General features: G+C 43.8%; 3 protein-coding genes across 3 annotated transcripts; 1 reads left to right on the top strand and 2 right to left on the bottom strand.

The window, feature by feature from the left end:
• Positions 1-15,676: 15,676 nt before the first annotated feature.
• On the bottom strand, positions 15,677-47,055 carry LOC120053881 (growth hormone-releasing hormone receptor-like). The gene is made up of 13 exons (XM_039001166.1): positions 46,975-47,055; positions 45,934-46,042; positions 42,861-42,968; positions 42,528-42,628; positions 40,454-40,551; positions 35,420-35,552; positions 35,077-35,230; positions 34,088-34,148; positions 30,771-30,840; positions 27,431-27,522; positions 24,201-24,330; positions 20,011-20,052; positions 15,677-16,108 (listed from the first exon to the last, which is right to left on the bottom strand). The coding sequence occupies exons 1-13, from the start codon at positions 47,053-47,055 to the stop codon at positions 16,007-16,009; spliced, it is 1,281 nt and encodes a 426-aa protein (XP_038857094.1). The 3' UTR covers positions 15,677-16,006.
• An 11,194-nt stretch (positions 47,056-58,249) lies between these two features.
• Positions 58,250-105,603, bottom strand: LOC120053666 (FYVE and coiled-coil domain-containing protein 1-like). The gene is made up of 18 exons (XM_039000838.1): positions 105,549-105,603; positions 99,671-99,771; positions 97,789-97,895; positions 97,336-97,461; positions 96,573-96,679; positions 95,690-95,833; positions 95,463-95,556; positions 92,777-95,293; positions 91,486-91,578; positions 88,921-89,039; positions 85,689-85,856; positions 82,196-82,345; positions 78,876-79,105; positions 75,530-75,683; positions 73,953-74,045; positions 73,499-73,709; positions 61,120-61,229; positions 58,250-60,756 (listed from the first exon to the last, which is right to left on the bottom strand). Exons 2-18 carry the CDS (start codon positions 99,723-99,725, stop codon positions 60,684-60,686), a joined length of 4,551 nt encoding a protein of 1,516 aa, XP_038856766.1. The 5' UTR covers positions 99,726-99,771; positions 105,549-105,603; the 3' UTR covers positions 58,250-60,683.
• Positions 105,604-112,281: 6,678 nt separating this feature from the next.
• On the top strand, positions 112,282-113,394 carry LOC120053885 (chemokine XC receptor 1-like). Its single transcript, XM_039001170.1, has one exon. The coding sequence runs from the start codon at positions 112,282-112,284 to the stop codon at positions 113,302-113,304; it is 1,023 nt and encodes a 340-aa protein (XP_038857098.1). The 3' UTR covers positions 113,305-113,394.
• The last annotated feature ends 10,440 nt before the right edge of the window (positions 113,395-123,834 follow it).

The raw sequence follows: 123,834 nt of genomic DNA on the forward strand, positions 1-123,834 counted from the left end.
CACTGCGATGCAGTGCCTTAGATCACTGTACCACTCGGGAGGCCTGGAACGTATTGTCTGAACTCAAAAATACAGCTTAGTTTACATGGCTTGCAGCATTTATTTTTGTTTTATTTTAAGTCTTAATTTGTATTTTTACCAATTTTGATCAGTTTAATAGTAGTGTACGCACGTTTAGCATTTTTTTCAGATGCAAGGTACAAATCATAAAAAATAAATACATAATTTCTCTTACCAATTTTACTGCAATACTTGAATAACTTTCACCTCAAAGCAATGATGACTAAATGTCACGCTTTTCACATTCTAAACATTTGTAAATAGCAAAAAAGTAACCTTGTACTTTTTGCTAGTGTTTGATGAAAATAATCAGGAACTTTTATTTCATGTTTTAAATCATTATATTTACAATTACAGTATTATGTGCAGCAGTGGTAGCTACAGACTAACAAAAGACTGATCACAAAAAGGACCTATACAGTATGATTACGTCTCAATAGCATTTTTTTTTAGGTATTATGTTTTTCTGATGTTACGGCAGTGAAACATCATACTTAACGCTGGGTCAATTTTAAGTTTGTCCAAATACAACAGAATATAAGTAAATCATTTCCCCATAGGAATGTAGTTCAATACCTGAAATGATTGGCTATGTATCCACCTCATTTTCGAATGCTTTTAAAACACGGAAGCCAAATGCGGAAAATATGGTTACAACTTCCTCCATGCTAGCGCATTATCATAATTCATATATACAGTACCAGTCAAAAGTTGACACCTACTCATTGAAGGATTTTTCTTTATTTTTTTTAATTTTTACTATTTTCTACGTTGTAGAATAATAGTGAAGACATCAAAACTATGAAATAGCACATGGAATCATGCAGTAAGCAAAAAAAGTGATAAACATATCAAAATATATTTGAGTTTCTTCCAAGTAGCCACTCTTTGCCTTGATGACAGCTTTGTACACTCTTGGCATTCTTTCAACCAGCTTCACCTGGAATGCTTTTCCAACAGTCTTATAGGAGTTCCCACATGCTGAGCACTTGTTGGCTGCTTTTCCTTCACTCAGGGCGGCAGGTAGTCTAGTGGTTAGAGTGTTGGGCTAGTAACTGAAAGGTTGCGCGATCGAATCCCCGAGCTGACAAGGTAAAAATCTGTCGTTCTGCCCACTGTTCCTAGGCCGTCATTGTAAATAAGAATTTGTTTTTAACTGACTTGCCTAGTTAAATCATTTTTTTTTTTTTTAAACAAGATAAACATCCCAAACCATCTCAATTGGGTTGAGGTCGGGTGATTGTGGAGGCCAAGTCATCTGATGCAGCACTCCATCACTCTCCTTGGTCAAATAGCCCTTACACACCTTGAAGGTGTGTTGGGTCATTGTTCTGTTAAAAAAACAAATGATCGTCCCACTAAGTGCAAACCAGATGGGATGGCGTATCGCTGCAGAATGCTGTGGTAGCCATGCTGGTTAAGTGTGCCTTGAATTCTAAATAAATCACAGACCGTGTCACCAGTAAAGCACCCCCACACCATCACACCTCCTCCTCCATACTTCACCGTGGGAACCATACATGTGGAGATCATACGTTCACCTACTCTGCCTCTCACACATGGCGGTTAGAACCAAAAATCACAAATTTGGACTCATCAGACCAAAGAACAGATTTTTTGTGTTTCTTGGCCCAAACAAGTCTCTTCTTCTTATTGGTGTTCTTTACTAGTGGTTTCTTTGCAGCAATTTGACCATGAAGGCCTGATTCATGCAGTCTGCTCTGAACAGTTGATGTTGAGATTTGTCTGTTTCTTGAACTCTGTGAAGCATTTATTTGGGCTGAAATGTCTGAGGCTGGTAACTCTAATGAACGTATCCTTTGCAGCAGAGGTAACTCTGGGTCTTCCTTTCTTGTGGCGGTCCTCATGAGAGCCAGTTTCATCATAGCGCTTGATGGTTTTTGCAACTGCACTGGAAGAAACTTTCAGAGTTCTTAATGTTCTATATTGACTAACCTTCATGTCTTTAAAGTAATGATGGACTGTCGTTTCTCTTTGCTTATTTTAGCTGTTCTTGCCATAATATGGACTTGGTCTTTTGGCAAATAGGGCTATCTTTTGTATACCAACCCTACCCTGTCACAGCACAACCGATTGCCTCAAACACATTAAGAAGGAAAGAAATTCCACAAATTAACTTTTAATGCACACCTGTTAATTGAAATGCATTCCAGGTGACTACCTCATGAAGCTGGTTGAGAGAATGCCAAGTGTGCAAAGCTGTCATCAAGGCAAAGGGTGGCTACTTTGAAGAATCTCAAATATATTTTGATTTGTTTTAACACTTTTTTGGTTACTACATGATTCCATATGTGTTATTTCATAGTTTTGATGTCTTCACTATTATTCTACAATGTAGAAAATAGTAACAATAAAGAAACCCTGGAATGAGTAGGTGTTTCCAAACTTTTGACTGGGACATATATATGCATACTGAATGTGTATGACATATACTCTGAAATTGAACGTACACATTTATTTTGGTTACTTTTCTGCAATAGTGCTCTTTGACAGAGTGGCATTTTGACAGGTACATGATCAGATGTTTAGAATTGGGACATACTGTACTTAACCAGGTGTGTGTTTTATATTGGCACGAAATGGGATAAAACATTTTGAAACAGGAAGATAGTACCTGAAGTTGTTAAAGAATTCAGAATTGTTTTGTGTTGCAAAATTGTTGCTACATTGTACCCAACTGAGTACGGCACAGGTGAACATAATGCTCATGATATTGGTTTGTATTTATTTAACCATGTGCATATCAAACATAATTGAATGAAGGACATTGTGTTATTTATGAGTTTTTCAAATACTCAGTGGTATATGATATTTATTTGCTATGGATCAGGTCATTGATAATGCATCAATATTGTACCATGTAATTAATGTAGGGTAATGTAAAATGACTGCAGAAGTCTTCCCTTGGACTGTTATATCCAAGTCCAGGCACTCATGTGGGTTTGAAAGTAAAAAAATACTTTAATTTATGGGCTACACCATTATTAAAATTGTATCGGCTTACTGCGTCTGATACGAAATGGAGGAGATGCAGTTATATAGCCTTGACTCACTTTGTATCAGACACCCTGATGAAGGACTAAGCCGATACGCATTAGTGTATTTTAATAATGTTGTAGCCCATTAATGAAAGGCTTCCTAACTTTCAAACCCACCAGGTTCCTTGACTTTGATTGTTTATGCCACTTATCACTTATTTGATGTTATAATTTTCCCATATGCTTTTCATTTCCTATTCCCCTCAAAGAGCACCTGTGGTTGTTTTGGAGTACCTGAAGCGCTTCTGCTACGTTTTTTTCTTTCTTTAAGGTGTTATAGACATTGGAGTGACAAATAAAACTTCTCAACCCTGTTGCTTTTATCAACTGATTATTTTGACTCAAATTGCTCAGCAATGCTTTAAAGTAAAGCTACAGTGGCTTCAGAAAGTAGTCATACCTCTTGACTTATTCAACATTTTGTTGTGTTACAGCCTGAATTGAAAAATTGATTAAAATATGTTTCACCCATTTACCCACAATACTCCATATTGACAAGGTGAAAATGTGTTTTTATGACTTTTTGCACATGTCTCATTTACAGAAGTATAAGAATATTTTGAAGATAAATACACAACGCAGAGACAGAACGAGAGTTCAAGAGTACTAAAAGTCAATAGAGTAGTAACGTTCAATAGGGAATTATCAATGGAAATAGTTGGTTTTCAGTTCAACGTCTGTTAGGAATGTCAGTCCTGAACTCATAGCTACGTGTGGCACGCTCTCATTGGTCCAACCTGAAATAGGATACTTGTTTGGTCATTGGCACAGTTTTATTGCAAGGAGTTGTAATTGTCAACCACAGGCTAGGGATGGGTTATAAAGTACATCCTGTCCCTTTGTTTTGTGGAGAGAATCACAGGGGACAGGGGCGCATGAACATCAACCATCAACCGCCCCGCATGATTTGTTCTCTCTGAATAAACCTATTATCTGTGAGCTGCTCTGACAGCTGGTGCTTAAAGCTAGTGAAGGAGATATGAGTCTCCAGCTTCAGTGATTTTTGCAGTTCGTTCCAGTCATTGGCAGCAGAGAACTGGAAGGAAAGGCGGCCGAAGGAGGAATTGGCTTTGGGGGTGACCAGTGAAATATACCTGCTCGAGCGCGTGCTGCGGGCGGGTGCTGCTATGGTGACCAGTGAGTTGAGATAAGGTGGGACTTTACCTAGCAACGACTTATAGATGACCCGGAGCCAGTGGGTTTTGCGACGGATATGAAGCGAGGGCCAGCCAACGAGAGCATACAGGTCGCAGTGGTGGGTAGTATATGGGGCTTTGGTGACAGAACGGATGGCACTGTGATAGACTACATCCAATTTGCTGAGTAGAGTGTTGGAGGCTATTTTGTAAATGACATCGCTGAAGTCAAGGATCGGTAGGATAGTCAGTTTTACTAGGGTATGTTTGGCAGCATGAGTGAAGGATGCTTTGTTGCGAAATAGGAAGCCGATTCTAGATTTAATTTTGGTTCGGAGATGCTTAATGTGAGTCTGGAAGGAGAGTTTTCAGTCTAACCAGACACCTAGGTATTTGTAGTTGTCCACATATTCTAAGTCAGAACCGTCCAGAGTAGTGATGCTGGACGGGTGGGTAGGTGTGGGCAGCGATCGGTTGAAGAGCATGCATTTAGTTTTACTTGTATTTAAGAGCAATTGGAGGCCACGGGAGGAGAGTTGTATGGCATTGAAGCTCGTCTGGAGGTTAGTTAACACAGTGTCCAAAGTGTCCAGAAGTATACAGAATGGTGTCGTCTGCGTAGAGGTGGATCAGAGAATCACCAGCAGCAAGAGCGACATCATTGATGTATACAGAGAAAAGAGTCGGCCCGAGAATTGAACCCTGTGGCACCCCCATAGAGACTGCCAGAGGTCCGGACAACAGGCCCTCCGATTTGACACACTGAACTCTGTCAGAGAAGTAGTTGGTGAACCAGGTGAGGCAGTCATTTGAGAAACCAAGGCTGTTGAGTCTGCCGATAAGAATGTGATGATTGACAGAGTCGAAAGCCTTGGTCAGGTCGATGAATACAGCTGCACAGTATTGTCTCTTATCGATGGCGATTATGATATCATTTAGGACCTTGAGCGTGGCAGAGGTGCACCTATGACCAGCTCGGAAACCAGATTGCATAGCGGAGAAGGTACGGTGGGATTCGAAATGGTCAGTAATCTGTTTGTTAACTTGGCTTTCGAAGACCTTAGAAAGGCAGGATAGGACAGATATAGGTCTGCAGCAGTTGGGTCTAGAGTGTCTCCCCCTTTGAAGAGGGGGATGATCGTGGCAGCTTTCCAATCTTTGGGAATCTCAGACGATACGAAAGAGAGGTTGAACAGGCTAGTAATAGGGGTTGCAACAATTTCGGCAGATAATTTTAGAAAGAGATAGTCCAGATTTTCTAGCCCTGCTGATTTGTAGGGGTCCAGATTTTGCAGCTCTTTCAGAACATCAGCTATCTGCATTTGGGTGAAGGAGAAATGGGGGAGGCTTGGGCAAGTTGCAGTGAGGGGTGCAGGGCGGTTGACCGGTGTAGGGGTAGCCAGGTGGAAAGCATGGCCAGCCGTAGAAAAATGCTTATTGAAATTCTCAATTATCGCAGATTTATCGGTGGTGACAGTGTTTCCTAGCCTCAGTGCAGTGGGCAGCTGGGAGGAGGTGCTCTTATTCTCCATGGACTTTACAGTGTCCCAGAACTTTTTGGAGTTTGTGCTACAGGATGCAAATTTCTGTTTGAAAAAGCTAGCCTTCGCTTTCCTAACTGCCTGTGTATATTGGTTCCTAACTTTCCTGAAAAGTTGCATATCGTGGGGACTATTCGATGCTAATGCAGTATGCCACAGGATGTTTTTGTGCTGGTCAAGGGCAGTCAGGTCTGGAGTGAACCAAGGGCTATATCTGTTCCTGGTTCAACATTTTTTGAATGGGGCATGCTTATTTAAGATGGTGAGGAAAGCTTCTTTTAAAGAATAACCAGGCATCCTCTACTGACAGAATGAGGTCAATATCCTTCCAGGATACCCGGGCCAGGTCGATTAGAAAGGCCTGCTCGCTGAAGTGTTTTTGGGAGCGTCTGACAGTGATGAGGGGTGGTCGCTTGACCGCAGACCTATTACGGATGCAGGCAGTCATCTCTGAGATCCTGGTTGAAGACGGCAGAGGTGTATTTGGAGGGCAGGATGGTTAGGATGATATCTATGAGGGTGCCCGTGTTTACGGATTTGGGGTAGTACCTGGTGGGTTCATTGATAATTTGTGTGAGATTGAGACCATCAAGCTTAGATTGTAGGATGGCCATGGTGTTAAGCATGTCCCAGTTTAGGTCACCTAACAGCACGAGCTCTGAAGATAGATGGGGGGCAATCAATTCGTATATGGTGTCCAGGACACAGCTGAGGGCAGAAGATTGTCTATAGCAAGCGGCAACGGTAAGAGACTTGTTTCTGGAGAGGTGGATTTTTAAAAGTAGAAGGTCAAATTGTTTGGAACCAGACCTGGATAGTAAGACAGAACTCTTTAGGCTATCCCTGCATTAGATCGCAACTCCGCCCCCTTTGGCAGTTCTATCTTGTCGGAAAATGTTATAGTTAGGGATGGAAATTTCAGGGGTTTTGGTGGTCTTCCTAAACCAGGATTCAGACACGGCTAGGACATCCGGGTTGGCAGAGTGTGCTAGGGCAGTGAAAAAAACAAACTTAGGGAGGAGGCTTCTAATGTTAACATGCATGAAAACAAGGCTTTTACGGTTACAGAAGTCAACAAATGAGAGAGCCTGGGGAATGGGAGTGTAGCTAGGCACTGCAGGGCCTGGATTAACCTCCACATCACCAGAGGAACAGAGGAGGAGTAGGATAAGGGTACGGCTAAAGGCTAAAAGAACTGGTCGTCTAGTACGTTCAGAACAGAAAGTAGAAGGAGCAGATTTCTGGGCACGGTAGAATAGATTCAAGGCATAATGTACAGACAAAGGTATGGTAGGATGTGAATACAGTGGGTGTAAACCTGTGCATAGAGGGACGATTAAGAGATATTGTCTCTAGAATATCATTTAAACCAGGTGATGTCACCGCATGTGTGGGAGGTGGAACTAAAGTGTTAACTAAGGCGTATTGAGCAGGGCTAGAGGCTCCACAGTGAAATAAGGCAATTATTACTAACCAAAACTGCAATGGACAAGGCATATTGACATTAGGGAGAGGCATGCATAGCCGAGTGATCATAGGAGTCCAGCGAGTGGCTTCAGGCAGCTAGTGGGCCGGGGCTAGCAAGCTAGCAGAAGGGCCTTTAAGGGACGTCGCGACGGAAGAAAGTCTGTTGTGGCCCCCTCGTGTTGTTACGTCGGCAGACGGATCAGCAGGGCTCCGTGTGGTAAACCAGGCCAAATTGGCAAAATAGGTATAGTTGCCAAAGAATTTGTCCAATGGGCCTCTTAAGCTAACAGTCCAATGTTCTCTAGACAGCTAGCGTGCCGCGGCTAGCAGGCTAGCGGATTAGCATTCAGGGGACGTCTGTATGAGGTAGAGCGATGGGGTAGTTATTCAAAAATCCTGTTAACTAGTATATTTGAACACGGAATAAGTCCATTTAACTTATGTGATTTATGCACATTTTTACTCCTAAATGTATTTAGGCTAGCCATAACAAAGGGGTTGAATACTTATTGACTGAAGACATTTCAGCTTTTAACTTATTCATTAAAAAAATTCTCTACGAACAAAATTCCATTTTGACATTATGGGGTACTGTGTCTAGATCATTAAATTCAGGCTATAACAACAAAATGTGGGAAAAATGAAGGGGTGTGAATACTTTCTGACGCACTGTAAGTAATATGGGGGTTCGGTTTAACACACCCCATAGTCTTAAACCACTGGAATTAGTATGCCAGTTCTATCCTCATACCCGCTAAAGTGTGCACCTGTTCACGTCCTATCACAAATTGGTTTAATGACATTTAGGTTTGTTAAATCTTTCACTGTCCTAATTAGACGTCAAGGGGCACATTTGAGTGGTAAGGCTAAAAACAACCGACTGTAGACAAAAGTCGAGGAGTGAAGTCAGGGGAGGTGCCTCTGCAACAGCCAAAAGTCGAGGAGTGAAGTCAGGGGAGGTGCCTCTGCAACAGCCAAAAGTCGAGGAGTGAAGTCAGGGGAGGTGCCTCTGCAACAGCCAAAAGTCGAGGAGTGAAGTCAGGGGAGGTGCCTCTGCAACAGCCAAAAGTCGAGGAGTGAAGTCAGGGGAGGTGCCTCTGCAACAGCCAAAAGTCGAGGAGTGAAGTCAGGGGAGGTGCCTCTGCAACAGCCAAAAGTCGAGGAGTGAAGTCAGGGGAGGTGCATCTGCAACAGCCAAAAGTCGGACAGTAATGTGGTTTTCTAACAGCAAGGCTCAGATCAACATGGCAGTGTTTGCCAACGTTTATAAATGTTTTTCTTTAATGTCTCCAACCCTTATCACTCACAAACTGTAAATATATGTTACATATATATGTGTGTACAATCATTTGGTGAGAGGGAGCCTCAAATATCACATGCATTTGTATATCCACTGTAACCAGCTATATATGAGTTGCAACAAACTTGGTTCCTGTTCCAGTCTTGTCTTTGCTCACGTTTGGGTGAGTCAAACAAAAATACTCGAATGATTGGTTGACAATAGAGCCTCCCACTATGCAGGCGATGGCTGCCGGATGGAGTTGGTGAAAAGCAACTGCAGTCAAAATTTCATGACCTTTGATCACATGATTTTTGTAACGATCATGCAGTCGACATGTAGGCACAAGTCAGACAATTTTTATCACATAATGCAACACACTTTGAAAAGCAGTGACCAAGTGATCCGCTCGAAACGCGCCCATTATGTTCAACTACTTAAAACAACTGTGTCACGGCCGTTGAAAGAAGTAGACCAACGTGCAGCGTGGTGAGCGTACATTACTTTTATTTTGGAATGACGCCAGCAAAAACAATAAACAATACAAAAATGACCGTGAAGCTTACAGGGCTATAGTGCCACAAACAAAGTTAACTACCCACAACGAAAGGAGGGAAAAAGATCTACCTAAGTATGGTTCCCAATCAGAGACAACGATAGACAGCTGTCCCTGATTGAGAACCACACCCGGCCAAAACATAGAAACACAAAATCATAGAAAACAAAACATAGAATTCCCACCCCAAATCACACCCTGACCAAACCAAATAGAGACATAAAAAGGCTCTCTAAGGTCAGGGCGTGACAGTACCCCCCCAAAAGTGCGGACTCCGGCCGCAAAACTTGAACCTGTAGGGGAGGGTCTGGGTGGGCATCTATCCTCGGTGGCGGCTCAGGTGCGGGACGCAGACTCCGCTCCACCACTAGGTCACCCCACTTTGGTGGCACCTCTGGTGCGGGGACCCTCGCTGCGGGCCCCGGACTGGGCACCCTCGCTGCGGGCCCCGGACTGGGCACCCTCGTTGCGGGCCCCGGACTGGGCACCCTCGTTGCGGGCCCCTTTACCAGCTGCCTCCGCCTTCCTGGCTGCTTCCACCTGTTCCCATGGAAGGCGATCCCTTCCGGCCAGGATCTCCTCCCATGTCCAGGATCCTTTGCCGTCCAGGATGTCATCCGATGTCCAGTCCTTTTTACCACGCTGCTTGGTCCTTTTGTGGTGGGTAGTTCTGTCACGGCCGTCGTTGGAAGGAGACCAAAGCGCAGCGTGGTGAGCGTACATTACTTTTTATTTGGATAATGTCGCCAACAAAAACAATAAACAATACAAAACGACCACGAAGCTTAAGAGGGCTATAGTACCTCAAACAAAGACCACTACTGAAAGGAGGGAAAAGGGATACCTAAGTATGGTTCCCAATCAGAGACAACGATAGACAGCTGTCCCTGATTGAGAACCATACCCGGCCAAAACATAGAAATAAAGAAACATAGAAAACAAAACATAGAATGCCCACCCCAAATCACACCCTGACCATACCAAATAGAGACATATAAAGTCTCTCTAAGGTCAGGGCGTGACAAACGGGCTCATTTGAGTAGTAAGGCGAAAGCAACTGACTAGATGAAAGTCGATGAGTGAAGTTGGGGGAGGTGCATCTGCGACAGCCAAAAGTCAGACACTGATATGGATTTCCAACAGCAATGCTCAGTTCAACTTGGCAGTGTTGCCATTGTTAATAAAAGTTTTTCTTTGTCAAAATAAACGTCTTCAACTTCCATATCATGCACTCACAAATATGTGTGTACATAGTATTATCAGTTGGTTGACTGTAGAATCTCCCACAATGCAGGCGATGGCGCTGCAGGATGAAGTTGGTGTAGAGCAACTGCAGAAATGTTAAGTTGACTGCAGTCAAAACTTCATGACCTTTGATCACATGATTTTTGTAAAGATTATGCAGTTGTCATATAGGCATAAGTCTGACAATTTGTATCCCCATAATGCAACAGACTTTGGAAGGCGACATGACAAAAGTGATCCGCTCAAACATGCCAATTGGCTCGAATCTAGGTTGTGCCTTTAGATTTCGAGAAAATGTGAAACTAAGGAAGAATTTTTCACCACTGTCATTGGTCATGTTCGAGAGGATCAAAACCTTAATGTATCATAGGTAAATTGTAACTGATCTGCAAATAATAATGAGTAGTTATTTATGATGCAGGGCTCTTTGTAGGTCAGTCGACAGTGGCCTGCACTGTTGGTTGCAACGTTGAACAAGCCAATTGACTTCTCAAACCATGGTCTGGTCTGCTTCGCAAGTGTTCTTGTGAGGTCAAACTCTGTGGTTTGACCTGCTAGCAGCAAAATTGATACACAAGTATAGATCACTGAGGTATAAAGAACTGGAGACAGCATCCAAGATGGCCGACAGTTGTTTTCAACGTAAGTTTACATACATCGTTTTGTGGTAGCTGCCATCTTGCTAGTTACCGATAGTGTCATTGCATTTTGGTACACCAGAAGTATGGAATGCTGTGTTTGCCTTGTAGCATTGTGTTGCAGAGGCAGTTGCAGTGCGTTCGGTGTGGTGCAAACGTTGGCTTTATCAAATGTATGCCTCAAATTGTATGCATAGAGGACTTGAAAAAAATGGTAGCAGAAGGTGAATGTTGAACTTTTGGTGCGCACATATCCAGATGATTACCATTTTGCTCAAGACCTGTAGGTGTGATAGAGGCGTTGCTGGGACTATATTGCCTGCGCACTAGTAATGGAGCAGCACGAGCAGTAACTTCATCATGAGCTCAGGAAGCTTTTGGGCAGTGTGCCAGTGTTGCCAGGGACTGCATGGCTGCAACTAGTTGGGGGAGGTGAAATCTGATTTTGCACCACCACAGTTACCACAACCACTAGAAACATGAAAAATAATTTTGTGTATGCAGTTGTATGCAAGTAATTTATTGAAGACTAAATCATATGTGCTCTAGCTAGCTCTACATGTACGTTGTGACGTATGGTTAGTTGTATGATTTGTTTATATCAACACAATGCAATCACAACAATACACACAAATTGTTATAAAATAAAAAGTTTGTGAAAATAGTTTCTTCAAAAGCTATGCAGTTATGATTTGCCTGTTAATAATTTGAGATGTGTCCCAATTAATCACTCAGTTAATCAGTAAAGTTGTCTAGTGGCATTATACACCTGACCAACCTCACTCATTGTTTCTGTCTTAATTAACCTACTTTCTTTATCTGTGAGATTGAAATTCAATGTATACAACATTGTGTACTGCACACAAAGTTTTTTTTACATTTTGTGTGCCTGTCATGAATTTCCAATGAGCAATTTGTGTCTATTTCACAATCTGTGATACTGGGTTGGCTAGAGTATCTGGTAAATATAATGGATAATCTGTGTCAAGGGGTGTTGTGCTTGTTACAGCCCACAGAGGGAGCCGCTGCCTAGTCAGTGAGTCAGTTGAACGAGAGAGGCACCAGATAAACTAATGATTTTAAAGCATTATAAAGCATAGCATAGATGCATACATTCCTCCTGCAGGAATTTGCTTATTACGGCTTAATTTGACCTATTTCTGCAGAAATGTGAATTGTTGTTGTGATGGCACCGGAGGGGGTGGCTGCTGTTTTACTGGCTAGTAACCAACCATGCTATTATTATTTTTATTATTTTTGCGTTATTCTTAACTTCTTTTATACATAATGTTTCTGCTACCATCTCTTATACCTGAAAAGAGCTTCTGGACATCAGAACAGCGATTACTCACCTCGAATTGGACAAATAGTTTTTCTTTAATGAGTCGGACAGGAAGGATATACTCCAAACACCCGAACAGGCCCTCCTCCCCGTCATTCGCTGGAGAAGGAAACAGAGATTTTACGGAAAGAGATCAGGGTGCCTTGTGACAATCAGGCAACGAGTGGCTAATCTGACTTTGCCCTCCGTACTGCTAGCTAACGTTCAATCGCTGGAAAATAAATAGGACGAACTGAAAGCATGTATATCCTACCAACGGGACATTAAAACTATAATATCTTATGTTTCACCGAGTTGTGGCTGAACGACAACATTAATAACATACATCTGGCGGGTTTTACACTCTATTGGCAGGATAGAACAGCAGCCTCTGGTAAGACACAGGGCGAGTACTTACGCATATTTGTAAATAACAGCTGGTGCATGATATCTAAGGAAGTCTAGAGGTTTTACTCTACCTCAAGCTAGCATCTCATGATGCCAATGCCATGATTACTGTATATATGTGATAACCTTTATATGCTTGCAATGCACAATGATGTAAAAGTACTGGGTAATGGAGATGTACTGCTTTAGTTCTCAGGCTGAGAACGGCCTGCACCTGCTGATAGTCACGCAGCCTAAAGGCCATCTTATAGTAGGCTGAGAAAACCTGATCAACGACAACAATGAGACAGCCTATAGGGAGGAGGTCAGAGACCTGGCCGTGTGGTGCCAGGACAACAACCTCACCCTCAACGTGATCAAGACAAAGGAGATGATTGTGGACTACAGGAAAAGGAGGACCGAGCACGCCCCCATTCACATTGACGGGGCTGTAGTGGGGCAGGTTGAGAGTGTCAAGTTCCTTGGCGTCCACATCACCAACAAACTAACATGGTCCAAGCACACCAAGACAGTTGTGAAGAGGGCACGACAAAAGGAGGAGACTGAAAAGATTTGGCATGGGTCCTCAGATCCTTAAAAGTTTCTACAGCTGCCCCATCGAGAGCATCCTGACTGGTTGCATCACCGCCTGGTATAGCAATTGCTCTGCCTCCGACCGCAAGGCACTACAGAGGGTAGTGCGTACGGCCCAGTACATCACTGGGGCCAAGCTTCCTGCCATCCAGGACCTCTATACCAGACGTTGTCTTAGGAAGGCCCTAAAAATTGTCAAAGACTCCAGCCACCCCAGTCATAGACGGTTCTCTCTGCTACCGCACGGCAAGCAGTACCGGAGCGCCAAGTCTAGGTCCAAGAGGCTTCTAAACAGCTTCTACCTCCAAGCCATAAGACTCCTGAACAGCTAATCAAATGGCTACCCAGACTATTTGCACCCCCCCCCCTCTCTTCTACGCTGCTGCTACTCTCTGTTATTATCTAGTCACTTTAATAACTCTACCGACATGTACATATTACCTCAACACAGGTGCCCCTGCACATTGACTCTGTACCGGCACCCCCTGTGTATAGCCCCCGCTATTGTTATTTACTGCTGCTCTTTAATTATTTGTTATTCTTATCTCTTACTTTTTGGGGGGGTATTTTCTTAAACAACTGCATTGTTGGTTAAGGGCCTGTAAGTAAGCATTTCACTGTAAGGTCTACACCTGTTGTATTCGGCACATGTGACAAATACAATTTGATGTGTCTTGCAGGAATAAATGAATACTGCAGGATCTGCCTCTGCAGAGTTTACTTCAGGAATTAGCCTTGACCTGCAGAAAGGTACCTACCTTGTCCTGCAGAAAGGTACCTACCTTGACCTGCAGAAAGGTACCTACCTTGTCCTGCAGGAATGTAAAAAAAACTGCAGGATTTCAGAAATTCCTGCAGGGGTCCTGCAGAAGCATAGGCAAAACGCTGATAGTTATCAACATTAGTCCTGCAGGATACCTACAGGTCACCTGCACAATTCCTTCACAGAAGCTCAAACTCCTGCATGACATTTTGTCAGGGTTCTCCTTTTTGTGTCAGGGGGTTGAAATTAACAGATATAGGATACAAATGATTTTGCTGTCACAATACCCAGTAGTCCTACGGGGTCAGCCTCAGAGCAGCACCCAGAAGCATGTTAGGGGTTAAGTGCCTTGCTCAAGGGCACCAGAGCAGTAGGCGGCACCTGGGATGTTCATGCCAGCAACCCTCCTGGTTGCCATGACTCTAAATAGGTTGTGCCATGACTCTAAATAGGTTGTGAAAAAGTTGCCTAAATTGTCCTGCAACACAAATCACCACTTGAGGGCAGCGAGAGATTGATACTCTTAGCAGATGCCATCTCTTTGCAGTAGTAACCTGTTCGAGTATAAATGTAGCTGTATCTCAGGAGACACCATATATTTCTGAGTATTTTCAATTCTGTCGTATTATACATCACATTCAGCCCACGTTAAAGCACACAGCTTTATTCAAACAGAATTGGTCCTATTTTTTCATATTTCTTGGCACTACTAGAGGCTAAGGAATTATCCTGCGGTGATGTACTGTAGCCCATACCTGTGTGTATTTCTCATGCTTACGGCCAATAGGAAAGGATAGGATGAACTTTAATATCCTCCAGGGAAGAATTGTCATCGACACACAGTACTCCTGTATACATTGCACGTTACCCATCAATAGCCACAAGAAGCCTAATGAAAGGGCCACCAGGGGACCTAATACTGTATTCAGAATCTAAAGCATTGGATAATAGGACATGGATGCATACACACACACGCGCACACACACACAGAGAAAGAGAGAGCAAAACACACACAGAGAAAGAGAGAGAGCAAAACACACACAGAGAAAGAGAGAGAGCAAAACACACACAGAGAAAGAGAGAGAGCAAAACACACACAGAGAAAGAGAGAGAGCAAAACACACACAGAGAAAGAGAGAGAGCAAAACACACACAGAGAAAGAGAGAGAGCAAAACACGCACAGAGAAAGAGAGAGAGCAAAACACACACAGAGAAAGAGAGAGAGCAAAACACACACAGAGAAAGAGAGAGAGCAAAACACACACAGAGAAAGAGAGAGAGCAAAACACACACAGAGAAAGAGAGAGAGAGCAAAACACACACAGAGAAAGAGAGAGAACAAAACACACACAGAGAAAGAGAGAGAGCAAAACACACACAGAGGCACTGAAACACGGAGAGAAAGCTACAAACATATAAAACAATATTCCCATAAAACATGAAAACAGGGACACATTTGATACATAAAACCCTCTATTTTCCAGTATAAATTATTTTTGAACTTTGTTTTGTTAAAAAAAAACATCAACACTTTATTTGCTGTCCCAATACCAATTGGGATACAATCCTTGATGGTATAGTACCTCAGAGACAGGCTTCTCTGTAACTTAACCATAGATGATACTGAAGAGAAGAAAGAGGAGGAGGAGGAAGAGGATGAGGAAGGGCATTTCACAGTGCTGCAACAGTTCATCTTGAGCTGGACACAATGGATGAACCCAGTGGTGGTCCCTTTAGCAATGAGATTGTGATGATGAGAAGAGAGGACATTGTATGCTTTAGGGACACAATGTACAGCACCCTCTCCTTCTAAAAATATATAAGAAATGTGTGGAGGCCACAGGAATTAGAAGAAGAATATGACCGTTGTCCAATGGGAACTTCTGGTTTATTCCAACCCTGCCGAAAGACACACATATAGAGGTTGGAGAAAGGAGGAGGAGGATGAAGAGTGTGGCACTAGAAATGTGTGTCCATCTGACTTCCCTTGGCACCGGGCAGAACCACTCCGTAGCTGTTATCCTGCCACCTCAGCCACCTCATATGGATTTCCTTTTGGACCTGATACAAACAGATACACACCCATAGAATTAGGAATTAGAATACTAGAATGGACGAGAACCTTCTTATGATGGGATAAAGGGCAGCCATTTTGGTCAGGAGTTGGTCAACCATGATTTGCCAGTACTGTGATAAGATACTTGTGCAAAACGATGAATGTGAAGAATTTATCTGCACTGTATCTGTATCAGCTAGCTAGCCAGACAGTTTTAGAGGAATGATTCCATACATTTTTCAAATCAACTGCCAATATGCCAACATTCCATTCAAAGTCAATCCACAGCTATACACTGGCTCAAAACAGTTGATGATAGGACAGACCAGTTGTAAATGCAACAAGTACTGATATTGTATCATATAACACCACTCACAGATTTCCAAGAAAACAGTATCTAAAACATTTATGGTCTGTTTACATATATTTTAGAGGCTATTTATACAGAAAGTGTATAAAACCCATATATACTGTATTTATAATTATATGACAGCTTGATTATAATTACAGTACACAATTTCTGATATATCAAATGCCTCACCTATGCCTCTACTGCCATTCAATCCAATTAGACTGGTTTGGAAATCTCCTTGACCAAGATGGCTGTCATTTTCTCCCCATCATGGAACTTTATGACATAGCCCCTCTAGTAATTTAATAGGATCTAAATGCACACACACAAAGACCTCAGATTACATCACCACAGACATTGTAGGAGAGACTTCAGATCACGACAGCCAGTTTCAGTGTTGTTGAAAATGATTGGATGGATGAATAAATTAACGAATTAACAAACTAATGAATGAAATTCATTGAAAAAAATTAATCACTTATTGACTATTGTGTGTTTCTATATACAGCAGCATTGAGTTTCATTGCTGAATTACACAAGCTAGTCATTAAGTGGTGCAAATCTGCAAAAAACACAGCTCGGGCCAAATTAACTCATTTCTAAGCACTCGGTGTAAACTCAGCAGGGATTAATATTTTCCCGAAAATCTACCAAGTTTCAATACCGGGAATAATTCAAATGTATCTCTAGAGTCTCGGGAAATACCGCAAAAAACAGATGTGCCCCATCTACACCGTTTAAAACCAAGATGTGGTCACTATGGGTTCTCCCCAAATAAGAGTGGTGCTGCGCCACTTTGTTGGCTTGGCTGCGCCACTATGTAAAGATTTCAGACCAAATTAAACTGATAGAGTAACTATCATTCATTACTAAATATATTTGATCACCAATTACATTGTTGTGAATTGCAAAACAGCCGTTTCATAAATTCATAGCGTTATCATGTTTCTCAATTAATTCAGCGCATTTCGACACAGAGCACACCCAGAGTATAGCATTTTCCAATCATACAACATTTGTAATGGCAGTCAAACCAACGTTGCTAAGCTTGCTAGAAACCTCCTTTAACGAATGACAGAATATTTCCTATATTTGGCAAAATCAAGTTGATGATTATACAGATGGCAGATCAGCTCATGAATAACGGGGGGGGGGGGGGGGGGGATGAAGAGTGGAAATTGTTTAAATATCAAGGTATCTTAACAGGGATCATCTCTACTGTCATACCGTTTGTTGATCACACATTCTCTACCGAAGCTTTCATATGTGCAGCAAGTGGGTGGGTGCTAACATTTGTCCTATTTCACACATGTGCATGTATTATGTGTGAATTGGAAATGTGTTTTTTCCATATCCCACTCCCCCTGAGACTCCCTCGGAGAGTGGGTTCACGGCCAGGGATCAACCATTATTGACTGTGACCCTGGAGCAATCTTGTATATTTTTGTGGAATTGCATTGGTGCGACATTGGGGATGTTGTATTTATTTGGCAGGTCTTGTCATTCGACTTTTTCAGGAAATGTGAAGAGTGTTCCAGAGACAACCCCGGGATCCATGGTAACCCATGTTAATATCCCCGGGATCCATGGTAACCCATGTTAATATCCCCGGGATCCATGGTAACCCATGTTAATAACCCCGGGATCCATGATAACCCATGTTAATAACCCCGGGATCCATGATAGCCCATGTTAATAACCCCGGGATCCATGATAACCCATGTTAACAACCCTGGGATCCATGGTAACCCATGTTAATAACCCCGGGATCAATGGTAGCCCATGTTAATAACCCCGGGATCCATGATAACCCATGTTAATAACCCCGGGATCAATGGTAACCCATGTTAATAACCCCGGGATCCATGAAAACCCATGTTAATAACCCTGAGATCCATGATAACCCATGTTAATAACCCCGGGATCCAGGGTAGCCCATGTTAATAACCTCGGGATCCATGATAACCCATGTTAATAACCCCGGGATCCATGATAACCCATGTTAACAACCCTGGGATCCATGGTAGCCCATGTTAATAACCTCGGGATCCATGATAACCCATGTTAATAACCCCGGGATCCATGATAACCCATGTTAACAACCCTGGGATCCATGGTAGCCCATGTTAATAACCCCGGGATCCATGATAACCCATGTTAATAACCCCGAGATCCATGATAACCCATGTTAATAACCCCGGGATCCATGATAGCCCATGTTAATAACCCCGGGATCCATGATAGCCCATGTTAATAACCCATAGATCCACGATAACCCATGTTAATAACCCATAGATCCATGATAACCCATGTTAATAACCCCGGGATCAATGGTAACCCATGTTAATAACCCCGGGATCCATGATAGCCCATGTTAATAACCCATAGATCCATGATAACCCATGTTAATAACCCATATATCCACGATAACCCATGTTAATAACCCCAAGATCCATGATAACCCATGTTAATAACCCCGGGATCCATGGTAACCCATGTTAATAACCCTGGGATCCATGGTAACCTATGTTAATAACCCCGGGATCAATGGTAACCCATGTTAATAACCCCGGGATCAATGGTAACCCATGTTAATAACCCTGGGATCCATGATAACCCATGTTAATAACCCCGGGATCCATGGTAACCCATGTTAATAACCCTGGGATCCATGGTAACCTATGTTAATAACCCCGGGATCAATGGTAACCCATGTTAATAACCCCGGGATCAATGGTAACCCATGTTAATAACCCTGGGATCCATGATAACCCATGTTAATAACCCCGGGATCAATGGTAACCCATGTTAATAACCCCGGGATCAATGGTAACCCATGTTAATAACCCTGGGATCCATGGTAACCCATGTTAATAACCCCGGGATCAATGGTAACCCATGTTAATAACCCCGGGATCAATGGTAACCCATGTTAATAACCCTGGGATCCATGATAACCCATGTTAATAACCCCGGGATCAATGGTAACCCATGTTAATAACCCTGGGATCCATGATAACCCATGTTAATAACCCCGGGATCAATGGTAACCCATGTTAATAACCCTGGGATCAATGGTAACCCATGTTAATAACCCTGGGATCCATGGTAACCCATGTTAATAACCCCGGGATCCATGGTAACCCATGTTAATAACCCTGGGATCCATGGTTACCTATGTTAATAACCCGGGGATCCATGATAACCTATGTTAATAACCCTGGGATCCATGATAACCCATGTTAATAACCCTGGGATCAATGGTAACCCATGTTAATAACCCCGGGATCAATGGTAACCCATGTTAATAACCCCGGGATCAATGGTAACCCATGTTAATAACCCTGGGATCAATGGTAACCCATGTTAATAACCCCGGGATCAATGGTAACCCATGTTAACACCTAAAACACTGTTGTGTACGTTGCTTTGGATACAGGCATCTGCTCAATGGCTTATATTACATTATTAGCTTCTGATTTATATCAAAGCAACATTTCGAGAGCAGAATGGTTGGTGTTTATTATTGTTGGAACGTTAGTGAAGGCTACTCACCTCTTGATTGAGAAAGCAGTAGAGGATCGCTACTATCAGCCCCTACAAGACAGAGGATATATAATCAATAACTCAATATTTATAGATTTTAAGTACCCAGATGTTCTCAACATTTAAAGAAGTATAATTGTGAAGTATAATTGTGGCAAGTATAATTGTACATAAAGCCATAAAAGGTATATGATATATTGCTGCACAGATTCAGCCATAGCGTCAACAGCTGAACGACCGCAAATATGTATCGTGCTTGTTAATGAGCTAGCTGTAAGCTATGCTAGTGTTGAACTAGTTGATGAGACTGGTTGTATTCCCTACATAGTGCACTAGGGATCTGGTCAAAAGTAGGGCACATAGGATGCCATTTGGGACGCAAGCACTGTCTAAACTCTCCTGCTTTTCCTGTCACCTTTAGAACCTAAAGACGTGGCATGAATCAGTTCTCAGCTGTTTCTCACTCTTCCCATGAACACAGCCTGTATTAGAGCTAATTTATGATACTTTATTCCTGTTTCTCACTCTTCCCATGAACAAAGCCTGTATTAGAGCTAATTTATGATAGTTTATTCCTGTTTCTCACTCTTCCCATGAACAAAGCCTGTATTAGAGCTAATTTATGATAGTTTCTCATAGTTGCCTAACGGTTTATTTTTCTATATTTGATAAGTATAATTTTTGTCTTTAACTGTTGTCTAGTACTGTCTTTTTGCTATCTAGGGCCATCTTCTTACATACATAAGTGCTGTATGTCTCCCCAGTTGCCTACTTGGTGTGTGAACTGCCTACTGCTCATAACTTGCAGAGGATTGTTGACACATTCACCAGAATCAACGGGCAGGGCAATTTGTGACTTGTTTTGGTAATCAGTGGCTTTATTGGGGTTTCTCCTCTCCTAGGCAATCAGCAATTAGTACAGGGAGGTGTGCTCTCCACCTGTGCTTGGCAATTAGCAATTAGTGTTAGTTCTTCAGTCTCCCCTGGTTTCTCAGCGGCAGCTGTAAATGGCGGTCGTGTCAGTCTCGTCGGCAAAACTAAGGCCGTCGCCGAAACAAAGACGGTTCTGCAGAGTTATAATGAAGGAAAGAGAGGAAGGCTACCCACCAATATCTCATTTGAGTATCTTACCAAGTTATTTACAGATTCTCATTTTGCTCTTTTGTAGCTTTGGTAAGTGTGTGTGTGTGTTTTCTATACCTGTTCGCTCCTCTCCCTGTAGGCTTTACAAACGTTCCCACCCCTTGGCTGCAACTCTTAGTGTACCCTGTGCACACAACCCATGTGGAATTCAAGGTCTCTGGCAGCATTTGGAACTGCCGATCTGCGGTCAAGAACATAGTTCATCTCACCCTCTGCTGCCCTTCACTCCCTTTACTTGTTTGGCCCTGATGGAGACATGGATCGTCCCAGAGAACACTGCTGCTCTCTGACTACGTTTTCTCTCATAGTCCAAGAGCATCTGGGCGTCACAGTGATGGCACAGGGCTATTCATTTCTCTTAACTGGAGATTTTATGTTTTCGCCCTCTCACCGCCATCTCATGTGAATTCCATGCCGCCGCTGTCATTTGTCCACTCAAGCTTAACATTGTCGTCATCTATCACCCACCAGGTGCCCTTGGCGATTTCCTCAATGAGCTTGACACCTTTAAGCAAATTTCCTGACAATGGCTCACCACACTTCTTACTTTGCAACTTCAACCTCCCGACTTCTGCCTTCGATTCATTTCTTTCCAACTCTCTTTCCCCTCATTGCCCCTTGACCTCACCCTTTCCCAATCCCCTCCAACTCACAAGGCAGGTACTACGCTTGACCTCATCTTTACTAGAGGATGTTTGCCTACTAATCTCAAGGCAACCCCCCTCCAGGTCTCTGATCACTACTTTGTTTCCTTTGTCTCCCTCTCCTCCAACCCTAAACACTCAGCCCTTACCCAGACGGTCACCACCCAGACGGTCACCACCCAGACGGTCACCACCCAGACGGTCACCACCCAGACGGCCACCACCCAGACGGCCACCACCCAGACGGCCACCACCCAGACGGGCACCACCCAGACGGTCACTACCTTCGTTCTCTCCCACTACTCTCTCCTCTTCTATCCTATCATCTCTCCCTTCTGATAAATCATTTTCCTTCCCGTCTCCTGATTCTGCCTCTTCGGCCCTACTCTCCTTCCTTTCCGCATCCTATGATTCGTCTCCTTTCCTCCCAGCCGGCTCGGACCCTTCATGCTTCGTGGCTGAGTGACTCATTGCAAGCTTACTGAACACGGCTGCGGGCAGATGACCGAAAAATGGAGGAAAACTAAACTTCCGGAGGTCCTATCATCCTTTCAGTCCCTCTCTACCTTCTCTTCCTCTGTATGTGCTGGTAAAGCCACCTTCTCACTCTAAATTGCAGGCTTCTGCCTCCAACCCTAGGAAACTCTTTTCCACCTTCTCCTCCCTCCTTAATCCTCCACCCCCTCCCTCTCTACTGACGACTTTGTCAACCACTTTGAAAGAAGGTTGACAACATCCACTCCTCATTCACTCAGCCTATTGAGTCCAATAGTCCCACTCAAACAGAACTACCATACGCCTTGACCTCTTTCTCCCCTCTCTCCAGATGAAATCCTGCGACTAGTGAGATCTGGCCAACCGACAACTTGCCCGCTCGACCCCATACCCTCCTCCAGACCATGTCTGGAAACCTCCCATTCCTCACTTCCCTCATCAACTCATCCCTGACCACTGGCTGCTTCCCCTCTGACTTCAAAATGTCCTGAGTCGCTCCCCTCAAGAAACTCACAAGGCTCCCCTCCGTCAACTCATACCTCAAGCTCTAAACCCTCAGAAGTAGTAATCGCACTGGTGGGGAAAGAGGCATTCTTCTTACCAAACCACATGACCATTGTTTTGGAGGTGATCAGACCCTGTCCTCATGTGAGCTCGGATAAAATATTGACAATAAAGTGTTTTTACGGAGCTGTCTGGTCCACTAGCCCGGGCTGTCTCTGACTGTTAGAGAAGTGAATGAAGAATTATTAATACAGTAGGTAATTGATGGATTGGCCCGGAAACCATTTGAAACCTCTGCCTGGTAACACTCAGGCCGGCCAAATCTCCCTCTATCAAGCACTTGATCTTACAGAGGGAGAGGAGCATTCTAGAGGGCATGATTGGGCAGAGCAAGTGATAGCTTAAACATTTTTGGGGATGTTATCCAATTTTTATTTGATCAGATTTTTTATAAGTTATGTAAAAGGACAAATGACAAACTAGTATGCTATGATTATCAGGCTTTACTTAACTTGAGAATTGTTCATGTAAGTAACTGCTCTTTTTTAATATTCTGATGACTTTGTTTTACAGGCTGTAAAATGCTATCCATCCCAGGAATAATTTATGTAAATTAGATTTATATAAATATTCATTACATATGATGTACATGCCACAACACATTTTGAGGCAACATATCCACTTCATAAGACTGTCAGTGTTTCCTTTAGCCGGTAACGGCTGGCTTTTAATCTATTAAAAATAAAAGCAGATTAATTAAATTGGTCTAACCGAGGGGGGCATAGCCGATGTTCTCCGCTGGTGCCAATAAGAGGCTACTTTTCGCTCAATTAAGTTGCGAATTTTGCTCATTAAAAGACCGATTGGAGTCTTTTCATTCTTATATTTACAGCAATAGCCATTTCGCTTTCGAAACTGTTTTTCTATTTGGTATTTGCTGAGCGCTCTGGCCAAATTGCATGCCCTTCCGACTGTAGGCTATGCGATCCAAAACAATCGGCAGTTTAAAAAAAAATAAGCCAATGATCCTCTGTGGCCAAATCATGCTTTCTGGTGTAGTAGCCTATTTTGAATTATTATATTTATTTCTGTATAGAAGAGTAAGCTATTTAGGGAACTTTTAGCTTCCCTATCTTTATAGATGCCCCACCTATTTATTCTAACGTCTTCAAATTGCTCATCGGAATTCGGTTAGAATGCCGCACGCCGTTATATTTTGTGTTAAGATGAATTTCCATAAAGTAAATGTGACTTCTGGAATTTTGAGCACAGTGAGTGGATGCCCTTATCAGGTTGCCCAACCAATATGGATCCGGTACATTTCTTAAATGACCGGTAAATGTAAATGCTTCCGGTCAAGTGTTCGGAGCCACATTTTCCATCGGAAATCCTGGTGTGTGTGGATCAGAGTACCTGAAAGGACCCCATGCAGAGCTCGATCCAGAGGCGCACGCTAACATTGAAGTAGTCAGGTAGGAAGTTAAACACCATGTAGGGGGTCCCGAAGAGGGGGATGAGGAGCAGGGTTGACTTAGTCAGCCGTCTAGCAGAGAGGGAAGAGAGAATACGTTTGAGTAATAAGCTCTGGGGTGTTCATGTTTATCAAATGTATTGGTCGCATACACACATTTAGCGGGTGTAGTGAAATGTTGGAGTATATGAGATTGTGTACAAGAATGGATTTCAAAGCAATTTACGAGTGTGAAAATACTGGTATCATATTATAGGTATTCATGTCTTTTTTTTAAAGTCTACTTCACTGACCTTTGAGAATATAATAGGGCCTACATATGCATGAGGGCTTTCAAGGCTCTAGTCAATTATTCTGCACTGCCCTCCATTAAGGTATTCATCTACTAAGCCTCTTGAGTGGTGAAGTGGTGTAGGTTCCAGGTCAGACACACTGCAGTGACTCGGTGGTGGGTGAATCAGACCTTGCCCACATTGGAAGCATTCCATTACAAAAACATGTTTCCTTCAGCCCTTGACTACTCTCCTTCCTGGATATCAAGAGACTGGATAGGTAAGTAATAGGTATATTTTCCACCATTGTTTTCACCTATTAAACCAGTGCTCTCAGATCTGTGAGGGAAAGTTAAAGGTGGTGCAATGTGAGTTTTAGAAGTGAAATCCAGCTATGAATACAGAAGGTAGCAGACCGACATCCACATGAAATGAACTAGAGGAACTGAAATGAACTGAATGGAAATGAACTGATAATTTGATTTCAGTTCATTTAAGTAAATTGACTCCAGTTCAAAGTTTGATGCAGTTTTGCCTGTATAGAAAGCCTCTTGGCTCATTAAAACTGCAACAGAGCACCCAACAGTGTACATGAAAAGTGCTTTACAATTCGTACACGTTCTCTCTCTAATTGCTGAAATGTACTACATTTAACCAGTGCCATGCAGCAGCCAAGCCACTGAGTAGACCGTTCCCTTCAGTAATCCTCTAAATCAAATCTTATTTGTCACGTGCTGAATACAACAGGTGAAGACCTTACAGTGAAATGCTTACTTACAAGCCCTTAACACATTTTTCTTAACTTAAAGCATTGTTGGTTATCAATATTTTACTTAAGTAGAAAAATAGAAAATAAAAGTAACAAATAATTAAACAGCAGCAGTAAAATAACAGTAGCGAGGCTATATACAGGGGGTACCAGTACAGAGTCAATGTCCGAGAGCACCGGCTAGTCGAGGTAATGTACATGTAGGTAGAGATAATGTGACCATGCATAGATGATAAACAGAGAGCAGCAGCAGCGTAAAAGAGGGGTCTGGGTAACACTTTGGGATAGAAGCTGTTAAGCCTTTTGGACCTAGACTTGGCGCTCCGGTACCGCTTGCCGTGCGGTAACAGAGAGCAGTCTATGACTAGGGTGGCTGGTGTCTTTGACAATTTTTAGGGCCTTCCTCTGACACTGCCTGGTATAGAGGTCCTGGATGGCGGGAAGCTTGGCCCCAGTGATGTACTGGGCCGTACACACTACCCTCTGTAGTGCCTTGTGGTCGGAGGCCGAGCAGTTGCCATACCAGGCAGTGATGCAACCAGTTAGGATGCTCTCGATGGTGCAGGTGTAGAACCTTTTTGAGGATCTGAGGACCCATGCCAAATCTTTTCAGTCTCCTGAGGGGGAATAGATTTTGTCGTGCCCTCTTCACAACTGTTTTGGTGTGCTTGGACCATGTTAGTTTGTTGATGATGTGGACACCATGGAACTTGAAGTTCTCAACCTGCTTCACTTCAGCCCCGTCGATGTGAATGGATGCGTGCTCGGACCTCCTTTTCCTGTAGTCCACAATAATTTCCTTTGTCTTGATCACATTGAGGGAGAGGTTGTTGTCCTTGCACCACACGACCAGGTCTCTGACCTCCTCCCTATAGGCTGTCTCATCGTTGTCGGGGATCAGGCCTGCCACTGATGTGTCATCGGTAAACTTGATGATGGTGTTGGAGTCGTGCCTGGACTTGCAATCATGAGTGAACAGGGAGTACAGGAGGGGACTGAGCACGCACCCCTGAGGGGCCCCTGTGTTGAGGATAAGCGTGGTGGATATGTCGTTACCTACCCTTACCACCTGGGGCCGGCCCGTCAAGAAGTCCAGGATCCAATTGCAGAAAGAGGTGTTTTAGTCCCAGGGTCCTTAGCTTAGTGAGGAGCTTTGAGGGTACTATGGTGTTGAACGCTGAGCTGTAGTCAATGAATAGCATTCTCACATAGGCGTTCCTTTTGTCCAGGTGGGAAAGGGCAGTGTAGAGTGCTATAGAGATTGCATCATCTGTGAATCGGTTGGGGCGGTATGCAAATTGGAGTGAGTCTAGGGTCTCTGGGATAATGGTGTTGATGTGAGCCATGACCAGCCTTTTCAAAGCACTTCATGGCTACAGACGTGAGTGCTACGGATCGGTAGTCATTTAGGCAGGTTGCATTTGTCCCTGTACCCAAGAACACTATGGTGGTCTGCTTGAAACATGTTGGTATTACAGACTCGGACAGGGAGAGGTTGAAAATGTCAGTGAAGACACTTGCCAAATGGTCAGCGCATGCTCGGAGTACATGTCCTGGTAATCCGTCTGGCCCTGTGGCCTTGTGAATGTTGACCTGTTTAAAGGTCTTACTCACAACGGCTACGGAGAGCGTGATCACACAGTCGTCCGGAACTGCTGATGCTCTCATGCATGCTTGCATACTTGCCTTGAAGCGAGCATAGAAGTAATTTAGCTCGTCTGGCAGGGTCGTGTCACTGGGCAGCTCGCGGCTGTGCTTCCCTTTGTAGTCTAAATGGACTGGACTTCAGTGACCCCAGAATGTGCTTGAGCAACTAACTTCATTACCTACTTCTGCATTGCATAAGGTACTCAGAATACTGTCAGTCAGTGATTATGGTGACTTTGTCTCTCTCCTCAAAATGGAGACTAGGAAAGTTGACTTCACTCAGATCTCCCATTTATCTGTTGCAGACATCATAATAGATGGTACAGTAGATATAATCTAGATTGTATCCTATAATTGTCTTCTCCAGGCAGTAACTTCCCATTGGAACTGTCCAATCAAATCATCTCCCCACTAGGATACCCAACTTCTTATCCAATCATATCGATCCATTCTTGTATCATCCAATGGAAGAAAAAAAACTCACCTATAGTGGTCGGAGTTATTGAACTGGATCAGACGAGGGTTCAGTTTCTGTATCAGGATTTTGATGATGTTCAGAAAGAGGATGAAATTGACCTGTTGATTTAATAAAAATTGTATCAATCATTTTATAAAGCCCTTTTTTTAAATCCAGTGTCTGAGTGCTTTACAGTAACACAACATGAGTACAACTATAGAAAAACTTGGACACAATCTTCCCAAGGGGATTCAATAAAGTAAACAAAATAATATTCATCCTTTTATGAGTTGCAACTTGCATTGCCATGGCAACCGAAAACCAATCTGTACTTGGTATGGATTCAGGACAATTTTCCCTGCCTAGAATTGACAGAAATCAATGGAGAAATGTCAGAATAAAGCATTAACTTTCTTTAAAAGTAGGCAAATAACAATCACAAGATCCCTGTTACTTAAGGGATAAGGCTATGCGTTCTGTGGAAAATAATGAATGACATGGAAGGTGTTCCACGACGCGCTAGCTGAGTGGAACCACAGATCAATGAGAAGGATATTTCACTGGATGTATGAATGTGAAGCATCCGCTTAGCGTTTCCACTCAATACCAAATATGGTAGCGAGAGGAAGCCCATTGGCCGGCAGTGGGAAAAGATGGAATCAGATGGATTTTGGCCGACATTCTGCACATTTTCTCATCAATGAAACATTTAATCTCAATACAGTTTTCTGTTCCCAAAACTAGAATCTTATGAACAGAGTGGACTAAGTTTTGTAGACTTTACCCTTTGGGCTCGGCCCACCTTCTTGCTTGTTCTGCCCATTATGACTCGTGTTCCCATTGGAAACGACAGGCTGTGGGCTATTGGTTTAGTTATAAAAAAACTTTGGTGGAACTAACCTTCCAAAGAGTTGCATTAGTTTTCAAAGAAAGCATCAAGACCCAGGTTGATTATCCTTTCTATACCATGGCTGTAATTTAACACATTTGCAGCAAGAAATGTCTTCAACCTCTGCTGAAGTTGCCTTGGTAACCAAACAGACTTGCCAGTTTAGATAACGAAACCATCAGTCCTAGCTTGCTGTTATGAAAATCTAATTCAACAATGCCAGTACTGTTTTCAATTTGACTTTTGCTTTCAAAAGCAGCTCAAACATAGAACATGTAAGAATGAACTATAGCCATTGAATTCTACCATGCTGACATACTGTACCATAAGTTATTTAAGCAATAAGGCACAAGGAGGTGTGGTATATGGCCAATATACCACGGCTAAGGGTTGTTCTTAGGCACAACGGCAATCAGCATTCAGGGCTCGAACCACCCAGTTTATAAAGGGAATAGGGATTGGATGAGCAGCGTTCCAAGCCTTGCTGTATTGGCCGTCACACACACCTATGCCTGCTAACAGTTCCATCTGAAAATGATTACCAAATGATTACATAATATCATGTTCATGTAGCTGTCTGAATCATCTTGTGTATTTATATCAACTCACATTATTCCCCCTTGCTTCCAGTCTAGTATTTAGTTTGGTAAAGCAGAGGTTAATATAAACCTTGCTGTCTGCCTGTCTGGAAACGTTTCACTGTTGAATTTTGATCTCTGTAGTAACATACATAATCTGGTCTGGGCACCGTTCACTCTAACTTTATCTGAGCCAGTTGAAATTATGCATCAACGTCATTATCATGGGACATGTCCAAGAAAATGGGGGGGGGGGGGGGGGGGGGGGGGGGGGCGAGTGGCGCAGCGGTCTAAGGCACTACAGACCCGGGCTTGATCCCGAGGCTGTATCACAACCGCATGTAATCGGGAGTCCCATAGGGCAGCGCACAATTGGCCCAGCGTCATCCGGGTTAGGACAGGGTTTGGCTGGGGTAGGCCATCATTGTAAATAAGAATGTTCTTAACTGACTTGCCTAGTTATATGAGGGAAAAAAAAACTGGTTCAATGTTTGACGTGAATGAGTTAGCTGAAGTTTGCTAATTAGCTAGCAAGTGACAAGAACGTTATCCAGCCTGCGTAGCCACCATTTTGTTTAGAATGGATGACCAGTTCTGTATCACAGTACAGAATACCTTCCAGTATTCAAGATATAGCACTGCCTCATGTGCCTTATTGTTTAAAGTGGAACTGACAGTGTTTTAGCAACATGAAATCTTATTCAAATTGGTCTATATACACCCCCAGGAAGAATGACACTTTTTTTAAAACAATTTCTGGCAAACGAGCACTTAAAAATTGGCATTTTCATAAATCCATAGAATGTTTGAGAATGACGTATAGTAAGGCCTTTGTGAAAATTCTATAGCAATATAGAGTGGGAAAGCGGCCAAAGTTTGGACAATTAATTCCTTTCCTTCCAGTTCTCTGCTGCCAATGACTGGAACGAATTGCAAAAATCGCTGAAGTTGGAGACTCATATCTCCCTCACTAACTTTAAGCGTCAGCTGTCAGAGCAGCTTACCGATCGCTGCACTATTGGCCTATTTATTGCCTTACCTCCTTACTTCATTTGCACACACTGTATACAGATTTTTCTATTGTGTGACTGTACGTTTGTTTATCCCATGTGTAACTCTGTGTCGTTATTTTTTGTCGCACTGCTTTGCTTTATCTTGGTCAGGTCGCAGTTGTAAATGAGAACTTGTTCTCAACTGGCCTACCTGGTTAAATAAAGGTGAAAAAAATACAAATACTACAGTACTGTAAATGAAACCTAAAAAAACATATGTCTACACAGACTGGCTATAGCGCACCAATCAGAGCTACAATAGGCCTATATGCAAATGAGCCATTTGCCACAGGGGCCTGACATCATTCAATTTGAACTGAAGAGTGTTTACAGGCGGTAGCAACAGTGTTACTTTAGGAACCCATTTGCCAAAAGCCACAAAATACACCTGAATGGATTTCTGCAAATATGTAAATACAAAGGGATTCCTCTTACATTTGGGAACTTCAGAGTTCTATTAATCAAACAACAATGAGAATGTAAACTCTCTCCCTCAGTTGCTTATGCACATCAACAACAAAATCAACCAATGCTTGCCAGAGCGAGATTAGCTCAAATCTAACGAGGTAACATTAGATAAACCCTGTCAAACTTTTTCAGCTAGTTGGACGTCAAAATTGCACTGATAAACGATGTGGAATAGTAGCCTGCTCGCCCTTCTGCAGCTTACCTGCCAATGCATGCTTGTCCCAACCCATGTTTTGACAACTGAATGGGAACTTACCTGCCTCCCCGTCCATTTGGTCAATGACAAATGTATTTGATTGACAACTAAGAGACATGCAAACTGCGGATAACAGTCGTTCAAGTTTAGCATAGCTAGCTAGTTAGCAAATTTATTTACTCACCCCGATAGAAACAACAATTGGCCCTTTTACGATCCACCAATAGGGGGAGTCCTCATTGATGTCCCAGCATCTATAGGAGGAGAGGCAAACGATTGGTCAGACAGAACTCTCTGGTGGGAGTAAGAGTCACTAGAGTCTTTCTCAGTGAATATTATAGTTCCATGTAAACACTGACGGTACATACCTACTGAGAATAGCGAGTAGCACATTTTCCAGTGGAAAGAAAATGGCCTCAATTGAGGACATAACCCGATTCGGGTTATCAGGTATACAGTGCATTCGGGAAAGTATTCAGGTCCCTTGACTTTTTCCATATTTTGTTACGTTTTAGAATAAGGCTATAATGTATTAAATATATTTTTTCCCCCTCATAAATCTACACACAATACAATACCCCATAATGACCAAGCAAAAACAGATGTAGACATTTTTGCAAATGTATTAAAAATAAACTTCACATTTATATAAGTATTCAGACCCTTTACTCAGTACTTTGTTGAAGCACCTTTTGTTAGCAATTACAGCCTCGAGTCTTCTTGGGTATGACGCTAAAAGCTTGGCACACCTGTATCTGAAGACTTTCTACCATACTTCTCTGCAGATCCTCTCCAGCTCTGTCAGGTTAGATAGGGAGCGTTGCTGCACAGCTATTTACAGGTTTCTCCAGAGATCAGGTTCAAGTCCGGCCTCTGGCTGAGACACTCAGGGACATTCAGAGACTTGTCCCGAAGCCAGTCCTGCATTGTCTTGGCTGTGTGCTTAGGGTTGTTGTCCTGTTGGAAGGTGAACCTTTGCCCCAAGCGGGCTGTCATGTGGCTTTTACTGTGGAGTGGCTCCCGTCTAGCAACTCTACCATAAAGGCCTGATTGGTGGAGTACTGAAGAGATGGTTGTCCTTCTGCAAGGTTCTCCCATCTCCACAGAGGAACTCTGGAGCTCTGTCAGAGTGACCATCGGGTTCTTGGTCACTGCCAAGGCCCTTCTCCCCCGATTGCTCAGTTTACCCGGGCCGCCAGCTCTAGGAAGAGTCTTGGTGGTTCCAAACTTCTTCCATTTAAGAATGATGAAGGCCACTATGTTCTTGGGGACCTTCAATGCTGCAGAAATACTTTGGTACCCTTACCCAGATCTGTGCCTCGACATAATCCTGTCTCTGAGCTCTTAATTGGAGGTTGACTCCAATTAAGTTGTAAAAACATTGCAAGGATGATTCATGGAAACAGGATGCACCTGAACTCAATTTCAGTTCTCATAGCAAAGGGTCTGAATGCCTATGTAACCTCAGCAAAACAAGAAACGTCCTCTCACTGTCAACTGTGTTTATTTTCAGCAAACTTAACATGTGTAAATATTTGTATGAACATAACAAGATTCAACAACTGAGACATAAACTGAACAAGTTCCACAGACATGTGAATAATGTGTCCCTGAACAAAGGGGCGGGGGTCAAAATAAATCAAAAGTAACAGTCAGTATCTGGTGTGGTCACCAGCTGCATTAAGTACTGCAGTGCATCTCCTCCTCATGGACTGAACCAGATTTGCCAGTTCTTGCTGTGAGATGTTACCCCACTCTTCCACCAAGGCACCTGCAAGTTCCCGGACATTTCTGGGGGGAATGGCCCTAGCCCTCTCCCTCCGATTCAACACGTCCCAGGTCCCAATGCTCAACGGGATTGAGATCCGGGCTCCTCGCTGGCCATAGCAGAACACTGACATTCCTGTCTTGCAGGAAATCACTCACTAAACGAGCAGTATGGCTGGTGGCATTGTCATGCTGGAGGGTCATGTCAGGATGAGCCTGCAGGAAGGGTACCACATGAGGGAGGAGGATGTCTTCCCTGTTAAGCACAGCGTTGAGATTGCCTGCAATGACAATAAGCTCAGTCCAATGATGCTGTGACACACCGCCCCAGACCATGACGGACCCACCACGATCCCGCTCCAGAGTACAGGTGTAACGCATATTCCTTCGACGATAAACGCGAATCCGACTATCACCCCTGGTGAGACAAAACCGCAACTCGTCAGTGAAGAGCACTTTTTGCCAGTCCTGTCTGGTCCAGCGACGGTGGGTTTGTGCCCATAGGTGACGTTTTTGCCGGTGATATCTGGTGAGGACCTGCCTTACAACAGGCCTACAAGCCCTCAGTCCAGCCTCTCTCTGTCACACTCGCTATCCTCAAACTCCCCGTCATAAATCGACCAAGGCGCAGCGTGCATGTAGTTCCACATCTTTTAATGAAAGTGAAACCGAAACAACCAAAAAACAAACAGGTAAACAGCAAAGAACGTGACGCAACCGAGGGGCACACAAACACACACGGAAAATAATTACCCACAAAACACAGGTGGGAAAAGGCTACTTAAGTATGGTTCTCAATCAGAGACAACGATAGACAGCTGCCTCTGATTGAGAACCACACCCGGCCAAACACATAGAAATAGAAAATCATAGAACATAGAACATAGACTGCCCACCCAAATCACACCCTGACCAAACCAAAATAGAGACATAAAACGCTCTCTACGGCCAGGGCGTGACACTCTCAGCCTATTGCAGACAGTTTGAGCACTGATTCAGGGATTGTGCGTTCCTGGTGTAACTCGGGCAGTTGTTGCCATCTTCTACCTGTCCCGCAGGTGTGATGTTCGGATGTACCGATCCTGTGCAGGTGTTGTTACACGTGGTCTGCCACTGCTAGGACGATCAGCTGTCCGTCCTGTTTCCCTGTAGCGCTGTCTTAGGAATCTCACAGTACGGACATTGCACTTTATTGCTTCGGCCACATTTGCAGTCCTCATGTCTCCTTGCAGCATGCCTTAGGTATGTTCACGCAGATGAGCAGGGATCCTGGTGTTTTTCTGTGTCAGTAGAAAGGCCTCTTTAGTGTCCTATGTTTTCATAACTGTGACCTTAATTGCCTACCGTCTGTAAGCTGTTAGTGTCTTAACGACCGTTCCACAGGTGCATGTTCATTAATTGTTTTTTGGTTCATTGAACAAGCATGGGAAACAGTGTTAAAACCCTTTACAATGAAGATCTGTGAAGTTATTTGGATTTTTCCGAATTATCTTTGAAAGACAGGGTCCTGAAAAAGGGCCGTACATTTTTTTGCTGAGTTTAGATAAAGTATTTTAGTATTTTTTTTGTAACCTGTTTTTGCTTTGTCATTATGGGGTATTGTGTGTTGTTAGAGGAAAATAAATAAATTGTATACATTTTAGAATAAGGTTGTAATGTAAAAATGTGAAGGGGTCTGAATACTTTGCAAATGCACTATACAGTACTGTGAGAGAATGACAGAGTAATACTCACTCAGTATCCTCAAAATACACCCTGGACCCAATCCATATGACTGTGAAGATGATGGGTACACCTAAAAAATGAAGGCAAAGAATCAAGAATCAACTTGAAAAGGAAACATGTTCATGTAAAATCATAATGTTAATGGAATGAGTGGAGGCAAATGTAAAAGTTTGTGAAGATGGAATAAGGAATGTGCTTTTTGGCTGAACATGAGTGACATATAGTAATTATAGAAAATAAGATGTACATTTTGGACTAGTCGATGGGATGTAACAATTATATGCTGAGATGTAGCACTTACTGAGTAATTATGGAGAACATAGAACTAAGTACTACTTCCAGTAGCTGGACAGGTTTTACTAGAACTTCTCGGTAACCTACTCCCCGTTCTGCTTCAGTTAAATACACCTGAATGTCTAAGGACCAAGAATTGAAATGGTAAAAGTAATGTATTTAAGCATTTCATTAACTGAGTGGAAAACACCCGCTGTTCACATCTCAGTAGAATGTGCATCATGATCCGATTGCGGGAGAAATGGTGGCAGAACTATTAATTAGCAATCTCTTGATTCATATGCATATCAAGGAGGCACCTCATCGAATTTTTTATTTATTTATCTCAGATGATTAATAACTATAATTAGCATGCAACACTAGACAGCATAAGGGAAAAAATATTATTAAACACTTAATCCAGTCCAAAATACCAGTGAAAATTGCCACAGGCCACTAAGTTTAACTTAATTGGTTCCATAATTAAAGTTTACTCCTATCTAGAGAGTTATTTGTGCCATTTAAAAATAGTAAGCAAGTGATGTTTTGCACAGTTTTTTGACCTTGAGTTCATTTGAATTCATTCTAAAATCGCATAATGGAATATCAAACAGGATTTGAATAGTGACACACCACGAACCCAAGCCACATAAACAAATGTCTCTTAAATTAACTAAAGTAATTACTACAGACAGACAGACAGGGGCGAGGTGGAAAGTGCTTACCCCAGCCCAGCAGGCCAAAGCCCCAGAGGCAGCGGCGGTAGTGGTGGAAGGAGGAGAGGAGCAGTGAGTTGAGGTAGAGGGCCTCAACCAGGAGCCAGAAGAAGTTAGTCATGACACAGTAGTGACAGAAGGCCACTGATGCCTTACAGGCTGCCTGGAGAGAGGGGAAAAACAGGGAAGAGGGAATTGAGAGAGACAATCAGAGAGAGAGAGAGAGGCCATGGGAAGGAAGATTGAGAAAGAGAGGTAAGAGAAGTGGGAAGTGGAGGGTGCAGTGGTTGATTTATGGTTTACAGGGTGCAGTGGTTGATTTATGGTTTACAGGGTGCAGTGGTTGACTTACGGTGGAGAGGGTGCAGTGGTTGGTGTCGTCGCTGGCGAATAGTGTGGCGTCCTTGATGAACACAGCCACCGCCTTTAGCATGAAGGTGACAAACAGCTGGATGTGAATATAGTTCCTGGCACAGTGAAGCCTCCTGGAAAGAACCACAGAACACGGTCAGGACCAAGGACCGCAGGGCAAACACAAAGCACAGTCAGGACCAAGGACCTCAGGGCAAACACAAAGCACAGTCAGGACCAAGGACCTCAGGGCAAACACAAAGCACAGTCAGGACCAAGGATCTCAGGGCAAACACAAAGCACAGTCAGGACCAAGGATCTCAGGGCAAACACAAAGCACAGTCAGGACCAAGGACCACACACACAAAACACCATCAGGGCAAAGGACCGCACACACAAAACACCATCAGGGCAAAGGACCACACACACAAAACACCATCAGGGCAAAGGACCACACACACAAAACACCATCAGGGCAAAGGACCACACACACAAAACACCATCAGGGCAAAGGACCACACACACAAAATACCATCAGGGCAAAGGACCGCACACACAAAACACCATCAGGGCAAAGGACCACACACACAAAACACCATCAGGGCAAAGGACCGCACAAACAAAACACCATCAGGGCAAAGGACCACACACACAAAACACCATCAGGGCAAAGGACCACACACACAAAACACCATCAGGGCAAAGGACCACACACACAAAACACCATCAGGGCAAAGGACCACACACACAAAACACCATCAGGGCAAAGGACCACACAACATAACACTTTGAGTAAAGCCAGGGTGTGTATATATGCAGATGACTCAACGCTATACACATCAGCTACTGTATCACAGTGACTGAAATGACAGCAACACTTAACAGAGAGCTGCAGTTAGTTTCAGAATGCATGGCAAGGAATAAGTTAGTCCTAAATATTTCAAGAACTAAAAGCATTGTATTTGGGACATCATTCACTAAACCTCAACAAAATGTTGTAATAAATAATATGGAAATTGAGCAAGTTGAGGTGACTAAACTGCTTGGAGTAACCCTGGAGTGTAAACTGTCATGGTCAAAACATATTGATACAACAGTAGCTAGGATGGGGAGAAGTCTGTCTATAACAAAGCGCTACTCTGCATTCTTAACAACACTATCAACAAGGCAGGTCCTACAGGCTCTAGTTTTGTCACACCTTGACTACTGTTCAGTCATGTGGTCAGGTGTCACAAAGAGGTGCCATTGCAAATGGCTCAGAACAGGGCAGCATGGCTGGCACTTAGATGTACACAGAGAGCTAACATTAATAATATGCATGTCAATCTCTCATGGCTCAAAGTGGAGGACTTCATCACTACTTGTATTTGTGAGAGGTATTGAAATGTTGAATGCACTGAGCTGTCTGTTTGAACTACTGGCACACAGCTCGGACACCCATGCATACCCCACAAGACATGCCACAAAAAGCCTCTTCACAGTCCCCAAGTCCAGAACAGACTATGGGAGGCGCACAGTACTACAGAGCTGGAGCATGTATTGTAATGTTTTTAAAATGTATAACTGCCTTCATTTTGCTGGAGCCCAGGAAGAGTAGCTGCTGCCTTTGCAACAGCTAATGGGCAACAGCTAATCCATAATAAATACAAATACAAAAGGACCACACACACAACACCGTCAGGACAAAGGACACACACACACAACACCATCAGGACAAAGGACACACACACACAAAACACTGTCAGGACGAAGGACCACACTTCTCAACCAACAATTGAAAGACATTAAAATTAGGTCAAGGAGAATAGTACAACAATAGGGGAGCCTCAGGTTTAGAAACAATAATGTGTTGAGAAGAGTCCCCTAAGCAAGATGGTCCTGGGGCTCTGTTCACAAACACACCCCACAGAGCCCAGGACAGCAACACAATTAGACCCAACCAAATCATGAGAAAACAAAAAAATCATTACTTGACACATTGGAAAGAAATAACAAAAAACAGAGCAAACTAGAATGCTATTTGGCCCTAAACAGAGAGTACACAGTGGCAGAATACCTGACCACTGTGACTGACCCAAACTTAAGGAAAGCTTTGACTATGTACAGACTCAGTGTGCATAGCCTTCCTACTGGCTCTCAAGAGAAGACAGGCTATGTGCACACTGCCCACAAAATTTGGTGGAAACTGAGCTGCACTTCCTAACCTCCTGCCAAATGTATGACCATATTAGAGAGACATATTTCCCTCAGATTAAACCGATCCACAAAGAATTCAAAAACAAACCCAATTTTGATAAACTCCCATATCTATTGGGTGAAATAACACAGTGTACAGTCGTGGCCAAAAGTTTTGAGAATGACACAAATATACATTTTTACAAAGTCTGCTGCCTCAGTTTGTATGATGGCAATTTGCATATACTCCAGAATGTTATGAAGAGTGATCAGATGAATTGCAATTAACTGCAAAGTCCCTCTTTGCCATGCAAATGAACTGAATCCCCCAAAACATTTCCACTGGTGTCACGCCCTGACCTTAGAGAGCCTTTTAATGTCTCTATTTGGTTTGGTCAAGGTGTGATTTGGGGTGGGCATTCTATGTTTTTGTTTTCTATGATTTTGTATTTCTATGTTTTGGCCGGGTATGGTTCTCAATCAGGGACAGCTGTCTATCGTTGTCTCTGATTGGGAACCATACTTAGGTAGCCCTTTTCCCTTATTTCAGTGTGGGAAGTTGACTTTGTTTGTTGCACTATAGCCTTAAGCTTCACGGAAGTTTTTTGGTATTGTTTATTGTTTTTGAATATGTACGCTCACAACGCTGCGCTTTGGTCCTCTTCATTCGACGGCCGTGACAACTGCATTTCAGCCCTGCCACAAAAGGACCAGCTGACATCATGTCAGTGACTCTCGTTAAAACAGGTGTGAGTGTTGACGAGGACAAGGCTCACTCTGTCATGCTGATTGAGTTCGAATAACAGACTGGAAGCTTCAAAAGGAGGGTGGTGCTTGGAATCATTGTTCTTCCTCTGTCTACCATGGTTACCTGCAAGGAAACACATGCCGTCATCATTGCTTTGCACAAAAAGGGCTTCACAGGCAACGATATTACTGCCAGTAAGATTGCACCCAAATCAACCATTTATCAGATCATCAAGAACTTCAAGGAGAACGGTTCAATTGTTGTGAAGAAAGCTTCAGGGCGACCAAGAAAGTCCAGCAAGCGCCAGGACCGTCTCCTAAAGTTGATTCAGCTGCGGGATTGGGGCACCACCAGTACAGAGCTTGCTCAGGAATGGCAGCAGGCAGGTGTGAGTGCATCTGCAGTGAGGCGAAGACTTTTGGAGGATGGCCTGGTGTCAAGAAGGGCAGCAAAGAAGCCACTTCTCTCCAGGAAAAACATCAGGGACAGACTGATATTCTGCAAAAGGTACAGGGATTGGACTGCTGAGGACTGGAGTAAAGTAATTTTCTCTGATGAATCCCCTTTCCGATTGTTTGGGGCATCCGGAAAAAAAGCTTGTCCGGAAAAGACAAGGTGAGCAGTACCATCAGTCCTGTGTCATGCCAACAGTAAAGCATCCTGAGACCATTCATGTGTGGGGTTGCATCTCAGCCAAGGGAGTGGGCTCACTCACAATTTTTCCTAAGAACACAGCCATGAATTTAGAATGGTACCAACACATCCTCCGAGAGCAACTTCTCCCAACCATCCAGGAACAGTTTGGTGACAAACAATGCCTTTTCCAGCATGATGGAGCACCTTGCCATAAGGTAAAAGTGATAACTAAGTGGCTTGGGGAACAAAACATAGATATTTTGGGTCCATGGCCAGGAAACTCCCCAGACCTTAATCCCATTGAGAACTTGTGGTCAATCCTCAACAGGCGGGTGGACAAACAAAAACCCACAAATTCTGACAAACTCCAAGCATTGATTATGCAAGAATGGGCTGCCATCAGTCAGGATGTGGCCCAGACGTTATTTGACAGCATGCCAGGGCAGATTGCAGAGGTCTTGAAAAAGAAGGGTTAACACTGCAAATATTGACTCTTTGTATCAACTTAATGTAATTGTCAATAAAAGCCTTTGACACCTATGAAATACTTGTAATTATACTTCAATATTCTATAGTAACATCTGACAAAAATATCTAAAGACACTGAGGCAGCAGACTTTGTGAAAATTAATATTTGTGTCATTCTCAAAACTTTTGGCCACGACTGTACAATCACAGCAGCAAGATGTGTGACCTGTTGCCACAAGAAAAGGGCAACCAGTGAAGAACAAACACCATTGTAGATACAACCCATATTTCTGTTTATTTATTTTCCCTTTTGTACTTTAACTATTTGCACATAATATGACATTTGAATATCTTTATTCTTTTGGAAGTGTAATGTTTACTGTTAATTGTTTATTTCACTTTTGTTTATCTACTTCACTTGCTTTGGCAATATGTTTCCCATGCCAATAAAGCCCTTAAATTGAAATTGAATTGACAGAGAGAGAGAGAGAGTGCTGGCGTTAGCAGGTGTTTGTTACTGAGATCATAAATTATACCACTCAGCTTTAGTATGCCATTATCTGCCTATCTGTTTATTACATATCCAGCTCATGGGCACTACTATATCGCCACCCCCCAATGTGTGAGCCCAGTCAGATAAGACACCAGTCTCTCTTTTACTGTCATTCCTTAAAGAGACCACCATTAATTTGAGTGAATTTGGCGAGAGAGTGAGAGCGAGTGAGTAAATGGCCATCTATGGATTTGTCGTTTAAGAGTATTTTATTAGACTAGCCTGCTAAAAATGACTGGAGGGAGAGAGGAGGGGAGGAAAGCATGCTAGATATTGGGAGAATCTCAATTGCATATTCCTCACGTCCTCTCTCCTTGCCTCCTTCTCAAAACCCACTGGAGGGCAGAGGTCAACTTTGGTATTACAGTAGAGTATGCAAATTCTTGCCATTCTTTTTCTTCACCCAACAACGACCTCAAAACAATCTCCTGTTGTGACCTTTGACCTCCTCCTACCTGAAGAGCAACAGGATCACCACGGCGATGGAGAGGAAAACCAGGGAGGTGCCGTAGCCGATGGTGTAGATCAGCTTGACAGTGGCAAAGTAGGAGTCCTGCATAGGTTTCACATAGAGATCAGAACCCATATTCAGTCTCAGAGTAGTGGAGCTGATCTAGGATCAGCTTCACCCTGTCCATATACTTTTGTTCATTATGATCTAAAAACAAACAGATCTTATATCGGCACTCCCACTTGACACCAGGACCTGTATTAATGAAGCCTCTCAGAGTACGGGTGCTCATTTAGGATCAGTTCTCTATTTTAGATCATAATAAGTATGATTATATGAACAGGGGTACCTGATCCTAGATCAGCTTTGAGGCTCTGGGGTCATTCCATGTCATTTCAGCAAGCCATGACACCCACCCAGATTGTTCTGAAATTGTTTCTGTAGTTAGAAACAGATAAGATAATCCTTCCTGAAACACTATTTTGTTTAAATATAATTTGATCACTGAGACATTAAGCTAATTGATTGCACCCAACTTGGCCATTTTAATTCAAAGGATTCATATAATTGTAAATAAATGTAGAACCTAACATTCGATTTGGATGATAAGTCTTTCTAACAATGATCAAATGACAATAAAATGATCAATAGGCACCCACAGACCCCCCACACCACTCACACCCCAACAACCAGTATACAGTATTAGTTCTCTTTGTCTGACAACCTTTAAGTCTTTATTGAAGACTCATCTCTTAAGTAGGTCCTATGATTGAGTGTAGTCTGGCCCAGGGGTTCGAAGGTGAACGGCAAGGCACTGGAGTGACAAACCACCCTTGCTGTCTCTGCCTGGCTGGCTCCCCTCGCTCCACTGGGATCCCTTGCATCTGACCCTATTACGGGGGCTGAGTCACTGGCTTGCTAGTGCTCTCCCATGCCGTTCCTAGGAGGGGTGCATCAAGTCTTGACAGGAGTCAAGTCACTGACGTTACCACCCCCCTCAAAGAGTTAGTCTGTCCTAGCTGGTGAAATGTTCTGTCTTATCTGGTTTCCTGTGTGATCTTAAGTATGCTCCCTCTAATTCTTCCATCTCTCTCTTCGCTCGCAGAGGACCTAGGCCCTAGGCCCCTATGTACTCTTATAATCTCCACAGGCACAGCCAGGTTCCTTCCTTTCTAGGTTTTTTTTTCCTAGCCATGGTGCGTCTACTGTACATCTGCATTGCTTGCTCTTTGTGGTTTTAGGCTGGGTTTACCTATAAGCACTTTATGACATCTGTTGATGTAAGAAGGGCTTTTTAAATACATTTGATTGATTGAAAGTAGTATGGAGCTGTTGCTTGGAGTATTGATATTTCAACCTTTGTAATGCTGTGAACATGGTGATTTCTATCCCCCCTGTTCAGAGAAATTAGCCATTGAAGTCACTTGCAATCTTTACCATAAATGAGTGTGAAAGTACCAAGTTTTGCCCACTAGATGCCGTTGTTCCTGCTACTGCCACCACACCCTTTAATCTATTTTGCTGGTCTCTTGTGTTTTATAAAATGGATCACAAAATTGTCTTTGCAACTTTGGGTAGAAAACCACTTGCTTTTGCTCATGATGATAATATCAGTCCCATGACTTGAATGAGATTTCCAACTATAGGTTTTTTTCACAACTGCCACCAGTTTGGCCCCAAAACATTTACAGCAAAGACATATTGACATATTAAACACCATACTATTTATTTGACTATGAAACCCTGAACACCAATGGTGTTCACTACATTGATGGTTTATATTTAGGATAATGTTAACAGCTTTATCATTGTATTTTACATTTTTAAATAATCTTATTTGATGTTATATATATTTTACATGTGATAGGGCCACACAGAGGGCCAGAGATAATTACAGACGCTTGTAATAATCTTGTAATAAATACCCAAAAAAGCCACTAGATGTCATCGATAAATTCATATATTCCTTGAAAGTTACCAAAATTCTGGTTGTTTACTGGTAAACTTAGAAAGTTTCCAGTAATATACCCTCCCTTTGCAACCCTACCCCTGAACCTTCTCTCTAAACTCTCTTTCACCTCTGGAATGGGAACGTCATCATCCACACTACAGGCTGTGTGGTACGGGGGGAAGGGTCGCGACCATCCGATGCTGGTGCAGTTTCTGCTGACTGACCCTGCTGAGGCAGAGGCCAAAGGTTAGGGGTCACCAGGGATGAGAAACAGAACCCCCGTGAGGGGCGGGACTATGGGCTGTCAGTCACTGTGACTGACAGGGATTGAAAGCCAGTGGAAAACGGATATCATTGTACTGTATATTGTATTTATACTTTATACAGTCCTGTCCCATACACATCAGTACATCTCCACCCACTATGTGCACTCATACACATACACAAATGTCACCTGCACCTGTGTTATTCCCCCAAAAAGAGAAGACAGCAGGACAGGTTGTGTTGATCATCTCCCCAACCGCAGCATATGGCCAGCACACCACAGAGTCCCAGAACGGTAGACAACCTTAGAGAGAGAGAGAGAGAGAGAGGTGGAGTGATGGTGAAGACGATACCAAATGTTCGATTTTTTTGGTTGACCCTCCTTTGGCAGCAATAACCTCAACCAAACATTTCTGTAGTTGCGGATCAGACCTGCACAACGGTCAGGAGGAATATTGGACCATTCCTCTTTACAAAACTGTTTCGGTTCAGCAATATTCTTGGGACGTCTGGTGTGAACTGCTCTCTTGAGGTCATGCCACAGCATCTCAATCAGGTTGAGGTCAGGACTCTGACTGGGCCACTCCAGAAGGCGTATTTTATTCTGTTGAAACCATTCTGTTGTTGATTTACTTCTGTGTTTTGGGTTGTTGTCCTGTTGCATCACTCAACTTCTGTTGAGCTTCAATTGGCGGACAGACAGCCTAACATTCTCCTGCAAAATGTCTTGATAAACTTGGGAACTCATTTTTCCGTTGATGATAGCAAGCTGTCCAGGGCCTGAGGCAGCAAAGCAGCCCCAAACCACGATGCTCCCTCCACCATACTTTACAGTTGGATGAGGTTTTGATGTTGGTGTGGTGTGCCTTTTTTTCTCCTCACATAGTGTTGTGTGTTCCTTCCAAACAACTCAACTGTAGTTTCATCTGTCCACAGAATATTTTGCCAGTAGCGCTGTGGAACATCCAGGTGCACTTATGCAAACTTCAGACGTGCAGAAATGTTTTTTTGGACAGCAGTGGCTTCTCCCGTGGTGTCCTCCCATGAACACCATTCTTGTTTAGTGTTTTACGTATCGTAGACTCGTCAACAGAGATGTTAGCATATTCCAGAGATTTCTGTAAGTCTAGGATTCCTCTTAACCTCATTGAGCATTCTGCGCTGTGCTCTTGCAGTCATCTTTGCAGGACGGCCACTCCTAGGGAGAGTAGCAACAGTGCTGAACTTTCTCCATTTATAGACAATTTGTCTTACCGTGGACTGATGAACATCAAGGCTTTTAGAGATACTTTTGTAACCCTTTCCGGCTTTATGCAAGTCAACAATTCTTAATCTTAGGTCTTCTGCGATCTCTTTTATTCGAGGCATGGTTCACATCAGACAATGCCTCTTGTGAATAGCAAACTCAAATTTTGTGAGTGTTTTTAGAGGGCAAGGCAGCTCTAACCAACATCTCCAATCTCATCTCATTGATTGGACTCCAGGTTAGCTGACTCCCTACTCCAATTAGCCTAGGGGTTCACATACTTTTTTCCAACCTACACTGTGAATGTTTAAATGATGTATTCAATATAGACAAGACAAATACAATAATTTGTGTTATTAGTTTAAGCACACTATGTTTGTCTACATACTGTATAGTGCATTCGGAAAGGAAGTATTTTTCCACATTTTGTTAAGTTACAGCCTTATTCTAAAATATATATATATTTGTTTTATTCTCAATCTACACACAATATCCCATAATGACAAAGCAAATACAAGTTTTAAAGAAACATAAGTATTCAGACCCTTTTGCTGGAAGCGATTACAGCCTTGAGAATTCTTGGGTATGACGCTACAAGCTTGGCACACCTGTATTTGGGGAGTTTCTTCCATTCTTCTCTGCAGATCCTCTCAAGCTCTGTCAGGTTGGATGGGGAGCATCACTGCACAGCTATTTTCAGGTCTCTCCAGAGATGTTCAATCAGGTTCAAGTCCGGGCTCTGGCTGGGCCACTCAAGGACAATCAGAGACTTGTCCCGAAGCCACTCCGGCCTTGTATTGGCTGTGTGCTTAGTGTCGTTGTCCTCATTGAAGGTGAACCTTCACCCCAGTCTGAGGTCCTGAGCGCTCTGGAGCAGGTTTTCATCAAGGATCTCTTTGCTCTATTCATCTTTCCCTGACTAGCCTCCCAGTCCCTGCCGCTTAAAAACATCCCCACAGCATGATGCTACCACCACCATGCGTAACCATAGGGATGGTGCCAGGTTTATTCCAGACGTGATGCTTGGCATTCAGGCCAAAGAGTTCCATCTTGGTTTCATCAGACCAGAGAATCTTGTTTCTCATGGTCTGGAGACCTTTAGGTGACTTTTGGCAAACTCCAAGCGGGCTGTCATGTGCCTTTTACTGAGGAGTTGCTTCTGTCTGGCCTCCCTACCATAAAGGCCTGATTGGTGGTGTGCTGCAGAGATGGTTGTCCTTCTGGAAGGTTCTCCCATCGCCACAGACGAACTCTGGAGCTCTGTCAGATTGACCATTGGGTTCTTGGTCACTTCCACCTCATGTCTTGGTTTTTGCGCTGACATGCACCGTCAATTGTGGGACCTTATTTAGACAGGTGTGTGCCTATCCAAATCATGTCCAATCAATTGAATTTACCACAAGTGGACTCCAAGTTGTAGAAACTTCTCAAGGATGATCAATGGAAACATGATGCACCTGAGTTCAATTTCTAGTCTCATAGCAAAGGGTCTGAATACTTATGTAAATTATGTATTTCTGTTGTTTATTTTTAATACATTTGCAAAAATGTCTAAACACCTGTTTTTCTATTTATCATTGTGGGGTATTGTGTGTAGATTGATGATGGGGGGGAAAAGTATTTTAATCCATTTTACAATAAGGCTGTAATGTAACAAAACGTGAAAAAAGGGAAGGGGTCTGAATACTTTTTGAATGCACTGTATATAGGCCTTAAAGGGATAGCTCACCTCAACTATGCACTGTATATAGGCCTTAAAGGGATAGGTCACCTCAACTATGCACTGCAGCTCCTCTCTTTTGATATTTTATAATGCACTTACTACTTTTACACTAGAATCATTTTGGAATCTGCTCTTTCAACAAACTATTGTCTATAAACCATTTATTCAATGCCAGACTCTCATGTTTACATGTGAACATACTGTATATCATATTATGACTGACTATTCATTGAGATGAGCAGTAAACTGGAGAGTGAGAAAATGTAATGGCTCATTCTAAGACGATAATGACACGGATACCTAGTGTACTGTGGTTGTTGTCATGCTCTGCGATGTATTGAAGACAATGCCGCTCCTCTCTTTCCAGCTGTAATATATACTCGCAGTCTGGGTGCAGACTGGACAGATCCTGGCGAGAGAGATGGGTCGGGGAGAGAAAGAGAGACAGAAAGTGAGGCAAATATTGAACCAAAAGTTGAAACCCTAGAAACAAAACCAATCATTCTTCTCTTAAGTGTATGGAAGAACACTCACGTCTCCCTCCTGCAACCAACCTGAATGGCTATTGAAGAAAGGAATGAATGTTATCTACTGGCTGAGATGTCTGCACATTTTATTTTTCATTTTAAGTGCACCCAGATTAAATGACATATTTGAAATATGAAGGTGGCTATTCACAAGGAAAAAAAGAACATAAAACAACTTGACATTGACAGAGTCTGTATCCCTAATGTCAGAGAGAGGAAAATTAACTAACAAGACCAACAGAACCCTGAACAGCTTCTATCCCCAAGCTATAAGACTGCTAAATGGTTAGTTAAATAGTTGACCAATAGCTACCCGGACCATCTGCATTGACCCTTTTGACTCATCACATACGCTGCTGCTACTGTTTATTATCTATCCCATTGCCTAGTCACTTTACCCCTACCTACAGTGGGGAGAACAAGTATTTGATACACTGCCGATTTTGCAGGGTTTCCTACTTACAAAGCATGTAGAGGTCTGTAATTTTTATCATAGGTACACTTCAACTGTGAGAGACGGAATCTAAAACAAAAATCCAGAAAATCACATTGTATGATTTTTAAGTAATTCATTTGCATTTTATTGCATGACATAAGTATTTGATCACCTACCAACCAGTACTCAATTCAAGGAAAGCCTGAATATTAAGCGTCTGAGGCTCAGTTACACCTGCAGGGATGATTCTGTGGTGCCTGGATGATCAGATAAAGTAACCAGACATATGAAACCATTATCTTCTAGGTGGGCAGTATAATATATACAGTGGTCTTTACAAGGCAAAGGAGGTACAGGGTAAACATTTTGTGTGCCTACGTTCGTGTGCCTGCGTTCGTGTGCGCGTGTGCCTGCGTGAACGGAGAACTGGAGGAAACAACTCACACATATTTCTTCCATTTCCGTGTGTGAGAGTATGTTTGTGGAATTGTTAGTCTGAGGATATGTTGAGTGGTTGTGTGGATGGATTCAGACCCCTTGACTTTTTCCACATTTTGTTATATTACAGCCTTATTCTAAAATTGATTAAACTGTTTTTTTCCCTCATCAATCTACACACAATACCCCATAAAGACAAAGTGCAAACAGATTTTTAGAAATTTTTGCAAATGTATTAAAAATAAAAACGGAAATATCACATTTACAAAAATATTCAGACCCTTAATTCAGTACTTTGTTGAAGCACCTTTGGCAGAGATTACAGCCTCGATTCTTCTTGTGTATGACGCTACAAGCTTGGAACACCTGTATTTAAGGAGTTTCTCCCATTCCTCTCTGCAGATCCTCTCAAGCTCTGTCAGGTTGGATGGGGAGCGTCGCTGCATAGCTATTTTCAGGTCTCTCCAGAGATGTCTGGGCTCTGGCTGGGCCACTCAAGGACATTCAGAGACTTGTCCTGAAGCCACTCCTGTGTTGTCTTGGCTGTGTGCTTAGGGTCGTTGTAATATTGGAAGGTTAACCTTCACCCCAGTCTAAGGTCCTGAGCGCACTGGAGCAGGTTTTCATTAAGGATCTCTCTGTACTTTGCTCTGTTCATCTTTCCCTCGATCTTGACTAGGGTTGCAGAGGGTTGGAAACTTTCCTGGAAATGTCCCGAAATTTTCTGGAAGTTCTCCATGGGAAGTTAAGCACGGGAATTTTGGGAATTTTGCTTAAATGCATAAAAAAAGTTAGCTTATATAGTTAGCTTATACTTTTAGTAAGTAGTAGGCAAGACAGATTTCAGACACGGACAGTTTCGTGGCTTTTACCGACACACACTCTGAATTCCATATCGCCCCCTAGACACTTGTCTTGATCTGAGAAGATTGGCTACATATCAACATTACGGTAATCGCTTCTGATTGGTTGCAATAGGTCTATTTGTTCTAATTGGATGCCATTGGCCTATTGGTTCTGATTGGTTGCCATAGGCCTATTGGTTCCATCTATCCAATCCTCTCAGATCTACAGTAGTGCCTAGGGTCTAGGGTCTAGGGGTTAGGATTAAGTTGTAGGGCTAGGGGTTAGGGTATAGGGTCTAGGGGTTAGAATTAAGGTGTAGGGCTAGGGGTTAGGGTGTAGGGTCTAGGGGTTAGGATTAAGGTGTAGGGCTAGGGGTTAGGGTGTAGGGTCTAGGGGTTAGGGTCTAGGGTCTTTGGATCAATATGGAACTGAGCATAAGCAGAGTAGAGTCGCTCTGTGTTTGTCTGGATCACTGTTAGGTTAGTAGGGTTAATGACTAGGTAATTACAAGTCTCTGGGTAGAAGAGTAGAGAAGAAAGGATATCAGAAGAGGAGAGCAATGTGTGTTCTGTATGATGTAGCTAGTGGCATAGTCACTTCAACTAAAATAATCTCAGGGTTTATGTTTACATTTGTAAAATATGCAGGTCATGTTGTCGGCCATGTTGGAAAACGCTAAGAGAGCTAATGCTAACCACATCACTACTGTAATTGACCTTTGAACTTGTTTGTGTAGAGCATTTACACTGGTTGCTCATATTGGCTTCATTACAACAATATCATCAACAATAACAACATGTGTGTGTCAGTAACACGCTTGTCAAATTCTCCATATGGGAATATTTCCCACCAGGCGTTCTTGTCTCCTGTTTCGGCAGTTGCTATAAAATGGATCGTTGTCGCTTTGAAAAACCAGGTCACATTGATTCTGATAAAGGACTTTATTTCTTTGGATAAGCCGAGGCACAACGACGACTTAATCTCCCTGGAGTAGAAAAGTGTAGATAACTCACAGGTTGGTCGGGGTCTCTCTCATTCACACACCCATATGTCAGTCTTGTCGCTGAAAAAGGTTACATTTTGTTTTCCTGTTTCCTGTCAATCCTTCACTCTTCAAATGAAGGCTATCCAATAGAAACGTCCAGTCCCACTTTAGGCATTACAATTTATAAAGGCTTTATGTAGCATACATAAAGTCTTCATAAGCACTTTAAAGATGCTTCACAAATCCTTATAATATGTACATAGATATCTCAATTACCTCGTACCCCTGCACATCGACTCGGTACTGGTACTCCCTGTATATAGCCTGGTACTCCCTGTAGTTTTACTCGTTATAGTTCTTCACTGTGTATTTATGCCTTGTGTCACTATTTCTAATTTGATTTTATATTTTTATCTTATCTTTAACTCTGCATTGTTGGAAAATGACCCTTAAGTAAGAATTTCACTGTTAGTCTACACCTGTTGTTTACAAAGCACGTGACAAATACAATCTGATGTCATACCATATTAAGGGTGTATGGGAAGGGGGATACCTAGTCAGTTGTACAACTGAAATGTGTCTTCCGCATTTAACCCAACCCCTTTGAATCAGAGAGGTGCGGGGGACTGCTTTAATCGACATCTTCAGCGCCCGGGGAACAGTGGGTTAACTAACTGCCTTGCTCAGGGGCAGAACAACAGATGTTTACCTTGTCAGCTCGGGGATTGGAAAGAGCAACCTTTCGGTTACTGTCCCAACGCTCTGGGTGCATTGCCAAATGTGACCAAATGTTCTGATGTGAAGAGCAAAGTGCTACAATTTAATAAAATCAGTCAGATATCATGGTGGAGTTCAATGCTCAACTTCCAACTTTGTCAGTAAAAACACTTTTTAGTAATTTTTTTAATACTTGACCCAGTTAGCTGGTTATTTTGTTAGCAGTGCCTTTCTGCCTCAATCTGACTACAGAGCTGTTTCAGAGGATTAGGGATAAAGAGTGGTTAAAGTTTCAATGTAACAGTTTGTATGTCAATATGGGTCTCCCGAGTGGCGCAGTGGTCTAAGACACTGCATCTCAGCGCTAGAGGCCTTACTATTGACACCCTAGTTCAATTCCAGGCTGTATCACAACCGGATGTGATTGGGAGTCCCATAGGGCGGTGCACAATTTGGCCGGTGTAGGCAATCATTGTAAATAAGAATTTGTTAACTGACTTGCCCAGTTAAATATAGATCAAATAATTTCTGGGTAACAATTAAGTATCTTACTGTAAATGTTTTCAATTAAAATGGTCAAAAAGAAACAAAAATAGCTTCTTAGCACAAATGTATTTCTTAAGCAAGAATTTGCTAGGACTGTTTGGAAGTGGCCTGAGCGGGGAGGGAAAAACTGAAAACTAGCTGTTATTGGCAGAGAGGTTTGGAACTCTTTTTCTTATTGGTCTATTAACTAATTTACTGGTGATGTCACCAGGCAGGCCAAAACTCCATCCCACCCAAACAGGCTAACATTTCAGGTGGTCTTTTCCAACAGCTCTTACACTAACAGAGCATTATCATTATTTTCACAATTCCACAGAGGAAATATACACTGAGTATCCAAAACATTAAGAACACCTGCACTTTCCATGCCATAGACTGACCAGGTGAATCCAGGTGAAAGCTATGATCCCTTATTGATACCACTTGTTAAATCCAATTCAATCAGTGTAGATAAAGGGGAGGAGACAGGTTAAATAGCCTTGAGACAATTGTGACATGGATTGTGTATGAGTGCCATTCAGAGGGTGAATGGGCAAGACTAAATATTTAAGTGTCTTTGAACGGGGTATGGTAGTATGGCCAGGCGCATCGGTTTGTGTCAAGAACTGCAACGCTGCTGTTTTTCCCCCACACTCAACAGTTTCCTGTGTGTATCAAGAATGGTCCAACACCCAAAGAACATCCAGCCAACTTGACACAACTGTGGGAAGCATTGGTGTCAAAATAGGCCAGCATCCCTGTGGAACGCTTTCGACAACTTGTCGAGTCCATTCCCGACAAATTGAGGCTGTTCTGAGGGCAAAAGGGACTCAATATTAGGAAGGTGTTCTTAATGTTTGGTATACTCAGTGTACTGTATATACTGCGCTGTGCCTTTAATGTCTGGTTAATGCCTTACGTTGTTCCTAATGCATCGCTAATAGCCTAAAGAGAGATTTTATTAAGCAATTTACCCCACAATTATTGTCTCCTGTAGCTTTTGACTGGAAAATTAAGATGAAAGAACATATGGAGAGAGAGAGAGATAGAAAGCACAATACATTAGTGGAGAGAGAGAGAGAGAGAGAGAGAAAGCACAATACATTAGGAGAGAGAGAGAGAGAGAGAGAGAGAGAGAGAGAGAGAGAGAGAGAGAGAGAGAGAGAGAGAGAGAGAGAGAGAGAGAGAGAGAGAGAGAGAGAGAGAGAGAGAGAGAGAGAGAGAGAGAGAGAGAGAGAGAGAGAGAGAGAGAGAGAGAGAGAGAGAGAGAGAGAGAGAGAGAATTTGAGTTATTATGCTTAGAGATGAAGCACACACACTTCAATGCTATATGTTTATTCCGTACTAGGCTGCTTCCTCTGGCTGTGCAACAGTGTAGACTACAGTAGGGATCCCTATGTACAGACTGCAGAGGAGAAAGTGGGTTCTCTAAAGCACTCAACTTGAGCAGAGTATATACAGTATAGATACAATTGTTGGGAAGAGGGTAAGATAGAGAGATGTGTGTGTGTGTGTGTGTGTGTTCCTGCAATTCTACAGATGTTTCCATGGGGCAGAGAGGTACTGTAGCACCATTTGGAACGTAGCCATAGAGATGGACAAATAAGAGTGCTCTGTTGACAAATAACTGCAGACGGTAAATGGAACTTTCCACTCTCGCCAAATCTGTGATTGCATTAGTGGAGAAAGAGGGGAGAGAGAGAGCGGAAGAGGAGGGAGAGAGGCAAAGAGTGAGAGAAAGGGGGGGAGAAAGTGAGAGAACGAAGGAATGAAAGTAGGAAAAAGAGAGCGAGAGGGATGTATAGCCTCCAGTACATTAATTTATGTGTGACAGAGAGAGCAAGAGAGAGAGAGAACGGGAGAGGGTGAACAGATTAACAGAGAGACCATATTATAATTATTATTGTTGTTGTTGTTATTATTATCAGTGTTTAGAATTATTTCTCCTTATGCTGCAGTTAGAGGTCTTGGTTCATCGGAATGGAGTGAGGTAAGAGACGAGCAGTCACATCTCACCACCAAGCTTAGTTTGGTAATCACACTGTTGTCACACCAAGCTTAGTTTGGTAATCACTCTGTTGTCACCACCAAGCTTAGTTTAGTAATCACACTGTTGTCACCACCAAGCTTAGTTTGGTAATCACACTGTTGTCACCACCAAGCTTAGTTTGGTAATCACACTGTTGTCACACCAAGCTTAGTTTGGTAATCACACTGTTGTCACCACCAAGCTTAGTTTGGTAATCACACTGTTGTCAACACCAAGCTTAGTTTGGTAATCACACTGTTGTCACACCAAGCTTAGTTTGGTAATCACACTGTTGTCACACCAAGCTTAGTTTGGTAATCACACTGTTGTCACCACCAAGCTTAGTTTGGTAATCACTCTGTTGTCACCACCAAGCTTAGTTTGGTAATCACTCTGTTGTCAACACCAAGCTTAGTTTGGTAATCACACTGTTGTCACACCAAGCTTAGTTTGGTAATCACACTGTTGTCACCACCAAGCTTAGTTTGGTAATCACACTGTTGTCACCACCAAGCTTAGTTTGGTAATCACTCTGTTGTCAACACCAAGCTTAGTTTAGTAATCACACTGTTGTCACCACTAAGCTTAGTTTAGTAATCACTCTGTTGTCACACCAAGCTTAGTTTAGTAATCACTCTGTTGTCACCACTAAGCTTAGTTTAGTAATCACACTGTTGTCACACCAAGCTTAGTTTGGTCATCACACTGTTGTCACCACCAAGCTTAGTTTAGTAATCACACTGTTGTCACACCAAGCTTAGTTTAGTAATCACACTGTTGTCACCACTAAGCTTAGTTTAGTAATCACACTGTTGTCACCACTAAGCGTAGTTTAGTAATCACTCTGTTGTCACCACTAAGCTTAGTTTGGTAATCACTCTGTTGTCACCACCAAGCTTAGTTTAGTAATCACTCTGTTGTCACCACTAAGCTTAGTTTAGTAATCACACTGTTGTCACCACCAAGCTTAGTTTAGCAATCACTCTGTTGTCACCACCAAGCTTAGTTTAGTAATCACTCTGTTGTCACCACTAAGCTTAGTTTAGTAATCACTCTGTTGTCACACCAAGCTTAGTTTAGTAATCACACTGTTGTCACCACTAAGCTTAGTTTAGTAATCACACTGTTGTCACCACCAAGCTTAGTTTAGCAATCACTCTGTTGTCACCACCAAGCTTAGTTTAGTAATCACTCTGTTGTCACCACTAAGCTTAGTTTAGTAATCACACTGTTGTCACCACCAAGCGTAGTTTGGTCATCACACTGTTGTCACCACCAAGCTTAGTTTAGTAATCACTCTGTTGTCACCACTAAGCTTAGTTTAGTAATCACTCTGTTGTTACACCAAGCTTAGTTTGGTAATCACTCTGTTGTCACACCAAGCTTAGTTTAGTAATCACACTGTTGTCACCACTAAGCTTAGTTTAGTAATCACTCTGTTGTCACCACCAAGCTTAGTTTAGTAATCACTCTGTTGTCACCACCAAGCTTAGTTTAGTAATCACACTGTTGTCACACCAAGCTTAGTTTGGTAATCACTCTGTTGTCACACCAAGCTTAGTTTAGTAATCACTCTGTTGTCACACCAAGCTTAGTTTAGTAATCACACTGTTGTCACCACTAAGCTTAGTTTAGTAATCACTCTGTTGTCACCACCAAGCTTAGTTTAGTAATCACACTGTTGTCACCACTAAGCTTAGTTTAGTAATCACTCTGTTGTCACCACCAAGCTTAGTTTAGTAATCACTCAGTTGTCACCACCAAGCTTAGTTTGGTAATCACTCTGTTGTCACCACCAAGCGTAGTTTGGTAATCACTCTGTCCATTATTATCCTGGACACCAACACTGTCATATTGTTAGCTTGGGACAGGAATACAAAACAGCTCGTAAAACACACATCCAGTGGTTTTAATTTGGCAGATGTCACATACATAAACCTTTGGAGATAAAGTATGTTCATTCATAACCAGACTCTAATGGCTAGTGGAATCAGTCATAACCCTCCAAGCTGAACATAGAGTATTTGCTTGGCTATTTTTAGCTCTGGTCCATCTCGTTAGTGTGCGCTCCTAATCAAGGTTATTAATGAGCATGGAGAAATTCCCACTGACGTTGTAACGGCTTTCGTTGGTGGAAGGAGAGGAGGACCAAAATGCAGCGTGGTACGTATCCATAATATCTTTTAATAAGAATGAATACAAAATACAAAAGAACAAGAGAATAAATGAAAACCGAAACAGTACCGTATGGTGCAAACACTAACACAGGAAACAATCACCCACAAAACACAATAGAAAACAGGCTACCTAAATATGGCTCCCAATCAGAGACAACGACTGACACCTGCCTCTGATTGAGAACCATACTAGGCCAAACACATAGAAATATAACATACAGAACAAAACATAGAAAAACAACATAGAATGCCCACCCCAACTCACGCCCTGACCAAACTAAAATAAAGACATAAAAAAGGAACTAAGGTCAGAACGTGACAAACGTCGTGGACCAGAGCTAGGTTATTTGGTGTCTCTGCAAAAGTGAATGGGCCAAGAACACCATTTAATCTTAACTGATCACATTTCATTTTGACGGAGACAACATCACCCTTGGATCTAGTTAAATCAGAGCACCGTATGCCTAGCCTGGTCCCATCTGTTTGTGCTCTTGCAAACGACGTAGCTGTCATTGAGAAGCTGAACACGACATTATCATTGGCATGACAAGGAGTTGGCATGATAGCGCAAACAGACTGGCCCCAGGGCAACCATAGGCCCACCCATGTGGAGGAAGAGGAAAGCCAACATGGTCATATTTGACCAGTATATTCCAACAACAATTCAATACAAACCTAGCCTGGTGGTCCCAGATCTAATTGTGTTGTCTTGTCAACTATTGGGCTATATGGTCATTGTCATTGCCACACATCAGCCATAGGAGGTTGCAAACAGACAGCACAAACAGATCTGGGACCACCAGGCTAACACATCCTACTTTTATATGGGAACACACAGGCTACTTTTAATTTCATAATTGAAATGCAGTTCATTTAATAGCCTGGCTACACTTCAAAATGTGGAAATAGGGTGACTGCCTTGTGGCACAAACAACATTCATTAATAAATCACATCATTACTCTGCAGATACCATGTAGTCCCATGTGATTAACATTAACCTTGAAGAATAACTTTAATTATAATTTCCTTATGGAGGAGCAGGGCTTATTAGAAGACAATCAGTGTCAGCACAAACTCATTCATTATGGGGCTTTCGTGCCATGGATTTAATTACACCAATGAAAGACCCCTCCACACTCACACAAACACGCACATACACAGACAAACACGCAAACGCACGCAAAACACATGTACAGACACGCACTTAAAATTTGATATAGCCTTGCAGTCTTTCAAATGTATTATAACGGGCTCATCACGCTCTAGCGACTCCTTGTGGTGGGCCGGTTGCCTGCAGGCTGACATCGGTCATCAGTTGAACAGTGTTTCCTTCGACACATTGGGGTAGCTGGTTTCCGGGTTAAGCGAGTGGGTGTTAAGAAGTGTGGTTTGGCGGATCACGTTTCAGAGGATGCATGACTCGACCTTTGCCTCTACCGAGCCCGTTGGGGAGTTGCAGCGATGAGACAAGATCGTAACCACAAAATTGGGTAGAAAAAGGGGATAATTTTTTTTATTTTTTATATACAGCTACATCAAAGTTTGATATTTCAAAAAAGGAAATAAAGGGATGCATGATAGTGTACACTGAGTGTGGTGGACCATCCTTGATACACGCTGGAAATTGTTGAGCATGTAAAACCCAGCAGTGTTGCAGTTCTTGACACAAAGCTGTGAGCATGGCACCTACTACCATAACCTGTTCAAAGGCACTTAAATATTTTGTCTTGCCCATTCACCCTCTGAATGGCACACATACACAATCCATGTCTCAATTGTCTCATGGCTTAAAAATCCTTCTTTAACCTGTCTCCTCCCCTTAATCTACACTGATTTGAAGTGGGTTTAACAATGGACATCAATCAGGGATCATAACATTCACCTAGATTCACCTGGTCAGTCTATATCATTGAAGGAGCAGGTGTTCTTAATGTTTTGTACACAGCGTATTTCTTCATCATACACGTGACATTTTAAGTTATCCAAAACATGTAGGCGATAACATATTGTGTATACATGCGTGTAACCTAATTGTCAATGCTCCGGCAGTTGTTTACACTTTTAGAGTCTAATGCATGCACAATACGGCCATCAACATCTGTGTACAGTAAGTCATATTGTGGCAGAAAGCACTTCAAATACTCACAGATGGAGCCAAAGACGTCACGAAAATAATCCAATAGAGACGGACACGCATCTTGAGTGTTCGATGCTGTTTGAATGCGTCAGTTCAACTCAGCAAACCGTCCACTCTCACTGAACTGCCGTCTATTTAATTAAGTCTCCAATGACATGCGCTGAAGAAGGTAGCGGAAAGCCCATCTCCCCACCACAGGGAGAGATGCATCTAAAACTATCTCTCCGCTGCGTTGGAGCCTGCGCGTGCCACCGGCGGTCTATATTACAAAGTCACATTACTGAAGCTAGAATCTGTTTGAAATTTGATTATCACAACTAACGCCACCCATGTCAACTTTTATTGTGGGTTTACTACGCTTTATGTGCGTTAAACCTCGTGTCCGATTGTAGTCCAGTCCTTTGTTGTGCATCATTGGACATATCTGTAATTATGTGTGGGGTGTAATTAGGGCCATTTCCACTTTGGACAGATCACCTGTAGACTGGAATGTACACAGTTGATTTGTCTCTTTATTTTAATCTTAGAAGTCAATACATACATTGACATTAAAGCACAATGCGCACTTAATTCACTGATGGCCTGGTAGCTCCGGCGCACACATCAATGCACATTTTCGCCTCATCTTGTTGTCACGGCTTCCCCCAAGCTGCGTGGATACGATAGTCTATGATTTCATGTAGGTAGGGGTACCGGAGCGCCAAGTCTAGGTCCAAAAGGCTCCTTAACAGCTTCTACTCCCAAGCCATAAGACTTCTTAACAATTAACTAAATGTCCCCCCCCCCCCCCCCCCCCCACCCCCACCTACATGTAAAAATTACTTCGACTAACCTGTACCCTTGCACATTGACTCTGTACCGGTACCCCGTGTATATAGCCACTTATTATTTTATTGTGTTACTTTTTATTTTATTTTGTACATTTTTAATTGAGTAAATATTTTCTTAATAACCAACAATGCAGTTCAATAAATAGAGTTAAGGGCTTGTAAGTAAGCATTTCATGGTAAGGTTGTATTCAGCGCATGTGACAATTTTGGGGGGATTTGATTTGAAAACGCAACAGGGGAGCGTGCAGGGGAATTGGGCTTTGAGTGGCAACACCCAGAGTCCATGCAAAAAGCTTCAGGGCTGAATGTCATTCGCTTTAACGCACCACACAAATCTATGTAGCCTACTCATGTAAGGCTTCAAATTACCAGAGAGAAATTGCAGGTTCCTCAGAAACCATATTGGAATTGAGACTTTGAAAAACACTCTACACATATAGAAAGAAAGGGCTACCTAGAACCAAAAAGGGTTCTGCCTGGAACCACAAAAAGCGCTCTGCCTGGATTGAGTGTTGCCTTGTTAATGTCCAAAAGCGGAAGTCAAGGGTGATATGATCCATCACTATCTGTTCTACGTTTGTCGTGTCTAAACATGGTATTGAAATTAGTCTCTTATAAATCCACTGTGTCTGCATTGTGACCAGAGTTCCTGGTGCCACCCTGTAAGCAAATTATTTAACAGATATTCTTTTAACATAAAATGTTTTTTTTACGACAATTATTGATGCCATAAGTCAATGGTGCTACCTGTCAATGGACAAGATAAGATACAATGGATCCTCTGGAGGTGGTAAGGAAGATCTGATCACAATGCATATCTTAATTGAATACTTCTGTCTAAAACTGTGAGCACAATCAGAATGTGGACAAGATGCATGTTATACCCAGTGCATGTTAGCACCAGATATAAACGGGGCTAAAGACTTCCAACCTGGAACAGGTGTGAGGAGTTAGGAAGAAGAAGAAAGTGACATCATTAACAAACTTTATTTTAAAGTTGAACTGTACATGTTTTTACATCATAGTGACTGCATAGATAAAGAATAGGGGCATGTGGATTTCACTGAAGTCACATGATGCTGGTGGCAGACTCTTGAAAGCCCTCAGTTTGATAATTTAAAAAGATAGGATATCTTTCCCTGCACAATCTCTTTTACAAACACCAGAAAATACTATTCCTTGTGACATTGTAAATCATTATTATTGCTAAATTCCATCCAAAAGTGCAAAACTGTAGAGAAAATATGAGGCTTTGTATACAAATTGCACACATTTAGACCACTTATAAAATACAAAAGAAATGCTCCCAATAAAAATGGAAAACAGTTCTCTGTAAAAGCAGCATCCGATGTAGCTATTGAGCCCCATTGGTGTAGGTAGGGTGAAGTTTCCCCTAGAATCTGATCTTGGGTTAAGGTTATGATTGGTGGAGGGGAAGCTCATCCTAGATCTGTACTAAAGGAAAATTCACCCCAGAGCTTGCTTCATTAGGGAAGAACATTGGTCGCCTCCTTGACTGATGGTATGACTGAGATGTCATTCCTTATTGCTTTCAGATACTATAATACATACAAAGGAAAATATCAACACTTAGGATCCTTATAATAACCAAAAACGGAGGTCTTATTTATACACGGTATCTAAAATGTATGGCTATAACAAAATTCTAAAATCCCTTATAACGAAACATAACAAAATCATATTCCTATGATGGTATATAATCTATAGGCCTGCTGTTATGCTCAATCCAGATCTTATCCAGAGAGACCTTACACAAACCTAAACTTGCCATGGTACACTACACTATGCCTTGAGGTGCTCAGGGAGAATAGCCTAAACACAAAAGAGTACCGTATAAGCCCTGGGACCAGCAGTGTATTCTCAAAGATGCCAACTATAGCAAGAACTGGCTATGCAAAACACATGTACATCCGCACTTGGAAAATCGTAATTTTTAATCTTTAAAGTGCAGTTTTATATGTGTCTTTTGTAATTAAAACATAATTCAAAACTATGTTGAAAGGGAACTTATCTCCTATAGGCAAAAGTTGGCACTTGCTTTGTCAGTAAGTGACATTGAGCTTATAGGTCACAGTAATAGATCATGTTAGTTGATAGTGTGCTATATAATATAACCTTGAAGTAATACAACCAAATGATTATGTTGCCGTTATCTTAATGAAATTATCATTCAACATTATTTTGCATCAAAACCATTTGAAAATTGATTTCTTAAAAACTATCCTTTTGGGATATAAATGCTCCCCACGTGCTTTTTACATGACAATAAATATTGCAGTCTTTCATTTGAAATCTTGAACTATGGACAAACTTGAGGAAAGCCTATTAACGGTCGAAGAGAGTTCATCTATAGTGTATAACCCATGAGTCTGACTTCAATTCGTTTAAACAGACGGCTTCAAAAGCTCCCACAGACACAATAAATTGGTAGCAAGCTTTCAATCTTGTATTACTTAGTGGCCATTTTCCTCCCACACAATTATCTTCCCTTCAGCCCAGCAGCATTTGAGGATGACACAAAGTAACTGCCTCCTCCTAAACACAATGTAGTCTAGCTGTACTTGTTTTTGTAACATTATTCATGTTTTTGTAGCATGAAAAATATGCTATAATGTCCAGTATTGTCCTCTGTATTGTGTGATTACAATGTGAACAGTTGCTCAATAAGTGTCATCTTACTTGTGGACACTGTGTTAGTCCATGATAGAAAACAATCATAGCTAATAACATTGTATAAATGTGTGCGCAATAACCTCTCTATCTCTGTTTAACAAGACCATGTAGTGAACTCATAAGGCTACCATTTTAACTCTTCACCTGTGGTTAAGTTTTCAATTCCTGGTTTTCCTACAGATGTAGGATCTAAATTTGAGCCAGTTTGCTACATCAAGAAAATAATCCTGCAGCAACAGAAAATGTGAATTATTATGTGGATTATAATTAATGGGCATTTTTTTAGGGTTTGATACATTTTTGTAAGGGAAAATCAAGTCTGAAATGTAAAAGTAGAAGCCTTTAGAAGCCTCTTTAAGCCTCAAATACACAACAGGTTTTACATTTCCTGAATTTCATGAAAGTTCTCCTGCAAGAGGGTAATCAAATTAAGACCCTACATCTGTACTCTATGTGAAGAGTCCATTAGTTCAAAACAACCACCATGTCTGTAAGGTGTTTGTGCTCTAACTAAAACATGACCAACACACTCAAAACATAAAAACATTAGTGTTAAAAATATAGGGATCCAACAAAAACTGTTTTTTTTTTTTTAAATAAAAGAGCAAAAGCAAACATAAAATACTGTACTTGGTGGGGCATCCAGAAACAAATAAGCATTTGAAAAAAAAATAACCTTCACCCTGCATTAGTATCCATTATCCAGGCTTAGAAATCACTCCCATCGTATATAATCGTCTTCTCGATTGTCAAGTGGTAGAGGACTTTCTTTGAGATGAACCTGTCAGGGTTGTAGTGAAGAAATAGAACAATATAAAATTTTGCAACAAAAATGAAACCCTCACAAGCAACTTCATAGTACTGCAGTGCTTCAGAGAGCTGTCATCCTTCACCACAAGGGCACATGGGAACTGGAGACTGACTTGATGCTAGCGATAGATGTTCTACAGAAGCACACTGCCATGAGAAGGTGGGTTTCAGTGTGTTCAAGGGTTTGAAGTGGTTACGGTTAAGAACGTGACTGTTTTGCCTATCGTTCGCTGAGAAGGGATAACGTTCTACTCTACACAAGCACACGGAGAGGTAAAGAGTATTGACTGACTACAGGGTAATTCTAATAATAAAGGTGTGTAGTGTATCATACCTTGAGAAGGAGTTGTCAAAGATGAGAGTGTAGAGACCAGGGTTCCTGACTTTCAGCTGGCCTTGGATGGTCTCTTTGTGAGAGTTACAGCGAGTCAGAGGAATCAGCACCTGAGAAGAGAACACGAGAATAAGTCAATGGATTCCTAGCTTATAACACTCAGTGATAATATTGTTGATGTGGAGCCGTTTATATTTGAGATATTAAAGTTCATGTTCAAAAAGAGGCCACAATCTTCAGTCTTGTTGTAATCTGATAGGTTCATTGAATTGGGAGTTGGGAAGTGGGGGAGCCTTTCTTTTAGGTGACCATTCGAAACCAAAAGTTATTTTATTGCTATTAAAATAGGCCATAGCTACGAATACAGAGTTTTAGCCCCCGCCCTCTCCTGTCTCTATGGAAACCTCTTTCTCAAAGCTAAGGATCCAGATCACGTTCTGCTCATGTGTTATTTTACACACACTATGTAGCTACTGCTCACACTCCCCGTCCGTTTACTTTTCAGTCTTTACTCAGCCTCTTCTGAACCATGATGATGTATGTAGCCTGTCTCTGCCTCGTACTTCTAAACAGCTGAAATAAAAACCTTGTCACGATTTAAACGAACATTCCCACAAATATTTATTGTCAGTTGTAACATACAGTATATTGCAGTTCCACAAGCAGGACGCAGTCCCTACACATTGCATTGGAGCAAAAACAATCAGTGTTTTCTGTGATGATGTAGGATCATCTTTGTAGTTGCTGCCATATTGTAGCCACTAGACACTAGCCACTAGCCCGAGTTCCTGAAAAACAGAATGTAACTCCCTGCTTGAGTTTTAACCCTGTGGTGGATGAATCAGAATTAGTTGAGTAACATAAGTAATTAAGATGTCATATCTGTATAATATTCTGATGTGATATACTTTTTATTAGAATGTATTTCTAATAGACTCTAGTGTTGGCAGTTGCATTTCTTCCCTCAGCTGGGCCTCAGTCACTTGGGACCCAGAGAGGGGAGAGGTCAGGCTTGTCTTTTACATGTCTCTCATCTTACACTTATCCTGGGACAGTGTATGACCTAGAGGTGCACTCCCCTCAGTGAGCTTGTCCAGGAGTGGGGTCAAGAGGGGGTTTACTTGAGATGGGAGTATCTAGAGTTGACAATTGAGTTTTGCCATTGGATGAGGTAATGGTTCTGTGCTATGAAGTACCAGGAATGAGATTAGAACCTTGTCTTAGGGACCAAACTGAACGATAATTTATAGCAAATGTTATCTGGCTAAAGGATACTCCTTTCTCAATTATAAAGTCCCTTTGTGAACTGTTCCTAAGATCTGTGGTTCGTCATGTAAGTTGAGAGGGGTGTATCTTGGCTATAAAAGATCTTTGTACTTTTCTGTTGTCACTTTCAATGGTTCATTAGAGATGGTGCATCATTGAAAGTCAAATGCTATTGCAAAAATATTAAAAATGTAGTTTAAGTATAACTCTGACTGGTGTGTGAAGTTTGTTTCTCCTCATTTGGTAAAGCAGAAAAAAGACACCACAACCGCTCAATCAAATCAGACATAATGCAACGCAATGCGCGTCACAGCAGAAAACATAGATAAAAACAATGACAATAAGAAAATATTTATTTATTACACAACAAACATAAGAGGATAAAAAAACATAAGAATAATAATAAAAACTTTTACCTTTATTTAACTCAGTAAATCAGTTAAGAACAAATTCTTATTTTCAATGACGGCCTAGGAACAGTGGGTTAACTGCCTTGTTTAGGGGCAGAACGACAGATTTTTACCGTGTCAGCTCAGGTATTTGATCTGGAAACCTTTCGGTTACTAGTCCGACGCTCTAACCACTAGGCCACCTGCCGACCCTAAGGCAAAGCTAAAAAGGTGTGTTGTAAGATCTCTTTTAAATATGTCCACAGTGTCAGGCCCCGCTCAGGTTCTCTGGCAGGCTATTCCAGAGGCTGGGGGCATAGTAACTAAAGGCTGCCTCTCCATGCCTCTTGGTCCCCGCTCAGGTTCTCTGGCAGGCTATTCCAGAGGCTGGGGACATAGTAACTAAAAGCTGCCTCTCCATGCCTCTTGGTCCCCCTCAGGTTCTCTGGCAGGCTATTCCAGAGGCTGGGGGCATAGTAACTAAAGGCTGCCTCTCCATGCCTCTTGGTCCCCCTCAGGTTCTCTGGCAGGCTATTCCAGAGGCTGGGGGCTGTCACGACTTCTGCCGAAGTCGGTTCCTCTCCTTGTTCGGGTGGTGTTTGGCAGTCGACGTCACCGGTCTTCTAGCCATCATCGATCTATTTTTCATGTTCCATTTGTTTTGTCTGATTGTCGCACTCACCTGGTTTCAATTCCCTAATTACATGTTGTATATGTTCCCTCTGTTTCCCCCATGTCCTTGTCGGGAATTGTTTATTGTAAGTACGTGTGCTTTATGTGACTGGTGCGATACTGATTTTGTTGCCCATGTGTTTTGTTATTTTTGTATGCCGGTAGTTATGTACATTAAATGGCTCCGGCTATTTACCAAGTTCTGCTCTCCTGCGTTTGACTTCCATGCCACCAGTTACGCACCCCTGACAGAATTCCCAACCCTTTGATGGAGTCAGCAGGAGCAGGTGCCCCTGGTGAGCACTGCCCACATAAAACTGTAGCCTACAGCTGAGCACTGCCCACATAAAACTGTAGCCTACAGCTGAGCACTGCCCACATAAAACTGTAGCCTACAGCTGAGCACTGCCCACATAAAACTGTAGCCTACAGCTGAGCACTGCGCACATAAAACTGTAGCCCACAGCTGAGCACTGCCCACATTAAACTGTAGCCTACAGCTGAGCACTGCCCACATAAAACTGTAGCCTACAGCTGAGCATTGCGCATATAAAACTGTAGCCTACAGCTGAGCACTGCCCACATAAAACTGTAGCCTACAGCTGGGCACTGCGCATATAAAACTGTAGCCTACAGCTGAGCACTGCCCACATAAAACTGTAGCCTACAGCTGAGCACTGCCCACATTAAACTGTAGCCTACAGCTGAGCACTGCGCACATAAAACTGTAGCCTACAGCTGAGCACTGCGCACATAAAACTGTAGCCTACAGCTGAGCACTGCGCACATAAAACTGTAGCCTACAGCTGAGCACTGCGCACATAAAACTCTAGCCTACAGCTGAGCACTGCACACATAAAACTGTAGCCTACAGCTGAGCACTGCCCACATTAAACTGTAGCCTACAGCTGAGCACTGCGCATATAAAACTGTAGCCTACAGCTGAGCACTGCCCACATTAAACTGTAGTCTACAGCTGAGCACTGCCTACATTAAACTGTAGCCTACAGCTGAGCACTGCCCACATAAAACTGTAGCCTACAGCTGAGCACTGCCCACATAAAACTGTAGCCTACAGCTGAGCACTGCGCACATAAAACTGTAGCCCACAGCTGAGCACTGCCCACATTAAACTGTAGCCTACAGCTGAGCACTGCCCACATTAGACTGTAGCCTACAGCTGAACGGCAGTACTGCATAAGCCAATCTATTTTTATTTCACTCTTCACCTCAGACAGCATGGGTTTAGTTAAATACGCGAACAATTGAGCTTGAATGGTGAGCGTTTACACAGATGGGGTCTGACTACGGAGAAGTTTTGGTTCCTGACTCAAAGGGAATATCCTGCCCTCTCCCTCTGAGCATTAATGACGCGTTCAAAACAACTGGGTACTCAGAACTGTAAACTCAGAAATCTACGACTTTCGACTTCTGTACGTTCAAGACAACTGGGAACTCGGAAAGAAATGAGCTCTGACTAGGAAAAATAGTTTTGAACGGTCATCAAACTCAGAATTCCAACTCGGGAACTAGATGTGTCTCTACAGATCCTGGTTCAATTCTAGGCTGTCGCAACCGGCCGCGGCGCACAATTGTCCCAGCGTCGTCTGGGTTAGGGGAGGGTTTGGCAGGCCGGGATGTCCTTGTCCCATCGTGCTCTAGCGACTCCTGTGGTGGGACGAGTGCATGCACACTGACACGGTTGCCAGGTGTACGTGTTTCCTATGAAAAGAATTTCATAGGTGTCCAATTGTGTCAAGAAGCAGTGTGGCTTGGCATGGTCGTGTTTCGAAGGACACACGGCTCTCGACCTTCACCTCTCCTGAGTCCGTACGGGAGTTGCAGCGATGGGACAAGACTGTAACTACCAATTGGATACCACAAAATTGGGGGTAAAAAAATAAATATAATAATAATAATAAAGTTCACTGATGTCATATTTTTCAGAGTTCCCAGTTGTCTTGAAAGCACCATAAAACTCATGGTAGGCTACCCTTCGCCAGCTCTTATCTGTGTAAATGTCACGAATCCCGCTTCCTGAGTCTGTTTTTGCCTGTGTTCTGTCCTAGAGTGTTTTTCCGGTGTCCTGGAACGCACCCTGTCTGGTTGCCGGGCGACGTAGCTAGTTGGGAGATCTCTGATTACCCGCACCTGTATCCCATCAGCTATCTGCACACCTGGTCCTGATCATCACCCCTCCACTTCATAAGCTCTGACCTGACATCCATTCCCTGCCGGATCGTTAGCCATGAACAGTATGTTGTGCCAGCGTATCAGCCTCCAGTTTGATAGAGTTTGTTTTGTTGTTTTGTACGTCTTGCTTGCCTTGAACTTACCTCCGTTTGTTCTGTCTACAGTCATTCACCCGGAACACTCACCCCATTCCTGCCTGGTCGTCGGTGGCTTCTGCTACTCCCTTGGATCTGCCTATTCACTCCCATCAACTCACCTCCGCTGCCCGCTCCGCCACCTGGATCTTTCTACCTCTACGTTTAAACTTGTAAATAAATACTCACCTTCGTCCTACTCTCCTTGTCCTGGTTCTGGGTTCTACTTTAGAAAACCGTGACAGAACGATCCGGCCAAGGATGAACCCAGCGGACCTGGACTCCGTTTGCCATGCCATTACCCATCAGGAGAAGATATTGGGACAACACAGCACGGCGCTACAGGAGATAGCGTTTTCAGTCCGGAACTTCTCTGCTAGCTTGACGAGTATCCAGGATCAGCTCAGTTTGTCGGCGGATCATCCACCACCTGTTTCACCCCTCTCACCTGCCGCTTCTGGAGCGGTTTCCTTCCGTGAGCCCAAGGTTCCGACGCCTGATAAGTACGAAGGGGATTTGGGAAGATGCCGTTCATTTCTTATGCAGTGTGGTTTAGTTTTTGATCTGCAGCCCTACTCTTACGCCACAGAGAAGGCTAGGATAGCTTTTGTTATTGAACTGCTGCGTGGTAGAGCTCTGGAATGGGCTTCAGCCGTTTGGGAACGACAGGACACCTGCATGGCGTCATACCAGGAGTTCACGGCAGAGATGAGAAAGCTTTTTGACCATCCAGTCCGAGGTAAGGACGCAGCTAAGCGTTTGTTCTCTCTTCGCCAAGGAGCTCGCAGTGTGGCAGACTTTGTGATCGAATTCAGGACATTGGCTGTGGAGAGTGGTTGGAATGAGGAGTCACTACAAGCGGCTTTTTACCAGGGGTTGTCGGAGCAACTCAAGGACGAGCTGATCTCCTATCCAGAGCCTAGTGACCTGGACAGTTTGGTCACATTATCTATTCGGGTGGATAATAGAGTCCGAGAGAGAAGGAGGGAGAAGCAGTGGGGCCCGTCCAATCAATCAGCAACTCGGTTACCATTCGGGTCAGGAAGTGGACCAGAACGTGTTGATCATTATTCCCCACACGGGATTAGTGGAGGTGTCTTGTCGCCAGATCCTGAACCCATGCAAGTGGGGCGGCACGGGTTAACTGAGGAGCGCCAACGTAGACGTGAGACCAACAGCTGCCTCTACTGTGGTAGCTCGGGACATTACATATCCGCTTGTCCTCAGCGCCCGTTAAACGGCCCGGCTTGCTAAGTTTGGGAGGACTTTTAGCGAGCCAGTTTCAACCTCCCAAGAACCCTGTCAGACCCCGTTTTCCTGCGACCCTCATGAATAAGAATCAGAGTTTAGCGATGAACGCTTTTATCGATTCAGGTGCCGATGGCAGCTTTATTGATGCCGACTTGGTGGAACAGCTGGGGCTTTCCAAGGAGCAATTGCCGGAAGCCATTGAAGCAACCACTCTGAACGGCAGTAGTCTGGCACGGATCACTATGAGGACTGAACCGGTTAAGATGTTGTTGTCGGGGAATCATTCAGAGGTTATCTCCTTCTTCATTCTGCCTTTGCCCCATGTTCCTCTGGTTCTTGGTTACCCCTGGCTGAGAGAACACAATCCCTCGTTTGATTGGGTGACGGGTAAGGTAACTAGTTGGAGCATTGAGTGTCATGCTAACTGCCTTAGGACTGCCTGTTCTCATGCTGTTCCCAGTCAGGTCAGTGAGTCTGCTCCCCCTGACTTGTCCCTGGTTCCAGAAACCTATCACGATTTGGGTGAAGTGTTCAGTAAGCAGAAGGCTCTGTCACTTCCTCCCCACCGACCTTATGACTGTGCGATTAATCTGTTCCCTGGAGCTGCCTTTCCCAAGGGACGGTTATACAGTATCTCTCGACCTGAGCGTGAAGCCTTGGAGACCTACATCAAGGAGTCTCTAGCTGCAGGTCTCATTCGCCCCTCGTCATCACCCCTGGGAGCAGGATTCTTTTTTGTGAGCAAGAAGGATGGCTCTCTTCGACCGTGTATTGATTATCGGGGGTTGAATGATATTACGGTCAAAAATAAGTATCCCCTGCCCTTGATGAGCTCTGCTTTCGACTCTTTACAGGGTGCTACGGTGTTTACGAAGCTTGACCTACGCAATGCTTATCATCTGCATCAGATCAGAGAGGGGGACGAGTGGTTGACTGGTTTCAATACACCTATGGGACATTTCGAGTACCAGGTGATGCCGTTTGGACTGACCAACGCTCCTGCTGTGTTCCAAAGTATGGTGAATGACGTGCTGAGAGATATGATTGGTATTTTTGTGTTCGTTTACCTGGATGATATCCTCATCTTCTCGAGGGAGCTTTCCAGCCACGTCCAGCATGTCAAGCAGGTCCTGCAGCGGTTATTGGAGAACCGCCTGTTCGTGAAGGCTGAAAAGTGTGATTTTCACGCCCACACTACGTCCTTCCTCGGGTACATCATCTCCAGGGGAGAGATCAAGATGGACCAAGAGAAGATTCGGGCGGTTCGGGATTGGGCCCAGCCCGGTACGAGATTGCAGCTCCAGAGATTCCTGGGGTTTGCGAACTTCTATCGGAGGTTTATCCGTGATTACAGCCGGGTGGCCGCCCCTTTAACTGCCCTGACGTCTTGCACCAGAAATTTCTGTTGGACTCCTGAGGCAGACCGAGCATTTCTGAACTTGAAGAGCCGATTCACCAACGCCCCGATTCTCTCTCAACCTGACACTTCCCGTCAGTTTGTTGTTGAGGTGGACGCGTCTGATGTGGGGGTGGGCGCCATCCTGTCCCAGCGTAGCTCCACTGACGGTAAACTCCATCCCTGCGCCTTCTACTCTTGTCGTCTTTCACCAGCAGAGAGAAACTACGATGTGGGTAACCGGGAGCTTCTCGCTGTGAAGCTTGCCTTGGAGGAGTGGCGCCACTGGTTGGAGGGAGCGGAGCAACCGTTTGTGGTCTGGACTGACCACAAGAATCTGGCTTACGTGCAATCGGCTAGACGTCTCAACTCCCGTCAGGCCAGGTGGGCTTTGTTTTTTGGACGCTTCAATTTTTCCCTGACGTTCCGACCTGGGTCGAAGAACGGCAAGGCGGACACCTTGTCCCGGATGTTCTCCAAGACGGAGGAGTGTGGGGCCAAGACTGAGACGATTCTTCCCCAGAACTTTGTCGTGGGAGCCGTTACATGGAGGATTGAGGAGGATGTGATGGCGGCCCTTCGGACGCAGCCCGGCCCCGGTAACGGTCCACCCGGTCGGTTGTTCGTGACTGAGTCGGTCCGTTCTGCTGTCCTTCAGTGGTCCCACGCCAGCAAGATAGCTTGTCACCCTGGCGTTGCTCGGACTATGGCGCTACTGCGCAGACGATTTTGGTGGCCTGCCATGGGAGAAGATACCCGGAGGTTTGTTGCCGCTTGTCCTGTTTGTGCGCAGAATAAGAGTACCAATCGGCCCAGCTCTGGGCTTCTTCACCCCCTACCTATTCCCCGGCGACCTTGGTCGCATCTGGCCCTGGACTTTGTCACGGGGTTGCCCTCTTCTGTTGGGAACACGGTCATTCTGACCATTGTGGACAGATTCAGCAAGTTCGCTCACTTTGTCCCCATCTCCAAGCTTCCATCTGCCACTGAGACGTCCGAGATCCTTGTTAGGGACGTTTTCAGGGTCCACGGGTTGCCCAGTGACATTGTTTCCGATCGTGGTCCTCAGTTTACCTCTGCTGTCTGGAGATCCTTCTGTTTGGCCATTGGAGCTACAGTCAGTCTCACATCTGGATTTCACCCCCAATCTAATGGTCAGGCGGAGAGAGCCAACCAGAAGATGGAGTCCACGCTGCGCTGCCTTGTCTCCTCTGATCCCACCTCTTGGTCCTCTCAGTTACCCTGGGTCGAGTATGCCCATAATACTCTCCCTTCATCTGCCACTGGGATGTCTCCCTTCCAGTGCCTGTACGGTTACCAACCTCCCTTGTTTCCTTCTCAGGAGAGGGATCTCTCGGTTCCCTCTGTCCAGGCCCACATTCGTCGTTGCCACCGGACCTGGCATCGGGCCAGGAAGGCCCTCCTTAGAGTTTCTGACCGGTATCAGATCCAGGCGAATCGTCGCCGTATTCCTGCCCCCGCTTATACCTTCGGAGATAAGGTTTGGTTGGCTACACGGGATCTTCCTCTACGGACTGAGTCGAAGAAACTGTCACAGAAGTTCATTGGTCCGTTTGTGGTGGAGAGAATCATTAATCCTGTTGTGGTTCGACTCAAGTTGCCTGCAACGCTTAGAGTACACCCCACCTTTCATGTCTCCTGCCTCAAGCCGGTTCTCCTCAGTCCTCTGTTGCCCCCTCCTCCTCGTCTTCCTCCTCCTCGGATGATCGGAGGTGGTCCTGCCTACACGGTGCGCCGCATCATGGACTCCAGACGGCGGGGTCGAGGGTTCCAGTATCTCGTGGATTGGGAAGGATATGGCCCAGAGGAGAGGAGTTGGATTCCTCGGCGTCAGACCCTTGATGCTGACCTGCTTCGTGACTTCTACCGCCTCCATCCTGGCGCTCCGGGTAGTCCGCCCGGTGGCGTTCGTCGGAGGGGGGGTACTGTCACGAATCCCGCTTCCTGAGTCTGTTTTTGCCTGTGTTCTGTCCTGGAGTGTTTTTCCGGTGTCCTGGAACGCACCCTGTCTGGTTGCCGGGCGACGTAGCTAGTTGGGAGATCTCTGATTACCCGCACCTGTATCCCATCAGCTATCTGCACACCTGGTCCTGATCATCACCCCTCCACTTCATAAGCTCTGACCTGACATCCATTCCCTGCCGGATCGTTAGCCATGAACAGTATGTTGTGCCAGCGTATCAGCCTCCAGTTTGATAGAGTTTGTTTTGTTGTTTTGTACGTCTTGCTTGCCTTGAACTTACCTCCGTTTGTTCTGTCTACAGTCATTCACCCGGAACACTCACCCCATTCCTGCCTGGTCGTCGGTGGCTTCTGTTACTCCCTTGGATCTGCCTATTCACTCCCATCAACTCACCTCCGCTGCCCGCTCCGCCACCTGGATCTTTCTACCTCTACGTTTAAACTTGTAAATAAATACTCACCTTCGTCCTACTCTCCTTGTCCTGGTCTGCTTCTGGGTTCTACTTTAGAAAACCGTGACAGTAAAGCTGGATTCAGTGCTCTCGCTTGCATTAAAACCAAATATCGATCCAGGTTGGATGTAACAGCAGAGATGAGGTGCGCACAGTCGACCACGCCCCCTGACTTTGAGAAGCTCTGACGCGACATGCATCAAGCACACCCATCTCATTAGTGGTGGTGAGATAAGGTACATTACGTCAGACTAATTTGCGATTGACTGTCATATCCCCACATTAAAAGTATGTGATCATGAGTTGAGAAGACAATCAGAAATACTGTTAGAATGTTTTTAAATTTTCTGTCATAGCCCCAAATATATTTTTTTTTACATAAGCTGTTAATTACATAATTTTTTTCAAATGGGTGGGGTCTGGAAAATGTTCAGATGTCAAAATGCGGTGGCAGTCCCAAAAGGTTTAGGAACCCATGCTCTAAAGGGTTCCCTTTCACCTGTTACCATGGTTATGCATTTAGCTTTTCATAATTGTTTCCATTAGAAGCATTTACATTTAGGCCTGTCCATAGTAGAGGTCGACCGATAATGATTTTTCGACGCCGATACCAATTATTGGAGGACCAAAAAAAGCCGATACCGATTAATCGGACGATTTTTATATATATTTGCAATAATTACAATTACAACAATACCGAATGAACACTTATTTTAACTTAATATAATACAGAAATAAAATCTATTTAGTCTCAAATAAATAATGAAACATGCTCAATTTGGTTTAAATAATGGAAAAACACAGTGTTGGAGAAGAAAGTAAAAGTACAATATGTGCCATGTAAAAAAGCTAACGTTTAAGTTCCTTGCTCAGAACATGAGAACATATGAAAGCTGGTGGTTCAATATTCCCAGTTCTTCAATATTCCCAGTTAAGAAGTTTTAGGGTGTAGTTATTATAGGAATTATGACGCGTCGACTATCTCTCTACCATTTGTATTTCATATACCTTTGACTATTGGATGTTCTAATAGGCACTTTAGTATTGCCAGCATTATCTCAGGAGTTGATAGGCTTGAAGTTATAAACTGCGTGTGAATCAATCATTGTTAAGAGCTGTTGGCAAACGCATTAAAGTTTGAATGAATGCTTACGAGCCTGCTGCCGCCTACCCCCGCTCAGTCAGACTGCTCTATCAACTATCAAATCATAGACTTAATTATAATATAATAAACACAGAAATACATGCCTTTGGTCATTAATATGGTCAAATCTGGAAACTATAATTTCAAAAACAAAACATTTATTCTTTCAGTGAAATACGGAACCGTTCCGTATTTTATGGAACGGGTGGCAACCCTAAGTCTACATATTTCTGTTACATTGCACAACCTTCAATGTTATGCCATAATTACGTAAAATTCTGGCAAATTAGTTCACAACGAGCCAGGCGGCCCAAACTGTTGCATATACCCTGACTCTGCGTGCAATGAACGCAAGAGAAGTAACCCAATTTCCCTAGTTAATATTGCCTGCTAACATGAATTTATTTGAACTAAATATGCCGGTTTAAAAACATTTACTTCTGTGTATTGATTTTAAGAAAGGCATTAATGCTTATGGTTAGGTATATTCGTGCAACGATTGTGCTTTTTTCGCGAATGCGCTTTTGTTAAATCATCCCCCGTTTGGCGAAATAGGCTGTGATTCGATAATAAATTAACAGGCACCGCATTGATTATATGCAACGCAGGACAAGCTAGTTAAACTAGTAATATCATCAACCATGTGTAGTTAACTAGTGATTATGTTAAGATTGATTGTTTTTTATAAGTTTAATGCTAGCTAGCAACTTACCTTGGCTCCTTGCTGCACTCGCGTAACAGGTGGTCAGCCTGCCACGCAGTTTCCTCAAGGAATGCAATGTAATCGGCCATAATCGGAGCCCAAAAATGCAGATTACCGATTGTTATGAAAACTTGAAATCGGCCCTGCCGATTAATCGGTCGACCTCTAGTCCATAGTTAAGTCCCTGGAGTGTAATGGACTACCTGAGCTGCACCAGGCTGCTTGCTCTACTTTGGGTGAAAGGTCAATAAAGAGTTCTGTTCTCAGCAGGGGGAGCTCCTCTCTCATTTACACTGCTCCCGGGTGAAGCTTCCCCTAGGTACAGATTTAGAATAATCTTTCTGTTCCCAATCCAGAATTTAAACATTAGTTTGGGAAATGCAAAACTGACCAAAGATCAGCGTTTAGGGGCAACATTATCCTACACTATTTAGACTCAACGAGGGTTATTATTTGCTACTGGGATCATCTGCAGCAACATTCCTCCTAATCATGGCCCTGGAGAGCTACAGGCCCAGCACTAACACAGTATGTATCAAGCGTATCCCAGTATGAATTCTGATTTAGGATCAGTTTTGCCTTTTAGATCATAATAAACAAGCTTACATGGACAGGGGTGGGTGATCCTAGATCAGCACTCCTACTGTGAGACACTTGATATAAACAGCCCCTGATTCAACTAATCTTAGTCTTGAAGACTGCACAAAATCCTGCTTGTACCTCCAATAGCGCTTTAGGTCCAGGGTTAGTGACTGACCACTGGTCTAAGAGCGGAGCTGGTCCATAGTGGTCCTACCTTGGACTGTTCCACCGGGACGTCGGCGGTCTCACGGTACACCATGCTGAAAGAGATGCTCTTGGGCTCCGAGGAAAACACCCAGCTCACGGTAGGCCCACAATCGACCACGGCGATGTTGATCACGCTGTAGCAACTGGACTTGACAAAGAGCTCTCGGGAGCCATCGCCAAACTGAGAGATGTCTTCGATGCTGAGAGGGACAACCAGCCTGGAAACACAACCAGATAGCAGAGGAAGAGAAGCCATTGATTTGACTGAGATTTCAACTTGAGTTTTCACACACAATACACTGCCAGTCTTGGCCAGGATTTGGTGTAGTGATCAGGGTAGGTATTGTGGGAAAAGGAAGTACTGGCTGAGGAAGCTGTAATAGTGCTTTTATTTCCAACATACATGTGTGTGTGATTGTGTGTGTGCAAGTGTGTCTGTGCGCGCAAGGTTCTAGACTCACGTGACTTCTCCAGACTTGAGAAGGGTGATCTCTGTGTCCTGCACAGTGGGTACATTCTCTTCCGGGTCGTCTGGGGACACTGCTCCTGTGCCTCTGCAGGTCGCGGATCACATAACAAAAGACGGTGTTGATTTACCACAAAGCTCCTCATAACCACATACCTACTGTGCCTATTGGCTGATTAACACTATGGGACTGACCAGAACCGTACCGTGCTGTGCCTATTGGCTGATTAACACTATGGGACTGACCAGAACGGTACCGTGCTGTGCCTATTGGCTGATTAACACCATGGGACTGACCAGAACCGTACAGTGCTGTGCCTATTGGCTGATTAACACCATGGAACTGACCAGAACCGTACCGTGCTGTGCCTATTGGATGATTAACACTATGGGACTGACCAGAACTGTACAGTGCTGGACCACATTTTGCTTTCACATGGTCCTTTCCAGCATGGTTCTAGTATTTATGGTGGATATGTAACCTGGGCCAGTACAGCTAGGCTTGGTACCTGTGTAACCTGGCCCAGTATAGCTAGGCTTGGCTAGGCTTGGCTCCTGTGTAACCTGGGCCAGTACAGCTAGGCTTGGCTCTAGTGCAACCTGGCCCAGTACAGCTAGGCTCAGCTTGGCTCTAGTGTAACCTGGCCCAGTACAGCTAGGCTTGGCTCAGCTTGGCTCCAGTGTAACCTGGCCCAGTACAGATAGGCTTGGCTCAGCTTGGCTCCAGTGTAACCTGGCCCAGTACAGCTAGGCATGGCTCAGCTTGGCTCCAGTGTAACCTGGCCCAGTACAGCTAGGGCTTGGCTCCAGTGTAACCTGGCCCAGTACAGCTAGGCATGGCTCAGCTTGGCTCCAGTGTAACCTGGCCCAGTACAGCTAGGCCTTGGGTCGGTAGGGGGATCGACTAGATCACCAGAGGGATACAAAGTGAAAATGTGACAAATAAAGCTCGATATTTCGAAGGTTTCTCAGATGATTGATGAAAGTAAAGGTAGTGACTTATTGATGGCTACGGTGAGTCACAAATCGATTTTTTGGAATGATCTTGGGTGACATCGCTCACTTTGTTCATGGTGTGTTTTTTGATAACGACACCCCTCACAGACAAGGGTCAAATCAAGCCGAAGCATTATCTGAGATTAGAATATTCTCCAAAACGGGAGACGATGATATAAGAAATCACACTTAAATCGCACCTCTGGATGCATAAACTCACAGTCATTTTCTCTCCCATTGTTTACTCCTGGGTTTCTCCTTGGTCTGCTCATGCCTTCCATTTACAATCATTTCAGCAGCAGGTGTTCATAAATGGAAGGCAGCAGAATGTGTGAAGGTCACACTGAACTTTTTGTCTTTCAGAGATTTGAGAGAGAGTTTGTCATGACTTTGTCATGACTGCTTGAGAGAGAGTTTGTCATGACTGGACACTTGGACTGTGAATGCTGTGTGTGTGTGTGTGCGCGCGGGCGCTACCCATGTGTGTGTATACGCGCACGTGTGTGCGTGCGTGTGTGTACATACGCGTGCGTGTTTTATTTGGCTAGGTATCTGTCCACGTCTGGTTGCACTCACATGTCTAGCGCCCCCAGTGGCCGTGCGTCCTGTTCTCCCTCCAGTGAGCCTCCTGTTGTTTGGGACAGTGAGTCGCTGTCATAGGTCCCGTTCACTTCCTCCTGTGTGATGATGTCATAGGCCGCGTCATCAGACTTGGCGCTGGGGTCCGACACTGCACAGGACACAGGACGTCAAACCAGTCATGTACCTGTAAACCTTTACTGTAGCCTCTTATGTATACATTCATAAAGCCTTCATAAGAGCTACATAAGACATGACAGGAAGTCAAACCTATGCCTATTCTATACCAGACAGTCATACACGTTTTACACAGAGAAAAGCCATTGTTATGATCACAGTGTGTGTTTATGCACAACAGATTGTGATCACCAAGGCTTTTCTCTTGATGTACTTACCAGCCTGTCTACTATCCTCAGAGGTAGACGCAGTGTTGCCAACTCATTTTCAGGGTAAGTTGCTGGAGGCAGGTTGATTTGTTGCTAAAAGTTGCTAAATGACGTTGTGATGTCATTGCGTGATAACGTAAAACTGCGTCATTATGTAGAATACACAATAACGTTACTCAAATTGACTGGCCATCTCAGCAAAAAATATGATTTGACATTTGTTCAGGTACAGACTCCCACTCTTTTCTGTACTTCTGGCTGTACAATTTAGATTGAGACATGTTGATTGATGCTGTACGTTCTGTTCAAGATCAAACATTAGTGACCAACTATATTCATTGGGTTTGCCTCGTCGAACCCGTACTACTGCTGCTGCACTCAGCCAACAATGATTTGCAATTTGCTGAAATTGCTGCTGGCCTGCTGCTGCCTGTGCACGAGCTGAGCGCCTGCTGCTGACGTCACACACAATGCACTTTTGCAGCCAGGCAAGTGTATTGTGACTGAGTGTGTGACAGAGAAAATCGTCGTCGGCTTGCCTGACGACTCAAACTGAATTATTCCGCTGCATTATGTTCACTAGATACTTTAGTTCGCTAGATACTTTTTGTGGCGACTTCAAAATGAGGGGTGTTGTACAAAACAAAGTCATCAGAGATTTGATCATCTCTAATCAACTAGAGTATCAAAGTTCTGGCTCTGGCCCAACCCATCAGTTTCTGGGTCCAATCAGAACAGTTAGAATGTGTTTGCGTTCTAGAAATCGTTGGGGAGGTACTCAGATCCAGACTCATTGCGGAGAAGAAACTAACGTCCGTGGGTGTGGCATAGCGTTTGGCCGTAGCAAGGAGTTTGGGTAGCCAGGCAACATGTAGGCTACCTGCGCACGTTACTCGGGGATGGCGGAACGATAGGCGATGCAGGGGGAAAAAATGCTTTTAAGCCTCATTTAGATATTTTTCTGCTTATAATTTCTGACATTTGGTAGGCTATTTCTAAGTCAACTTGTTAGTCTATAATTAGATACATGCAGCTTGTCTTCTGTCGTTACTTGACGCTCTAGAATATTAAATAAAGCCTTGATCACCAGAATAATGTCATAAATCGATAGAAAAGAATGCATCATCAACAATCTAGTTGACATCAGTAACGTTTTCTCTTTCATTTCTGCTTCTCTCACAGAAAGAGGCCATTTAGGGACCAGGGGAATTTCAAAAGTTTGACCGGTTTTAAGGAAATGAAAAGGTGTGAAAATGATCCAAAATCTTTCTGATAGTATTTCAATTGGTCTTGGATGCATATTGTATGTGGATAAAAATGAAATACTGTCAGCTTTTATGTTGAAATTGCATATTTAGCCTACAAACAGTCCCCAGATTCACAAAATCGTCTTAAGAATACTTAACTGCCATTTTTTTCCTTTACTATAGACTTATGAAGAAAGTTAAGCAAATTTTCTCTTCCTCAAAACAGTTATTGGAAATGTTTTTGCGTTATTTCTAATGAAGAAGAAATACGATAGGAAATATGCTAACATGATTGCCATTGCAAGCTAGATAGCTAAATCGGTTGCCTAGTGACAATGATCTTAAAAAGATAGTTAAGAAGTTCATAAGAAGATATTTGAAAAGTTTGTATGAAAATCATGAAATCTTAAAATATTGTTGAGGATTTGCACTTACGACATATCTTCTAAACTTGATTTCTTCTTATTTATTTATAAAAAGTGTTCTGTGAATCTGGGCCCAGGTCCCTAACCACACATTCGCATTCTCTCAAGATGCTGAAAAAATATATATATTTTTCTCTACTCCTATTCCCGAGACAAAATTAACATTTGGTCTATCATTTTACTGCCAGGAACACTTAATTCTACAGGAGTTAATATTGTGATAGGCTCATGTTTTACCGGTACGGCGTACCCCCACTATTTATTTTGCCGGTCCAGGACCGTTTCGACTAACTTTCACCCCTGCCTATCTTGTCTGCCAGATTTCAGAACTGTGATGATGATGTATGTCATTGGGATTTGTTGTTACGCTTTGTAACTTTTCCACAAAAGAACTGCTCTTTAGGGACTATAAAGATTTCTTGAAATGTAATTTCTCTAGTAGTCGGACATTTTTGACTTCCCAGTACCATGTTGTGACAAAACAATGCCAATGATTGGCAACGCAATCTCCGCTGCGAGTTTTGTCATTTTCAAATTAAAGCAGTAAAGCAGAATGGAGATTAAGAAATTAGAATTAAAAGTGTTTCCCATTTTTCTAAGAACAAGGTAGAATCTAGAATCAATCATATTTATAAAGTCCTTTTTATATCAGGTGTCACAAAGTGCTATACAGAAACCCAGCCTAAAACCCCAAACAGCAAGCAATGCAGATGTAGAAGCACAGTGGATAGGAAAAACTCCCTAGAAAGGCAGGAACCTAGGAAGAAACCTAGAGAGGAACCAGACTCTGAGGGGTGGCTGGCACCCCACATCACTTTTTGTAGTCCCCCCCATTTTAGGGGACCAAGAGTATTGGGGCAAATTCCCGTAAATGTGTATTAAAGTTGTCAAAAGTTTAGTCTTTAGTCCCATATTCCTAGCACACAAGGACCTCATCAAGCTTGTGACTCTACAAACTTGTTGGATGCATTTGCTGTTTGTTTTGGTTGTGTTTCAGATTATTTTGTGCCCAATAGAAATTAATGGTAAATAATGTATTGTGTCATTTTGGAGTCACTTTTATTGTAAATAAGAATATAATATGTTTCTGAACACTTCTACATTAATGCGGATGCTACCATGATTATGGATAGTCCTGAATGAATCATGAATAACGATGAGTTACAGAGGCATAAATATCATATCCCCCCAAAAATGCTAACCTCTCCTGTTATTGTAATGGTGAGAGATTAGCATGTCTTGGGGGTATGATATTTGTGCGTTTGCATATGTGTGTACATCTCACCTTTAACCCTGGGAGTGGGTTTGTAGGGGGCTGGTTCGGGGGGTGAGTGAGGCCCAAAACTGGGGGGAGGTGGCTGGGTATCGGAGGGGCTCAGCTCACCCTCGGTGAACCTCTCCACCACGGCGCTGTGCTGGGAGTAACACTCCCTGCAGCAACGCTCCTTCTTCCCACTGTGCTTGGTCATCACAAAGTTGTTACTACAGTAGTAGCAGAAGACGCGTCCACACAGCCTGAAACAAGAAGAGTGTACTATAGTATCATATCACTGTGGAACATTCACCCAAAACCTGAAACCTCTCAGATTTTCTAAATTTCTGGAAACTATTGCATCACAGTTCCAGGTTAGCAATAGAGCAAATCACCTTTTCACTCAACATCAATTCAAGAGGTACATTCAAATTACCAGTCAGACCGAAGTCTGTGGAGCCCACGATACAAAAAAAACTAAGTCACTGACTCTCTCTGACATGTCCAGTCAGCTCTAAAAGCACTACCATTACAGCTTCCTCTGCCAGTACCTCAATTACCTCGACACCGGTGCACCAGCACATTGACTCTGTACCGGTACCCCCTGTATATAGCCTCCACATTGACTCTGTACCGGTACCCCCTGTATATAGCCTCCACAGTGACTCTGTACCGGTACCCCCTGTATATAGCCCCCACATTGACTCTGTACCAGTACCCCCTGTATATAGCCTCCACATTGACTCTGTACCAGTACCCCCTGTATACAGCCTCCACATTGACTCTGTACCAGTACCCCCTGTATACAGCCTCCACAGTGACTCTGTACCGGTACCCCATGTATATAGCCCCCACATTGACTCTGTACCAGTACCCCCTGTATATAGCCTCCACATTGACTCTGTACCAGTACCCCCTGTATACAGCCTCCACATTGACTCTGTACCAGTACCCCCTGTATACAGCCTCCACATTGACTCTGTACCGGTACCCCATGTATATAGCCTCCACATTGACTCTGTACCGGTACCCCCTGTATATAGCCTCCACATTGACTCTGTACCGGTACCCCCTGTATATAGCCTCCACAGTGACTCTGTACCAGTACCCCCTGTATATAGCCTCCACATTGACTCTGTACCGGTAACCCCTGTATATAGTCTCCACATTGACTCTGAACCGATACCCACTGTATATAGCCTCACATTGACTCTGTACCGGTACCCCCTGTATATAGCCTCCACATTGACTCTGTACCGGTACCCACTGTATATAGCCTCCACATCGACTCTGTACCGGTACCCCCTGTATATAGCCTCCACATTGACTCTGTACCGGTACCCCATGTATATAGCCTCCACATTGACTCTGTACCGGTACCCCCTGTATATAGCCTCCACATTGACTCTGTACCGGTACCCCCTGTATATAGCCTCCACATTGACTCTGTACCAGTACCCCCTGTATATAGTCTCCACATTGACTCTGTACCGATACCCACTGTATATAGCCTCACATTGACTCTGTACCGGTACCCCCTGTATATAGCCTCCACATTGACTCTGTACCGGTACCCCCTGTATATAGCCTCCACATTGACTCTGTACCGGTACCCCCTGTATATAGTCTCCACATTGACTCTGTACCGGTACCCCATGTATATAGCCTCCACATTGACTCTGTACCGGTACCCCCTGTATATAGCCTCCACATTGACTCTGTACCAGTACCCCCTGTATATAGCCTCCACAGTGACTCTGTACCGGTACCCCCTGTATGTAGCCCCCACATTGACTCTGTACCAGTACCCCCTGTATATAGTCTCCACATTGACTCTGTACCGATACCCACTGTATATAGCCTCACATTGACTCTGTACCGGTACCCCCTGTATATAGCCTCCACATTGACTCTGTACCGGTACCCCCTGTATATAGCCTCCACATTGACTCTGTACCGGTACCCCCTGTATATAGTCTCCACATTGACTCTGTACCGGTACCCCATGTATATAGCCTCCACATTGACTCTGTACCGGTACCCCCTGTATATAGCCTCCACATTGACTCTGTACCAGTACCCCCTGTATATAGCCTCCACAGTGACTCTGTACCGGTACCCCCTGTATGTAGCCCCCACATTGACTCTGTACCAGTACCCCCTGTATATAGCCTCCACATTGACTCTGTACCAGTACCCCCTGTATACAGCCTCCACATTGACTCTGTACCAGTACCCCCTGTATACAGCCTCCACATTGACTCTGTACCGGTACCCCCTGTATATAGCCTCCACATTGACTCTGTACCGGTAACCCCTGTATATAGTCTCCACATTGACTCTGTACCGTAACACCCTGTATATAGCCTCCACAGTGACTCTGTACCGGTAACCCCTGTATATAGCCTCCACATTGACTCTGTACCGGTACCCCCTGTATATAGCCTCCACATTGACTCTGTACCGGTACCCCCTGTATATAGCCTCCACATTGACTCTGTACCGGTAACCCCTGTATATAGTCTCCACATTGACTCTGTACCAGTACCCCCTGTATATAGCCTCCACAGTAACTCTGTACCGTAACACCCTGTATATAGCCTCCACAGTGACTCTGTACCGTAACACCCTGTATATAGCCTCCACAGTGATTCTGTACCAGTACCCCCTGTATATAGCCTCCACAGTGACTCTGTACCGTAACACCCTGTATATAGCCTCCACATTGACTCTGTACCGTAACACCCTGTATATAGCCTCCACAGTGATTCTGTACCAGTACCCCCTGTATATAGCCTCCACAGTGACTCTGTACCGTAACACCCTGTATATAGCCTCCACAGTGACTCTGTACCGTAACACCCTGTATATAGCCTCCACAGTGATTCTGTACCAGTACCCCCTGTATATAGCCTCCACAGTGACTCTGTACCGTAACACCCTGTATATAGCCCCCGCTATTGTTATTTACTGCTGCTCTTTAATTATTTGTTATTCTTATCTCTTCCCTTTTTTGGGAATTTTCTTAAAACTGCATTGTTGCTTAAGGGCTTGTAAATAAGCATTTCACTGTAAGGTCTTCACCTGTTGTATTCGGCGCATGTGACAAATAACATTTGATTTGATTTTACTTCCTTTTTCCACTACACATGCGCTGATCACTAATCCAAATCTCGGCCAAGACTGGCAGTGTATTGTGTGTGAAAACACAAGTTTAAATCTCAGTCAAATCAAGGCCTACTCTTCCTCTGCTATCTGGTTGTGTTGCTAATAGCGCTTAACATGTTGTCTATTGTTCCCGTAACAAGACATAACAAGGCCATCTAGTGAGTCAGCGCCCTCTCTGTGCCCACCTGCAGTTATGTCGGCGTAGCCACCAGGTGAAATGGGCCTGGCAGCCCAGGCAGTGGGTGGTCTCCTTGTCCTGCAACAAGCGCTCCTCTGCCCACAGCTTCTGCTCAAACTCCAGAGCGTCCGATTTCTGCCACAGAACATCCTTATCCCTGCAGGAGCACACACACACACACACACTGTGAATACATGTTTTATGTTTGGATCCAGCATCGAAGTACAAAGGACCCAAAAGATCACAAACACACACACACACAGACAGACACCCAAAGACACACACACACACACAGGTTAAGGCGTCAGCATGCTTCAGTTCCGCTGGCGGCTAGTTCGGCTAGTTGAACCGAACAGGTGTGCTCACATACACCCTTAAAAGACATTCACTTGAAAAACACGGAAAAAGCGGCAATAGTACTGTTTGTCTATTTTGAGACGCCGTAGCCAGCATTCCCTTCCTCACAATATTCAGAATTAATCTAAGATAATTTAAGAAATCTGTCATTAACTTTGACGTTTTGGACGAGAAGATCTTAGTCACGTGATTTTACATCTAACTAAGATGTTTGGAACAGTATTTCTCAATGACTAAATGTGCATGAAAACGAGTCGTCTCTCGTTGAATGACAACAAAGACTTTACTGAAGAATCCCTATTGTTGACCAATCACCGATGAAGGGGCGTAGACTTTGGCTACCAACTTCGGCTTGCCTCAAGAAAAAAAATGGTGTGCCCGAACAACCGGAAAAAAAACGTGCGTAAATCCAAAACGAACAAAAACGTCACAAAATGTTGTCATAATATTTGCACAAACTCTTCCGGCTGGGAAGCATGCGGATGCCTTTAGAGCGCAGGACCTGCTGTTAAAAAGAACACGGTTACATCAGTCTGGTTGTTCCCCTCTGATCATCAGGATATTGTCTGCTCAGTTAGGTTTCTTCAGGCATGGTTTCTTTCTAATCAGTGAATCATACATTTGTGTGATTTGTGGGTATTTGAGGACTAAACTTAGTGTCCACCTGCTCATGGACTCTCTCTCTAACATCCCTAAGGACTGCGTTTGAAAACGAGCTAAAACCGTCACCTTTACTGAAACGTTGATTAATGTGTACTGTCTCTGTAAAAATAAACTCAATAAAGTCAACAAAATCATTATTCATGCTATTCTGGTTATATTGTCCTAATCTAATTTTACATGCACTTCCAACGACCCCCTTTTCTGATATACTGTACGTCTCTCTGCCAATGAGCAGTTGGAATAAAAAAAAATGTAGGAGTAAATTAAGATAAACAAAAGAGATTGTAGTGAATTAAGGACACCCCAGGGGAGCTGGCATTGTGTTTTATCCCCTACAGGGGATGAGAGCTATGCAAATGGAAGAGACACACACACACATATACACACATACACACACACAGAGAGAGAGAGAGAGACACACATAGACACAGACACAGAGAGAGAGAGAGAAACACCCAGACACAGAAAAAGAGAGAAAGAGCGAGAGAGCAATGACTACCAAAAAAACAGAAAATTCATAAGCAGACGAGAGCTGTCGCTTTCTGTTCTTTCCTCTTAATATCCCCCTCTCACTGTCTCCCTCTTAATATCCCCCTCTCACTGTCTCCCTCTTAATATCCCACTCTCACTGTCTCCCTCTTAATATCCCCCTCTCACTGTCTCCCTCTTAATATCTCCCTCTCACTGTCTCCCTCTTAATATCCCCCTCTCACTGTCTCCCTCTTAATATCCCCCTCTCACTGTCTCCCTCTTAATATCCCCCTCTCACTGTCTCCCTCTTAATATCCCCCTCTCACTGTCTCCCTCTTAATATCCCCCTCTCGCTGTCTCCCTCTTAATATCCCCCTCTCGCTGTCTCCCTCTTAATATCCCCCTCTCGCTGTCTCCCTCTTAATATCCCACTCTCGCTGTCTCCCTCTTAATATCCCCCTCTCGCTGTCTCCCTCTTAATATCCCCCTCTCGCTGTCTCCCTCTTAATATCCCCCTCTCGCTGTCTCCCTCCTTAATATCCCCCTCTCGCTGTCTCCCTCCTTAATATCCCCCTCTCGCTGTCTCCCTCTTAATATCCCCCTCTCGCTGTCTCCCTCCTTAATATCCCCCTCTCGCTGTCTCCCTCTTAATATCCCCCTCTCGCTGTCTCCCTCTTAATATCCCCCTCTCGCTGTCTTCCTCCTTGATATCCCCCTCTCGCTGTCTTCCTCCTTGATATCCCCCTCTCGCTGTCTTCCTCCTTGATATCCCCCTCTCGCTGTCTTCCTCCTTGATATCCCCCTCTCGCTGTCTCCCTCCTTGATATCCCCCTCTCGCTGCCTTCCTCCTTGATATCCCCCTCTCGCTGTCGTCCTCCTTGATATCCCCCTCTCGCTGTCTTCCTCCTTGATATCCCCCTCTCGCTGCCTTCCTCCTTGATACCCCCCTCTCGCTGTCTTCCTCCTTGATATCCCCCTCTCGCTGTCTTCCTCCTTGATATCCCCCTCTCGCTGTCTTCCTCCTTGATATCCCCCTCTCGCTGTCTTCCTCCTTGATATCCCCCTCTCGCTGTCTTCCTCCTTGATATCCCCCTCTCGCTGTCTTCCTCCTTGATATCCCCCTCTCGCTGTCTTCCTCCTTGATATCTTGGGACTCTTTCTGAATTCCGAATGGACTACTCCTAGGCAAAGATCTGAAAGGATCGGATATGTATAAGATATATAGCAATTATTGTATATTGCCCTCTAGGAGTCTAGATGCCCATTTTGCCAAATTGGATACACCTAACCGATCATTTCACAACTACAGAAGTGCCTAGAGGTTGATTTGGAATTCAGAAGCGGTCTCTCTTTGTCTCCAAACAACTTTTTTCACCCTCCACCCTTGTCTCCACCCTCCACCCAACCTCCTTTCACCTTTTTTCACCCTCCTCTGTGTCACTCACCTACATCCTGGTCCTCAATCCACCTCTTTTCCATTCCTTCCCTCCTTCCTTTTTGTCAGATCCTTCTCTCCCTCATTTTCGTCAGATCCTTCTCTCCCTCATTTTCATCAGATCCCTACCTCCCTCCTTTTCGTCAGATCCCTCTCTCCCTCCTTTTCGTCAGATCCCTACCTCCCTCCTTTTCGTCAGATCCCTCTCTCCCTCCTTTTTGTCAGATTCCTCTCTACTTCCTTTTCGTCAGATTCCTCTCTACTTCCTTTTCATCAGATCCCTCCCTCCCTCCTTTTCGTCAGATGAGACTGTCAGACTGAGAGATGGCATTACAAAGACCCACACTGTGCTCGCTATGGGAGAGCATCCTCAGAGGACACAGTCCCCACAGGACTCAGCCAAGAGGGTAGCACCAGACCTTGCTATCTGATCACCCAAACGAAGGCAGAAAACAACAACACCCTTTCCAGTTTCTAAACAAAAGCCTGTCTTAGATCTACAGATCAAAGACTCAGCTGTCGCTTTGTCTTTCTCTTCCGGCGCTCAGGATAGTGCAGAGGGACTAGGTCGTACTTGATAAGTTCGATGAGGCGCTCCTCCAGGGTGCTCTTGGTTCGGTATAGGTCGTCGATCTCTGCGGTCGTACTAAGGTAATGACTACGTTTGTCCACCTCGGCCTGCTCCAGTTTCTGCTTTAGCTCCTCACACACCGCCTGGACCGTTGAGAGAGCCTCCTCAGCACTAAATGACAGAGAGATAAGGGAGAGAAAAATATTAAAGTACAAGGCTCTGCATGGTCAATCCGACATCTGCAGTGGCCGTACAGCATTTACTGCGATGCGGACTCCACAGAAGTCAGAGCATTCATATTTCTTGCGCTTCGCGGAGCAGAGCTGAGCTGTTGTGAAGGAAGTTGTCAAGGAAGTTAGATTGTATATATACAGGACCTCCTGCCCCCACCTACCATCAACCAATCATGTCAATGTGGAGCTATACGAAGCCCTTCGCAGTACGGAGCTCGATTTGGCCTTCGCAAGCCTCCGGAGGCTCTGCAATTGCATCACACTCTCTGTACAGAGCCTCCGGATTGCATTTCTGGAGTAAGCATAAATTGGCTTAAACTGTCCACTGAATATTTGTACAAGTTAATATTCTGTTAACTCATCCCAAATAATGTTGTTGACTTGCCCTATACTAGTATATGTGGCCAAAACATAAATTGGAGAAAAAACACTTCAAAAACCCCACCTCGAACTTGTATCTCAAAAAGATTGTTTAAAAAATGCTTGCTATTTCCTCATAGAGCATGATGTCATGTTGGCTTGTTGGCTGAGCTGGCCAATCAGCCGTCTACTCCCATGAATATTTTAATGACTGGTATACGCCCACCCCATTTTTTTGTTGTGGTACTCCCACACATTTCCAACACATAAAAGCTGCTTTTTAACATATTTAATAATAACAACTTTAAATTAATTATAGGCCATATTTCATAGAAATCTGGAAATACTGGACAGTTACTTTAAGAGAATGGAAGAGGGAGTGTGTACGATTACATGGTGTTGACTGTATCAAATCAAATCAAAGTTTATTTGTCACGTGCGCCGAATACAGTGAAATGCTTACTTACAGGTGTAACAGGGTTGGTTATGTTTCCACTTGCCTCTAAAGAAATGTGTATTTGATGTTCAAGCATTCTTATTGGTTAGTTCAACTCTGATGACAATAAGGGGTGTTGTGATTGGCCCCGCTTGCAGATAGGGGGAGATCGCGAACGTCAGGTCTTCCGAGTATGAAAATGTAATGCAAGGGATTTTGCCATCGACAGCCATCAACACTGTTAAGCCCTGCACAACTAACGTGCTGTTTCCCATTTAACAACAGCAGAAATAAATGATGCTCAACTGGGACCACTGGCCGAAGTGATTTGTTATGAGAAAACACAACGCATGGAGAGTACATTATACATCTGTTACACAGGCTCTAACCAATAGTGCAAAAAAGGTATTAGGTGAACAATAGATGAGTAAAGAAATAAAAACAACAGTAAAAAGACAGTGAAAAACAGTAGCGAGGCTATATACAGTAGCGAGGCTATAAAAGTAGCGAGGCTACATACAGACACCGGTTAGTCAGGCTGATTGAGGTAGTATGTACATGTAGATATGGTTAAAGTGACTATGCATATATGATGAACAGAGAGTAGCAGTAGCGTAAAGAGGGGTTGGCGGGTGGCGGGACACAATGCAGATAGCCCGGTTAGCCAATGTGCGGGAGCCCTGGTTGGTCGGGCCAATTGAGGTAGTATGTACATATGTACATTAATGTATAGTTAAAGTGACTGTGCATATATGATAAACAGAGAGTAGCAGCAGCGTAAAAGAGGGGTTGGGGGGGCACACAATGCAAATAGTCCAGGTAGCCATTTGATTACCTGTTCAGGAGTCTTATGGCTTGGGGGTAAAAACTGTTGAGAAGCCTTTTTGTCCTAGACTTGGCACTCTGGTACCGCTTGCCATGCAGTAGTAGAGAGAACAGTCTATGACTGGGGTGGCTGGGGTCTTTGATGGCAGGTCCTGGATGGCAGGCAGCAAAGCCCCAGTGATGTACTGGGCTGTACGCACTACCATCTGTAGTGCCTTGCAGTCAGAGGCCGAGTAATTGCCGTACCAGGCAGTGATGCAACCAGTCAGGATGCTCTCGATGTTGCAGCTGTAGAACCTTTTGAGGATCTAAGGACCCATGCCAAATCTTTTTAGTTTCCTGAGGGGGAATAGGCTTTGTCGTGCCCTCTTCATGACTGTCTTGGTGTGTTTGGACCATTCTAGTTTGTTGGTGATGTGGACACCAAGGAACTTGAAGCTCTCAACCTGCTCCACTACAGCCCCGTCGATGAGAATGAGGGCGTACTCGGTCCTCCTTTTCCTGTAGTCCACAATCATCTCCTTAGTCTTGGTTACGTTGAGGGATAGGTTGTTATTCTGGCACCATCCGGCCAGGTCTCTGACCTCCTCCCTATAGGCTGTCTCATCGTTGTCGGTGATCAGGCCTACCACTTTTATGTCGTCTGCAAACTTAATGATGGTGTTGGAGTTGTGCCTGGCCATGCAGTCGTGGGTGAACAGGGAGTACAGGAGGGGACTGAGCACACACCCCTGGGGGGCTCCGATGTTGAGGATCAGTGTGGCGGATGTGTTGTTACCTACCCTTACCACCTGGGGGCGGCCCGTCAGGAAGTCCAGGATCCAGTTGCAGAGGGAGGTGTTTAGTCCCAGGATCCTTAGCTTAGTGATGAGCTTTGAGGGTACTATGGTATTGAACGCTGAGCTGTAGTCAATGAATAGCATTCTCACATAGGTGTTCCTCTTGTCCAGGTGGGAAAGGGCAGTGTGGAGTGCAATAGAGACGGCATCATCTGTGGATCTGTTTGGGCGGTATGCAAATTGGAGTGGGTCTAGGGTTTCTGGGATAATGGTGTTGATGTGAGCCATTACCAGCCTTTCAAAGCACTTCATGGCTACGGATGTGAGTGCTACGGGTCTGTAGTCATTTAGGCAGGTTGCCTTTGTGTTTTTGGGCACAGGGACTATGGTGGTCTGCTTGAAACATGTTGGTATTACAGACTCAATCAGGGACATAATCTTTGACTCATGCACTTACATAAGAGAATAGCAGACAGAATTGTCTTGTCCATTCTGTACGATGCGTTTAAAAATATCTTAAGACGGGCTACTTAGCTCATCTAAATGGAAAGGTTGTTTTCTGTGTGGGGTATAATAGGTAAATGCCGGAGTTATAGCCTTACCTGGTGACAGAGGCTCTTAGGTGCTGAATCTCTCCCTCACTCTGACAAATGGCTGCTTCGGACTTTGTGATGTGAGCATCCTTCTCTCCAATCAGCCGTGAGTACTCCTCATTCACCCCCTTCATCAAACATAATCATAACATGCAGTAGTTATAAAAATAGAACCAACAAGCTTTCAGAAACAGGTGTTTGATTGGTTGATAAATTAATACAGACCAAGGATTAAGAAGTCTACAGAGGAGCGATGCTTTGTAAACGAACAGCCTATCTCTCTCCTTCACTCAGATTATCATAGCACAGTACAGGCAGATTAATTACAACGTGTCACATCCTCTCTAGGGAAGGACAGGAAGGAGATGAAGACCACTCTGCTCTCTGTTTTATCATACTCGGCTGATGAACACCCAACTCTAATCTGTGTCCTATTAATTAACCCGCTCAGGTGTGTACAGGCCTGCTCTTCTTTCATATTCATTTCTTTGCCCTCCCTCATATGTATTCCTAGGCATCTCTAATGAAAACGTAAAAACGTACGCCAGAGCAGACAGGCTGGACGTGTACACATCTGACTTTGTCATCCACCCAATTATTTGATCATCTTACGAATTCTTATCACTGATTCTTTGCTTTCAGCTATTTCAATGTCGGCTATTTCAATTGGGTCTAAAGATAGTGCTGAACAGACATGCCATTTAGCCAATAATTGTTTTCTCTGCCAGTGTTTCCCAAAGTGTTTTACTGTATGTATCTTGATTGTGATTTATTAGGATCCCCATGGTGACGCCAAATGGCGACAGCTAGTCTTACTGGGTTCCGACATATAACGAAATATACATTACAGAGAAAAGACATGACAGACAAAAGACATTACAGAGAAAATACATTACAAGACAAGGGATTGAAGACTGTGTCTGTTATATTGTACTCTTGTCATACTGTGCATGCGGAAAGTATTCAGACCCTTTGACTTTTTCCACATTTTGTTATGTTACAGCCTTATTCTAAAATTGATTAAATAAGAAAAAAATCATCACAATACCCCATATTGACAAAGCGAAAACAGGTTAAGAATTTTTTTGCAAATGGATTACAAATAAAAAACAGAAATACCTTCCTTCTATACATAAGTATTCAGACCCTTTGCTACGAGATTCGAAATTGAGCTCAGGTGCATCCTGTTTCCATTGATCATTCTTGAGATGTTTCTACAACTTGATTGGAGTCCACCTGTGGTAAATTCAATTGATTGGACATGATTTGGAAAGGCACACACCTGTCTATATAAGGTCCCACAGTTGATAGTGCATGTCAGAGCAAAAACCAAGCTATGAGGTCGAAGGAATTGTCCGTAGAGACAGGATTGTATCGAGGCACAGATCTGGGGAAGAATAACAAAAAATGGCTGCAGCATTGAAGGTCCTCAAGAACACAGTGGCCTCCATCATTCTTAAATGGAAGAAGTTTGGAACCGCAAAGACTCTTCCTAGAGCTGGCCACCCAGCCAAACTGAGCAATCGAGGGAGAAGGGCCTTGGTCAGGGAGGTGACCAAGAACCCGATGGTCACTCTGACAGAGCTCCAGAGTTCCTCTGTGGAGATGGGAGAACCTTCCAGAAGGACAACCATCTCTGCAGCATTTCACCAATCAGGCCTTTATGGTAGAGTGGCCAGACGGAAGCCACTCCTCAGTAAAAGGCACATGACAGCCCACTTGGAGATTGCCAAAAGGCACCTAAAGACTCTCAGACCACGAGAAACAAGATTCTCTGGTCTGATGAAACTAAGATTTAACTCTTTGGCCTGAATGCCAAGCGTCACGTCTGGAGGAAACCTGGCACCATCCCTACAGTGAAGCATGGTGGTGGCAGCATCATGCTATGGGGATGTTTTCAGCGGCAGGGACCGTGAGACTAGTCAGAATCGAGGGAAAGATTCACGGAGCAAAGTACAGAGAGATCCTTGATGAAAACCTGCTCCAGAGCGCTCAGGACCTCAGACTGGGGCGAAAGTTCACCTTCCAACAGAACAACAACCCTAAGCACACAGCCAAGACAACACAGGAGTGGCTTCGGGACAAGTCTCTGAATGTCCTTGAGTGGCCCAACCAGAGCCTGGACATGAACCAGGTCGAACATAACTGGAGAGACCTGAAAATAGCTGTGCAGTGATGCTCCCCATTCAACCTGACAGAGCATGATCTGCAGAGAAGAATGGGAGAAACTCCCCAAATACAGGTGTGCCAAGCTCGTAGCGTCATACCCAAGAAGAATGAAGACTGTAATCGCTGCCAAAGGTGCTTCAACAAAGTACTGAGTAAAGAGTCTGAATACTTATGTAAATGTGATCATTTTTATTTATTTTTTATTGTAAATTTGCAACAATTTATTGAAACCTGTTTTTGCTTTGTCATTATGGGGTATTGTGTGTAGATTGATGAAGAAGAAAAAATAATTTAATATATTTTAGAATAAGGTTGTATTGTAACAAAATTTGGAAAAAGTCAAGGGGTCTGAATACTTTCCGAATGCACTGTATGTGAATAATGTGAAGAGGTGAAGATACAGACCTCTAACTCTGAGACTTTGGCCTCCAGACCGGACACCTTCTCCTGCTCTTTTGGCAGCTGGACTCTCAGTTTCCCCAGCTCATCATTCACACTCTGGATAGATAGAGTAAAACACACAGGTGTTCTAATGGAGAGTAAAACACACAGGCGTTCTAATGGAGAGTAAAACACACAGGCGTTCTAATGGAGAGTAAAACACACAGGCGTTCTAATGGAGAGTAAAACACACAGGTGTTCTAATGGAGAGTAAAACACACAGGTGTTCTAATGGAGAGTAAAACACACAGGCGTTCTAATGGAGAGTAAAACACACAGGCGTTCTAATGGAGAGTAAAACACACAGGTATTCTAATGGAGAGTAAAACACACAGGTGTTCTAATGGAGAGTAAAACACACAGGTATTCTAATGGAGAGTAAAACACACAGGTGTTCTAATGGAGAGTAAAACACACAGGTGTTCTAATGGAGAGTAAAACACACAGGTGTTCTAATGGAGAGTAAAACACACAGGTGTTCTAATGGAGAGTAAAACACACAGGTGTTCTAATGGAGAGTAAAACACACAGGTGTTCTAATGGAGAGTAAAACACACAGGTGTTCTAATGGAGAGTAAAACACACAGGTGTTCTAATGGAGAGTAAAACACACAGGTGTTCTAATGGAGAGTAAAACACACAGGTGTTCTAATGGAGAGTAAAACACACAGGTATTCTAATGGAGAGTAAAACACACAGGTGTTCTAATGGAGAGTAAAACACACAGGTATTCTAATGGAGAGTAAAACACACAGGTATTCTAATGGAGAGTAAAACACACAGGTGTTCTAATGGTGCCAAGAGGCCATTAACTGTTTTATTAATCACATTGCTCTTAATGCTGCTTTTCGACTAACACCAGTGTTACACTAGTGTATACACCCTTATGATATACTAGGGAAATTGTGTCTCCATAGCTAGGGCTGACAGTGAGGACTTGTGAAGAGCAGAATCAACATCCTCCGCTGGGTGTTAAAGTCCACAGTTAGTCATTGTTATTTAAATGTCAGCTGAAAAGTACCAGTGGGCTGGCTTTGGCCCCAAGTTAGAGCAGGTCCGCCTGAGCCATGGCCCAGTGAGTAACGGGTGCTGACCCACGCAGATGGAAACAGAAAAGTCTGAGACTTTTGGGTAAACACTGGGTGGAAATACACCATAAACTACCCTTTCATGTGCTGCTGTAATGATATGATTTTGCTCCTGTCCGGGATTCCCCCATGGCACACGCTTTTCACAGAACTCCAGTCAAACTCACCTTGATCTGGTTCTGATGATTCATGCTCTCGGAGCTCATCTGGAACTTGACCGCCTCCATCTCCTCCCGACTTGAGTCTTTGAGGCTCCTCACCTGGCCCTCCGCCTTCTCCAGCTTCTCCTGGAGCTCCAGCATGGCTGCCGGAAGGTTCTCCATCATCCTCAGCTCCTCTCTCAGGCTGGCGTTCTCCTGGCGAAGGGCGGCCATGCAGGCCTCCTGCCGCTCCACCTCCCTGGACGTCCGCTCCTCTAGCTCCCCTATCCTGCCTGCCTCCCCCGCCCAGCCTTCCTTGGCCTCCTCCCTTTCTGCTGTCAGTCTACATATGGTCATCCCAAGCTCTGCCATCTCTGTATTGGCCCGGTGGAGGCCCTCGCGTGTCTCAACATTCTCTATGGCCAGCCTCTCGTTCTGGGTCTTGAGTGTGGCCAGCTCTCCTCTGGCGAAGGCCTCAGAGGAGGCTAATTCTGCCCGGGTGGCTGCCTCAACCCGGTCACGCTCCCTGCTCAGAGCCTCTTCCCTCTCATTGTACTGCAGGAGCTCGGCTACGTGCCTCTGGTTGAGTGCCTCGGTCTGGGCTTTAAGCTGCTCCGTTAGGGTCCTGAGTTCGTCTCTCTGGGCCTCCGTCACCTCCAGCTGGGCCTGGCTCCTCATCCTGTCCTCCGCAGAGGTGTTCAGCTGCAACCTCAGATCCAGCACTTCCGCCTGGAGCCTGGTCACTTCCTTCATGTTCACCTCCAGCTGGCCCTCTACCATGGTCATTTTGGCGGCTATCTCCTGGCTCTCCTTGGCCTGGGCAGAGCTCCTCACTAGCTGGGTTCTCTCCACCGTCTGCTTCTCGGTGGTGACCCTCTCTATCAGCTTTGTCTTTTTGGCGCAGGCCTTTTCTGCATCTGTCTTAGCCTTCTCCAGTGCCCTCCCCCTGGCCTCTAGGGCCTCCACCCTGGCCTGGAGCTCTACACAGCCTTTCTCCTTGTTCTCGAGCTGGGCCTGCCGGTCTTTGAGCTGCTCCTGCAGGCTGGCCTCACTCCTGCGGGACCGACCCAAGCTCTTCTCCAGCTCTCCGATCTGCCCTTGGATGGCCTTCAGCTCATCCTGCATGGAGCTCAGGGCCGCCCTCACCGTGGCCTGCTCCTCCCTCAGGCCTAGGTTCTCCTGCTCCAGCCGTTTGCCGGCGGCATCTGACACCTCGGCAGCCATGGCTGCCCTCTGCAGACTCTCGTCCAAGGCCCGGTTCTCCTCACGCAGCCTCCTGTCCTTCTCATCCACAGTCACTTTGGCGTCGTCCAGCTGGCCCCTCAACTGCTTGTCAGAGGCCCTCAGAGCAGCCACCTCACCCTCAAGGGCTACCCGGCTTTCCGCCAGCTCCTTCTTCAGCTCCTCATTCCTCTTCACTGTGCCCAGCAACTTCCCGTTCAGCTCCATCAGGTTGGTGCACTGGGTCTTGTACTCCTCGATCCTATTGGCTTGCTCCCTGACGCTGGACTCCAGTCCTGAGAGGTTGGCGCTCAGGCCGTCACGCTCTGTGGTCAGGCTATGGCTCTGGACCTCCAGGTGCTGGAGCTTCTGGGTGCTGGAGAGCAGCTCCGCCTCTCTGGTCTTCAACTGCTTCTTCAGGTAGAGGAGTTCCACCTCCAAGGCTTCTTTCAGATTGCCCATGCTTCCCTGGATCTCCTCTTTCTCCTCCTGCGCCCTGTCTCTGGCCTCCTCGGCATGCATCTCCCTTTCTTCCAGAGCACTCTGGAGGTCATGCAGCTGCCTCTGCAGGTTGCTGGCCTCCTTCTCCCTCAAAGTCAATGCCCCCTGCAGCTTGTCAATGGCGTTACACTGCTCCTCTGCACACTCTGCGAACTTAGACTTCTCCTCTGCAGCAGACTTTGACAGCGCCTCCAGCTTGGCCTCATCCTCCTTTGCTGCCACCTCCTTGACCCTTAGCTCATTTGCCAGCTTCTCGGCCTGCCTCCTCCTATCCTCTCCCTCTGCCAGAGCCTCTATCTTCCCCCCCTCTGCCTCCTTCAGTCTGTCCAGCAGCTCGTGGATCTTCTGTGCTGAGTCAAAATAGCTGGTCACCTGCTGGCCCTTCTCATCCAACACGCCGTCCAGCTTGGCCATTAGTTCTACGTTCTTCCCCTCTGCGGCCACCAGCTTCTCCTGGATGTGGTGCTGTTCTGCTTCCCTGGCCCTCTCCCCAGCCCTCAGGGTCTCCAGCTCGCGGGACAAGGCCTCCTCACGCCTCTCCAGGGATTTCAGGGTCCCTTGCATACCCTGCTGTTCCTCCTGTGCGGTCAACGAAACGTCCAGCTGCCTCTGGAGCTCCACCACCACGCCTTTGAGCTCAGCACCCTCCTCCCCCATCAGGCGCACCCTGTCCTGGAGCTCCCGCTGTTTCAGCTCTGACTGGTCCAGCTCCAGGCGGAGCTCGTCCAACATGCTCACCTCCACGCCGGAAGGCAGCGACTCGTTCAGCTCGCTCAGCATGCCCGGGCCGTACTCAGGACTGCCGGGGAACTCATGAGCGTGCTAGGGGGGAGGTTATTAGAGGAACAGGGTACTAGAGTGAGTACTGCAGACTTGACACATTGTTAAGGCTTCACTAGAAATACTGTATGATCTCACAAGATATGACTAGCTCCTTATAGAACCATATTAGTCCCAGTAGAGTAAAAGCTCTGAGGAGCTGTGTCAGTACCTGTGAGTATGTGCTGGCCAGGCTGTTAATGCTGGAGCTGCGACTGGGTGGTTTCCACATGTGGCCAGGTGAGTTGGGCATGCCCAGTGTCCTCCTGGAGATCAGAAAACACACATGTGATGAGGTGACATCACCAAGTGTCTACATTTGATAAATTCCTCAATCCAATGCCCAGCATCTTGAGTATGGGGTACATTTATAAACATAATGACTTTGCGATTGGTTACCTTGCAAAGGTGGGCCAGGACGAGTCAAGGTCATGACCCCTGGAAGCCACGTCAAACTGGATCTCGTTGAGCTCATACAGGTGACTTACGATGTCAACACTGAGGTGGGATTTCAGCAAGGGGCTGCGAGCATAGTACCAGTCACTGCCAGGAGAAGAAGAGAAGCATATAGACAGGGAAATGAGTGGAGAGATAGGCATAACAACACACGTGCATACATTCACATAGAAATACCTTCACTAACACACTTGGATTGTTCCTTATATTAAATCACTTCGACATGTACAAAAAGTACTTTTTTGGACTAATGGACATGCCTTTTACAAACACACAGGTACATTTCACAAGTACATAGAGCATATAGACGTGGTTCTGTACAACGGGAGAAGTAACTTTTCGAGAAGTGGATTGGTACAAAATGCTGTATCTATACTCAGTCAGACAACGTCTACTCCCCTCCCACTGGACACTGCTTCCAGTGACCTTTGCCAACATAAGACCTGGTACACTGTGTTTACTCACCTGAGGAACAGGGAAACGTTTACAGAAGTAAAACACCACAAGGGAAAAGAGAAACGAAAGGCGCTAACAAGAATAAGGAAGGAAACTTTGTTTACTTGAAACAATCGATTTCAGAATAGTAGTCTGTAACATAAACAAGTCCCTTCATTTAGCCAAACACTATCCCAGACGTGAACCTATGACCTACACACCTATGTTTAACGCCTAAAACTGTTGCTGGAGTGGGGTCAGGTTTGAGATTTGGGAAAAAAAGTGTCTGCTCACTTTGCAGTTCCCAAGTATGATATTTATTTGAGACATCTTTGCCGCAGGGATTTCAACCAATGACCTTCTGTGAATCCTGTGCTGGGTTGAGTTTTACCTGGTCACCCTTTGGTTCATCAGGCACTGCTGCAACGTGTCAGCCAGTCGCTGGTGCACTAGGGAGTAACGAATGAAAGCCCTGCCTTTCCCCAGAGAAGTCTTCAGCTGGAAAGGAAAAGTACAGGAACTATTCACAGTGCTGTACAGCAAATATATAGCTGTTCATCTGCCAATGAGGCCTTAAACTAACGTATGTTTCCTGAATGTGTCCATTAAAGGGATAGTTCAAATCAAAGTTCGTCAGACATTTTCATTCCTCAAAAGTGGTCTATAATCAATCATCCATATTCAACGAAATCTGTTGTGTAGATCCTGTTAACAAATATGATTTGTTTTTCATGGCTAGTATCCACTACCCAGCAGAATGCTAAATTCCCCCATGCCCTTATAACTACTTATCAGTGAGACTGACAATTGAATGCATCTATGTTAATTATGCAATGCGTGACAGCTGCATTGTCAGGAGTATTATCCGTTGAATCACACAAGGGAAATATGCGTCAAAGTAGATTCGGTAGATCATTTGTAGATACAGTTAATATGTTCCTTCATTATTTAACATTTGGCGAAACTGTAATGGTACACATAACTTCAGATAGAGGGTACAAAGAAATGGTGACAGTGGTGTTTGCTGTGACCCATAAAAAGGTGGTAAAGAACTCTAAAGATAGAACGTCATTACGTATGAATTACTACTATACATTGTGTAATAACAGTTGACGATCCTTATAATTGACTTTCAAAAGTGCTGATCTCAATACCTCAGGGATGGATTTGACAAAGCGGATACCATCGTTGGCTCCTTTGATCTTGGCCAGACAGTCGCTGAAATAATCCCAGTAGTCTTTTCTGGTGCCAAGAAATGTTGTCTTCTCCTTCTGGTCAAACTGAAAAGCGTAGATGACGTGTTAGCGACAAATTGTATATGACCTACTGTACAGAAATCTGAACAATGCCATGTTGGTGAGCATAGCAGGTTGGACTTGATTTGACTTGGACTCTGTGCGGCGATTTCCTGGACACAGATTAAACCTAATCCTGGACTGAAAAGCATGTTGCTTAATCTGTGTCTGGTAGGAAAAAAACGGATTGTTCTATAGATTTTTTGATTCATTAACCAGTCCTGGATGTTGCTTTGGGGCCTTGGTCCCGCCTAAAGAAAGGGAAAACAATGTTCGTACTATACCACTGTCTATGAACAGTGAGTGACTCACCTGTAGAAGGTACTCCAGTTTGTAGGAGAATTTCTGCAGATTGGGACTATCATCTGTGATTGGCTCCCCATTCTCCCTGTACTCTTTAGTGAGCTCAGCAACAGCATCTGTGGTTCAGAGAGAGGACAAGAGAAAGAGAGAGCGAGATAAATACAGAGGCTGTCACAGAACACAAACGGATGTAAACAGATGTTTTTTCTCTATTTTTACTATGTTCTACATTGTAGAATAATAGTGAAGACATAAAAGCTATGAAATAGCACATATGTAATCATGTAGCAACCAAAAAAGTGTTACACAAATCAAAATATATTTTATATTTGAGATTCTTCAAAGTAGCCACCCTTTGCCTTAATGACAGCTTTGCACACTCTTGGCATTCTCTCAACCAGCTTCCAACAGTCCCGAAGGAGTTCCCACATATGCTGAGCACTTGTTGGCTGCTTTTCCTTCACTCTGTGGTCCAACTCATCCCAAACCATCTCAATTGGGTTGAGGTCGGATGATTGCGGAGGCCAGGTCATCTGATGCAGCACAGCTGTTCTTGCCATAATATGGACTTGGTCTTTTACCAAATAGGGCTATCTTCTGTGTACACCGCTATCTTGTCACAACACAACCGATTGGTTCAAATGCATTAAGGAAAGAAATTCCACAAATTCACTTTTAACAAGGCACACCTGTTAATTGAAATGGATTCCAGGTGACTACCTCATGAAGCTGGTTGAGAGAATGCCAAGAGTGTGCAAAGCTGTCATCAAGGCAAAGGGTGGCTACTTTGAAGAATCTCAAATATAAAATATATTTTGATTTGTTTAACACTTTTTTGGTTGCTACATGATTCCATATATGTTATTTCATAGTTTTGATGTCTACACTATTATTGTAGAATGTAGAAAATAGTAAACATAAAGAAAAACCCTAGAATGAGTAGGTGTGTCCAATCCTTTGACTGGTACTGTACATCGACATTACACGAGCATTCCCCTCACTCATACACAGCTGACAGGAACTGAGTTTCTACTACACAAGCTTTACCTGTTGAGAGAAACACATTACTGTGATCGTCCCAGACCTGGTAGCCTCTTTCTCCTGAACTAAATGGAAAAATAGGTAAATCGATCTAGGCCAATAGGCACAGTATCTGTGGAACGTTTTGGGTTGGCACAGAAACCCTGAAATTTCTAGAAACCATTACAATGCACCAAACATAGAGTACACACAGTCAGATGTAATATCCTCACAGTGCCCTGGATACATTTCAATGGTTTCCAGGTCATATACAAGTCAAAACAGATGGAGTCAAAAGCCCAGTATATCCACCCAGGCATGTCTCCACAACGTCTACCCACAACCTCTAACTCCACACAGACGACCCCTTCCTCACACATCTCAGCTCAGTACAATTACCCACTTGCCTCTCATCCAGCGTAAAAACAGGAAAGACACCCGTGACGGGTGCACCCTGAGGCTAAGCACCCCCTCTCTCTCTCGCTGCATGCTGACAGGGCCTCTCTGTCGCCCCAGCCACACCCTGGGGGGTACACCCCGAGGACTGGGGGAGAGGGTCGGCTCCATGATGTCGTCCCAATGAGGAGACCGGACAACCAATGTGTGGAAAGAAATGCTGTCAGGCTTGAAGCCGAGGCCAAGCCAGTTACATCTAGGCCACTGTAACCCTTCTGTCACTTTCTCTACCTCTGTGATCCTACTCTCTTTCTATCTTTCTCTCCCTCTCTGACTCTCGATGTCAGCCGACAGTGGCGGTCTACCCCTGTAACTATCACACAGGCCCGCACGCACGCACTGGTTGTTACAAAGGGACCGACACGCGAGAAGTCACACGCAGTCACGCACACAAAAACACACAATGGCAGTGTACCATGCAGATCTCTGATAATCCTCTGAAGCTGGCTCTCCCCCACACCGCCGGCCATGGTCCGACTGGCTCTATGGCAACCAGGTCACGGGGTGATAAACAGTCTGCTGAATCAGAGAATCAGATGGACAGTCAGGAACAAAAGACAAGCATGTACTGACACACACGCACGCAGCGGGCGGACTGGGACCAAAAATCTACCCCCATTATTAGCTACATAATGATCATTTAGACAAGTTAGACAATCCGACTGGGATAAAAATGGATCAGCCCAACATCTCAGTACTACATCCCTTTCACATTCTGTCTGTCAATCACTCACTATATCACACACACACACACACACACACACACACACACACACACACACACATGCATGCATGCAAACACACACATACAGTCAAACACACACATACACTTTCATTACACATTTCTAAGCACCGCTGGAGAACATGCTGTGTTTCCCAACTTGTGGTTTGAACTCCACCTACCTTGGTCGTGGCTAAAAATTTGAAATATTTGATGCTGGTACATAAGCCTGTGAGCTCAGTGTTACCTCAAGACAAGTCTGAGAAAGAAATAGATGAGCTTTCTATGAGTTCTACAGGGATCTCACTTTTAGAATATGGTATTCTTGGATTCTGAATATGGTATTCTTGGATTCTGAATATGGTGTTCTTGGATTCTGAATATGGTGTTCTTGGATTCTGAATATGGTGTTCTTGGATTCTGAATATGGTGTTCTTGGATTCTGAATATGGTGTTCTTGGATTCTGAATATGGTGTTCTTGGATTCTGAATATGGTGTTCTTGGCTGTCTGGTTGCATAGAGATCACCCTCTGCGGGGCCAGAACAAACAGATGCACCTGGTTTTCATGGGAAATGGAAAGAGATCCTGTGACGCAACTTTCACATTTGGACGTTAACAACAAAGATTGTACAGTATGAAGATAGGCAGAAACTGCTTCTCCAGTAGAAATCCCTGATCACACTTGTAGGTGAACGTCATGACGACGTTGGCTAGCTAAGCTCATGCGTAGAAACACGTCAGCGGGTTTAATGGTCATCTCACACTGAACCGCGCATGTGCAGGCCGTCAAATCAAAAGCACTTCTTCAATATAAAGATGTTTTGGACAAAAATGAAAGAGTGTCAGTTTGTCACTTTCACGAGGTTGGAGTATTAAGATGTTCAACTAGTTAAGACATTGGCTCAAATCTAGGTCGTGCCTTTAGATTTCAAGAAAATTAACTAAGGAAGAATTTTTCACTTCTCTCATTGACTTCTCAAACTCCAAACCCCGGCCTGGTCTGCTTAGTCTGTTTCGCAAGTCCCGCCTCTGGTTTTTAGAAACGCTGTATTAACAAGGCGACACCAGGCAACACGCCACCTTAACATACTGACCACACCAGCTGCGTTGCGTGCGCGAGCGTGGCAAAATAAATGTACACATACATTACATGGCCAAAAGTATGTCACCTACTCGTCGAACATCTCATTCCAAAATCATGGGCATTAATATGGAGTTGTGCCCCCCTTTGCTGATATAAACAGCCACTCCTTTGGGAAGGCTTTCCACTAGATGTTGGAACATTGCTGCGGGGACTTGCTTCCATTCAGCCACAAGACCATTAGTGAGGTAGGGCACTGATGTTGGGCGATTAGGCCTGGCTAGCAGTCGGTGTTCCAATTCATCCCAAAGGTGTTTGATGGGATTGAGGTCAGGGCTCTGTGCAGGTCAGTCAAGTTCTTCCACACCGATTTCGACAAACCATTTCTGTATAGACCTCACTTTGTGCACGGGGGCACTGCACGGGGGCACTGCACGGGGGCATTGCACGGGGGCATTGCACGGGGGCACTGCACGGGGGCATTGAACAGGGGCATTGCACGGGGGCATTGCACGGGGGCATTGGGGTGGCAGGTAGCCTAGTGGTTAGAGCGTGGGCCAGTAAATGAAAGGTTGCTGGATCAAATCCCTGAGCTGACAAGGTAAAAATCTGTCGTTCGACCCCTGAACAAGGCAGTTAACCCACTGTTCCCTAACTTGCCTAGTTAAATAATGGTTAAATAAATAAAAAGCTATTACATTGTTATGTTGAAAGAGGAACGGGCCTTCCCCAAACTGTTGCCACAAAGTTGGAAGCATAGAATAGTCTAGAATGTCATGGTATGCTGTAGCGTTAAGATTTCCCTTCACTGGAACTAAGGGGCCTAGCTCGAACCATGAAAAACAGCCCCAGGCCATTATTCCTCATCCACCAAACTTTACAGTTGGCACTATGCATTGGGGCAGGTAAAATAACAACCCAATGTTTATATCACAGGACAAATTAGCTGGCAACAGCAAGCTAGCTATCTAAATGTCCATGAATGTCTCATGTGTTTCTACCTGTCCCCAAATGAATATAGTTGGTTCAGAGTTTGTTTTGATATTTCAACCTGCATGTCCTGATCTCATCCTGTGTGGATCAACATGGCGCACGCGCACGCACATGCCCAGTGTAGTCAGCATGTAACTCCTCCTCCACATTTACTGGATTGGTTCTCCAGTGCAGAAGATAACTTTCCCCAACAGGGCCATAAAAAATGAAACTCTGCTCAGGCATTTCTGTTATGCCTGCTACGTTACATGCTGACTAAACTGGGCACGTGCATGCGTCCACGTGCACCATCACGCACATGTTGATTTTGTCCATCCACACCAAACGCGATCTAGGCACGCAGATTGAAATATCAAAACGAACTCAGAACCAACTATATTAATTTGGGGACAGGTCGAAACGCATGAAACATTCATGGACATTTAGCTAGCTAGCTTGCTGTTGCTAGCTAATATGTCCTGGGATATAAACATTGGGTTGTTTTTTTACCTGAAATGCACAAGGTCCTTTTTTTCTGGAACTTTGTAGAATTTTGACCCATTTTGAGATAAAAGGTGAAACCTAGTTAGTTTCTAGTAATCTCTCCTCCTTCAGTCTTCTTCTTCTGTGGACTTAATATGGCAGTTGGCAACCAACTTTAAGGTGCATTACCACCACCAACTGGACTTGCCAAATTCTATTTTAGCGCCTGGCTACTCAGACACCCGTTGACGCGTGCGAGCGTTTTGGATGAAATTATTGAATAACATGTATGTGTACATTTATTTTGCAACGTTCTTTCAGGCAACGCAGGTGGTGTGGTCAGCATGTTAGGTTACATAGAGATTTTTCCATTTACCACAGCTTCCATTGCCTCACCTATCATTTACTGTACTGAGAGTTTTGCTTAGTCTTATCTACGATAGGTGAAGTGGATATTATTAGGTTGGCACTCAGGCTACAAAGGCAAATATGTCTATAAAATATGCAGGCTGACCGTTAGGCATACTGCAAATTCGAAAATACCATATTCTTAATTCAGCTGTGACTGTCTTTTATTTTGGTTCTTCCTTTCTTATTTATCAACATTCTTTCTCTCTCTATCTATCTTAGCCTAGTAACGTAGTTTAACATGATGGGTGCAAATGTGCACTGTATTACATACAGTTGAAGTCGGAAGTTTACATACACTTAGGTTGGAGTCATTAAAACTCGTTTTACAACCACTACAAAAATGTCTTGTTAACAAACTATAGTTTTGGTAAGTCGGTTAGGACATCTACTTTGTGCATGACACAAGTAATTTTCTAACAATTGTTTACAGACAGATTATTTCACTTATAATTCACTGTATCACAATTCCAGTGGGTCAGAAGTTTAATTAGACTAAGTTGTCTGTGCCTTGAAACAGCTTGGAAAATTTCAGAAAATGATGTCATGGCTTTAGAAGTTTCTGATAGGCTAATTGACATCATTTGAGTCAATTGGAGGTGTACCTGTTGATGTATTTCAAGGCCTACCTTCAAACTCAGTGCTTCTTTGCTTGACATCGTGGGAAAATCAAAAGAAATCAACCAAGAAAATCAGCCAGTCTACAAATAATTGTAGAATTCCACAAATCTGGTTCATCCTTGGGAGCAATTTCCAAACGCCTGAAGGAACCACGTTCATCTGTACAATCAATAGCACGCAAGTATAAACACCATTGGACCACACAGCCTCATACCGCCAAGGAAGGAGACGCGTTCTGTCTCCTAGAGATGAATGTACTTTGGTGCGAAAAGTGCAAATCAATCCCAGAACAACAGCAAAGGACCTTGTGAAGATGCTGGAGGAAACAGGTACAAAAGTATCTATATCCACAGTAAAACGAGTCCTATATCGACATAACCTGGGAGGCCGCTCAGTAAGGAAGAAGCCACTACTCCAAAACCGCCATAAAAAAGCCAGACTACGGTTTGCAACTGCACGTGGGGAAAAAGATCTTACTTTTTGGAGAAATGTCGTCTGGTCCGATGAAACAAAAATAAAACTGTTTGGCAATAATGACCATCGTTATGTTTGGAGGAAAAAGGGGAGGCTTGCAAGTCGAAGAACACCATGCCAAACGTGAAGCACGGGGGTGGCAGCATCATGTTGTGGGGGTGCTTTGCTGCAGGAGGGACTGGTGCACTTCACAAAATAGATGGCATCATGAGGCAGGAAAATGATGTGGATATATTGAAGCAACATCTCAAGACATCAGTCAGGAAGTTAAAGCTTGGTCGCAAATGAGTCTTCCAAATGGACAATGACCCCAAGCATACTTCCAAAGTTGTGGCAAAATGGCTTAAGGACAACGAAGTCAAGGTATTGGAGTGGCCATCACAAAGCCCCGACCTCAATCCTGTAGAACATTTGTGGGCAGAACTGAAAAAGTTACACCAGCTCTGTCAGGAGGAATTGGCCAAAATTCACCCAAATTATTGTGGGAAGCTTGCGGAAGGCTGCCCTAAACATTTGACCCAAGTTAAACAATTTAAAGGGAATGCCACCAAATAATAATTGAGTGTATGTAAACTTTTGACCCACTGGGAATGTGATGAAAGAAATAAAAGCTGAAATAAATAATTATCTCTACTATTATTCTGACATTTCACATTCTTAAAATAAAGTGATGATCCTAACTGACCTAAGACAGGGAATTTTTACTAGGATTAAATGTCAGGAATTGTGAAAAACTCAGTTTAAATGTATTTGACAAAGGTTTATGTAAACTTCCGACTTCAACTGTATATTGCATAGTTGTATCCTCTGAGTGGAACAGACTGTATTGTGGCTGCAACAAGAACGCGATCATTGAAAACTGTTGCGTAAGAACAGGGTAATGTCTAACTATCAATCCCCGGAAGGCGAAAACATTGTGCACTAGTCCTTTAAACATTTTACTTGTCGCTTAAAGTTGATTATGTTCGCACACAACAGGGTTTCATTCATGAGAAAATCTATCGATCGATTGTAATACGCGAGAGACTAACAAAGCTCCACTCAGACCGCGATGTTGCCAAAAGAGGAAGTGGGGAGGAACTGTAAACTAAGTGAAACTATTCCTACATTGTTGTATCGTTTTCTAATTGTTGGATAAGGGGAACCGATAAAAACTGGGAGCGGACTTATTATGGTTTGTATTTAAAAAGAACAAGCTGTCCAAACGTTACAAAAAATATAGACTGTACTTAATTCTTAACAGCTATTCAAATTAAAACACTAATTGTCAAAACATTTGACTCTAGACTACATTATGTTGCACAACACATTTGACTAAAACCCTAAATAAAATGGTCTGTAAATGGGCTGGTATGTCCACATCGCCAATAATGTTGTTATTATCTGACTATATCCAGTGACAGTCTGTCCTTGGCATGTATATAGCCCTAAATCAGTTATTTCATTCTAAGTGAATGTACATAAAACACATTTATATTAATATAAACAAATAGACATTGATCATTTAAGAAAGAAAACTACTTAAACGTACGTTAAACTGCGTGATCCATGAAAATCCAGATAGTTTACATCCACACACAATCTTGCTATGTATGGGGCGGCAACAATAACTGGATTGACAAGTAGGTCAACCACTTACAATGCGAGAATGAGGACAAGGGCAGGGTTTCCACTAGTTACCACAGCCACAAAGTAAAAATTGGCTATAGGCCTATCGTTATTTTTTTTAGCTTTTTGGTATTCATTTAAAGTTACTGTTAGACATAAACTTAGCAGTGTGGTTAAGGTTAAGGTTTGCGGTTAGGGATAGGTTTAAAATCAGATTTTAAGAAGATAAATTGTAGAAATAGGCGGTGTGTATGACTTTGTGGCTGGGGTAATTAGTGACGACCCAAGGGCAGAGGACTCGGTATGTATAGTTTGGTTGTAGAGTATTACAAGGTAAATAGTAAAATCGTGTGGGGTGATTAATGTAGGACTGGTTTATTTCTCAGGACTACCACACCCCACTCGGGCATGATTTGTAAGAAAATAGGCTTTTAGCCAGAGCTGCACAGGTGAAGAGAAAGTGTTTACTTCTACCCAACATCTGCCCGTGAAAATATGACCACGAAGTGGGTTGAAACCTGGTCTCAGAGCATTTCGTATTCTATAGGTAAATCCGAGACGCTCCATTTATACTGAACAAAAATATAAACGTGTAACAGTATAACTTTAAACCGTCCCCTCGCCCCGACACGGGCGCGAACCAGGGACCCTCTGCACACATCAACAACAGTCACCCACGAAGCGTCGTTACCCATCGCTCCACAAAAGCCGCGGCCCTTGCAGAGCAAGGGGCAACACTACTTGTAGGTTTCAGAGCAAGTGACGTAACTGATTGAAACGCTAGTAGCGCGTACCCGCTAATTAGCTAGCCATTTCACATCCGTTACACTCACCCCCCTTTCAACCTCCTCCTTTTCCGCAGCAACCAGTGATCCGGGTCAACAGCATCAATGTAACAGTATAACTTTAAACCGTCCCCTCGCCCCGACACGGGCGCGAACCAGGGACCTTCTGCACACATCAACAACGGTCGCCCACGAAGCATCGTTACCCATCGCGCCACAAAGGCCGTGGCCCTTGCAGAGCAAGGGGCAACACTACTTGTAGGTTTCAGAGCAAGTGACGTAACTGATTGAAACGCTAGTAGCGCGTGCCCGCTAACTAGCTAGCCATTTCACATCCGTTACAAACGCAACATGTAAAGTGTTGGTCCCATGTTTCATGAGCTGAAAATAAGAGATCCCAGAAATGTTCCATATGCACAAAAAGCTTATTTTTCTACAATGTTGTGAACAAATTTGTTTACTATCAAATCAAAATGTATTTGTCACATACACATGGTTAGCAGATGTGAATGCGAGTATAGCGAAATGCTTGTGCTTCTAGTTCCGACCATGTAGTAATATCTAACAAGTAATCTTGTCACGCCCTGACCTTAGTTAATTTTTTATGTCTCTATTTTGGTTTGGTCGGGGCGTGAGTTGGGGTGGGCATTCTATGTTTTCATTCTATGTTTTATTTTCTATGTGTTTGGCCTGGTATGGTTCCCAATCAGAGGCAGCTGTCTATTGTTGTCTCTGATTGAGAACCATACTTAGGTAGCCTTTTCCCACCTGGTGTTTGTGGGTAGTTGTTTTCTGTTGTGTGTCTGCACCAGCCAGAACTGTTTCGGTCGTTCTCTTTGTTAATTTTGTTACTTCAGTGTTCATTTAATAAATATGGACACGTACCACGCTGCACCTTGGTCCTCTCCTTCCAACAGCCGTTACAAATCTAACCTAACAATTTCACAACAGCTACCTGCATAGGCAAGCTGCAGTATATACAGTATATACATATGAGATGAGTAATGTAGGGTATGTAAACATTATATAAAGTGGCATTGTTTAAAGTGGCAAGTGATACATTTATTACATACATGTTTCATTATTAAAGTGGCTAGAGATGTTCGTAGCAGCCACTCAATGTTAGTGATGGCTGTTTAACAGTCTGATGGCCTTGAGATAGAAGCTGTTTTTCAGTCTCTCGGTCCCCGCTTTGATGCACCTGTACTGACCTCGCATTCTGGATGATAGCGGGATGAACAGGCAGTGGCTCGGGTGGTTGATGTCCTTGATGATCTTTTTGGCCTTCCTGTGACATCGGGTGGTGTAGGTGTCCTGGAGGGCAGGTAGTTTGCCCCCGGTGATGCGTTGTGCAGACCTTACTACCCTCTGGAGAGCCTTACGGTTGTGGGTGGAGCAGTTGCCGTACCAGGCGGTGATGCAGCCCGACAGGATGTGTGTTTTTTGGTGACAAGCCGAATTTCTTCAGCCTCCTGAGGTTGAAGAGGCGCTGCTGCTCCATCTTCACCACGCTGTCTGTGTGGGTGAACCATTTCAGTTTGTCCGTGATGTGTACGCCGAGGAACTTAAAACTTTCCACCTTCTCCACTACTGTCCCGTTGATGTGGATAGGGGGCTGCTCCCTCTGCTGTTTCCTGAAGTCCACGATCATCTCCTTTGTTTTGTTGACATTGAGTGTGAGGTTATTTTCCTGACACCACACTCCGAGGGCCCTCACCTCCTCCCTGTAGGTTGTCTCGTCGTTGTTGGTAATCAACCTACCACTGTAGCGTCGTCTGCAAACTTGATGATTGAGTTGGAGGCGTGCATGGCCACGCAGTCATGGGTGAACAGGGAGTACAGGAGAGGGCTGAGAACGCACCCTTGTGGGGCCCCAGTGTTGAGGATCAGCGGGGTGGAGATGTTGTTACCTACCCTCACCACCTGGGGGCGGCCCGTCAGGAAGTCCAGGACCCAATTGCACAGGGCGGGGTCGAGACCCAGGCTCTCGAGCTTAATGACGAGTTTGGAAGGTACTATGGTGTTAAATGCTGAGCTGTAGTCGATGAACAGCATTCTTACATAGGTATTCCTCTTGTCCAGATGGGTGTGCAGTGTGATTGCGATTGCGTCGTCTGTGGACCTATTGGGGTGGTAAGCAAATTGGAGTGGGTCTAAATTGGAGTGTCAGATAGGGTGGAGGTGATATGGTCCTTGACTAGTCTCTCAAAGCACTTCATGATGACGGAAGTGAGTGCTACGGGTCGATAGTCATTTAGCTCAGTTACCTTCGCTTTCTTGGGAACAGGAACAATGGTGGCCCTCTTGAAGCATGTGGGAACAGCAGACTGGGATAAGGATTGATTGAATATGTCCGTAAACACTCCAGCCAGCTAGTCTGCACATGGTCTGAGGACGCGGCTGGGGATGCCGTCTGGACCATGGATTGTTGGGTGTAAACTGCCATCTCAAATAACATTTTATTGGTCACATACATGTATTTAGCAGATGTTATTGCGGGTGTAACGAAATGCTTGCGCTTCTAGCTCCGACAGTGCAGTAATATCTAACAGTTTCACAACATATACCCAAAATACACGTAAATCTAAGTAAGGAATGGATTAAGAATAGATATACATATATGTCAGAGTGGCATTGGACTAAGATACAGTGGCATAGTATAGAGGACAGTACATACATATGAGATGGGTAATACAATATTTACAAACAATTAAAGTGACTAAGATATCGTAGAATAGTATAGAGTACAGTTTACACATATGAGATGAGTAATGCAAGACATGGAGACATTATTAAAGTGGCTAGTGTTTAATTTCCTTAAAGTGGCCAGTGATTCCTTAGCCACTGTATTGATGGGATTTTAGTTTCTGGTGGAAGCCACTTTTCCACTGTGACACGCAAGTCCTCAACTGATATAGCAAAAGGTAAGTACAAGTATTCCCTATGTCTGTGATCGTTGACCTAAGCTGTGTATTCGTTAAAATACTTCTGTACTTCATCCCAAAAGGGCTGGAATGAGGATTGTGGTTTGCCATTCAGCTTCCTTAAATCCATGATCAGGTCTGGGTCATCACCATCAAGGAGGAATAAGGATACTCTCTCATCAAGTAGGCCCTGTTCATCATCGTTTGCTGACCTCTTGTCGTCTGTTAGAAACTGATACATTTCTCTCAGGATGTCGCTGTTCACTATGGCAGCATGTGCATATTTTTGTTTTCTTGAGTAAGGCAGCTCCAAAATGCAGGTGTTTCAGCATAGCTCAGTGCTTTCTGTGGTGGTGGGGCAAGCCAGCAGAAAATACAGAGCGCCTAAGGGTAGACCTCAAAGTCTAGACCCTTGGGTGCTGTCATAGAGTTACATTAGAAGTGCCCATCCAAGAAGGCTCAAGGTCATTGGCCACAGATAATATTACGTCAAATCACGCTATATCTACAGTATCTTTGATTGGACTGTCAATATCATACTTTCAAAATCTTAGCTAGAAGTCATCATCATGAATCAAGTTGACAATCTACTGGCAAATCCTTTTAAATCCTTGTCATATGAAGAGAAATAATGAAGAGAAATTATAGATAAAACGTATCGATGCTCAACGGCCATTGGACATAAACATTACACAACAAGTTGGAAATCGCAAATTCAACAATGAGTGGTTTGGAATGAATCAGTGACTAACCAAGCATTGCAAAGCAATCATTAGCCTGCTATTCAGTGGAGTGGCTGTGTGGTACCAAGTCTAAGATTAAGGGTCTCTTTTCATAGTTTAGAATTATAAACATTCAACATTGCACATGCTATCAATGAAGCATGATTTGTGCTGTGCTCAAAACAACTTAACTTGGAACTGCAAAATCTGACTTAAGTGAGTTCAAGACAACTGGGAACTCGGGAAAAATGAGCTACGACTCGGAAAATACGTTTTGAACTTTCATCCAACTCGGAATTGTAAATTCGGGAACTCGGGCCTCTTTCTAGAGTTACGATCTGAAGATCACTGACGTCATCATGATTTAACCTTTTTTTTCTCGAGTTCCCAGTTGCCTTGAAAGCCCCATAAATCCAGAGAATGTCAGACTTTGATGACAAAGTTTGATTACAAAATTTGCCCACGAAGGACCGCCGTGTCACCTTCCTGTTCAAGTAAACACAGCACAACAAGGTGTCCAAAACTGTCTTGTATGCTGCTGCATAAATGATGTAATATGCCAGGGAGATATGTATGCTATAGCTAATAAAATAATACTAAGTGTATGCTGTGTAGTAAGCTGTTAGTAGCCCATGTGCCTCACCCTAATCATTTGGTCTATATTCACCTCTTAATTTTGACTACTCTTCTGACTTGGTGTGCTAATGTAGCCTATTACCTGTTTTTGAGAAATGTAATCATCAAATATTGTAAGAGCTTTCATTGACTGCTTATATGCACCCTTTATTTATCCTACGGTTCTGACTTGGTGTACAGGGAGAACACTGTAAGAACACCCGTGTTCTGAATTCTGTCTCTGTACATAGTTATTGACTACGTCCGTCCTAGCTCGCACATGAATGTCTTAATCGAAATTACTGATTGCCTCTTATCCACTTGTCGCCCCATTATGCCATAGTTTGTAGAAACCACATTTGTTTAAGCAAGTCACCCATATCAGCTATGTTTTTTTTAAGGCAGTAAATGAGGCTGAATGACCTGTTTTGCTGCCAGACAAGGCTCTGCTGATAGCCAGGTGTAGCAGTGGTAGGGTGTTGGGCTTGCTGTTGGGACTCTGCTATTGGGAAAGCTTTATTTATGCCCTAACAGTTTGTGGGCACCGTTTGTCACCGTTATAGTGCAATTAATATATTGTTTAGTGCTGTGTAGTGGCTTTGCTGGCATAAATCCCCCCCCCCCCCCACCACCACCACCACCACCAAGATTTACAGGCTAAAATCGCCACTGCAGCTGACACACTTAGATTTCATCAATAATTTTGACTTCAATTTGGTTGTCCAAAATACTAATCAGCCTGCACTGCCTCTTTGCTGATTAATGCCCTGATCTCTGGCCAGTCCATTTGTTCAATGACATTGTTGTTTCATCTATGAATCGCTTCTAATAAAAAAAAATGATGCATTAACCATTAACTGTTAATTTAACCGACTGTTTGTTTATAATGAGGGACGTCCTACGTTTTAATCTGGACACATAAACAGTAGGAATTTGCGCTGGTTTCAGATGAGGGAGAAATGAAACATCTGCACGTCGCCTGCAGATGCGAGGGTGTGCGTTTCACTGTCCAATCCAAGACTCGAACATGATCTGAGCGCTTGATCTGTGGGGTTTGGTCTCTTGCTCATCAACTTGAGAAAGCCGACAGTGCATTATAAAGGGAGAGCGGACAGTTCATTACAACCAAAGCGCCGCATATATTGGCCCAAAAATAACAAATCGGATTTATTTTTTTCGGCCTTACACTGGAGCTGTAGAGGAAGAGATACGTTATGGGGGGTGTTTATAACAGAGATGCAGTACCTTACCTTCATCACAACTCCCCCGTCCTCATATCATTGTGTAGCCTAGCAGGGACAGTGAGGCCATCACGCTAAACCATTATGACGGGTACTACAGGTACGTTTGATTTGGTTAATAGTATAGTAAGCCAAATTCTTCAAACTTGATTCTAGAGTTAAACCTAAACAAAAATATAGAGCGAAAACAATATACAGTTTTTACATTTTAATTGTTGCAGTTTCAGGTGTTCACTTTTTTATGCCTTTTTATATTTCTGTAATTGTAAATTATTTGAATTGCTGCTTTAAAAACAGTGTATTGTGAATGAAGATGTGATGTAATTGATTTAATCTGCACTATTCACTTTTCAAGATTTCAGCCATGCCATGGGCGATATTGAAACCAACGGCACCGATTACGAATATGATGAGGATTATACAGACGAGGTCTGTGACAAGGCCGGCGTTGTCAAGTTTGGTTCCATCGCCACCCCTGCTTTCTTCTCTGTGGTGACTATCCTGAGTCTAGCGGGCAACATCCTGGTCCTGGTCATCCTTGCCAAGTACGAGAACCTCAAGTCTCTCACCAACATCTTCATCCTCAACTTGGCCCTATCTGACCTGGTTTTCACCTTTGGTCTGCCCTTCTGGGCAGCCTACCACATCTGGGGCTGGACCTTTAGCAGGATCCTCTGCAAGACCGTCACCTTTGTCTTCTACGCTGGCTTCTACAGCAGCGTTTTGTTCCTGACCATCATGACTATCCACCGCTACCTGGCCGTGGTGCATCCTCTGTCCGACCATGGTTCCCAAAGGGGCTGCTATGGGGTCACAGTCTCTCTCGTCATCTGGGTTGTTAGTTTTGGGGCGGCCGTCCCTGCTTTGATTTTCAGCTCTGTCCAAGAGAACCCCCATGAAGGAGACATCCATTTTTACTGTGAATACTGGGATCCGCTGTGGAAGAGAGTGGGCAGCTACCAACAGAACATCTTCTTCTTGGCTGCTTTTGCAGTGATCGGGTTCTGCTACGTGAGGATATTGAGGACAATCTTCAAGTCAAGGTCACACATGAGGAATCGAACCGTGAAGCTGATCTTCAGTCTAGTGGCAGTATTTTTCCTTGGCTGGGCGCCTTACAACGTGGTGATATTTCTGAGGTTGTTGCATGACTACTCCGTAGCACCTTTCAATACTTGTGAGGTCAGCACATGGCTTGACTATGGGTTCTATGTGTGTCGACTGATTGCTTTCTCCCACTGCTGTCTCAACCCTGTCTTCTACGCATTTGTTGGGATTAAGTTCAGAAATCACTTGAAGGTGATCTTGCTGAAGCTTTGCCATCGCCAAAGCACCATGGATACACAACAGATTAGATTACCTAACATATACTCGATGGGATCAATGTACTAGCGCAGGGGTCTTCAACCTTTTCTTGACCAGGGACCCACGCCAGGCAAACCGGCGACCCATCATATGTTAGCAAAAAAAGAAAATCACATCTTGTCAAATCAAAATCAAATCAAATTTATTGATCACATACACGTGTTTAGCAGATGTTATTGCAGGTGTAGCGAAATGCTTGTGCTTCTAGCTCTGACAGTGCAGTAATATCTAACAAGTAATATCTAACAGTTTCACAACATATACCCAAAATACACGTAAATATAAGTAAGGAATGGATTAAGATATAAATATATGTCAGAGCGGCATTGGACTAAGATACAGTGGCATAGTATAGAATACACTATATACATATGAGATGGGTGATGCAATATTTACACACAATTAAAGTGACTAAGTGACTTATACATATGAGTAATGCAAGATACGGAGACATTATTAAAGTGGATAGTGTTTCATTTCCTTAAAGTGGCCAGTGATTCCTAATCTATGTCTATAGTCAGCAGCCTCTGATGTGCTGAAGATGGCTGTTTAACAGTCAGTGGTGTAGTATATATACAGTATATACATATGAAATGTGTGATGCAATATGTAAACACAATTTAAAAGTGACTAAGATACCATAGAATAGTGTGAAGTGCAGTTTATACATATGAGATGAGTAATGCTAGATACGGAAACATTATTAAAGTGGCTAGTGATCCATTTCTAAAAGTGGCTACTGATTCCTAATCTATGTCTATAGGCATGTGTCTATCTGATGTGCTTGTGATGGCTGTTTAGCAGTCTGATGGCCTTGAGATCGAAGCTGTTTTTCATTCTCTCGGTCCCAGCTTTGATACACCTATACTGATCTCGCCTTCTGGATGATAGCGAGATGAACAGGCAGTGGCCCGGGTTGTTGATGTCCTTGATGATCTTTTTGGCCTTGTTAGGGCATCGTGTGCTTTAGCTGTCTAGGAGGGCGGGAAGTTTGCCCCCTGTAATGAGTTGGGCAGACCGCACCACCCTCTGGAGAGCTTTGCGGTTGTGGGCGGTGCAGTTGCCGTACCAGGCAGTGATACAGCCCGACAGGATGCTCTCAATTGTGCATCTGTAAAAGTTTGTAAGGGTTTTAGGTGTTAAGTCAAATTTCTTTATCCTCCTGAGGTTGAAGAGGCGCTCTTGCGCCTTCTTCACCACACTGTCTGTGTGGGTGGCTGCCCACTCATATCACCAGGTTTTGTAAGGGCGCAGCTTTGGGGTTAGAAATGGGGGGGGGGGGGGGGGGGGGGGGCAGTGGAGGCTCCTCAGAGGAGGAAGGGGAGGACCATCCTCTTAGTGAATTTCATAAAAATAAAAATTGTAAAACATTGAAAAAAGGGATCCTTTTTAGATAAAACTATACTCTATATACATATTCACATGTCACCAAATAATTGATTAAAGTACACTGTTTTGCAATGAAGGTCTACAGTAGCCTCAACAGAAGTCAATATACCAAGAGGAGGACGGAATCTAGCTGTCCTCCGGCTACACCTTGTTGCTACATGCTTTAACAGAAATAAGGCCATGCTCATGAAAAACAAAAGTGTCCTCCCTCATCATAAAAGGCACTGACCGCCACTGGGGGGGACATTACCTGGTGAGAATTTTTTGGGCATCTGAAGCTAATTTAGTGCATTTCTACACCAGTGGCGGTCAGTGCCGTTTATGATGAGGGAGGACATTTTTTTTTCATGAGCATGGCCTTATTTCTATTACAGCATATTGGATGACTCTCATTCATATTCCATTCACCCAGTTCATTGTAACATCGATAGGTTTAGACTACTACATGATACTCTAATTTTCCCTATACCCATCATGAGGTTGCTACAACCTAGCCTATGAATGAAAGTTTACAATGTAGGTGCACACAGGTCGAGAGAAAAATTTGAGATGACAGTGACACATGGAGAGACAGTGACACATTCATTACCGCCTTGCACAACTCTTGTCATTCAAGTATTTTTATCCCCGTTTCGTTTGCTTCCGTTTAAGAAACGTTTTTCAACAGAATCGGCAGACTGAATACACCCCTGATCAAGCATTAACACAGTTCACTTAAGTTTCATAGCAGCCACGTTGTATTCATTCTTTCCTCTATGCACTCTCCTCCTCTCACCTTTTCCCTTTGTTTGTGGACTTCAATGAACAACACATCAGCTGTATGTGACCAGGCGAAAAAAACTTTACAAGTCAAACCGTGTCATAACCGCTACACACAGCCTACATCGTTTCCCCCATATTAGCTAAAGTAATGTCCTAGTAAAAATAGCTAATAGAACTAATGTGTTAGTAAACCTGCTACAATCATGCAGTAATGTTACAGTGTATATAGTCAGAAAGCAGTTAGACCACTGCGCCACTCGGGAGGCCCCCTAAGGCACTGCATCGCAGTGCTAGCTGTGCCACTAGAGATTCTGGGTTAGAGTCCAGGCTCTGTCGCAGCCGGCTGGGGCGGATGACCCATGAGAGACTCATGGGGCGGCGCACAATTGGCCCAGTGTCGTCCGGGTCAGGGGAGTGTTTGGTCGGTAGGGATATCCTTGTCCTATGGTGGTGGAAGAGTTCCAGTGTTGTTTTGGATAGTCATAGCCAGCTAGCTAACATAGCATCCCTCTGTTTGAGCAGGGTGTTTGAGTAACTAAACTTGCCAGCTGCATTTGCTAGCTAAGTAAGTGAAACTGAAACGGAAAAAAAATATTAAATCTCTCTCTCTCTTACTTCTCCTTTATTTTTTAAGAAATGAATTTGTTGAAAACTGTTAATCTATTGTCTCTCTCTCTCTCTCTTTGAGTCAACCAGTTACCACATTTTATGCATGCAGTGCTAGCTAGCTGTAGCTTATGCTTTCAGTACTAGATTAATTCTCTGATCCTTTGATTGGGTGGACAACATATCAGTTCATGCTGCAAGAGCTCTGACAGGTTGGAGGACGTCCTCCGGAACTTGTCATAATTACTGTGTAAATCTATGGAAGGGGGTGAGAACCAAGAGCCTCCTAGGTTTTGTATTGAAGTCAATGTACCAAGAGGAGGACGGAAGCTAGCTGTCCTCCGGCTACACCATGCAGAGTGCTGTTGAGGCTACTATAGACCTTCATTGCAAAACAGTGTGTTTTAATCAATTATTTGGTGACGTGAATATATTTAGTATAGTTTTATCTAAAAAGGATAACTTTTTCAATGTCTTAACATTTTTATTTTTATGAAATTCACTGAGAAGGATGGTCCTCCCCATCCTCCTCTGAGGAGCCTCCACTGTTCTACAAAATCTAATATGACCCTTTTGGTGTCATTTTGAGGTCACTTGTATTGTAAATAAGAATAGAAAATGTTCAGGGCCTAAAATAAACACCTGCCAAATGCGGGTAGATTTCTGGCATTGGCGGATAAGATGTCTATTTCACTAGCCACATTGGCGGGTGGGCACATCTCCACAGTGTGAGCATTTCACTCGCGTTTGTGAATAAAAATAGTCAAGTATGATAACAAAATCAGCCGTAGCTGTTTCAAAGTATTTCTGCCTGTTTGTTTCATACCTGGTAAATTAAATCGCACAAAGTCAAAGAACTACCTATCCTATATAGCCTATGCCACCTCACGCTGCAACACTGCTTGGCTGGGGGCTGTGGGCATATGAAGATCTGAGTGAAAGCTTAATTTTTAGAAACGCTGCGCACAGGCATAAAAGTTGGTCTAATTTACTTTAACCCTTGTGTGGTGTTCGGGTCTATGGGACCCATTTTCAATGTTTATTCAAATAAAAGTTATACAATTAATAATTTTTTCAACCTGAGACTCATTGGCCTTGGCTCATTTTCTGTGAAGAACATGTAAAATAACACATTTTCCTTGAGTGCACACTGTACACATATTACATAAGTGGTGTTTGGGTCCACTGTGAAAAAGTGTGTGTGTAGGTGAAAACAAGTAAAAATTAAACAAAAAGGTTTGCTGTGTGCCTTCACTCCTGTCTTCATTCTTGTCTTTCTCCTCCCTTGGCCTGCTGTTTCTACATAGCACCAAGAACCTGTCTGTCTCCCTGCCTGTCTCCCGCTTTTATCGCACTCTTTACCCTCTGTAGTGTGTGAAACTATGTCTTGCGGGAACCTGCACAATGTTATTACAACACATTATTTTGATACATTGTAAAAAATGCAGTATTTTCCCACACTCGACCCCAGCCAGGTGCAAATTGGGGGAGGGACACAACAAATAAATAGCTTTGCATGTGTGGCTCCTTTCCACAATCAATCAGTGGAAAGTAAAAATCATCTCTGCTCAGAGGGCCTTAGAAATCATTTTTGCAGTGAGAAGCTAGTGTGGAAGGAACGTCTTCCACTTTGGAAGATTAAGAATTTCCTGAATATGAGGATCATGTCTCTGTCAATTCGGAGTCTGACAGTGAGTTGGAAGAAATGGATGAGAAATGGACCCTCAGCCAGCCCCAGGCCCAGCCCGTCAGCAACCAGCTCATCAGCAGCCTGCAGAAGGAGAAATATGGATGTCAAGAAATTGTGAAATTGAATGGTCTTCTTGCCCAAGGAATGAGCCACCTCGCATGGCTGCCAATGTGATAAGGATGCAACCAGGGCCGACGCGGATGGCGGTTATTCATGTGCAGGACATAAAGTCTTCTTTTCAACTGTTCATCCCAGACACCATCCAGAAAATCATTCTGAACTGCACTAATTTGGAGGGAAGGCGTGTTTTTGGAGAGCGATGGAAGGAGATGGACCAAACTCATTTACATGCATACTTTGGGGTTCTTATCCTTGCTGGTGCTTTCAGATCCAATGGGGAATCCACAGAATCCCTGTGGGATGCAGAAACTGGCTGAGAACTTCTCCGTGTAACAATATCTCTGGAAAACTTCCACATAATTTCCAGGATTATTCACTTCGACAACCGAGACACCAGACCAGCTCGGTGGCAGAGAGGCAAGCTAGCTGCAATCAGGTCAGTGTGGGACAAGTGGGTGGACCGCCTTCCCCTATTTTACAACCCTGGGCCCAACTTTACTGTTGATGAGCAGCTTATGCCATTTAGGGGCTACTGCCTCTTCAGGCAGTACATACCGTCTAAACCCGCAAAATATGGAATCAAGATCTGGGCTGCCTGTGATGCTGCTTCATCATATGCGTGGAACTTGCAAGTGTATATGGGGAAGCCAGATGAAGGAGCCCCTGAGAAGAACCAAGGGATGCATGTTGTCCTGGATGTGACACATGGACTCCGTGGCCACAACATCACATGCGATAACTTTTTACTTCGCACAAGCTGGGACAGGAGCTCCTCAAGAGGAAGATGGTAGGAACAGTATGAAAGAACAAGCCAGAGCTCCCACCTCAGCTGTTGAATACACGGAACAGGCCTATCAATTCCTCTAAGTTGGTGTTCACGGCCGACACGTCCCTAGTGTCCTACGTGCCAAAGAAAGGGAAAAATGTGGTACTAATGAGTACGCTGCATAGGGATGGGAGAATCTGTGGCCAGGAACATCAAAAAACAGAAATCATAATGGATTACAATGCCACAAAAGGAGGGGTGGACAATTTAGACAAGCTGGTGACTGGCTACAGCTGCAAAAGAAGAACCTTACTCTGGCCACTTGGGATATTCTTCAACATCTTGGATCTCAGCGTACAACGCATTTGTCATCGGGATGGTGTTGAACCCAGATTGGAACAGAGTGAAGCCCCAGAGGAGACGGGCAAGGCATTGGTAAGACCTCAAATCCAGAGGAGGCAACATATCCCAAGGACCACAGCTTCTGCAGCCATCGTGAGGAGGATTCAGGAGGAGGATGCTGGTGCCCCATCCACCCGACCCACAGAACCAACAACTCCAATACCGGAAGTAAGTGTGAGTGATGTTGTTGCATGTGTGTGTGTCTGACTCTCCTACCTTGGTCTGCTGTAACTATATGTGAGTGAGATGTTAGTAAAATTCCTGAACTAAGTGTTTTCATCATTCTAGATTGCAGCCGGTAGCAACAAGAAGAAGCGCTGTGATGTGTGTGGACCCAAGAAGGACAGGAAGACACAGTACACATGCATCAAGTGCAAGAAATACATTTGCAACACATACACAGTAAAACTCTGTCCCTCATGTAGCGTGTAGACCGGCCTGTGTTCAATGGGTCTCATTTATCATTTCCATAAATTACTGCATGTAAAATCTGTCCTTTTATTGCTTTGTTCAGTTCAAAGCAATAAACATCAGTAGTGATGAAAACCTTGTTTAATTTGTTCAAGATAAACATGATTTATTCCATCCATGTCTTGATTATATATATATTTTTTAATTAAACGAATAGCGCTTTTAATGATACCATGATCTATCAGAGGTAAATGGCAAATATTAACCATGTATGCTGTCTATATTGCTTGTAATTGATATAAGTCAACATCTAAATATTAAGTATTTTTACGTAAATTGTTATGGCTGTATTGTTTTAAAAACCCAATAATGTTGTGGGTCCATCAGACCGTGGAACATTGGGCGAATAAGAACAACATGACCACCACACAAGGGTTAAACCAAAGTCTACTTCAGTGAGACTTTGTCCTTGTGTATCTTAGCTATTTATGTACATTGTTTTGTTCACAAGCTAATTTGTTTTTCAATGTTTGAGTTTCAACTGCTAGAGAAGAGAAGACAGCGCTGCTACTAGTCAGACTCAATGTCGCAGACACAAACATGACTGGAGTTGCGTCACCACGGTACATTTTTGTCTCATCCGTGATATTCTGGTTAAAAAACTCTTTTTAGAAAGATTATAAAGCATGATCATCATTTTTTTTTTGTGTTTTGTTGGTGTAATTTTAGCTGGGAAAATTTGTTTTGGCTGGTAAATATTTAAATCTACCTGCCACAGTGGCTGGTGGACCAAAAAGCACATTGTTTCCCCAAATATGTTTCTTAACACTTTTACATGAATGTGGATGCTACCATGATTATGGATTATCCTGAATGAATTGTGAATAATAATGAGTGAGAAAGTTATAGACGCACAAATATCATACCCCCCCCCCCCCCAAAAAAAATCCCTCCCCTCTAATTGTAATGGTGAGAAGTTAGCATTTCTTGGGGGTATGATATTTGTGCGTCTCACTCATCATTATTCACGATTCATTCAGGATTATCTGTAACCATGGTAGCATCCATTTTTTATTATTGTAAATAGTGTTCTTTAATTGTATCTTGTTCTTTTCAATCTGTTGTATTTTAATAACAACTGCAATGTATAAAAATCACATTTCAAATAAAGTTAGTATTGGTATCTAAACAGATCTGAAACACTTACTGTACAAAGGCTACTACAATGCAATGGATACTAGGGCAGATACAGAAGAGGACAGACATTTCAAAAATCACTAATGAGAGATTTAAATATCGGGATATAGACCAAGTGATTTAAGGGTATAGGTTAGAACCGGGTGATGTCAGTGTGCTCATCCCTGACCATCCCTGTTAAAAGCAAGGATAGAAGTCAAGGATGAGCGTGAGTTCTGGAGACAGCTTCACACTCTCCTGTAGTTTGACAAGCTCTGGCCGCCTGCTGTTCCTCCAAATAATTATCTGTCCACATATTGGGACTGTGTGATGCATTAAAAAAATATAATTTTAAGAAACTTCAACTAGGGTTCTACTGCCCTCTGCTGGGGAAAGAGAGAAAAAAGAGGAAACGTTTACATTACCAGACCCCTATTAATGCTTCTCAGGGTAGGATCAGGTCCCCTCTGTCCATCTTAATCTTATTAATTATGATGTAAATGGAAAAACTAGATCCTACTCTGAGATGTTTTATGAATATGGGCCCTGGTATTCCCAGGCGGTCTCTCATCCAAGTAGAACCCAAGCCTGACCCTGCTTACACACACACCCACACGTGGTGGGTTAAGGTGTCAGCATGCTTCAGTTCGGCTGGCACCTAGCCTAACTCGGCTAGCCGAACCGAAAGAGTGTGCTGGCATACTCCCTTAAAATACTCCCTTCGCTTGAAAAACGAGAATAAAATGGCAATAGTACTGTTTGTCAATTTTGAGATGTGCAGAAGATGAATGTGCAAGTAGAGATACTGGGGTGCAAAAGAGCAAGATAAATAATGAGGTAGTTGGATGGGCTATTTACAGATGGGCTATGTACAGGTGCAGTGATCTGTGAGCTGCTCTGACAGCTGTGAGCTGCTCTGACAGCTGAATATTACTTAGCCAAGCTTCTAGACCAAGATCTCAGTCTAGCAGTATAACACTAGCCCACCGTGTGACTTATTTACATGTTGCCGCAGACAGGAAGTAGAATGGAGCGTGTGCGCGCAAACATTGACATCGGTTTTGATTTGAAGGGGGTGGTAGCATCTAACAATTGGTTTTAATTATTTCATGACCACCGCTCGGTGATGTAAACAACTCATTTATTTTCAGAACCGTCCACTGACCACGGATGTACCCTCCAACGTGGTAAAAGCGTAGCAAAACAGGCACAGACACAGGTCGGTAAACAAGTCACACGGTGGGTTTGTATGAAAGGTGGCCTCTCCAGCTATTCTCAATCTAGGTGTGACGCATCATTCCTTTAGTAAATGCGTACACAGGGTTTTGTTTGGTTATTCCTGCAGGGGGTTTGTAACATGTGCGCCCCGTCCGTGGCATTCAGTTAGTGGATGACGGGTTGCGTTTATACAAGTCATTTTGGTTATAAGGGTGCTCTTACACTGTGTATTATATTCGTGTATACATACCATTTTGAGTGTTTTTGGCCTGTTAAAAGAGTTAGTTATTATTAGTTGGTCAAGCCTAAAATGGCACCTGAGCATCTTACTTTGGAAATTGGATTAGGTCCCACCCTTTCTGGGGTCCTTACATGAGTTAGTCATATTCCATCCATTCAGTCATTTTTAATGGCCTAGTCATTAATGTGTTACTACTGCCCCCTAGTGGTGCTATAGTTTTTAGCCCTTTATATGTAGCAACATGGTTATAGATGATGCCTTTATAGTTTATATTGTAAGTAGTGTCATATAATTTCATTGTATTTATATGTATGTTATCCTGATATTAATGGCACTTTGTATTCTGCTCTCTCCTAGAGAAACCACACATTTACTCTTCCACAGCAATAGATCAGTGGTATAGCCAGGAGCCTTTCATAGTGATCAACCCATAGCCCTGAACATACTCTGCCTGTTCTATACTGTTATTCCTCCAAGTAATCTACAAGTCAACCGTTTGCCATCATTGCGTTCTGACAGACGCCCGGAGACGAGCACGCCCAAATCAAACGAGCAACCTAAGAATAATACAGTCCTTTAGCCCTTACAAAAAAAACTAGACCACCTTTAATCCACACACAGAGACGCGTACAAAGCTCTCCCTCGCCCTCCATTTGGCAAATCTGACCATAATTCTATCCTCCTGATTCCTGCTTACAAGCAAAAACTAAAGCAGGAAGTACCAGCGACTCGCTCAATACGGAAGTGGTCAGATGGCGCAGATGTATGCTACAGGACTATTTTGCTAGCACAGACTAGAATATGTTCCGGTATTCATCCGATGGCATTGAGGAGTATACCACATCAGTCACCGGCTTCATCAATAAGTGCATCGATGACGTCGTCCCCACAGTGACTGTACGTACATACCCCAACCAGAAGCCATGGATTACAGGCAACATCTGCACTGAGCTAAACGGTAGAGCTGCCGCTTTGAAGGAGTGGGACATTAACCCAGATACTTGTAAGAAATCCCGCTACAACCCCCGACAAGCCATCAAACAGGCAAAGCATCAATACAGGACTAAGATTGAATCCTACTACATCGGCTCCGACGCTCATTGGGTGTGGCAGGGCTTACAAAAAATTATGGACTACAAAGGGAAGCCCAACCGTGAGCTGCCCAGTGACACGAGCCTACCAGACGAGCTAAATTACTTCAATCAATGAATCAAATTGATTTATAAAGCCCTTTCTACATCAGCAGTCACAAAGTGCTATACAGAAACCCAGCCTAAAACCCCAAACAGCAAGCAATGCAGATGTAGAAGTAGTATGGCTGGAAAAACTCCCTAGAAAGGCAGGAACCTAGGAAGAAACCTAGAGAGGAACCAGGCTATGAGGGGTGGTCGGGTGGAGATTATAAGAGTACATGGCCATTAAGGCCAAATTGTTCTTCAAGATGTTCAAACGTTCTATGTGCGCTTCGAGGCAAGCAACACTGAAGCATGCATGAGCGCACCAGCTGTTTCAGACGACTGGGTGATCACGCTCTCCGTAGCCGATGTGAGTAAGACCTTTAAGCACGTCAACATTCACAAGACAGCAGGGCTGGACGGATAACCAGAACGTGTACTCAGAGCATGCGCTCTTCACTAACATTTTCTACCTGACCGAGTCCGTAATACCTACTGTACATGTTTCAAGCAGACCACCATAGTCCCTGTGCCCAAGAACGGCAAGGTAACCTTCCTAAATGACTACAGACCTGTAGCACTCATGTCTGAGCCCATGAAG

Source organism: Salvelinus namaycush, chromosome 9 (assembly GCF_016432855.1).
Source record: "Salvelinus namaycush isolate Seneca chromosome 9, SaNama_1.0, whole genome shotgun sequence".
Taxonomy (NCBI): domain Eukaryota; kingdom Metazoa; phylum Chordata; class Actinopteri; order Salmoniformes; family Salmonidae; genus Salvelinus; species Salvelinus namaycush.

What these genes read in the sequence shown, in the direction of transcription:
- LOC120053881 (XM_039001166.1), bottom strand. Translation starts at nt 47,055, where the DNA reads ATGGAAGAAATATGTGTGAGTTGTTTCCTCCAGTTCTCCGTTCACGCA. An exon ending in ACGAACGCAGGCACACGAAC is followed by an intron (nt 46,043 to 46,974) that starts GTAGGCACACAA and finishes CTCTCTCGCCAG; the next exon opens with GATCTGTCCAGTCTGCACCC. An exon ending in ACTGCTTTCTCAATCAAGAG is followed by an intron (nt 16,109 to 20,010) that starts GTGAGTAGCCTT and finishes TGTTTGTATCAG; the next exon opens with GTCCAAAAGGAAATCCATAT.
- LOC120053666 (XM_039000838.1), bottom strand. Translation starts at nt 99,725, where the DNA reads ATGGCCGGCGGTGTGGGGGAGAGCCAGCTTCAGAGGATTATCAGAGAT. An exon ending in CTCAAGTCTGGAGAAGTCAC is followed by an intron (nt 73,710 to 73,952) that starts GTGAGTCTAGAA and finishes TTGTGTTTCCAG; the next exon opens with GCTGGTTGTCCCTCTCAGCA. An exon ending in TCCCGGTGGAACAGTCCAAG is followed by an intron (nt 61,230 to 73,498) that starts GTAGGACCACTA and finishes TTCTCTTCTCAG; the next exon opens with GTGCTGATTCCTCTGACTCG.
- LOC120053885 (XM_039001170.1), top strand. Translation starts at nt 112,282, where the DNA reads ATGGGCGATATTGAAACCAACGGCACCGATTACGAATATGATGAGGAT.